The sequence below is a fragment of the Cryptomeria japonica genome, chromosome 7, assembly GCF_030272615.1.
Source record: "Cryptomeria japonica chromosome 7, Sugi_1.0, whole genome shotgun sequence".
NCBI classification, from domain to species: Eukaryota; Viridiplantae; Streptophyta; class Pinopsida; order Cupressales; family Cupressaceae; genus Cryptomeria; species Cryptomeria japonica.
Genome location: NC_081411.1, coordinates 113,035,148 through 113,179,326, shown reverse-complemented (window position 1 = coordinate 113,179,326; position 144,179 = coordinate 113,035,148). Strand labels below are relative to the sequence as shown.

The window sequence follows — 144,179 nt, the reverse complement described above, 5'->3', positions numbered from 1 at the left end:
AACTTGACAGATGATGTGTTTCACCAATGGGCCTACTCGGATTGGTAGCACAATAGCTCCTTTGGATGAATGCTCTACATCATCATAGGCTTTGATTGTTATCTTCTTGTGGGGATCCACTGATTCAATTGCATATCCCAATGTACAGATATTCAGGCCTGCTCCATTGTTGATCAAGACTCTCTTGATCCTATGTTGGTTGATAAACCCTTCAATGTGGAGTGAGGCATTAAGAGGTTGCTGGAAAGATGTGTTGTCACTTTCAGAGAAAGTGAGACAAGGTGATGACCTTAGATTTCCAACCATGGCTTGGAACTTATTTGTATTTAGGTTTGCAGGGACTGATGCCTCTTGGAGAGCTTGATCTAAGATTGTTTTATGAGATGGGGATAGGCGCAATAGCTCTAAGATAGATATCAGTGTGGGCATTTTATCCAATTGGTCCATAAGGTTATATTGCTTTGGGATAGATGTGGTGCCCTATGGAGCTACTTTTATGGTAATCTTATCGTGATGTGTAACAACATTATAGTTGGAACTGGGATTTTTGATGGTAATAGTTGCAATTTGCTCACTGGCATCATATAGGTGATTCAAAGTGTAATTATACGTGGCTTGCGTATAATTAGTGGTATCTGTGTTTCTCCCTGAAGTGGAAGGACCCCTTTGATCTTGTGATGGAAGTGGATTTTTAAACATGAGATGATCATTATTTGTTGTCTTTTGGTCATGTCCTTTGATTTTGATTTCACCTCGGTCAATAAGATCCGAAATAAGATCTTTCAATCTGTGACAATTGCTTGTCTTATGCCCTTTCCCTTGATGGAAATGGCAATGTTCAGTATCCCTCCACCATGAAGATTTGATCTGAGGTTCATAATTTGATGTTTTGGGTAAGGTCACTAGATTTTGAGAAACCAACTAATGTAACATTGTTTCAATTGGTTCCCCTAAGGGAGTGTATGTTTGTTTTGGTTTAAAATTTTGTTGACGTTGTCTGGGTTCCTCTTGAGGGACATTGTGTCCTTGATTTGGAGGAGCAACTGTGTTATTCTTGGGTGGGGGGTTCTATCCTACAAATTGGACCACAGGTTGCACACTTTTGATAGTTCTTGTATCCACAACCCTGTCGTTGATGACATTTTTGTTTTTATTCCAGAAGTTAGGATTGTCACTATTGAAGCATGGGTGAGGGCCATCCTTTGGCTCATTATATATCTTGATAAGCCCTTTTTTTATGAGAGCTTGCTCACATTTTAAACCTTTGGTGATCATATCATTGAAAGAGTGTGTCCTTTACGTCCAGGTGAAATTCCATTTCTTCGTTTAAGTTGGAAATAAATATTTTCACTAGTTCTTGTTTAGGTAACTGAAGAGAACGTCTGCTAGACATTTGATGCCATTGTTGCAGAAAGACTGAAAATAGCTCACCTATTTTTTGTTTAGTATTACATAGATCAACCATTGTGATATCACGTTCAATATTGTGTGAGTAGTGTGCCAGGAACTTTTGGATGAGTTCTTCAAATGTCCTAATGCCACCTAGTAATTGAGAAAACCATGATGTGGTTGTTCCTCCCAAGCTTTGGGGAAAAAGTTGCATTAGGTAGGTATCCTCGTATGCCACTCTAGGCAAGTTGAATGGAATTCTCGAACATGATCACGAGGGTCTCCTTTTCCTCTATACTTTTCAAACTTGGGTGTTTCAAACCCTCGAGGAAAAGGCAGCATATGTAGATTCCTATCAAAGGGATAGGGACAAATGTCACTAAGTGAAAACTGGTTAGTCTTCACACCACTATGAAGCTGTTGGGCAAGATTTGGAGGAGGAGGTGGGGGATTACCTTGATGAAGGTTGTACCTGATGTGGTCTCGACCTCTATCATCCTCATTGCAACTTTGGCATTCTGATGCTTGCCTTAGTTATGAAACATCAAAGTTAGGGGGTAGTTTGGCTCCTTCTTGAGCAAGTCTTAAAAAGTGAGCATCGGCATTGCTCTTGAGTATTTCATCAAATAGTCTATTAAAGAGAGGGTTGTGTTTTGCCCTTTCTATTACTGTCGGAGTGGGAGTACTTGGATTTTCATCATTTGTGTTTCCTCCAAGGGTTTCTTAGAATTCAATGATGTTTTCCTCCCCTTCTTCCTCAATTTCTTGTTGTCTAGACTGTGACCTAGTATGAGCCATTTTGTTTACAAGTTTTTGTTGAAGTTGGGTGAAAATGATGATGAGTTGTTGATGAAATGAGAGATTTCTATTTCGTGGGGTGTTTTGCATATGGATCTCTAGCGCTTAAAGGTAGATGTTACCAAAGTTCTTTCTTGAATTGCTTGTTGTGTTTTATTGACAAAGTTTGATGTGATAAGGTTTAGAGAAATCTGAGATGTGTTATAGACTCAACTACCTAGTAATCAGAGGATGCACTCATAGACTAGTTTTAACCTGCGTAGAAAATGCCTCTTAGGATGAGTTTATCCTAGATGTAGAGACACTCTAAAAGTGATGTGTCTATGTTTGATTCAACCAAAATCAAAATAGAACTTAGGACAAACACCTCTTGATGTTTTGAGAGTTAGAATGGATTGATGATGTGTGAATGGATGAGATGCTAACTTCAATAAAAACTTTGTATTACATATGGAACAAATTCTACCTCTTCTCTTTCGGGAGTTGGTGGTTCTTCTTGAGCCACGTTATATGTGATGCAAATGTCTGGAAAGAAGTCATGACTGATTTTACCTCCTTGGTTCTTGTGATAACTCAAAGCTCTATATTGAGTAAAAGGTTTGCGGTTTAATGACTCTTGATCAAACTCGTTTGATTTCCCTTGAAGATATAGAGGCATGTGACGTAAGATAGATCTATGAGAGATAAAGATTTGTCTATTTAGATAGAAGAATTTCCTCCTTTTAATAAGAGCCTTTGAGCTCAATGGTCTTTTCTTCAAGTTGATATGTTGATGAAGATTCTTCTTTCTCAAGATGTGAGGAATGGTCATATAGTTTGATACATTTTCTATTTGCACTTATTTTTGATCTCTTGTTTTGAAAATGTTTGTGTTGGATGAATACTTTGTTTTGGAATTTGATTTTTGATGTTTCTTTGACAAGAAAATAAAGAAAGCACACAAACACAAGAATGTTGCCTCAAAAGGAACAAGTATGAGTCTAGATCAACCCAATCTTTTGAACTTTTTATGAGCCTTTCCTTCAAATGTATTTTAGGTGTTTTTCCAAAGCCTGAAATCGGCTCAATTTGCACTGGTCTTGACTAAAAAATGAAAACACTTCAAACACTCTTTATCCCTAAGGTCCAATGGCCAGTTGCGATAATTTCAGCCCACATCTTGATATTTCTTCAACTTGTTGCCGCAACATGTCTATTTCATTTGGAGGAGGAGGAGGTGGGGGATTACTTTGATGAAGGTTGTACTTGATGTTATCTCGACCTCTTTCATCCTCATTGCGACTTTGGCATTCTGATGCCTTCCTTAGTTGTGCAACATCAATGTTAGAGGGTAGTTTGGCTCCTTCTTGAGCAAGTCTTAAAAAGTGAGCATTGGTATTGCTCTTGAGTATTTCATCAAACAGTCTATTAAAGAGAGGGTTGTGTTTTGCCCTTTCTATTGCTGCCGGAGTGGGAGTACTTGGATTTTCATCATTTGTGTGTCCTCCAAGGGCTTCTTGGAATTCAATGATGTTTTCCTCCTCTTCTTCCTTAATTTCTTGTTGTCTAGACCGTGACCTAGTATGAGCCATTTTGTTTACAAGATTTTGTTGAAGTTGGGTGAAAATGATGATGAGTTGTTGATGAAATGAGAGATTTATGTTTGGTGGGGTGTTTTGCATATGGATCTCTAGCACTTAAAGGTAGATTTTATCAAAGTTCTTTCTTGAATTGGTTGTTGTGTTTGATTGACAAAGTTTGATGTGATAAGGTTTAGAGAAATCTGAGATGTGTTATAGACTCAACTACCTAGTAATGAGAGGATGCACTTATAGATTGGTTTTAACTTGCATATAAAATGCTTCTAGGATGAGTTTATCCTAGATGTAGAGACACTCTAAAAGTGATGTGTTTATGTTTGATTCAACCAATATCGAAATAGAAATTAGAACAAAAACCTCTTGATGTTTTGAGAGTTGGAATGGATTGATGATGTGTGACTGGATGAGATGTTAACTTCAATAAAAACTATATGTTACATATGGAATAAATTCTACCTCTTCTCTTTTGGGAGTTGGTGGTTCTTCCTGAGCCATGTTATATGTGATGCAAATGTCTAGAAAGAAGTCAGGATTGATTTTGCCTCCTTTGTTCTTGTGATAACTCAAAGCTCTATATTGAGTAAAAGCTTTGCGGTTTAATGACTCTTGATCAAACTCATTTGATTTTCCTTGAAGATATAGATGCATGTGACGTAAGAAAGCTCTATGAGAGACAAAGATTTGTCTATTTAGATAGAAGAATTTCTTCCTTTTGATAAGAGCCTTTCAGCTCAATGGTCTTTTCTTCAAGTTGATATGTTGATGAAGATTCTTCTTTCTCAAGATGTGAGGAATGGTCATATAGTTTGATACTTTTGCTATTTTCACTTGTTTTTGATCTCTTGTTTTGAAAATGTTTGTGTTGGATGAATACTTTGTTTTGGAATTTGATTTTTGATGTTTCTTTGACAAGAAAACAAAGCAAGCACACAAACACAAGAATGTTTCTTCAAAAGGCACAAGTAAGTATGGGTCTAGATCAACCCAATCTTTTGAACTTTTTATGATCCTTTCCTTCAAATGTATTTTAGGTGTTTTTCCAAAGCCTAAAGTCGGCTCAATTTGCACTGGTCTTGACTCAAAAATGAAAATACTTCAAACACTCTTTATCCCTAAGGTCAAATGGCCAGTTGCAATAATTCAGCCCACATCTTGATATTTCTTCAACTTTGGTACTGCATACCTTATGAATCCCGCCGTGGTAGGTAACGATGTGATATACTAAGTCTTGCACGAGCATAACAAATAGATGATCCCTATGACAAGGGAGTCATCACTTTCATCAAGCCACAAGGGACTTTTCAAAAAGCTATGTTTCTACTCAAGGAAATATGTATGGTGAGTATCTTGGGAGCAAAACCATGTATGCTCTTGCACTGAATTTATCACAAATATCCTCAATCAATAGAATGGGTGGGCTACTACTTAAAAGTGTTTAGTAATTTTTTATGTTTTTGGACATAAGTTCATTCTGCAGTGACTCACTTAAGAGCCTTGTAACTTGTGGTGGGGCCCATTTGTCCTTTCGACAAGGTACACTGTAGGAACAACTATACCCAAGGCTACAGCTTTCGCTCACACCTGATTTCTATAGCGGCTCGAAGGATTTACCATGTGAGGTCATTCCCAAGAGTGATGTGTCTCTTGGCAGACCTCTCTTAAAAATAGAAACTTGAGTGTTACTAACACTTTTCTCTTGCACCTAGGACCACGAAAGCCAAGGGAGAGGATAGTGTGTGTTAGAAGTAGGACCACTTGACAAACTCTTTTGCACAAGTGTGCCAAACACAAACTACACTTGTTCTTTTTAACTTGTCATTGCAATGATGTTCTATCTATTTGGAGATGTTGCTCCAACAACCATGATGTTCTTTTTAACTTCAAAGGCAATATGTTTGAGTAAACTAGGAATTTGAAATCCTGGTCAACTGAAATTGAAACACGTATGGATGAAGTAAATCATTTTGCAAAATGAGACAAGTTGATTGTTCTTTTTACGTGGACAAAAATTGAAGTGTTGATTGTGAATTTCCTTAAGTTTGATGCAAGAAATGAGATTTGTCTTGTCTTGTTTTAAGCACCAAATATAAGTGAATCCTAACTTGCAATGAAAGCAAATTTGTTTGTGAGTTTTAGGGCACTAAAAATGAAGTGCTTTTGATTGATTTTTAAGCACCAAATGAATATTGTCAAGTTTGCCTATCTTGCATGAAAAACAAAAATTTGTTTTGTAAGTTTTAAAGCACCAAAAATGAAGTGTTTTTTATTTTTAAGTAACAAAAAGGGTTAGTTTAAAACCTGCACATGAAACAAAAAGTTAGTAAAATCCGAATATATGGTGGGCTTCCACAAGCCTAAAAAAATAATTTTATCGGTTACAAGGCCTTTTTTACAACGTTTTGTTACAATAGCGCTACTCTCTGCGAAAACAAAAGTGCTACTTAACACAAACACGTGAAATTATAGACAAAAGCGCTAAATCAGGATATTAATGCGGAAGGACATAAGCACTAAAATAGAAACAAAAGCGCTAATAAAAAGACAAAAGCACTATACTATAGACAGAAATGCTAAACTTTGTATAATAGAGCTATTGCAGAAACAAAAGCTCTAGAATACTAAATGACAAAAGCGCTAAAGCGTGAACAAAAGCGCCGAAGCGTGACCTATGTGTCAAGATAAATAGTCAAAAAATTAGTTTGTCAAAAAAAAAACTTGTTGTTGGATTCACGTCAGGTTCACCAAATGATGCTCTGCAAAATGAACAATTGTTAGACTAAAACTTGTGAAGAATAACACACAAAAACACAAGAAACAAAGGCAAACGTTAGTGTTAATCAACCAAAAATAAGTCTATGCAGGCATATCAAAAGAGACAATAAAAACATGATGAAATATTTAACTATGAAAGAAATTACAACAAGGCATCTCCAAATGCCTTCTACCATGCTCTTAGCTCCTTCTCCCTTGTTCCTCTCCTCTCCAAGTTCCAAATTAGTGTAGCTCTTAGCAGCTTTTTGCACTATGGATGTCTTATGGAGATTCAAGATTGAAAATGCTTTAATCTAATGCTATGCAAGTGTGAACAAAAGCTGAAATAAGAGATTATCTAATTAGCTAATTATTAATTTTAAACTAAAAGAGTGAATATGATGGATTTATGCTAAATGCTCTCTAGAAATGCATATAGATTAAATGCATACAAGTTTTTCAGGATCTGGATTATGAAGAAATGGGCTCTATTTATAGGTAAAATGGAGCAATGGATGGTTGAGATTGAGTAATCTCAACAAGGGTCAGGATTGAATGATATTCAATCCATGTGAGGACTTTCAACCCAATCCCAGGATGAAAAGTGTCAACATGAGAGGGGTTGAGAGGAGAGGGAAGAAGCATTAAATGCTTGACATGACCTGAGAGTTAACTTGGGAGTTAAGGTTAAGGTTGGATTCAGTGAATAAATTCATTATCCAAAGAATAATGCTTTTATCCAATGGATAAACTCTTGTGCAAAGGTTAAAGGGATAACCATGGTCAAAGCAATAAATGCTTGAGGAGACACATGGGTTACATGAGGGTTGAGTTAGGGGTTAAAGTCCTTAACCATGGGTGCAAGTGGAATTAACCATAAATGGTTGTGTAAGAGCCATTAGTGGTCATGTAGGAGCCATTAGTGGTTCGGAAGACTTTAGAGGTTAAATTGTTGAACACACAAAGCATTCAATATTTTTCAAAGACTTTGAAGTCTTTGAGAAGTGACTCTAAGTTGCTTAGGAATGTGACAATAATTAGGGGATGGATTAGGCTAATTAGGAAGGGGTTAGAAGAGTCTAGAAGGGGATTAGGATTGCATGTGGGTTTGGTGGGTGAGGGAAAATAGGATTTTTATTAAAATAAAATTCATTTATTTCAACTTGTGGTTGCAACTTGCATTTGTAGGAAAATGCAAGGGGGGGTTTAAATGATTTAGATAAGTGTTTTTAATTATTTATTTAAAAGAAGAAAGGGGATTAAATTAAATAAATAAGATTTATTTATTTAATTGATTGTGATTTTGGTTTAATGAATTAATTAAAATAAATTGAATAATTTATTTCATTAATAAGAGAATATTTGAAGATGAATTAATTAAATGTTAATTTAATTAACTGATAGATAGTGGGTTTGTAATTAAATAAATAGAAAGTATTCATTTAATTAAACTAGACAGATTTATGTGACTACAAAAGTTATTAAACTATTTTATATATATTAAAATTATTTAAAAAATTATGATTTTCAAAAAGTATTAAAAATAGAATGATTTCAAAAAATACATAAATATAATTATAAGAATACATATAATAAATATGTTATTTTTTTAATATAAATATTTGTATTTAATTTAATTTAAACTAAATCAAGTCCTTATAATTGGTTTTATTATCTATATTTTTAGATAAAAAATAATTATTAAAATTTATATGTCTATTTAGAAAAAAAAAATTATTTACAATATTATAAATAATAAGAAGCAAAAGAAATAAAAATTAATAGACATTTTAGTTTTCAAAATAGAAAGAAATCCAAAAAAAACCCTAAAAAATCTATTGTTCCTAAAAATTTACTCCTATGTCTCCAGACATGTAGTGTCGTTGTTAAAACCCCTGTTGGGCCATTGTGCTCGCAGGCCTTGTGTCTTCGCTGGGTCATTGTGCTCGCTAGTTTGAACAAGTGAAGTGTGGGGATGAGGTCCCCTGGTTGTGGCCTCACCGGTTCATAGCTCCGGGTAAAAAGCATATCATATGGAGCCGGAGGGTGTGTCATGCCAACGTTGCCGGTCATGTTAAAAATTTTACCAGGCATTATAAAAATAAAATAAAATTTGCTCCTATAAGATCAAATTTTTTAAACCAATCATAATGTAGATAAATAATTTTTATAATATCTTAATTTTAATATTATAAATCTCAACTTTACAAAATCAAAGTTTGTTTTAAAAGCAAAATAATAATCACTTTTGATTGGTGCAAACTAATTGATTAAAGCACTTCAGTGAATGCAATAGTATTGCCTATGGCAAGCACTAATAATAAACAATAAAGGATAAATAATAAACAATAAATCACAAATAATTCATTAAATATTATCCAATAATAAATCAAAATTACATTTAAAGTCATAATAACCTTTAATTAATCATTAACTAAATTTACAACACATAAACTATAATTAATATTAATAATTGCATAAAATACATTACACTCAAATAAAATAGTGTCAATATCTAAACAAGACTCACTACTAACAATTGGGTAATCAAATATTATCCACATGACAAATTTGATGAGATACAATAAAAATTAGATATTTGTCCATAAAATAGGACAATGGCTAGGGTTCGGTATAATTTGGCCCTTGCACTATCTCCCTTTTACCATAATTAGAAATTATAAAGACACACTCAAACCTGTGGCACCAAGTTGAGTCAATGTCTAGTACCTACAAACCTAGACCAAAAACATGTTGTATACAAATATAGAAATATAGAAATATATACATATAAATCTCTAATCCCCAACTAGTGATAGGAAATAATGACGTTGTATGGAGCTCACAAATGAGTAATATGAAATCATTCCTGTCACCCTAAACCCCAATCCAACAATGCATAGAATCACACATCATCAATAATCAAATGATATCATCAAAATATAAATTTAAAACACCTAATGCATCATAATGAATCCTCAAGATAGAATCCATGTCATAAGTATCTCAATTCTAACATCAATTTCCAACTAAATCAAATATAGCAATAATCATGTCTTGAAATACATAAACAACATAACATAGTCTAACAACAAGAATGACATGAATGTAATCATTCACGTAGATCAGTCAAATTAACCACACAAAATAAATCAATCATAGTCCAATAAATGAAGGAAACATGTGTCTAAAGCAAAACATGGAGGGACACTACATCGCCCCCCCCCTTGTAAACTAGGTTTACTCCTGGAAGCCTACAATACAAGAACAAGACAAGTACAATACAAGACCCATGAATCACATTAGTACATAAAAATAAATAACACTTCGATGCATCGATAATTTTAGACCACAAAATTCAACCAACTCCACCTCATCTCAAGACATCACAACACACTTTTATTTTGACACTCTGATTTCTCCTTAAACCAAGGTACTAACTCAAGGGGCTTCCTCACAATATTGACTTCTAACCTTATCTAAGAAGATAAAACCACTAAATAGAAATCTTCCAACTCACACTAGCCTCTAACATGGAAACTAGAAAAATGGCATACATATATAAATATACAATAGATATACATATTATCATAAAACACAAGAATAACTATATCTAAGGGTACTTCCCATCCCTACACAATGACATCCATACATTAAGTTAAGGATTTTGCATCCAAAATGACACATAGAGTACCCATAAGGTAACACACAATCTCAAGATCACACATAGAGAAATAGTCATACTAGGCAAATAGATTCACACCAAATCATCCACAAACAATAAGGTCTAAAAAGAAAAAGAAAATAAAATTCGCATCATTCAACTGCTCAACACAAACTTATTCAAATTACAATAAGCACAATGCAATGATCCTACTTATTTAGTTCTAATCCAAGTATAATGCAATATCAAATACATATTTCATTAAAATCTAACATGAGAATTCATGCCTAAGCATTATAACCTAAAACATGTAGTTATTATCCCTGAAGACAACATTTATAATTTATTATGATCGTTCTTAATACAATATTATAAGTTTTACTTTTGTCCAGTCACACATTTCTAACCATTCTATATACTCAAAGAATTTCAATTGCAAACAATTGTATAATAATATTTACATCTTTTTGTTGAATTAAAATTTTATTATTACACAATCACATGTGCTACATTCTCTGTGATGTCCTCCCTTGTACATACTATCAGAGGTTGATAATGAACATGATAGAAAACAATACTTAATACACAAATAGGACCATCAAGTCAAACATTTAGAATAGTCACCATGAGATTTGTAAAAGAGAAAACCCAAGTGGGGGGAATTTCACCAATTCAACATTAAATCAAGAAATGCATGCAATTTCAACAATAAATTAAGTGCAACATGTGTCTCAAAATTGTGATAGGAAATCGAGTGATGGTTAATGGTGATAATAAATTATTAATAAGTCATTGAATGAGACATTCTAATTCCAAATTCAATAATGAATAGGCAACTTATAACTTTTCAATAAATCATATTGTTGTTCCATTCACATTAGATTCTAAAAAATTATTGATCATTAAAACTTTTCACTATTAGGTGTAATAGTTGAATGTGGTTGTTATAATATTAGAAAGGTAAAAAATATATTCTCAATAAATTTTGTATTTAATTTTATGCCTAATTTGAAGCAATGCATTAATTAATTTATATAGTTGCAAACATCACATTTTATGCATACTTGGAGCTACATAGTCTTTCTTGCACTTGTCCTATGCTTATGACTTTTATTTATCCTCACATGCACACTACAATTCTAGTTCAACTGACTTATTTGTCTCTTTTCAATCATTAAGCCAATTGTTATTTGCAATTTAATTCTTTTAGCTATAGGGTCAACCAGTTGTTTGACCTAGTTCATACCTATGGATATGAGGTCATCCTTGCAACAATAATCTTGATACATACAAATAAAAAAACTAAAATGAAAAAATTAGCCAATTGACATCATCTTTCCACCTTGGTGCTAGGCCAAGTCATTTTAAATCTATATTGGGAAAGAGAAAAAATATTGCAAAAATGACTTAAAATTTGTTGAGATTTTACTGAGAATGGTTTAAACCAAATATGTGAATAAATATAAGAAGATCATTAAATCAACAAATAACAGAAGCCTAAATGTGATAACATATCTCTATTAGAGCCTGCAACTCCCGAATTTCAAATTCCACTAACCTACCTAAGGTAGGTTGTGGTGTCTCCCTCACTAATGACTCTCTTACAAAAGGTTCCCCGGTTTGCAAATTCGTCATGGATATTTCTGATATGCCCTTCCTGCAAAACACCCAAACTCACACCTTCATCATGAATGCTCTAGTTAACTCCCCTTTTAAGGGTTCATTTCTAAACCAGCTTAAGAAGCCCCCTCAAGACTCTTTGCCTCCTCTAATCAAATGACCTCATTGTTCTTTTGTAGCTGTGAAGGTGATCCTTATCAAGCAGGTTTTCAATTGCATCAGGTTTTCAAATGCCTTTCGACTTCAATTCATTCCTCAGTTTAAATTTTCTGCCCATTGATTTCAATTGATTTGACTCACTCACTTTATGATAGCCTACCTTTTCTTAAATCTTGGAAAATTCAAGGTGAGATTGATGATTGTTTCTTTTTTAATCTCTCTGGAACCACCTTAACTCTTTCAATCATTCCTCAGTTCACATTTTCTATGCATGAATTTCAATTGATGTGACTTTCTTTATCATAGCTTTTGCTGATTTGTTTAGTTTTGTTTTTGCTTAATTTGGTCAAAATTAATTTGAGTTTGACAATTTCCACATAACCCATTTAGGATCTTAATCAAATCAACACATAGAAGCCATATGCAAAGAATCGACAATATACCCATGAAAATGAGACATAAGATGTATCCTAGGAAAACCCTCAAGAGGGAGAAACCCACCCTCCAAAAGCATCATCCACCATGTATTATCAGCAATGCGTCCATTACAATACAACTATGGAAAGCTTCTGAAACCCAACCATAATAAGTCATCAACAAACACCCATGTGACCAAGCACGAATCCACACATCCCATGCCATACTTCCTTCACAAATGCTAACCTAGCTAACTAACCAACCCAAACAACTACCCTTGTGGTGCATTTATAAACACAAGCTCCCACAAAACCACCAAGTGGTACTACATCAAAACCATATGCCTAAAACCATGTGACTATAAAATATAATTTTTTTTCTACCTACTCTTGACCCACATTTAATATTGGGGAATATTGGGTACTTCATCACAATTACATTCCCCAATATTAAATAAATACTATAACAATACTAATGTGTCAATACAACTCATCAAGTGGTTACAAGAATATTCTAAGGGAATCTCTACATGTTGCACATCCATCTAGGTGCTCCTAGGTGGAGCAATACAATATGATATTATAATATAATTTCATGTCCACCTCACATAATAATAAAATAATAATACAATAATGAAACTTTATCATACAGGGTGTACAACACCATTTTCCCAACATTCTTCCACTTATTGTATACATTGCATAAGGGGCAAGAAGTAATCTATCACACGAACAAGAGACTGATCTCTCTAGGCACGTATACCATCATAGATCCAAGTGTTCCATGTGCTCCATCAGGATATCTGCAATAAGAAATAAAGTGACCACCATCTCATACATGCATACATGAATGCTCCCACCCTCCATCATGCCACTGCCACTAGACAAGAAAAGGCCATCCAAAGAGAAAGCCACACAATCTATCGCAACAAATGATAAGTCCTATACCAACTGATATGTGAACACAAACACTAATCCAAAGGTATCCAATGCAAAGGTAGCTATTTAAATAGCTAAAATAATACCCAGAACAAGTGCTAACACATCAACTATACATGCCTCCAAGGCATACAAACCAGGTGAATAACATCACATCAACATATGCAACCTATAACATGCAACCATAAGCCCCAAGTGCAATACTTGCCACATATGTACACCAAGGAACTCCCACTGCACAGGTAATACAAATATCATAAATGAATCCACTAATAGCATATCATAGAAGTGTAACCATGTAGTATCAAGAACATCCACATCAATATGAACATCATGTAAACCGATAACTTGCAAGTACCACTCTCATACCATGTCTCCAACATTCTCCCATGTTCTCCATACCAACAAAAGAAAAATATAAAGAAACCTCTATGTCATCTCCCACATGACAACATATGAACCCAAAACCAATGAACACATAGCTCCAAACAACCTCCAACCAATGTAATGTGAATACGAACATCGAGGAAGATAACCAAAACAAAGAGAGAAAAATTGCAAATCAAATCCTATAGTGTGTCCTTCTACACACACCTCTAAATTCTAACAATGTCAAGTATGATCTCCTCCATAAAATCCCACATGAAAAGCATAACTACATCCAAACACCCTTCAATCCCTTGGACCAAACCAACATATATAACATGTAATCAACATGGATGTAAGCCTCTCATAACGAGAGAGATCAAGCTAAATATCCATTCCCAATCCCAAGGGAATATGCACAATAAACCATCTCCCAACTAATATCAATGACTTCCACCATCATAATAACTCAAAAGCACAAGGAGATAACCAATGCCATACATCTCTCAAACTGAATCATCCAAAACTAACCATCTATCCATAGCTCAAGATCCATATCTATGAAAGTTACACACAAACATAATGCACCTGAAAGGAACAATGGGAAATACCTCTCAAGTACTAAACCACCGAGTAGACCAAGAGTGGGGAATGAGAATGCTCATCAAGATATCCAAGTCATCATGACTCATACTAAGAACAATCTCCTCTCAAGTCCATACCAGGTGAATGCTCCTTGGACTTTCAGCTAAAACAACCTACCTAAGCACATGCCTCTAATCACAAGAGACTACTAGTATCACCAACATCTCCATGTATCCATGAGCACTGATAACCAATAAATCCATGCCGAACTCCAAATGCAACCCAACAATATCATGAAGTAACAATAAAAAGATCATGTACCCAATACAAGATAATAATCCAAGATCAATGTCAAAAGCTCCAATGGCCAAATAAGGAACATAAACATGACAACATGATCTAATCCATCTCAAAGAGATAACATGCTCCATATGAACATATCAAGTAACCATGTCATGCCAAAACTCTAAGCATACAATCAAGAGTGTACCATGACATAATATAATCCATCCCAAAAACAAGCATAAACATGTCAAATGAAAGCATAAAACCACATCTATACCAAGAACTCCATGAGTCCTCAAGATGCAAATATCCTCAAATAACATGAAGATAACTATCTCCTAATAGTGTACCCACAAATGTAAGAGAACCCTTCTACAACAATAGTATCTAAGGAATCCTCCAATATCTACACACAAAAAAGATCATCCATCAACCAACATGGTGAATACACATCACTACTTCAAGCTCCCACTGACCCGTGATACCAAGCTCTCCATAACATTGTGATAAACCATATTTTAAATGAAGAACATCCAGATCTGCACACATCAACTAAAATGTCAATAACAAAAAATAAACCATGAGCTCCATATCAAGAAGATACAACCACCACAAACAAACCACCAATCAAGAATAAATCCTACACCGCCAACTCGTCACTGACAAAAGCTCCCACTGAAAGTGTAATCAAATAAATAACCAAACTATCATGACATCATGATAAAATACATGCTACAAGTCCCATACCAACTATCGAAGTACTATAACATCATCCATCCTATCATCTCAAAAAAACCATACCAATGCACAAATGACCATGAGCAAGGTCAACTAAGGAGTATGCACCACAATGAATCAAACCTGGTGGATATAGACAGTCTACATCCGAGCCATCCCATTAAAACTGAATAGGTGAGCTCAAACCTACCAATTACATAACTCATACATGTAAACTCATAATCACATTAGTAAACTATAAAATGAGATATCAAAGAGAATAATCCATTTAGACAACCATGACTCAAACACCAAATCACCATCCAATCTGATTTGCTAAACATGTCCACAAACTAGTACCATAGTCAAAGGAACTAAATAATAATCAAGGAGATAAGAACAACCTCCTGATATCAAACTAAATCGCCAGAATCATGACTATGTCATGCCAATGAAAAATATGTACCTGCATACCCATGACACCATAATCATTACTTGTTGATCAGGATTAAATTGGGAAAATATTGAAATCTAATTTTTCCAAAATTTTATATGTTTTAGTAAATTGCAATTTTGAGGGTCTTCGGTGCATTTCTGGACAAATATGGTGCCCAAAAACATGATGGAAGATCATCAATGTTTCCAAAATTTGGTTCTAGATTATTTGAATACCTTTCCAACGCATCAAACGGTTTGTAATTCGGAGCTGGGATGAGAAAGTTATGCCTTCTCAAAGTGGACTGAAATTTTATATTTAGTTTTTTTGATAATTTTGATAGTTTTAATAGTTTAATTGTAATAAACATTATGTTGACTCTTCATTTCAATTCCAAGGGATTTGTGTGACCCTTGGGATACATTCGACTTGTATAAACTCCAATTTTGAATAGAATGGAGACAGTTTTTGGTTTGCAATCTTCTTATTGTCAATTTTTGTGTTGAAATCTACAATACCGTAGGTATCACACTAGGTATTGTAATCTGGTTTTCATAAATCAGATCAGTGGTATCAGAGCAGGAACGCTCCTTTATGCCAATTTACACAAGGTCTTCCTACCAAAGATTAGGATTGGATACACAATATTTGTCAAAATACCCACCTTTGAGACACACACAATCGAAGATGTTAGACAATGATGTTAAGAAGTTGGTCGAGGAAGCTTTAAATAAGCAACGAGAGGAGATGATGAGTCAATTTTCATACCTCCTATAGAAGCAAAAACCCTCTGAATCTGAAACACCATTTCGTGGAAATACCCCTTTCAAAGTGCAGGTCAAATTCGACATCCCAAATTTTGAAGGAAAGGTCGATGCTGAAGCTTTTGATAACTGGTTATCAAAGTTGGATAGGTACTTTTCTGTAAATAATTTCTCAGATGCTGAAAAGATAACATTTGCTCTCCTCAAAGCTGAAACGAAACCAATGTAGCAAATAAAGAACAAGAATCAGTTGCTGAAGATGGTTTTATACTATCTCTTGATAAGAAGCCCACATGGGGAGAATTTGTGGAATATATAAAAGAAGCCTACCTCCCAGAGGATGTATATGAACAAAAATACATAGAATGGCAGCTTCTTCGCCAAAGGAGGGATCAGTCTGTGCAAGATTACACCAATACATTCCATTCACTTTCAGCAAAACTTGGTATTAATGATTCAGAGAAGCATAGAATTTTGAAATATCGGAGTGGACTTCATAGGTATATTCAAACAGAGATGGATTTTTTAAATATTGAGACATTGGCAACTGCCTATAAATATGCTACAAAAATTGAAGAAAAATCCAAGCAAAAAGGGAAGAGGGACTACTTTGCAAACAACGAGCCAAGGGCTGAAGGTGGCAATAAATTTGCAGGGAAATAGGTGACAAAGGAACCTCATTCAAATTCACCCAAGAACACATGGTGGTCTACTAAAAAGACAGACACAGGCATGTGGTGTGAGATGCATAAGTCCCCAACCCATAATACAAAGGATTGTCGAAGTATTAAAAATTTGATGACAAAAATACGAGGGGAGGAAGCTGAACCTGAATCGTCACCAATAGATAATTCTAAGAAAGAGGAGAATGATTCCATCATAGAAGCAAACCCATATGCCGTAGTTGGAACTGCTAAAGTATTTCCCCGTGAAGATGAAGAGAGACTTTTTCATTCACAGATGTGGGTTGATGGAAAGCCTCTACATTTTATTGTTGACAGTGGGAGTCAAAAGAATTTGATCTCTAGGGAGACAGTCAAAAGATTAAATTTGAAAGTGACAAGACACCCACAACCATACTCTATGGGATGGGTGAATGAGGGACAAGATATTCAAATCAATCAACAATGTCGTTTGCCATATTCAATCAAGCCTTTCAAGGATGAAGTGATATGTGATGTACCACCATTGGATGTATGCGATGTCTTGCTGGGGCAGCCATACATGTATCAGAGGCATGGGGTGTATGAGTCCAGGCCACGTAGTGTTACAATCAAGCTTGGTGAGAAGAGGTACCGAATACCAGAGGTATGTCCAACACAAACTACATCTTTAATTAGTGCTAAACAATGTAAATGCTTGATTGCTCAAACTGGAGCTTTTATTGTACTCATGATTCGCCCTAAACAAACAAAGTCAGTTGTTCTTAATACACATGCTAAGGTAATAGAGAATCAACAAAATCAAATAGATAAAATTTTGAAAGAATATCACAGTGTGTTTACACCACCAGTGGGAGTACCAACACACTGTCAAGTCAAGCACTCTATTGATTTAATTCCAGGCACACCACTACCACATGAGCCAATATATAGGAGGTCAGTTTTGGAAAATAATGAGATTAAGAGACAAATTCAGGAGTTGATTCAGAAAGGACACATTCGTCCAAGTGCTTCACCTTGTGGAAGTCCAATTGTCCTTGCTAAAAAGAAAGATGGGACATGGAGGCTTTGTATTGATTATAGAGCATTAAACAAAATCTCTGTTAAAAATAGATATCCAATCCCTCGAATTGATGATTTGTTGGACCAACTTAGGGGGGCTAAATTCTTTACAAAAGTTGACTTGAAGTCTGGATACCACCAAGTACCAATTGATCCAGTAGATGTGTGGAAGACTGCATTTAAATCTAAGGAAGGTTTGTTTGAATGGTTGGTCATGCCGTTTGGCCTAACAAATGCCCCAGCCACATTTATGAGATTGATGAATGATGTGCTTAGACCATTCATTGATTCTTTTGTAGTTGTTTATTTGGATGACATACTCATCTTTAGCAGAACTTGGTCTGAGCATTTGCAGCATGTTGAACAAGTTCTTTCAACTCTGCAAAAACACAAACTTTATGCCAACATTAAGAAGTGTTCTTTTGGTATGCAGAGTATTCAATACTTAGGGTATATCATTGACGTTGAGGGTGTTCATGTTGATCCAGCAAAGATTCAAATAATTCAAGATTGGCCATCCCCTAAAAATTTCACAGAGCTTCGCAGCTTCTTGGGCTTAGCCAACTTCTATCGTAGATTTGTGTTTGGTTTCTCACACATATCATGGCCTCTTAATCAATCACTTAGGGGTGGAGCACAAGCAAACTTTCAGTGGACAGAGGCACAACAACAAGCATTTGAGGAGTTAAAGAAAAGACTATGTTCAGCACCAGTATTGGTCCTTCCAGATCTACACCAAGCATTTGAGATAGAAACAGATGCATCAGATTATGCTCTTGGTGCGGTACTCACACAAAATGGGCATCCTGTTGCCTATCACAGTGAAAATTTTTCTGATATAGTACGTAAGTATCCCACCTATGATAAGGAGTTGTATGCCATTGTTCAGGCTTGCAAACAATGGAAACACTATATACTGGGAAAAGAAACTGTTATACATACCGACCATAAACCACTCCAATTCTTGCAAACACAAGGAAAGCTACAGAATGATAGACATCAACGGTAGTCAATCTATTTACAACAATTTCACCTCAACATTCATCATAAAAAAGGAAGCAGTAACAAGGTGGCAGATTGTTTGAGTAGGCCTCCAATTGCAGGTTTGACAATAGTGTTGGATTCATGCGGTCATCAATCATCCACTTGGGAACAACTATATAGTACTGACCCTGATTTTGCTAACATCTATAGTAATTTGGTAGAAGGAAAATCTGTCTCTGATTTTCACTTGCAGGATGGGTTTCTTTGCCATAATGGTCACATATGTGTACCCACCGAAGAACGGAAGAAAATGATATGGGAAGCTCACTACAGTCGTGTTGCAGGACATTTTGGTATTGGTAAGACTACTGCTATCCTTCAAAAGTATTTCTATTGGCAAAAAATGAAGCAAGATGTCATTTCACATATACAAGCTTGTGCAGCCTGTGCGATTGCAAAACCAGCAAACCGTAAGTTGGGTCTATACTTACCATTACCTATTCCTGATAAGCCATGGCAGTCTATTTCAATGGATTTTATGTCTGGGCTTCCAACTACTAGGCGGGGGCATGATTGTGTATATGTTGTGGTAGATAGGTTTTCTAAAATGGCTATCATGGTGGCATGTAAAAAGATGATTTCTGCAGAAGATACTGCCAAGCTATTTTTTGAACATGTGTGGGTTCATTTTGGTTTGCCAAAAACCATTATTTCTGATAGGGATAGCAGGTTCATCAACAAATTTTGGTCAGCACTATGGGCTAAAATGGACACGAAACTAACAAAGTCCACAACATTCCATCCCCAAACAGATGGGTAGACAGAAGTGGTGAATCGAATGATTATTCATATTTTACAGATGTATCATTCAAAACATCCTCGCACGTGGGATGAAAGCTTACCCTATGTGCAACACAGCTACAACCGTGCACTCCATAGTACTACAGGGCACAGTCCATTTGAGGTTTCTCTTGTGTACCAGCCATTGGCACCTATGGATGTAGCAATACCATCTCTACAGTCTAGTAGTCCATTGAATGGTGACAAGGAGGTAGATAAAGCAGAAAAATTCATTGATAACATTAGACACCTACAACAACAAGTTTAAGAGATATTGGAGCAGAGTAATCAGAAGTATAAGGAAAGACATGATAAACATAGAACTCCCCATCAGTTTCAGGTTGGTGACAAGGTATGGTTACATTTTCAGAAAGAACACCTGCATGGACCAAATAGGAAGCTTCGACCTCTTCGTTATGGACCATACACTATTGTGAAACAAGTTGGTGAGAATGCTTTTGAACTTAATTTGCCATCCTTTTTGGGACTGCATCCAGTTTTCAATGTGGAGTTGTTGAGACCCTATTTTCCTCCTTTATTGGATATCTCCCAAGCTACTGAATACATTCAAGCTATAGAGTTAAACCCCTCTACTACTGCTCCAGTCCAGTGTGACCATGTTACTGAAGCCATTTTAAAGACTTTGAGAAATCAGAAAATTCCTTTGTATCGGGTGGTTCGAGTTGGTCAGCATTCTCATCAAGGCAAGTGGCTTACTAAGGAACAAATTGAAGAACAATTTCCTCATCTGTTGCAGCAGATTAGTGCAATGGGGCCCATTGCCTCTTAAGGGGGGACGAATGATTAGGATTAAATTGGGAAAATATTGAAATCTAATTTTTCCAAAATTTTATATGTTTTAGTAAATTGCAATTTTGAGGGTCTTTGGTGCATTTCTGGACAAATATGGTGCCCGGAAACATGATGGAGAATCATCAATGTTTCCAAAACTTGGTTCTAGATTATTTGAATACCTTTCCAACGCATCAAACGGTTTGTAATTCGGAGCTAGGATGAGAAAGTTATGCCTTCTCAAAGTGGACTGAAATTTTATATTTAGTTTTTTGATAATTTTGATAGTTTTAATAGTTTAATTGTAATAAACATTATGATGACTCTTCATTTCAATTCCAAGGGATTTCTGTGACCCTTGGGATACATTCGACTTGTATAAACTCCAATTTTGAATAGAATGGAGACAGTTTTTGGTTTGCAATCTTCTTATTGTCAATTTTTGTGTTGAAATCTACAATACCGCAGGTATCACACTAGGTATTGTAATCTGGTTTTCATAAATCAGATCACTTGTATCCAATTGTCACCCATATTAAAATCCAAGTCTCAAACAGAGTCCAATCATGTCCTCAAAATAATAACAACATGTAAACCTCCCCATACTTATTAAACTGATACAATAACAACACCAAATTGAATTACACTGAACACCCTCTCCAACGCCTATTCAAAATCAAAAAACTGATTTCATATGCAAAAGATATGACCAAAACTGCATCAAGGAGAATATTGGGATTCCAGGCTCCCAAAACATGTCAAAACAAAAAAAATCACTAAAGGGTGAACCCACAATAGTGGGTTACTCTTTTTTGCCAACTTTGACACTGTAGTATTCATTTTTAGAAAAAAAATTAGATTCAAACACCTATTAATTCTAAACCATAAGGAATTTGTAGATGATGTGAACTAGTGGTTTGTGTCATTTTATATCTAGATTCTAAAAATATTTTTTTGATAATTTTTGGAATCAGTTTACTTCCATTTTTCTATCTCCCTTGAAAAATAGTTTTTCTCAAAAACAACATTTTTCTGTATAGCATAACTTTTTTTCTATAATAGATATGAGAGTGGTTCTTTCGAATTTGGTTTTGTAATATCGAATTTATTTATTTTGTTGGAAAAAGGACTTCAATACCTAGTGCATAAATATTTTTCAAAATTTTCTGGGTGTTGTTTACTATTTTTCCATAAGCATTGAACAAAGAAGTTCATGTTTAATGAAAGCCTTACATTCATAAGAAATAAAATAAAAATATATTAATGAAATTAAATATATTAAAAATTAAACAATTTGGAAAGCTTATAATAAGGGCTAAATACTTAAAAAAATAAAACTTCTAAATGAATTCATTTGACCCCCCAAAAGCTAATGTAAAATTGAGTTTTATTAGCATTTGATAGATGCAAATGAGACTCCATTACAAGTATGATTTAGAAGTAGAGAGGTTCTATCCAAGAAATTTTTATGTAAAAGTCTTTGATCTAACTCACTTCAATTAACTACTTCAAATGGGACCTATTAAAGGTCAAATCCTTATATTTTTTTAAAAATGTATGATTTCAGAAAAAAAATAGGATGTATGGAAAAGTGGGAACCAACATTGTGAGTTCACCCTAAACAAAATCTATACCAAATGGTAGTGCTCAGAATCACCTCTCCAACAAGTATAAGAAGTTGAAAAATGGACTCCCCAGGTGAAAGTTATGCATCGTTGAATAAAATCAGCCAATTTCCTTATATGTCAATAATTTTTGGATTTAAAATTTTCCTTTCCAAAAGCATTATTCATTTTTTTTTTCAAAAAAAATCATTTTTTAAAATTTCAACCATTTCATTCCCCTTCAGACCCAAAATATTATAAATTTTCATTTAATTCTCCAAAACCAAAAAATTAATTAGAACCGTCTGTAATAAATATGTGGTAGATCATTTAATATATTATAATGTCAGTTTAATTTTTTTCTTTTATGCCCATAGGATGGTACTTTAGTGGGACCCTTACTGGGGTGTCGACACCGGCCGACTAGGCAGCCCATGACAAGGCGTACTGTTGTCACAGTTGGTGTAGGAGCACCTAAGCTACAAGAGGTCAACATGTTCTATTATGAATAATTTCATTGATATTTAAGCTTTAAAGGTCATTTGAATGTATTTCAATGTATTTTGATTCAATATGTAAGGCTACATGAGCCACTTGTATCAAGTTGTTCAAAATGTCTATTAAAGTCCTAATAGGGTCACTCAGGTCAACATTAGTCTATATGGTAAAATGGTGCCAAATAACCCATGGGAGGGTAAATATGATGTAATATATCTTTTTTACTCGCTTGTGAAGTTTAAAGAATGTGTATGCAAAGGTTTGAGGTCATTTGGGTTAAAATGCAGAAGTTGTCATTACAATAAAAAGTTACAAAACCAATGTAAAGGGGGCTATGTGTTCAGTTGTAACTGTCAAAACAAAGAAAAAAAGGTTTATAAAACATGAAATGGTTGCGTTTTAGGGTGTGGACAAGTTGGAAGAAGATTGGGAATAGTTTGATTAGACACACCTTTAACTGTCACCATAGACTGCAGAAATGGTGGACAATCAAGTGTTTTATTTCTTTTTGGATTAAATACTTGATGTAGTGAGGAAAAAATATTGGAATGGAGAATTATCTCCATCAATATGCATTTTTATTGTATTTAAATGGTAGTTAAATGAAATGTTTTGTTGTTTTCTATTCAATATTCTTGACAGCCTCTAGAATAGTCATGTTTTGTTGTTTATGGGTATTTTTCTATATGAGAATGGATTGAATGATCATTGTAACCCATTTAGAAATTATGTGGGGTGGGTTAACTTTTTTTTTAATCAAGTTTTAGAAATTCCACGATGTATGGGAAGAGATCCATGTGATTTTTAGAAAACTGTCATAAACCCTCTTTCCTAGAGTTAGTTGCAAGGGTTTACTTATAACTTTGCTTGTACCAAATGGAAAAATTTGATTCCTAGTTCATTTTAATGTATATTCACATATCGTCCATATTCATATGATCTTGTATTGAATGGTTAAGTATTCTTTTAGATATTTGATAGCCTAGTAGCATAAAGCAGTAATTTTTTGAGTTTTTATGACAATAAAATTGGTCTCGATGCAGAGACCCTAACTTTTAAAGAAAAATGTTCGATTTTTGTAAATTTTGGATATGTTTTAGAAAGCCTAGTTCTCTACATGTCCACCAAAGAGATTTCAAAAATATTTTCTGGCCTGAAAGTTATGAATAACAAAATCAGAACTATCAAAACAGGGACACTCGAGTTTGTCACTTTTGTTACCAGTCCAAATAATTTGCAAGTTGAGGATAAGGTGTTTGTGGATGTGAAATGGGATGTAATAGGCCATTGTTGATAATAACTAATGCTTGAATTAGATTGAATTTCTCATATCTTAAAATGTGGATTGGTTGGTTGTTGGGATAATATTTTAAGGGTATTGATCATGCCTCTAACTGATTGAAGAATTGTGTTGATACATTGGGCTTCATGGGTGGTTTTGATTCCTAGAATGGGTTAGGGTAGATGCTCTGCATCAAATTGGTATTAGAGATAGAAGATTCTGAGAGTGTGAGTAGTGGTAACTCACACCAGGACCTAGCTAAGAAGGATTTGTTATTTGTTTTTTGTTGATGATTTTTTGTTTACAGGTGCTCATTCATCTAGCTGCAAGAACGCAGAAAAGGAAGTTCTATCCAAGGCCATGGGATGGTCCATTGATTGCCAAGAGACTAAGGAGAGAGGCCAAGAGGAGGAATCCCAGGTGAGGCAAAGATGAGTTGTTTGTTGGTGAGATGAAGCAGCCAAGTAGAGGTGGACTTATGGTTGGTAAAAGCACTTGGGGTAGCAACCATTACAAACTCCATTGGTAGGATTCACAAAGAGATTGTTTGAGAAAGGAGACAACAGAAGCATAAAGAAGATAAAAGTAAAAAAATTTGGTCTAATTTTTTCTTGCAAGATTATCTCATCCACATTTTCAAGAGGCTTGGAAACTTTTCAAGGTGGGGAGTATGGTGCAGGAGCACCTAGGCTACAGGACATTAAAGGGTTCTATTATGAACAATGTCATTGATATTTGAGCTTTAAACGCCATTTTAATATATTTTAATGTATTTTGAATCAATATGTAAGGCTACATGAGCCACTTGTATCAGGTTGTTCAAAAGGTCTATCAAATTCCTAATAGGGTCACTTGGGTCAACATTGGTCTATATGGTCAAATTGTGCCAAATACCCCAAGGGAGGGTAAATATGATGTATATGTTTTTTTTTAGTCCCTTGTGAAGTTTCAAGAATGTGTATGCAAAGGTTTGAGGTCATTTGGGTTAAAATGCAAAAGTTGTCATTACAGCAAAAAGTAGAAAAACCAATGTAAAGGGAGGTCTGTGTTCGGTTGTAACTATGAAAAAAAGTAAAAAAGGTTTATAAACCATGAAATGGTTGATTTTTATGGTGTGGACATGTTGGAGGAAGATTGGGAATGGTTTGATCAGACACATCTTTGGCTGTCACCATAAACTCTCTAGAAATGGTGGCCAGTCAAGTGTTTTCTTTTATTTGGGATTAAATACTTAATGTAGTGAGGATAGAAGGTTGGAATGAAGAATTATATATTCATTTATATTGTATTTAAGTGGTAGTTAAAAGAATTTTTTTGTTGTTTTGTGTTCAATGTTCTTAACAGCCTCTGAAACAGTCACGTTTTCTTGTTTATAGGTATTTTTCTATATCATAACGGATTGAATGATCATTGTAACATGTTTAGATGTGATGTGGGGTTAGTTAAATTTGTTTTGAATCAGTTTTGAGGAAATTACATTATGTATGGCAAGAGGCCCATGTGATTTTTAGAAAACTGTCATAAACCCTCTTTCCTAGAGTTAGTTGCAAGGGTTTGTCTATACCTTTGCTTGTACCTAGGGGAAAAATCTGATTCTTGGTTCATATTAAAGTAGATTAACATATCTTCTATATTCATATGATATTTTATTGAATGGTTAAGTATTTTTTGAGATATTTGATGCCCTAGTAGCATAAAGTAGTAATTTTCTTAGTTTTTATGACAGTAAAATTGGTCACGGTGTAGATTTCTAAATTTTGGATATGTTTTAGAAAGATTATTTCTCTATATCTCTACTAGAGTGGTTTCAAAAATATTGTTTGGTCTGAAAGTTATGAATAACAAAATTAGAACTATCAAAATAGAGACAGTCAAGTTTGTCACTTTTGTTACCAGTCCAAATCATTTGCAAATTGGGGATAAGGTTTTTGTGGATGTGAAATGGGATTTAATGGGCCATTTTTTATCAAGAATAATTCTTGAATGCAAACTGAATTTCTCATACCTAGAAATGTGGATTGGTTGGTTGTTGGGATAATATGTTAAGGATGTTGATAATGCTTCTAACTGATTGAAGAATTGTGTTGATACATTGGGCTTCATGGATGGTTTGGAGTTCTAGAATGGGTTATGGTAGATGCTTTGCATAAAATTAATATCAAATATAGAAGAGACTGGTAATTTGAGGAGTGGCAACTTATACCAAAACCTAGCCAAGAAGGATTTGTTATTTGTCTTTTGCTCATGAGTTTTTGTTTAGAGGTGCTCATCCATCTAGCTGCAAGAAGGCAGACAAGGAAGTTTTGTCCAGGGCCATGGGATGGTCCATTGATTTTCAAGAAACTATGGAGAGGAAAAGATGAGGACTCCCAAGTGAGGAAAAGGTGCATTGTTTGTTCATGAGATGAAGCAACCAAGGAGAGGTTGACTTATGATTTGTAAAAGCACTTGGGGTAGCAGCCATTACAAACTCCATTGCTAGGAGTCACAAAGAGATTTTTTGAGAAAGGAGATAGAAAAAGCATAAAGAAGATAAAACTAAAACCTTTTGGTCTAGTTTTTTGTTACAATATTATCTCATCCACGTTTCCAAGAGGCTTGGACACTTTTCAAGGCGGGGAGTATGGTGTAGGAGCACCTAGGCTACAAGAGGTCAAAGGGTTCTATTATGAACAATGTCATTGATATTTGAGATTTAAAGGTCATTTGAATGTATTTCAATGTATTTTGAATCAATATGTAAGGTTACATGAGCCACTTGTATCAGGTTGTTCAAAACGTTTATTAAAGTCCTCATAGGGTCACTTGGGTCAACATTGGTCTATATGATCAAATTATGCCAAATAACTCATGGAAGGGTAAATATGATTTAATATGTTTATTTAGTCCACTATGAAGTTTAAAGAGTGTGTATGCAAAGGTTTGAGGTCATTTGGGTTAAAATGCAAAAGTTGTCAAGTAGACATAAAAGTTGTCATTACAACAAAAAGTTGCAAAACCAATGTAAAGGGGGATATGTGTTGGGTTGTAACTATCAAATAAAAGAAAAAGAGGTTTATAAACCATAAAATATTTGAGTTTTAGGGTGTGGACAAGTTGGAGGAAGATTGGGAATGGTTTCATCAGACGCACCTCTAACTGTCACCATAGACTCTACAGAAATGGTGGACACTCAAGTGTTTTCTTTCATTTGGGATTAAATACTTGATGTAGTGAGGAAAAAAGGTTGGAATGGAGAATTATCTCCATCAATATGCATTTATATTATATTTAAATGGTATTTAAATGAAATGTTTTGTTGCTTTGTATTCAATGTTCTTGAAGCCTCTACAACCGTCACATCTAGTTGTTTATGGGTACTTTTCTATATGAGAACAGATTGAATGATCATTGTAACCTATTTAGAAATGATGTGGGGTGAGTTAACTTTGTTTTGAATTAATTTTGAGCAAATTTCAACATGTAGGGGAAGAGATCCAGGTGATTTTTAGAAAACTGTCATAAACCCTCTTTCCCAGAGTTAGTTGCAAGGGTTTGTTTATAACTTTGCTTGTACCTAATGGAAAAATCTCATTCCTAGTTCATTTTAAATTATATTTTCATATCTTATACATACATATGATCTTGTATGTAATGGTTAAGTATTCTTTGATATATTTGATGCCCAAGCAACATAAAGCAGTAATTTTTTGAGATTTTATACCAGTAAAATTGGTCGCGGTACAAAGAGCCTAACTTTTAACGCAACTGTTGGAGTTTTCTAAATTTTTGATATGTTTTAGAAAGCCTAGTTCTCTACATCTCCACTAGTGAGATTTAAATAATATTATTTTTCCTGAAAGTTATGAATAACAGAATAAGAACTATCAAAAGAGGGACAATCAAGTTTGTCACTTTTGTTACTAGTCCAAATCATTTGCAAGTTGGGGATAAGGTGTTTGTGGATGTGAAATGGGATGTCATAAGCTATTTTTGATCAGGACTAATTATTGAATGTAGACTAAATTTCTCATACCTTCAAATGTGGATTGGTTGGTTGTTGGGATAATATGTTAAGAGTGTTGATAATTCCTCTAACTGATTAAAGGATTGTGCTGATACATCATAGCTTCATGTATGGTTGGGACTCCTAGAATGGATTATGGTAGATGATCTGCATCAAATTTTTATTAGAGCTAGAAGAGCCTAAGAATGTGAGGAGTGGCAACTCATAGCATGACCTAGCCAAGAATTATTTATTATTTGGTTTTTGTTGATGAGTTTTTGTTTACAGGTGCTTGTCCATCTAGCTACAAGAATGCAGACAAGGAAGTTATGTTTAGGGCCATGGGAAGGTCTATTGATTTGCAAGAGACTAGGAAGAGAGGTAAAGAGGAGTACTCCTAGGTGAGGCAAAGGTGAGTTGTTTGTTGGTGAGATGAAGCAGCCAAGGAGAGGTGGACTTATGGTTCGTAAAAGGACTTGGGGTAGCAACAATTACAAACTCCATTTGTAGGAGTCACAAAGAGATTGTTTGAGAAAGGAGATATCAGAAGCATAAAGAAGATAAAAGTAAAACTTTTTATTCTATTTTTTTCTTTCAGGATTATGTCATCCACATTTCCAAGAGGCTAGGAAACGTTTCAAGGCAGGGAGCACCTAGGCTACAGAAGGTCAAAGGGTTCTATTATGAAAAATGTCATTGATATTTGAGCTTTAAAGGTAATTTGAATATATTTCAATATATTTTGAATCATTATGTAAGGCTACATGAGCCACTTGTATTAGGTTGTTCAAAATGTCTATTAAAGTCCTAACAGGGTCACTCAGGTCAACATTGGTCTATATGGTCAAATTGTGCCAAATAACCCATGGGAGAGTAAATATGATGTAATATGTTTTTTTTAGTCCTTTGTGAAATTTCAAGAATGTGTATGCAAAGGTTTCATGTAATTTGGGTTGAAATGCAAAAGTTGTCAAGTAGGCATAGAAGTTGTCATTACAACAAAAAGTTGCACAACCAATGTAAAGGGGGGTATGTGTTCAGTTGTAACTGTCAAAACAAAGAAAAAGTGGTTTATACACCATGGAATGGTCGAGTTTTAGGGTGTGGACAATTTGGAGGAAGATTGGGAATGGTTTGATCAGACACACCTCTGACTATCACCATAGACTCTATAGAAATGGTGGATAGTCAAGTTTTTTCTTTGATTTGTGATGCGATTAAATACTAGATGTAGTGAGGACAAAAGGTTGGAATGGAGAATTATCTCCATCAATATGCATTTGTATTTTATTTAAATGGTATTTAAAGAAATGTTTTGTTGCTTTGTGTTCAATGTTCTTGACAGCCTCTGGAACCATCATGTCTTGTTGTTTATGGGTCTTTTTCTATATGAGAATAGATTGAATGATCATTTTAACCTATTTAGAAATGATGTGGGGTGAGTTAACTTTGTTTTTAATAAATTTTTAAAAAATTCTATGATGTATGGGAAGAGATCCACGTGATTTTTAGAAAACTATCATAAATCCTCTTTCCTAGAGTTAGTTGCAAGGGTTTGCTTATAGCTTTGCTTTTACATGATGGAACAATGTGATTATTAGTTCATTATAAATTATATTAACATATCTTCCATATTCATATGATCTTCTATTGAATGGTTAAGTATTCTTTGAGATATTTGATGCCCTAGCAGCATAAAGTAGTAATTTTCTGAGTTTTATGACAATAAAATGGTTCTCGGTGCAGAAATCCCAACTCTTAACTCAACCATTGAAATTTTTTAAAATTTGGATATGATTTAGAAAGCCTAGTTATCTACATCATGGCTGGAGAGATTTCAAAAATATTGCCTTTCCTAAAAGTTATGAATAACAGAATCAGAACTATAAAAATGGCAACAGTCAAGTTTGTCACTTTTGTTACCAGTCCAAATCATTTGCAAGTTGGGGATAAGCTGTTTGTGGATGTCAAATGGGATGTAGTAGGCCATTGTTGATTACAACTAATTCTTGAATGTAGACTGAATTTCTGATACCTTGAAATTTGGATTGGTTGGTTGTTGGGATAATATGTTAAGGATGTTGATAATGCCTCTAACTAATTAAAGAATTGTGTTGATACATTGGGCTTTATGGATGGTTTGGAGTCCTCGAATGGGTTATGGTAGATAAACTACATCAAATTGGTATCATAGCTAGAAGAGCCTGAGAGTGTGAGGAGTGTCAACTCACACCAGAACCTAGCCAAGAAGGATTTCTTATTTGGTTTTTGCTGATGAGATTTTGTTTGTAGGTTCTCGTCCATCTAGCTAGAAGAAGGTAGACAAGGAAGTTTTGTCTAGAGCAATGGGATGGTTCATTGATATCCAAGAGACTAGGGAGAGAGGCAAAGAGAGAAATCCTAGATGAAGCAGCCAAGGAGATGTTGACTTATGGTTGGTAAAAGCTCTTGGGGTAGCAACCATTACAAACTCTATTGGAAGGAGTCACAGCAAGATTGTTTGAGAAACAAGACAGCAGAAGCATAAAGAAGATAAACCTAAAAAATTTTGGTCTATTTTTCTCTTGCAGGATTATCTCATCCATGTTTCCAAGAGGCTGGGAAACTTTTCAAGGAGGGGAGTATGGTGTAGGAGCACCTAGGATACAAGAGGTCAAATGGTTCTATTATGAACACTATCATTCATATTTGAGCTTTAAAGGTCATTTGAATATATTTCAATGTATTTTGAATCATTATGTAAGGCTACATGATCCACTTGTATCAGGTTGTTCAAAATGTCTATTAAAGTCCTAACAGGGTCACTCAGATCAACATTGGTCTATATGGTCAAAATGTGCCAAATAACCAATGGGAGGGTAAATATGATGTAATATGTTTTTTTAAATCCTTTTTGAAGTTTCAATAAATTGTATGGAAAGGTTTGAGGTAATTTCAGTTAAAATGCAAAAGTTGTCAAGTAGGCATAGAAGTTGTCATTACAACAAAAAGTTACAAAACCAATCTAAAGGGGGTTATGTGTTCAGTTGTAACTATCAAAACAAAGGAAAAGAGGTTTATAAAACATGAAATGGTCGAGTTATAAGGTGTGGAAAATTTGGAGGAAGATTGGGAATGGATAGATTAGACACACCTGTGACTATCACCATAGACTCTGCAGAAATGGTGGACAATCAAGTGTTTTCTTTGATTTGGGATTAAATACTTGATGTAGTGATGAAAAAAGGTTGGAATGGATAATTATCTCCATTAATATACATGTATTTTATTTAAATGGTAGTTAAATGAAATGTTTTGTTTCTTTGTGTTCAATGTCCTTGATAGCCTCTGGAACCGTCATGTCTTGTTGTTTATGGGTATTTTTCTATATGAGAATGGATTGAATGATAATTTTAACCTGTTTATAAATGATGTGGGTTGAGTTAACATTTTTTTGCATCAAGTTTGAAAAAATTCCATGATGTATGGGAAGATATCCACGTGATATTTAGAAAACTTTCATAAATCCTCTTTCCTAGAGTTAGTCGCAAGGGTTTGATTATAACTTTTCTTGTACCTAGTGGAAAAATGTGATTCTTGGTTAATTTTAAAGTATATTCACATATCTTCCATATTCATATGATCTTGTACTGAATGGTTAAGTATTCTTTGAGATATTTGATGCCCTAGTAGTATAAAGGAGTAATTTTCTGAGTTTTTATGATAATAAAATGGTTCTCAGTGTAGAGATCCTAACTCTTAACTCAACTGTTGGAATTTTATAAATTTTGGATATGATTTAGAAAACCTGGTTATCTACCTCTATAGTGGAGAGATTTCAAAAATATTGTCTAGCCTGAAAGTTATGAATAACAAAATCAGAACTATGAACACAGGGATAGTGAAGTTTGTCACTTTTGTTACCAGTCCAAATCATTTGCAAGTTGGGCATAAGGTGTTTGTGGATGTAAAATCGGATGTAATAGGCCATTGTTGATTAGGAATAATTATTGAATGTAGACTAATTTTTTGATACCTTGAAATCTGGATTAGTTGGTTGTTGGGATAATATGTTAAGGATGTTGATAATGCCTCTAACTGATTGAATAACTGTGCTGATACATTGGGATTTATGGATGGTTTGGAGTCCTCGAATGCATTATATAGTACATGATCTACATAAAATTGGTATCAGAGCTAGAAGACCCTAAGAGTGTGAGGAGTATCAACTCACACCAGAACCCAGCCAAGAAGGATTTCTTATTTGGTTTTTGCTGATGAGATTTTGTTTACAAGTGCTCATCCATCTAGCTAAAAGAAAGCAAATAAGGAAGTTATGTCTAGGGCCATGGGATGGTCTGTTGATTGCTAAGAGACTAAGGAGAGAGGCAAAGAGAGAACTCCTAGGTGAGAGAAAGGTGAGTTGTTTGTTGGTGAGATGAAGTTGTTGGCATTATACACTCAGATGAGAATGGTGGATGTTGTCATTGATGACAATAATGGCTCCATAGGTTCAACCGAAAATAGACTTCACCTACTGGCACCGATAGATACAACAAGGCTTATTCACACCGACATCCAGTTAACATTGATAGAAGATTATGCCAGCATTCCAGACCGACTTGATAATAGTATTGTTTATGCGAAATGTATTGTAATATAAATTATAATTGTATGGACGACATGTTGTATTGTAAATACTCATATATTTATGAGTTCTTTTAGGTCATTTGAAATGTATGTAAGTGAGAATATGAGATAGGATAGAGATATGATAGCGAATAGTTGTATATGCATTTTGATGTGTTTATTTTGGAGCGAATAAGTAGAGCAGATTGAAGACTATTCTATAAAAGCAAAATCATTTGACAACATATTGGTTAGGGTTTCTGGCAGAGGAAAAACTAGTATCAGATAGAGCATAACAACGAACTCATCTAGCATTTTGATGCAAGTTGTAAGATTTCATTTTGTGTTTACATCAGTGTGGTATTGTAGTCAGTGTGACTCTAGTTTTGTAGTTGAGCAGTGAGCTCTAGGCAATTGGTCTTCCTGCATGTGCAGGTGCCTTTTCGTACTAAGTAATATTTATTCATATCACTAGTGAGTAAATATTATGGGTCACAAATCCCACCCAGGTTTTTCCCTTACCGAGTTTCCTCACCAAAATATTTGTGTTATGGTGTGCATTGATGATGATTCCTTTGTTTCTCTTTACTGCATTATTTTTTGTTTACCAATATATTAATCTTAGTTACAAAATTGCAAATAAGTTTAAATCTTTAATGTACTGGTCAAACACTAATTCACCCCCCCCTCTCAGTGTCTTTGGGATTAATCAATTATCTAACAATTGGTATCAAAGCACGTCACTCTATTTGCAGAAGCTTAATAGCTTGAGGAAGATTTTGAAACCGATACCAATGGAAAGTTTGAGACAACAATTGGAAGGGGCTCTTGAAGATTTTGATGCAGAAAAATTAAAGAATATCAATCTGGAAGAACTTCTTAGATCTTCTCAAGAATTCATCAAAGCACTTCAAGAAAACCTGGTCATAGCACAGAATAAGAGAAAGGAATTATGTGAACAAATGCAAAAACAAGATGATGAAGAAAAAGAAACTCTCAGAGATATTGCAGAGAAATTGAGCCAAGAGAATACTAACATGAAGAATGAGATGCAAGACTTAACCATGAGACTATGTAAGGATATTGAAGATAGAAAGAAGAATCAGGAAGATTTGGTTAGATGACTTAATGAAAGATCAGATGAATCTATAAGGCTTAGTCATGGAAATAATATTCTTAAAACAAAGTTGATTCACATGCAACATGACAAAGAGGAACTTATGAGACAAGTTAGCACTCTAGAAAATGAGTTGGTCACTGCAAATAAATACAAAGAGAAATTCAAAAAGAGCTCAAACAAGCTTGATGATATGCTGAAAAATCATAGACCTAATGGAGAAACAGTTGGACTTGAATTTGAACATGGAGAAAGTTCTGGAACTGCAAATAATCAAGATCACAACAAACCGGTAAGGAAACCCAATGCTTATAAATTCAATGGCAAATGTTTTAATTGCAACAAATTTGGTCATAGAGAAAATCAATGTAGATATAGGAATAATTAGAATATACAAACTCATCTACTGGTCAATGTTTAAAATGCAATAAATATGGTCATAACTTAGAGAATTGCAAAATGAATGTAAAGTGCTATGCTTGTGGTAGATTTGGACATCTATCTAATCAATGCAGAACTCAAACCAGGCAAGGGTATGGAAAAGATATTCAAAGAAACAATGTAACTTGTTATGCATGCAACAAGATTGGGCATATTGCAAGATTTTGTAGAAGCAAGAATGTATCGGCAAACAAGAGAGGATATAGTGACAAAGGGAAGGAAAAGGTGAATGAAATCAAGCAGGAATTCTTTAAACAATGGGTCAAGAAGACAGATCAAAGAAATGATGAATCTGGCTCTGCACCGATAAAACAAAGCAATCCTGCAATGATAGGAGATTCTTCATCTAACTAAGGAATAATCCTTAGGGGTAAGGCAACTAATTAAAGATCATGCATTTTACTCTCAGATGATGGTAAGAAGTCATAATCCTTCTTAACCGACACATATGTTGAGTTACAATGGATATTCACTAAACCGGTGAAGTAATTAATGCATTTGTTAGTTAACTTTTTGGCTATAAAGCATTGTAGTTTCTCATTTCTACTCACCAAGCATTCAAGTATTCGAAGAGAACAAAAGTAGAGCACCGACATTCAAGAAGCAAAGAAGCAAATATTTTCTAGGGCATCTAAGGTTTTCACTGGCATTTGACAAAAAAAGGTATTTATCTTGCATCATTGGCTTCATCTTCCATTCCTGAATTCATAGAAAACCCTACTATTGTGGAGAATATCAAACATCCTAGACCAGTTTTTAAGATAATTCCTAAGATAGCCAAGATGGATGACTCTATTGGAGCATTTTCAAAAATTTTGAATGGAGTCGCATTCGTAGAAGATCCTATAGCATACATTCACTGTAATATTGAAAATTTATGGTCTGAGGATATAAAGAACATGTTTATGCAAGTCATCACAAACAACCAAGGTGTAATCAAATCTGAACATAAGATTGTTAAAGATTTAGGGTTCGTAGACATCCTTCATATGCCTGACTTTGAAGATGAAATTATCTGATATGTTCTAAGTAGATTTCACGGTGAATTCTTATGGCTTGAATCCATCTTCAAAATCACCAGGGAAGCTATTAAAGTTGTTACAGGTTTACCCTCTACCAGCACAAGGCCTAAGAAGAAGAAGAAAATTCCAAACAAAGATGTTATGAATCTAACTGATGCTACATCTGATAACAAATCACTCATGGTAATTGACATAACTAATGACAATGTTAAATATGCTAGCATGGTTATTGGTTACAAGGTTGCACATACAAATAGGCTGAATTTTGTTTCCAGTCTATGCATTCATAGTGCTTATGAATGGTAAAGACTAATGCAAGAATTGATCTTTGTGAGTGGTTAAAAGATGAATTGATAGATAACTTGGACAAAATCAAGGGTGATAAAAATGGAACATTCAAATTTGGGAATTTACTTGTATGTTTGATGCTTTACTTCTCAAAGGAGATTCCTGGTATAGGTCATAGAAACTTTTCCTATGATATTTATGTTGGAAAACAGACTAAGGAGGCAATTTCCAGCATGAGTTCAAAAGGAAACAAGCAAGTAAAGGAATACTTCAAAAAATTTCAAGAAAGAATGAAGCAAAGGGAAAGAATCACTCAGAGTATTGTTCATAAGTATGAAAAATTGATATACTTTGTTATAAAGAGAGATGAAATATGGATGGAGGATGCGTCACCTAGAACTGTTTGGGTAAGAGAAATGAGATATGAAGTGAATACCAACATTCTAGAATCTTATGGCAAGATACTTCTAGATGCCCACCAGAACCCTCTGAGAAGATCTTTGGCACTACTAAAACCATAGAGAAAGATGTTGTTATTTAGAAGCAAAGAAAGAAAAGGGATAAAATATTGAAAGATGCTTCAAAATTTGTTGAAGATGTCACCAAGGGATTATTGAAACTTGATCAGTTGAGCGGTGTTGTTGCAAGCATGAAAGAAAGAAAGACTCACCAGCAACCGGTAACACATGTTTCCCTTGTTGCTACCTCATCTGAGTCTGATAGTGACAATACTACTCAATTTAAAAGGGTAGATAGGAAGAGAAAATCCTCATCGGTACCTACTCCATCACCTAAGAAGACAAGGACACTTAGGAAGAAAGAACAGGTTGTGAGAGAGCCTAGCAGACCGAAGAAGAAGATTGCACAGAAGAAACCAGAACCAAAGGTATCTGATACACTTTCCCTGGAAGAGCTTGTTAACGAAATAACTCAGGGTGGTAATCTCATTAATGTCAGTAAGTTTTATCATTCTTTTAATGATTCAGATAAGAAAACTATTGAAGAAAGCATAATCTTGTATTTAGATATACATGAGAAAGTTCTTATTAAAGTCATTGATGTTCTCCCCAATGATTTATATCTAGGACTTGAGGAAAAAAGAATAGTTGTCATGGAATTGGATAAGAAATTGAAGGTTGAAGCACACTTGGCTATTCATCTAGCTAAGTCTAGACAAGAAATGGATGGATTGATAGCTAGAGCTAACATAACTGATTTTGTAAGTGCTCACCGGCAAGTAAGCCTCATGGTCGGCAAAACAACATAAATCACAGATGAGACAATAGACAAATGGGATATTTTCTTTGTGGAGAAAGAGAAAAGAGAAGAAAAAGAAAGACAATTTTTTGATCAATCTTTTACTAAGGTATATCAAAAAGGAGATAAAGGAAAGAATAAGGTTGGCAGTGTTCTTGACTTAACAATAAAGGATAACTTACCTCGATCGGCTCAGGACACCCCATGGATAGCAGTAGAGGCATAGGCAAAAGTGCAAAATCAGCTCATAGTAAAGACATTAGAGGAAGAAAAAGCAACTGATGTAGTTGATCTCGAGTCAAACATTATATTCACAATGAAGGTTGACACTCAAGACATCAACATTATAATGGATAATACCTCTATTTCATAAATAGATAAAGAAATTTTTGAAGAGAAGAAATCAAAATCCATCTTTGACTCACCGACCAAGGCAGTTGACACTCAGCAGAATATTGAGATATTGGAAGATAAAATACTAGAACAGACAACATCTAAACCGACAAAGGACAAGAATGAGAATAAGGAAGAGGAACTAATTAAGAATGAATAGAAAACAGATGAAGGATCAAAGAAATCAGGAGAAGAAAAGAAAGATAATGCAGAACCTAGCACTTCTCCCAGTACTTCAACTTTGGATTTCAGACCAACAACTATCACAGAAGTACTTTTGGATTCTATAAAGAAATTAACAGAGTGTAATCCCTTAACATTTAAGGCTATTGATAATTCTCTACCAAATTTGCAGATGGTTGCACCAGAGTGCAAGGTAGAACATATTACTGGCTCGATAGGTAAATTGGACACATTGTCAAAATTCATTTTTGCTAACATTCAAACATTAGACAAAATAAATGAGAAGACTATTTAAGAAAAGGTTGATAAAGAAAAGGAAGTATTCTTTGGAAAAAAAATAAAGGAATGTACACAACACATTGATACACTGCTACCAGCATTGACTTCTATCATTTTGGAGTATAATGAATTATACCAGGAAGCTTGCAAACCTCATCAATTAATAGATGATATTGATGATCAGATCAGAAAAAATCAAAAGGAAATGGACAATCTAATCACTCACCAGAATGCACTATCAATGGCTACAATTCAAGGAGATAGATCACTGGAACAACAAATGAACTATCTTACTAGGATGATCAGGCAAATAGAAACAATGATCACCGACAATACGAAGTTCATGCAGGGTCTGAACTTAGTTCTTGCGGATATTTTTAAAGTTGTACACAACCGACTTCAGGGTTCTAAGTAAATTTTTGAATTTTTGAAACTTTTGACATCCTTTTTCATTTATGTCAAAGGGGGAGTGGTATTTAGTGAGAAAAATGTAGAAAAATGTACAGTGAATAGATCATTTTCTCAAGGGGAGCACTCACAGTTTTGGATTCAAAGTTTTCAATTTTTCTCATGAGTGTTGCCATCAATGCCAAAGGGGGAGATTGTTGGCATTATATGCTCAGATGAGAATTGTGGATGTTGTCATTGATGGCAACAATGGTTCCACAGGTTCAACTGGCAATAGACTTCACCTATCGGCACCAACAGATACAACAAGGTTTATTCACACCGACATCTAGTTCACACCGGCAGAAGATTATCCTGGCATTCCAGGCCGCCTTGACAATAGTACTGTTTATGTGAAATGTATTGTAATATAAATTATAATTGTATGGCTGACATGTTGTATTATAAAGACTCATATATTTATGAGTTCTTGTAGGTCATTCGAAATGTATGTAAGCGAGAATATGAGATAGGATAGACATATGATAGCGAATAGTTGTATATGAATTTTGATGTATTTATTTTAGAGCGAATAAGAAGTAGAGAAGAGCGAAGAGTATTCTGTATAGCCAGAATCATTTGATAGGATATCGGCTAGGATTTTTTGGCAGAGGCAAAACTGGTATCAGATAAAGAATAACAGCAAACTCATCAAGCATTTTGATGCAAGTTGTAAGAGTTTATTTTGTGTTTACATCAGTTTGATATTGTAGTTAGTGTGACTCCATTTTTGTTGTTGAGAAGTGAGCTCTAGGTAGTTTACCTTCCTGCATGTGTAGGCCCCTTTTTGTACTAAGTAATATTTATTCATATGGCCAGTGAGTAAATATTGTGGGTCACAAATCCCACCGAGGTTTTTCCCTTACCAAGTTTCCTCACCAAAATATTTGTGTTATGGTGTGCATTGATGTTGATTCCTTTGTTTCACTTTACTGCATTAAAATTTGTTTATCGGTATATTAATCTCAGTTACAAAATTGCAAATAAGTTTAAATCTTTCATCTACCAGTTAGACACTGATTCACCCCCCCTCTTAGTGTCTTTGGGATTAATCAATTATCTAACAAAAGTAGCCAAGGAGAGGTTGACTTATGGTTGGTAAAAGCACTTAGGGTAGCAACCATTACAAACTCCATTGGAAGGAATCACAACGAGATTGTTTGAGTAACGAGATAGAAAAAGCATAAAGAAGATAAACATAAAATTTTTTGGTCTAATTTTTTCTTGCAGGATTATCTCATCCACATTTCCAAGAGGCCTAGAAACTTTTCAAGGCAGGGAGTATGGTGCAGGAGCACCTAGGCAACAGGAGGTCAAAGGGTTTTATTATGAATAATGTCATTGATATTTGAGCTTTAAAGGTTATTTGAATGTATGGAAATGTATTTTGAATCAATATGTAAGGCTACATGAGCCACTTGTCTCAGGTTGTTCAAAATGTCTATTAAAGTCCTAACAAGGTCACTCGAGTCAACATCGGTCTATATGGTCAAATTGTACCAAATAATGCATGGGATGGTAAATATGATGTAATATGTTTTTCTTAGTCCCTTGTTAAGTTTGAATAATGTGTATGCAAAGGTTTGAATTCATTTGGCTTAATATGCTAAAGTTGTCAAGTAAGCATAGAAGTTGTCATTACAGCAAAAAGTTGTAAAACCAATGTAAAGGGGGTTATGTATTTGGTTGTAACTATCAAAAAAAAGAAGAAAAGGTTTATAAACCATGAAATGGCCGAGTTTTAGGGTGTGGACAGGTTGGAGGAATATTGGGAATGGTTTGATCAGACACACCTTTGACTGTCACCATAGACTCTGCAAAAATGGTGGACACTCAAGTGTTTTCTTTCATTTGGGATTAAATACTTAATGTAGTGAGGACAAAAGGTTGAAATGGAGAATGATCTCCATAAATATGCATTTATATTGTATTTAAATGGTAGTTAAATTAATTTTTTTATTGTTTTGTTTTCAATGTTCATGACTACCTCTAAAACAGTCACGTTTTGTTGTTTATGGGTATTTTTCTATATGAGAACGGATTGAATGATCATTGTAACCTATTTAGAAATGATGTGGGGTGATTTAACTTTTTTTGAATAAATTTTGAGAATATTTCATGATGTATGGGAAGAGATCCACGTGATTTTTAGAAAACTATTGTAAACCCTCTTTCCTAGAGTTAGTTGCAAGGGCTTGCTTATAACTTTTCTTTTACCTGATGGAAAAATTTGATTCCTGGTTCATTTTAAAGTAGATTCACATATCTTCCATATTCATATGATCTTGTATTGAATGGTTAAGTATTATTTGAGATATTTGATGTCCTAGCAACATAAAGCAGTAATTTTCCAAGTTTTTATGATAGTAAACTTGATTGCAGACTGCATTTCTCATACCTTGAAATATGGATTGGTTAGTTGTTGGGATAATATGTTAAGGATGTTGTTAATGCCTCTAACTAATTGAATAATTGTGTTGATACATTGGGCTTCATGGATGGTTGGAGTCCTAGAATGGATTATGGTAGATGCTCTGCATCAACAGTACTAGCGACACTAGTTTTGTGACAACAATACTCTATTGTCAGCTGTGGCAGGGGGGGCCATGGGGAGTACAGGTACATACCCTCCCAACGAGTCATATATATATATATATATATATATATATATTTAAATTATTTTGAAAGTTTGGATTTAGCCGACGAGATAAATATTTAATTGTTTTTTATTTTCAGCAGACTGTCTGTACAAATTTGACGGTCGTCGAGGCTTCTAAACCAAAAAAAAAGGTAATATTTTCAACTTTCACTGAAATAGGTCGAATTATATATCATTTTTTGTCTCCTAGCTAACCTGAATCCATCCATGAGGTCTATTTTATCCCGCAGGGTCAAATATGAAAATTGACCCCCAAAACCCTCATTCAAAACATTTTTCAATGATGCCCTAGATTGACCAAAATTCTTCCTACCCCAAATCTTCGAACAACTCATCATAACAACAAACTCAAATAATATAGATCTATAGTAATAACCTACAAAACCATATACTTTTCCTTGTCTTTTCATTCTTTCATGCATTAATGGATTCCAACTAGGGTTATAAACACCATTAAACCAAATAGCTATGATACCACTTGTAAGGAAACTTCCAGCCAACTTTATGATAATTTCAATATAACCTATTTAGGATCTTAATGAAATTAACACATAGAAGAAATATCCAAAGAATAGACAACATATGCATGACAATGTGACATAAGATATATCTTGGGAAAAACCTCACGAGGGAAAAACTTAGCCTCCAAAAGCATCATCTACCATGTATTATCAACAATGCATCCTTTACAATACGACTATGGAAAGCTTCTACAACCCATCCATAACAAGCCATCAACAAGCACTCCATGTGACCAAGCATGAATCCACACATCCCATGCCATGCTTCCTTCACAAATGCTAACCTAGCTAACTGACCAACTCAAACAACTACCCTTGTGGTGCTTTAATAAACACAAGCCCCCACAGAACCACCAAGTGGTATTACATCAAAACCATGTGCCCAAAACCATGTGACAATAAAATATAATTTTTTTCCTACCTACCCTTGACCCAAATTTAATATTGGGTACTTCATCACAATTACAGTCCCCAATATTAAATAAATACAATATAACAATACCAATGTGTCAATATAACTCATCAAGTAGTTACAAGAATATTCAAGGGAATCTCTACATGTTGTATGTCCATCTAGGTGCTCCTAGGTGCAACAATACAATATGATATTACAATATAATTCCATGTCCACCTCACACAATAATAAAATAATACAACAATGAAACATTGTTATGCAAGGTGTACAACACTATTTTCTCAACACTTTTTACTATTAGGTGCAATAGTTGAATGTGATTGTTATAATATTATAATGGTTAAAAACATTTTCTCAAAGTATGTTCTATTTACTTTTATGCCTATTTTAGAGTGAATCTTTAGTGCATTTATATAGTTGCAAATGGCACATTTTATGCATTCTTGGGCCTACATAGTTAGTCTTGCTTGCACCTAATCCTATGCTTATCACTTGTATTTATCCTCACATTCACAATACAATCCTTGTTCAATTGAGTTATTCGTCTAATTTTAATCCCATATCCAATCCTTATCTATAATTCAATTCTTTTAAATATAGGCTCAATGTAGTTGTTTGTCTTAGGTCATACCCATACTTATTAGGTCATCCATGCAACCATAATCTTGATACATGCAAATGGAAAAACTAAAAGGAAAACTTAGCCAATTGACATCATCTTAGATATTGGTTCTCAACCAACTTAAACATATATTTTTGTATTATATTGGAAAAGAGGAAAAAAATTGCACAAATAACAAAAAATTCGTAGAGATTTTGGTGAGCATGTTTTATACCAAATATGTGACTAAAATAAAAAAATCATAATATCAATAAACAATAGATAATACAGCACAATATTCAATTTATGTGGAGTTATCCTTGTGGGAAAAGTCTCTACGCACATATGGAGCACCAAGTGGGTATTAATATTCATAATAAAGGTAGAATGTACAACACACTTCTATCTTCAACTTGGTACCTATGTACGTCCATCTTCTCATACAAACTACTATCTCGAGGGTTTAATTTATAGGTAAATGTAATAATAAGGAAACACAAATGATTTCCAATACAATGGATTCTAACCATGATAAAATTAGTCTACATAGAAAATGATAGATTATGAGAAGTTTCCAAGAGTTACAAGCATCTTTCTAGAAGCTTAAAATATTTTACATGAACTTGGCCATCCAAATTAATTAAAAACTAAAGAACCAAATTCACAAGAAAAATTAATATTCCTTCAAGACCATAAAAGGATACATTTTTTTTTTGGGAAAAATGCATAATATTAATTAGAAGTAAAAGAATATACAATGGCTATTAGCAACCTCAAAGAATCCTACCAAACCACAAGGCCTAAAAGAGACAACCCAATTTGAATACAAGGAAGCAATACATGAAAGAAACAACTACAAGCTAAAGAATTGAGGAACAATAAGATACAATAAGATCAAAGGATTATAATTCTCCAAGAGTACAAACCACATGATCATCCATAATGATATTAAATATTATAAGAAGAGATCCATTATGGTCTTTAGCTATAGCTGTCATCTAAGATTGCACTCTAGATAATGGTAACTAGACTTCAGAGTTGTTGCTCAGCTTTTCCTTCAAGACTTTAACAAGAGTCACCCATTGCAAAATAATATTAGAGAATAAACCATGCATAATCCGTTCATTTGGAGGAAAACCACTACAAAAGACAACTTTGCATCAGAGCAGCTAAATGTAAAGACAAATACATTGCCAAAAAGATTCAAAAATAATATTGTGAGAAAAGTGCAGCCCCAAAAGAGCTGATTTCCATTTTAATTTGTTGCTAAAAATGGATGGAATAAGAGTCACAACTGCTTGCCAAATTTTTTGTGTGTGCTTACAAATCCAAAAGTCATGTTTGATAGTTTTCAACTTAAGACAACAGGGATATTTGGTTGAGTGATTGGGGAGGAAAGTGAGACATTCTCCCATGACAATCTTATAATGTAAAATCTCCCATTCTAAAAATTGAGCTTTGGCCTCAACTTTGGATTTTCATACATGCTTGCTCAAGCTACACCACATAGATTCTAACCAATTCAATCTCCATTTCAAATTAAGTCTTGATTTAAGTTGAAGAGGAGGGAGGATTTTGAGGTAAATTAGTTTGAGAGGGAAATTATCTATATTGAAGCGTAGGCACCACCTCCAATATTTAAAGAAATTGCATGAGATGGGAGTACAAATCTTTAGTTGAAGATCCAAACAAACACATTCTTAAACATTATGAATAACATTTAAAAGAGTTTGGGACAATTTAAAATCATTATTGAGTTGAATGTCATTTTATAATTTGGAACTAGTTGATTATCATGCGAAATGACTTGATAGTCCTGCTCATGTATCATATTTAAGTGCATCTGCTTAGTTATAAGTCCCCCAAATCAAATTTGATGTGTTTTTTATGACCTTAGTTGATGAGTTCCAAGAAGATTTTGTTGTTGGCACATTATTGATATTCCTAGATGTCCTACTTTGAGTACTAATATCTTTCTATATGTTTGTATTCATGAGATACCCCTTAGTAGTCTCATTCTCTTAATAAAAATGAGTGCACATGTTTAGTCCTAGGACATGGTGACTTGATTTGATATTTTTCCAAATCCTAAAGTTTTAAGGATTTAGTGAATTTTGATGACTACGTTGTGCCAAATTTCCTTCATGACCTATCTTTGACCATTAGTATTTTGTAACTTGTCGATTGTCATGGAGTCCCATTCGGTTCTCATATTTTTATGATTTTCATTAACATATTTGCTCAGTTGTACAACTCTAGGACCTAGTTTGATATTGTTTCAAAGTTGGAAGTAGTGAGGGTTTGGATGGATTTATAAAGTACATTTTGTCAAATTAGCCTCGAAGGCCACCTTTGACCTTCAATATCTTGCACCCCAAGATGACTCATAATGAACTAGTTAAAAATAGCCATTCTCATATCATATGTTAGTGTGCTTGTTCAACCTCGGGATCTCACAATCAAGTTTAATGAGTTCTCCAAAGTAATTCCAAATGTAAAAGGCTTAGTTTGGTCATTGGAAAAAGATTCAAAATTACAAAATCTGGAGATGACCCATCTTATTTTTTGTCCTCGAGTGCATGCAAACTCAGTCTCAAGATCAGTAAGATGGTGTTCTCAGCGTCCAATTCTTTAAAAGTAAAAAAAAGATTAGCCAAGCGCACAAGGGGACTTGGCTTCCATTATGACATTATAATGTCGTTATAAAATTGGTTTAATAAGGTTAATTATTTAAATTCTTTATGATTTAAATAATAATGTGTTTGTACACAAAGATTATGTAGGCTCTTCGTTTAATTTCTAAAAATTTGATGAAACAAGAAAATTATTTAAATCATCTTAAAAAAATGATTTAAATATCATGGCACTTGTTACTATATGAGGGTAAATAAAATTTATTTAAATCATTTTAATAAAGATTTAAATATATTTTAAATGTTAAGAAGATTTTTTGTCTCCCCTCTACCCTGGAAGGCAAAGGAGGTCGAGCCAGGAACTCATGCAGGACCGTGGGGTGAAATATTTTTGACAAACATTGAAAGAAGGATGAAAATTATATAAATCATTTTCTACAAATGATTAAATGATTATTCCTAGGAGAAATGGTGGGGCAATTCTCCTAACCCTACAATCTAGTGAAATTAAGGCAGAGGAAATGAAATGCAATGTGGGTTCGGGGGTGATATAGGGGTTGCAAATAAAATAATTATTCCCAAGTTTTGCCTTCTTCGTTGTTAGGGAAAGTTGAAGAGAAGTTGTGGGAGTACAGGGGAAAGCATGTTTTAGGATCGATTTGTGGTTTGATTTAGTCACGGCATTCAAAGCCTAAGTCTTTTAGTGTGTATTGTGTGGGTCTCTATTTATTGTAGAGTTTATCGGGGAGTTCGTTCTTTTTGGTGTCAAATCATATATTGCTGTAGGTTACCTGATTTGAGAAGAAAGTGTATGAACGCACTCATACTGAGCATGGCATAGTGGATAAGGGATGGCCGAAAGAAACAATAGAGATGTATGTTTTGGAGAAAATGTTGCAAGTTTGATTCAGTAAAAGAAATGGGGGCACAAAGTTCTGCTTATTTTGTATACGTCAAATCCAACTGTAATGGAGAAAGATGGTTGCTATTATTGTTTGTTGCATTTCAATGTTGAATCACTAGCACCAAAATATTGTTATACAACACAAAAAAACATAGTCTTGTGCAATGTTGGCTTGTTCAGATTGAAATTGGGGGAGGTTTGCAGCACAATATTTTGTATGGTTGAGAGAATCAAGATGTGGTGTGCTTGGATTTGTAACTTTCAGTCTCCTTTATTATTGACATGGTTTATTGTTGGGATTTCTACTCAGGTATGGTATTTAGATTTTTACATTGAAATAAATAGACGATGTGCCTGATGATATTGTTGGAAGTGGATTCATTTTGAGAGGGGGTGAATCAGAGTGAATGGAATTTTGATTCAATTTGAACAAATAAAAAAATTAGAACACAACAATTTTGTTTGTCAATGAGCAACAATGAGATACCAACCCTGAGAATCAGAGACCTTATCAAAGCATATGAAATTGATTATTCAATATACAGTGCAGAATAAGAATAAATGAATATGATAAGTATAGACACCTAAAATTGTCCTGTCTAATTAAATAAATATTTTTATTTATTTAATTATTTTATTCTAAGTCTTCTATTAATTAAATAAATCTTTATTTATTTAATTAATTCGTTTATCCTCTTCTAGCCTTATTTCTCATTTAAATAAATATTTTTATTTATTTAATTGATCCCACTTCCTCTATTAATTAAATAAATCTTTATTTATTTAATTAATTTATTAACCTTTTCTACCTGTGACACATGACATTCATCTCTTAATTCCTACACTACCTACCATTTTATTATTTTCTTATTTCTTTTACGTGCCCTTCAATCCTAGCCGACCATTTATCTTTTACACCTCTCAATATTATCCTTCCATTTCTTATAGTGTCTTATATATAAGAAGATACTTCCTTCATTATCAATCCGCCCCCAAGCATTCTAACATTCGAACTTTCATATGCGATCAAGCTATCAATCACATTTTCATTCTTTTTTGAGCTCTTGTGCACACATAATATCTCAGAGAAAATATATCATGCAAGATCAATGGAGATAGGAAGAATGAAGATTCAAACCCTATTAGAAATGTGATGGTATCATCTTTGTGATTTTGTTGATTTGCATTGTCTTATGTAATATTCATATGTTATGGTGGATTTTTGTTGTTGTTAGGCTAGGGTTTTGTGGTTGAATCTATTTAGTCTTTCAATATTTTTGTTTCCATTTTTATCATAAACATTTTGGCATGCCCGGTGGGACTCTTGTCCCTTTTGTATTTAACATCTTTGTTGCAGATTTTTGTTTTTCAAGTTGCAGATCTGACATTTTCAGACAACATTTTGACATTTTTGCGTTCGCATCTTCTAGAACTGTGTTTTTGTTTTTCTTCCGCATCTGTGATTTCTAGAATCGCATCTGTGTCGCCGACAATATTTTATATTTGTCTAAATTGCAGAGCCACATCTATGTTCCCAAATCATGTTTGTGATCATTTTAACTACGTTTGTGTTGCAGAGTCACGTCCGTGGGGTTTAAAGGTGAGTTTGTGTTGTAGAACCGCATCTGTGTGGAATTTAATCTCATATGTGTTTGGTTCTTCTAATTTTTTGTTTTGTTTCAGTTTTTAGGGTTTCATTTTGTCATTTGATTTCAAATTTGGTTTATTCAAGCTAATATCTTGTGATCTAGCTAACAAATTGGTGTAGCTTGTCCTTGAAGTGAATCACATTATTGAAGGCCCCTTTTTCACAAAGTCTTTTGGATCTAAAATTTACCTAACTTGTGTGCTTGTAGGAGGGGTATTATTGCAAAACTACTAACAAATCTTTGTTGCATAATTTTGACAAGGGTTTTCTTTTGGTCTTCATTCTGTGTCTTGTTTTCATAGATTAGCAAACACTTCAATTGGTGCACTAAAATTGAACCAGTGACATTTGTGTCTTGAGCAATAGGCTCTTTATGTTTAATCTTTATAGGGTCTGCTTCCCTGTGTGGTCATTAGGACTACTAGTGAGGAGGGATCGACCCAAGTGGTAGTGAGGAAAACCCGCCTCTTCCAAACCACTATAAATAACTATATCCATGGTGAAATCTATGGGTAACATGTACTAATTAGTTCATACTGACACTATGTCTCCCCATAAACCTGTTTGATCAAATTTATTTCATTAGTAGTAGGGCATAACCCCTACTGGCTAGGAGCCTTCTGTATTTATAGAGCTGAAAGTGCCACATGTATGGCCACACAAGCAGATACTCTTAATAGCACCCTTTAGTTTTAGAAATCTAAAATCCTTCTAATTGTTGGGGCAGGAGGTGGGACCTCTAAAGCGGCCCACACACATACGGTTCTTAGTAGAGATACAAAGTTCGCCATGGGGAGTTTTCATGGGGACTAGTGCTTGGCTGCCTTGGAGAAGTGAGTGCCAAGGGTGGAGTCAGTGGGTTCAAGCATCTAAGCATCTTCTTTGAATAGTGTATCCTCGGGGGAAACCCTATGTGGGATCAACAACTATTATCCTAGCCAACCATAAGAATTGTGCTTGTCTTATTTTAAACATTCAAACATTCAAGATCAAACATCAAAACATTCTGTCTTTTGTGTCTTCAAGTGTATGGAAAATATTTTTACATCAAACAACACATTTTATTTTGAGTCATTTTGAGTCCAAACATCGACAAACATAGAGTCCTCATCAACATTATGTCCTCTTGTCACGAAAAATGGTCAAAAATTTAGATTTGGTCACAACAACAATTTCACAAATTGAAAAAAATTGCACTCAGATTCTAGAAATAAATCTGTGTCTGACATAAACATGTCTGTGTCATGTGACTATGTTTGTGCAGGACAAAAATGCGTATGTGTTATCATAAGCAAATTGCATTCACAAAATCTCATATACACGTCTGTGCAGTGCTTAAGCACGTCTATGTTGGGTAACCACATCTATGAAGTATACAGGGATTTCTTTGTTCGATATTGGAAAAAACTTACAGTCCAACAAACAAGAGCAATCAATTTCAGAATTCTTGAGATTCCTAGGTTATTTCTCTAGGTTTTCATCTAGCATTCAGCCTATTTTTGGGTCTCACAAAGTTCATCATTGCTTTACACCTTGCATTACATTCACATTTATCTAAATTTGAGTCAAAAGATCACTTTCTTGATATCATCTTGCTTTGTCAACACAATACATACAACAATAATTTTCTAAGTGGTCCCTCATCAAGGTCTATCACCTTTGGGTCTCATTTGGTCTTACTTAGAGTCAAGGTCAACTTACCTCATCAACAAATATATCATCTCTTTGCAAGTTACACCTACTCTACTGCATACATACTTTGTCTTACACTTTGGACATTGCAAGTACACCTCAGATTCATTTACATTCCATCCAACTCTTGGTCTTCCATACTCTTTCCATTTTCATCTGGTCTCACACATCTTGGTCAAGACCTAGTTCATGGTTGAAACCCATTCCCAAAAATCTAGGAGAGAAGCTAAAGAGGCTCAAGAGTCTGCAAACATGGGTGGCTATGAGCATGACAATGATATCTTTTTTAATTCTGATCATACCACATTACCTGACATGGATATCTATAGAAACACTCAAAATGTTGAGAACTTGGATAATACCAACAACAATGATACACACAATGACAATGTGGACAACATTTCAGTACATTCAGCAGAAGTGGAAGAATATATTATGGATCCCCATTTTAATAGATTGGTTGAAGAGATCATGAGAAGAGATAGATAATACTTCTTAAAAGAGATGGCATAAAGTGGAGCTAAGATACCTCATGATTTTGACATGTCCCAAATAGTGGAGAATGGACCTACTCAAGAAAGTCAACTCAACATGGATCAAAAAAGGCCTAATAGTGGAGGTAATAGAAGACCACGTTTTGTTCCTGAGTCACCATCATCCTTATTTCAAAAACCTGAGATCCCTAATACACATGGTCAAGCTTATGATACTCACGAAAGAACATCTCATGAACAACTCCGTCTATGCAGACCTTTATGGAAATCTTATGTGGATAAATATACTCAATTGCATACCAATGATAAGGACCAACCTCCAAAACAATTGGATATCTAGAGGCATGCTCAAAATTTGGACACAAGAAAACCCTGTGTCAAATTTGGGGGTACTACACAAGAACAAACTCATACCTATAGAATATGATATGCATGAACAAAGATGATATTTCATTCCTCATTATGACTCTATACCAGGTGGTTCCTATATGTAGTATCATTATATACCTCCTCCATATGAACATGTTTATGATCAATACCATCCACATATGTAGTATCCTACTCCTCCACCCAGTGGCTTAGGCGTGGGATATGGTCCAAGAAGTCGGTCTCCACCCAAAAACAATTTGGAACAGTAGATAAAGGACTTATAAAAGAAAATGGAGGACATCGATACACCAGAACTAGCTTACACAATGAGAGATATATTTCCCTATCCATTTGATAAAATCATTCCAATGCCTCCATTTCCTACACACTTCGTAACACCAAAGTTTGATAAGTACAGAGGCAAAGGAGACCCTAAGGCACATATAAGACATTTTTTCATAGCTTGCATTGAGGTAGTAGTAGAAGAAACATACTTGATGAGATTGTTCCCACAAAGCTTAGGTGAACAAGCTATAAAATGGTTCTCCCAACTTCAACCTAGAATTAAGTCATGAGGTGATCTAGCAGAAGCTTTCATACAACATTTCTCATATAAAATAGAGACGGATATATCAGTTACCACTTTGTGCAATACCAAATAGAAAGATGGGGGGTCATTTTCATCATTCTTACAAAGATGGAGGAATTTAGCTAGTAGATGCTCTTGTGAAATTCCACAAAAAAAAATGGTAGAGATGTTTACACAGAATGTCAACAAAGAAATTGGTTATGACTTGAGGAAAGCTTGTTTGTCCACTTTCAAGGACATCATTGAGAAAGGCTTAGCAACAAAGAAGGTCTTAATTGAGAAAGGATTCATTAAGATATTCAAATAAAATAAAGAGGACTTTAAAGGAAAGGACAAGCCACGATTTTGGAACAAGAACAAGAACACAGTAAATGATGGCATTGTCGATGCTAACACAGTGAGACCAAAAATCATTCTTTCTAGATAAAGTTCTACAAACAATCAGGTAAATACTCAAACAACTTCAAAATCACAAAGGAAATACACCCCATTGGGAGAACCACTTGAGTCAGCCTTCAAGAAGCTAGTGGCAAAGAAGATAATAACAATTCTAGACAATCTTCCATATGAGCTAAAGATCAAACCAAATTGGTGGAATGATGATGAGTATTGTGAATATCACAAGAGCAAGGGGCATAAAATAGGAAATTGCCATCACTTGAAGAACATTATACAAGACCTTATTGATAGAGGTGACATTGAGATCGAGGGACATACATCCAATCAAGAACATGAGATGTTTAAGGAACCATTCCCTAAACATGACAAGGGAAATTCCAAAGCCACAAATGAGAAAGCCAACTATACCAAAGCATCCTATAACTATGATTCAACTGTTAATCACATGTCAATGGAAAACTATGTTTCTATTATTATCATAAAGGACAAAATGCCTAAAAGTTCTACCCAAAGACCCAAAGTTGTCCTAAAAGGAATTGGACCTTCTTCTGAATCTACCTTTGAATGTATTGCCACAACTTGTTGAGGTAAAGTCATCTGGCAAGGTTCTCCAGCTGAAACCACTAGTTCCTCATTAGCCAAACCTAAGTATGACCTAATAGAATAGTTAGGGATGACACCCATGCTTATCTCCATCCTTGAGCTTTTACACATATCCTCCGCACATAAAGCCATCCTTGATAAAACTTTGAGAGAAACCTGTCTCCACTGATCTGAACATGGACCAGTTTCAAGCCATGGTGGGATATCTTTCCGTTTCACATTCCCTTACATTCATCGAAGCTGATGATGCCTTCATAAGCCAACTGCATAATGCACCTTTACACATTGAATCCTTCCTCCACAAACATCGAATAAAATGAGTCCTGATAGATGGAGGAGCTGGTCTCAATATATGTACTTTGAACACAATAATACAATGGGGGTATTCAGATAAAGATATGAATGCTACAAACAAAATTACCATCAAGGCATATGATGATGAAGAACATTCATCCAAGGGCACAATCACCTTACCTCTTAAGAGTAGGGCCGGTTACAAAGGATGTGGTTTTTCAATTCCTAGACCTCGATCTCACATACAACATATTGCTAGGATGTCCATGGATTCATGAGATGAGAGAAATCCCATCTACATACCATCAATGCAGTAAGTTTCCTCATAATGGAGTTGAAGTAACAGTTAATCATGATCCTAATCCATTTATATACTACAATAATTTGAGGCCAAAAGCTGAGACAATAATTTCAATTAATAGAGAGGCTATCCCATCTTCTGCATATATTGACCCTGAATTATTAAAACCTTCAACATCAAAGCAAGGTGAGCTTAAAGGCAAATATCAGGATAAAGGCATGGATGAATACACTCTAAATCAAACCATGTTCTTGTGGAAAGTTATGAGTTCACCAAAAGAATATGGATGACCACATCCTTCTAAATAGGTATCTATCATTATGATAAAATGGGATCCTACCATATTTCAAAAGTGAGGTGAAATAGAAGAAGAAGACTTAGACAAAATGCTATACAAATACCCTAAGATGATACATAATATCACATCATGATACCATGTGAAAAATATGGCAAAGGATTCAAGATCCTACAAAAGTTTGGGTACGATGACAAAAGTCCTCTTGTCTTAAGAAAAGAAGGTATCACTCAACCTTTGCAACTAGAATTGACATTTAAAAATCAACCCTCGAAAGGGCTTGGTTTCATATATTCCAGGGTAAACACTTGCAAATCAGAAGAAGCATTGCAAATCAAGGTTTCCAAAGATCAAAAAGAGAGCCGCTATTCCACCGACTCTAATGAATGGGAATAGGGTTTTGATAAATCCTCCAGTGATTATGATCTCACCAAGACATTCAGAGAACTAGGTGAACCCACAAAAGAAGAGGAATTTTATAGAAAATTCAGAGTTGGTCAAGAAACAACCCCTGAGGATCCCACACAGTCTTTGTTTTTAGGTTCTAGATTGAAATCACGAAGAATGAGGACACCCATTCCTGAATGTGCTTTTAGTAATGACAATTTGGGCTCATTCGTAATCGAGACAAATGAGGAGAGTGCCAGTGATGACCTAGACAACTACCTTGATATACTTGAATATAACTGTATCTTCACCCTTACTCCCGCTAACTTTGAAAATATTGAAGGCCTTCACCTTGTTCACCACCAACTCATTGATTGGAATCATGAAGGACCTATACAAATTGACACATTCCAAAATGATGAGGCCTTCATTGACTATTAAGGCATATGAGATGATCTTCCACTTGGGGACGATAAGGTGGGATACACTATAGAACTCAACAGTGTGGCATATTTTGGTGAGGGTGTTGGGCCTTCCAGTCGCAAAAATGTAAAAATAAAAACAAATCATGGGTTTTATGGTGAAAACCACATTGTGGCACTGTCTGACCCCAAAAAAGTAAAAAGAAAGGATGTATCTGAGGGTGAAAACCTCTCTGAGGCACCTGAAGATGGAAGGCTTGACATTCTCCCAGCATCATACCAAGAAAAATCATCCATGTTAGTGGAGGAGACTATCAAAACAAACATTGGTATAGAAGAGATTCCACATAACATATTCCTGGCACAATCTCTGACAGAGAGAGAAAGACCGAAGTTCATAAGTTTCTTCACAGAGCGATAAATCAATTTTGCATGGTCACATGCTAATATGCCTGGACTGGATCCAGATTTAGTAATGCATCATTTGACAGTTAAACAACGAGCAAAGCCAGTGAAACAGAAATTAAGAAAGATGCATCCACAAGTGGCATTATTAGTAAAGGTGGAGCTTGAAAAATTATTGGATGTCTGATTCATTCAACCAATTGATTATACTCAATGGATCTCCAACTTAGTTCCAGTCAGTAAGCCAGATCATAACATCAAAATATGTACACATTTCAGAGACATCAACAAAGCTTGTCCTAAGGATGACTTTCCATCGCCAAACATAGACCTGATAGTGGATCTCACAGTAGATCATGCAATCTTATCTTTGATGGATGGATTTTCTAGCTATAACCAAATAAAAATTGCACTTGAGGACCAGCACAAAACAATGTTTACTTGTCCCTAGGGAACTTTCTGCTGGAATGTCGTGCCCTTTGGGCTCAAGAATGCAAGCGCTACATACCAAAGAGCTATGACTACTATTTTTCATTATCTTATGCACGTTACTATAGAAGATTATGTTGATGACCTCTTGGGAAAATCACTAGGCAGCGACACACATTTGGACATTCTTTCAGTAATCTTTGATCGGTTGGAAAAATACAAAGTGAGACTAAATCCCAAGAAATGTGTCTTTGGAGTAACCTCTGGGAAGCTCCTTGGATACATTGTTTCAAAAAGAGGAATTGAAGCCGATCCTAAAAAAGTCAAAGTAATATTAGAAATGTCACCTCCAAGAAATAACAGTCAACTTCAATCTTTACAAGAAAGACTCCATTCCATATTAAGATTCATAGCACAACTTGCGGATAAATGTCATCCTTTTTAGCACTTTCTACAAAAAAACATCAATTCAGATACTCAAAGATTATCTTTTGAATCCATAAGTCTTGATGTCGCTGGTTCGAGAACAACCCCTGTTACTCTACATATCAGCTACACCAACAATGCTAGGGGCACTCTTTGCACAAGAAGATGTTGAAGGCAAAGAAAAGGAAATATATTACATTAGTCGTACTCTGGTTGGTTATTAGCTTAACTACATACCAATTGAGCATGTGTGTCTTGTTGTGGTTTTTGCTTCACAGAAATTATGACATTACATGCTAACTCATGAAGCTAAGTTGGTCGCAAGGATCAATCCATTGAAGTATCTTCTCAATAAGGCGATGCTTACTGGCAAACTAGTCAAATGGGTGATTGATGGGAATGGGTATGGGATAGACTAGCCTAGTCTATGCTCTTTGATCCTCTCCTTGGATCACCAGGTGTTCCAGCCATACCCTAGGGTCTCTAGGACTTCCCTTTCTTGTGGAATCCCTTGACCTTGCCCAATCCACCCACCAATAACATGTGATTCTTCTCCTAAGGCCTCACCTACTCACAAGCATCAAAAACCCTTACATAGGCTAATAAGGGTCTAACTCTTCCTACACCTTCTCAGGTCCGAGCAAGGATAGGACAGGTCTTTGACATAGTTCTCCATCCATTCATGTGCCCCCAAGAGGTTTTGACCTTCCTACTTGTTACCGATTTCACTATTTTGCTTCTTTCCTACAAAATAGGGCTACAAGGAATGTGCCCAATTAGGCCTCCATTCTAGACTTTTAGGGCTCCCTCTTGCAAATGATGCCCAAACTTGTGAAACTTCCCAAAGGGACTACCATTCATTTGGAAAAGGCTCAAATATTTTCTTGGTTTTGGGCCTCCAAGTGTCTGTACACTACCCTAGGTGAATTTAGGGGTTTTTGAGGGTTTTTATGAGGGTTTATAGGCCTGCAAGGTTCACAGTGATGGTTTGCTATCTTCACCACCTTGTCTAAATTGGTGGAAGCTCCTCCTTCTCACCAATGATGCTCCATACACCCCTCTACAACTCCTCCAAAGGGTGCCTCCTTCCTTGTCCTTCCTTTCTCTCATGGACCTCTGCAACCTTAACCCTTCCTAGCCGGGCATAGTCCAGTCTCGCCTAGGAGTGGGTCATTGAAAGGCTTTCCTACATCTTCAAGGGCCCTGCTTGCTCTGAGATACTATATAGGGTCTGCACTCCTATTCCCCATAGTTTCATAGTGTTTACACAATGGAGATAGGAGTTGTCAACCCATTTACACAAAACAGTCCAAAACTGGACAGTAAAGAAGAAATTTTCAAAGTATTTACTGATGAATAATAAGAGGGGGGGTGAATTAGTATTCATCAATCTTTGCACTTAAACACTTTGCAAGACTGACGGTAAATTGGTAAAACAATTTAGTAGACAAACCGGTTAAGAAAAATGCAAACCAAATAGCTAATAATGCATTCACCCATAGAAGCACAAACACCATAACACAAGACATTTTGGTGTGGAAACCCAAATGGGAAAAACCACGGTGAGATGGAACTCACAAGTAACTATCTGTAGAATAGAAACTAGACCGGTTAAGGTCTTACAATATTGTTCACCAGAACATATCCTGTTAGCAATCTTAATCTCTGTTAGGAGATAAGTCCGATTAAAGACTACCTTGCTAGAGGATTTTTAGATCCACAGATGTGAACCACCTTGTTAGAGGATTTACAAAGGCTACTCTGAGCCTACCTGGTTAAGGGCTTCAGACTTGTCAAAGAGGTGAGTAATCAACAAGTATATGATCTATCAGATAGCACAGATTGCTTGGTTAGATCCTTTGATAGCTCGATCCTAATGCATTACAGCATTACTTTAGTCTTCTACACATTAATACTCTCTGTAACTCTTCAACCACCTTGAACCCTAGCAACAATGACCTCAACAACAACAACAACCTAAAACCCTAGACATGATGTCCTTTTAAAAGAATCTGATTTCATGTCAGTCCAATAGGATTACAATACAATTTCTTAGGTTCAATGCATCTAGACATATCTGGTAACACGACACAAAATGCATCGTTAACATGTTGGCACCATCAAACAATTGGTGGATGGTAATTCATCACAAAATGTCAGTTGGTAACTCATCAAAGAGTATTACCGGTTCATACAATATGTCGGTTGTCAGTTTGACAAAAATGAAGACTGGTAAAAATGTGTTATGCCACTTTAGTCCCTCATACCGCTTGGTATCCATGAACCACTTGGGGTCAATCATGCCACTTCAGACCAGGAAACACATTCTGCAAAACATGAATAGTCTAAAGACTATAACTCAACATACCGGTTGGAACAAATACCGGTTGTGCTCTAACTCATACATATAAAGGAGATCTCAATGCAAGTGTGTGTCCATCAATGACAATCACAACATGAACATAAAAAATGCTAACAATCTCCCCCTTTGGCATTGATGGCAACACTTAGGAAAATAAAATTTTGACATTTAAGTGTTTTACAACAAAATCATGCCATTAGCAAAATTGCTCCCCCTAAGCATATACACTATCCCTTTAACAATACAATGAATAGCAATTTTGCATACAGAGCATAAACATTGAGATATCAGAGCGTATGTCAAAGCATATAGAAAATTTTTAAAACCAGATACTTCTCCCTTAGACTTCTCCAAAATAGAGTAATTCTCCCCCTTTGCCAACAATGACAAAGTACCGTTGAACAACCCTGTTTCCATTTGATATTAAAATAATAAAAGTTCATGACAATAAGGAGTAGTACTTGTCAAAAATAGATTTATAGTCTTGCAAGAATGGTTTCATTGATAGAGACCAGGACTCAAGTAGGGAGGTGGCTACTTCTTTCTCTATTTGCATCTAGAAGACTTGTTCTTCCATGGCATCAACTGTGCTCATCTCCTATGTAACTGTCAAGGCATCCAGGTTTAGATAGCACTTCTGAAGAATTTGTAGACGTGGGAGTAAAACCAGTTGTAGCTCCTGCAAATCTCTAGACTGTGTATTGATCTCTTGCTCCATTTGGCTGGCTGGATGTGAAACCAGTGAACGGTTTTTCCATAAGTTGTAAAGGAGTCATAGGGCGGCTTGAATGTGCTCATGTAGGACTGTAAGTCTGTTTGAAGCTTTTGCTTCTAAGCTAGCACATCATCATAGAACAAATGGGGTTGGCAGATCTTCCTGAGTAGTAGATTTCCCTCATCTAGAGCGTCCCTTATATCCTTTTGGTCTTTCTTCAGTTCAGATCAGAGCTCATTCAACTTCTTCGCCAGAGCTGTATTAAGAGCCTTTTGATGCTCTTTCTTGACATTTTCCTCTACTACCTCTTCTAGGCTCTGCACCTGATCATCCACAACTGTGCATAGGAGCTTAAGTTTGGCCAATGATGATTTAGTGCTCGAAAGGTTAGTACCAGGTATCAAACCAGTAAGATTGTCCACAGTTGCTTGAATTACATCCTGCTCCTTCTTCCTTTGAAATTTTTCAAGGCTCTCTTGAGCTACCTTGATGCTCTACATTAGATCTATTTCACTTGCAGACTGGAGATCGATAGAACTGGTGAGATCAGCTGGTTTAGCTTGACTCCCGGTTGCCTTTGGAGTCTCCACTTAGGTGCTCTTCTCTGCTTCTCCTGCCTTATCCTCTTCACTTTCTTCTTCTCCGCTTCTCTCCTTTTCTCTGCTTCCTTGTCCTCCTCATCCTTTTTCTTTTCTACTTCCTTCTTCTTCTCCTATTCCTCATCTTCCTCTTTCTTCTTTTTCCTCTCTACTTCCTTCTTCTTCTCCTATTCCTTATCTTCCTCTTCCTTCTTTTTCTTTTCTTCTTCTTGCTTCTTTTTCTCTTCTTCATCCTTCTTCTTTTTCTCCTCTTCTTCTTTCTTCTTTTTCTCCTCTTCATCCTTTTCTTCTTTTCTTCTTCATCCTTTTTCTTCTTCTCTTCTTCTTCCTTTTTCTGCTTCTCTTCTTCATCCTTCTTCTTCTTCTCCTCTTCTTCCTTTTTCCGCTTCTCTTCTTCATCCTTCTTCTTCTTTTCCTCTTCTTCCTTTTTCCACTTCTCTTCTTCATCCTTCTTCTTCTTTTTGGCCTCTTCCTTTGCCACTTCCTATCTATCCTCGGTTTGCTTATCAACTTGTTTATCCTATTGCTCCTGTCCTATTGCCTCAGATGGTGTTTCCTGAGTAACATCTTCTACGTCCAGAGCATCAATATCAATGGTGTCGATTGGTTCAACAACTGAATTTCCTTCATCATCAAATGCTTCATTTGGGTTTTGTTATTTCTGGTTCTTTCTCAGCTTGCAGGCTGGCTATACGCACTTTGTGAGACTTCATAGTGGTTACCATATGCTGATGAGTGTCCTTTTCGACATCATCAATTCTTCCTTCTAACAGCCAGAGTCTTCTTCTTCTAGTGAAGAAGAGTCCTTTATTTTGGTCAATAACATCAAATAATTCAGAATTTGATAGGTCGGGAAAGTACTGAGCAAAAACTTTCTCCTTAATTTCTTGTTCCTTTTCTATGGCAATGCGCCATCTATTATCTAATGACTTATACAAATAATCCAGTGTCTGAGATTTAATCTCTAATGGCGACCGGTCATTTTTACACAAATAATTTATAATCTCCTATAGTACCTCTTCTTTCTCCTCATCACTAAAATCATCATAGTAATCTACTAAATAATGTAGTAATTTTCTCCTAATATTCTTTATAATTCTTTGACAATGTGTCAAATGTGTATAGGAGGAGATATCTATATTTACCGGTGCCGATGATGCTAGTTCATTCTTTGTCTTCTTTCTTTTCTATCTCGCCTTCTTGGGCTGCTCCTTAGACATGGTTTCCTCTGAGTCTGGTGATTTGCTTTTTGTCTTCCTTTTCCTCTCGAAGACTTTAGTCGATGCTGCTTCCAATTTCTTCTTGGCTGGTGACCGCATGGTCACTTTTGGAGTTGCAGTAGTAACCGGTACTGATGCTGCAGGCACTGTCTTTTCCTTCTTTACTGTAGGTTCTTTTTCTTTCTTTGCAGAGGGTTCCTCGACCGATGCTATCCTTTCTAGGTAGGTGCTAGTTCTCTTTGCCTTAGGATCAATCGATGAGGCAATAAGCATAGAGGCATACCCTTCTAGCATGTCATACATCACCTCATAGCCCATTGGCTCAACTTCTTCCACTCTAGGCTCTATAGCTTCCATTATGCATTGGGCCACCTTGATGGTGAAATAGATATCGTCCTCATATTTCTTGATGATGTCACCAGATATTCTCACTCTTTGGTTCATTTTCCATCTGAACTCATCAAAATACTTGTTCAGGACATCAGGGTAACCGGTTCCAATTGCTTCAATGCTTTCCTTGATTTTCTTGGTCATCGGTTGGTCAGCAAACCACTGGACATCTCCTAATCCTAGAAAATAACTTTGGAAATAGAAGAACAACCCAACCAGTAGTTGCCCAAACTTGAACCTTAGTGCATTATCCTATTTGATCAACTTCAAATTCAATAGGAGTTGTCTCTACATACCCGTGCATAGATCAAATGATGCATCCTCCTTTATCATCTGGTAAGTGACATTTACCACTGTAGTAGATACAGAGTTAATTCTGCTAGCTGAGAATGTCTGGTATCCAATCACCATACATGCATACTTTACCAGATCATCCTTGATTGAATTGATTATCATGCCTCGTGAGTCGCTCACTAAACCAGTGAGCTTGGACATCTCAGTTTTGCTAACTGTCCTTAGGGCTAGCACATCCCCTATATTGTATAAATCGGTGACGACATGAATTGCCTGAGGCGTAATATCATGCATTCTCTCTAGGTACATCTTGTCACCATGGACTCTGCTCAAAATGATTCTTATATGATCCTTTGTGAAATCCTCTAGGAAATAAATAGTATTGTGGAGTTTCTTCTTCTCTAGAATACTATACTCTAGTTTGATCATCTTATCTTGTCCACAAAACAAACCTAACTGGGTATGGATAGCTAGAGACCCTAGGTCTTCGAGTTTACAATCAATATAATCAGAAATTCCCTCTTCTACTATCACACCAGCTGGTACTTGTGATAGAGCATTATACTTAGACTTTCATTGAATAAAACTTGGAGGCTCAACAAATGCACTAGAACTGGTATGAGATGTAGAAGCCATGATAGAAATTTCAAGAACTCAAGAAATACCTTTTGAAACACGTGAATTTAGGGCTTGCCGATTCTCCTTCACTTCACACTTCGACGATTGCTGAAATCACTGTTTTGTGTTCTCCACTTGACCATTTGCAGTTTGAATTTGAATCTCCTTTGCGGTTTCTCAATTTTTGAAAATCTCAGCTCAAATCACCTTTTCATCGCTCTGTTCTTCGAAAAAAATTTCTTTGCTTGAAAACTGATAGTAAGAAATGATTTGAAAAATCTTTTTAATCATATTTCTCACCTACCACAATTAATACTCCTCAATTAGGGCGTAATGCCTAATTTGCCTTTTACCATTTCTAGTCTTCTACCAGATGATAGGTATCACATACCGGTTAAGGTCTTTTACTGGTGTAAATTGGGGGTTCAAAAGCATTTTGCCATTTTCTCCCCCTAAGCCTTTTTTAAGCTTAGTTTGTCAGTTCTGTAATTTCCACACTAGGTGTAGAAACCGGTTCCTCTTGTAACACCACTGGTTTCTTCTTCTAGACTTTGTTCATATCAGCTTGAATTGTTTGAACATCAATTTCTCCTTCTAGAGTGACCGGTATATCATCTGATATACTCTTTCTTGATCTACAGAATCTAGCAATGTGACCCGGTTTGTTGCAGTGATAGCAAACCATTCTAGGTGCTCTCCAGGGTCCATTGTTCATGTTTCCATTCTTCCTTCTACATGTTGCAGCAGTGTGACCATGACCATGACAAATCCAACAATTTGCTCTCCATCCGGTTGCCACTTGATAGCCACCGCTCCTTGGCTGATGATTGAAGGCATTAAACCAGTTGTGGTTCCTATTCACAAAAGGTTCAGGACTAGCTCCTTGGGTCCTTTGAGGATATCTTCCAGTGTTATTCATAACAGACCTACATTCAAATGCTCTATGCCCAAATTTGTTGCATGCATAGCAGTTACCCTTGAATCTATAGGATCTAGGCTTATCATTTAGAAAATAAGGAAAATTGTTGTAAGCCTTACTCCTACACACATTGGCAGTATGTCCTTCTTTAAGATAGTTAAAGCAAATAGGTTTAAACTTTTGCTTACCTTTATCCTTTGATGTCGGTTGTTTCTTTGATCCTCCATCATTTGTACTAGAGGTCTCACCTTCCTCATGACCGGAATAGCCAAGTCCATCAGTATTCTTGACAGGTTTGGCAGATTCAAGATTTTGTTCTAGCTTGACAGTGCTCTTATTGAACTTAGCAAGTATTTACTTTGACTCAAAGAGTTCTTTGGAAATAGCAGCATTTGTTTCCATCAGGTTTTCATTCTCAAAGATGGCACTATTCAGTTCACCTTTCATGTCTTCTTTTTCCACTTTGCTCACATGGAGTTGAGCAGTTAGTGCATTGATCTCTTGTTTCAACTTGGAGATCTCATGATCTTTGTCCTTCACTAGATCTTCAACTTTTCTCTGATTCTCAAGCTCTTGACACGTCCAGATAGTTTGTCCTTCCAACTCCTTTCTTAGGTTGGAGTTTGATTCATTCAACTTATTTACTTCTACAATTAGGGCTTCCATGTCTGCTTCATCTCAAGAACTATTTTCAAATAGCTCCATCAGCTTTTTAGCATGTTCTCTCCTTTTTGCCTGAGAGACCTTATATTTAGCCATAAGTTCATCATAGGCTTGCTCAGACTAAGTGAGCCAATCAGTAAGTTCCCTCAATGTGTATTCCCCCATATCTCTTTCCAAGTGGTTAAACTTATAGAAAGCTAGGCTATAATACCAATCGATGAATACTAAGAGGAAGGGTGAATTAGCATGCCAAAAATCTTTGCACTTAAACACTTTGCAAGACTGACAATAAACTAGTAAAACAATTTAGGAGACAAACCGGTTAAGAAACATGCAAACCAAATAGCTAATAATGCATTTACCCATAGAAGCACAAACACCATAACACAAGAGATTTTGATGTGGAAACCCAAATGGGAAAAACCACGATGAGATGGAAGTCACAAGTAACTATCTGTAGAATAGAAACCAGACCGGTTAAGGTCAGACCAGTTAAGGTCTTACAATGTTCTTCACCAGATCAGATCCTATTAGGAATCTCAATCTCTGTTAGGAGATAAGTCCGATTAAAGACTACCTTACTAGAGGATGTTTAGATCCATAGATGTGAACCACCTTGTTAGAGGATTTACAAAGGCTACTTTGAGCCTACCTAGTTAAGGGCTTCAGAATTGTCAAAGAGGTGAGTAATCAACAAGTATATGATCTATTAGATAGCACAGATTGCTTGGTTATATCCTTTGATAGCTCGATCCTAATGCATTACAACATTACTTCAGTCTTCTACACATTCATACTCTCTCTAACTCTTCAACCACCTTGAACCCTAGCAACAACAACCTCAACAACAACAACAACCTAAAACCCTAGACATGATTTCCTTTTAAAAGAATTTGATTTCATGTCGGTCCAATAGGATTACAATACATTTTCCTAGGTTCAATGCATCTAGACATATCTGGTAACATGACACAAAAAGCACCATTAACGTGTCGGCACCGTCAAACAATCAGTGGATGGTAATTCATCACAAAATGTCAGTTGGTAACTCATCACAGAGTATTATCAGTTCATACAATATGCCGGTTACCGGTTTGACAAAAATGAAGACTGGTAAAAATGTGTTATGCCGCTTTAGTCCCTCGTACCACTTGGTATCCACAAACCACTTGGGGTCAATCATGCCGCTTCAGACCGGGAAACACATTCTGCAAAATATCAATAGTCTAAAGACTATAACTCAACATACCGGTTGGAACAAATACTGGTTGTGCTCTAACTCATACATATAAAGGAGATCTCAATGCAAGTGTGTGTCCATCAATGACAATCACAACCTGAACATCAAAAATGCTAACATTTACAAACACACCAAAACTTGGAAAACAAACTTAATCTAAGTGCTCAAAATGAATGTATCAACACTAAACAAGACTCCAAATACAATTTAAGTTCCAGAACAATCCATTAACAATCCTTCATTGCTCCATTTGTGCTGACTGACAACAAAAACATAGTCACAGTCAAGGTTCTTTTCCTTTGGCTGTACAATCTAACATCCAACCCCTCACTTTAGGCTTTGCAACCATATATAATGTCTTTGCCTCGGTTTGTGTGCTAAGGTTAGGGTTCGCCATGCCAAGCCAAGGATATGACCTATTAGGTGGAAAAGTTGCATGACAACTTTGAAAAGTTGTCATGCATCTTTTTGCAACTTTTAAGCAACTTTTGCAATGTTGCTTTTCTTGACTTTTAGGCCTACATTGGGCTATCCTATGGACACAACCATGCTAAAAGGACCCCAAACTCATCAATGGGAACACATACCCTCTATTCCAAAAGAAAACTCAACCTAGACTTGTGAACCTAGGACCTAAACAAGACCAATGAGCTCTTGGCTCTTATTACATTTACATGGCTTCATAAGGAAGAAAAATCTCAACAAAATCAATACCAAGTTTCTTGAACATGCCCTCTTCAACCCAAGTAGCTTCAGACATAGGTTGACCTGCCCACTTCACCAAGTGTTCCATGTAGACTTGGTTTCTAGTAGACTTTTTCACCGTTGACTCCAAGATCTCCTCTACCATGGGCTGCTTCACTTGAGGCAAGGCATTCACATCCAAGTCCTGCAGCACCTTGGGTTGATTCTCATTCTACCCTATTGTTTTACCTTTGTACAATATGAGATCAGCAACATTGAAGACTAGTGATATAGGTAAACCTGAAGGAAGATCCACCTTGTAGGCATTCTCGCCATATTTAGATAGAATTTTACAAGGTCCTACCCTCTTCATTTGTAACTTAGTAGGCTTGCTGCTTTGCATTCTAGCTTTACTTAAATGGACCATCACATAGTCACCCACTTTGAACTAAACCTCTCTCCTTCTCTCATCCACTTTGGTTTTCAATTTTTGAGTAGACTCTAGGATGGCTTTCTTGACCTATTCTTGTACTTCCTTGATGGTTTGAATGAAATCCTCTGCTTGCCCACTCTTCATCTCCATTACACCAAGTTCCCTTAGTTCACACACTCCTCTAGGGTGTCTACCATAGACAACCTCAAAAGGACTCCTTCCAGTGGTCCTATTTACACTATCATTGTAGGCATACTCAGCTTGTGGAATAACTAGATCCCATGTCTGCCCATACTCCTTGGTTAGACACCTTAGCAAGTTGCCTAACACCCTGTTAATGACTTCAGTTTGACCATTAGTTTGTGGATGGTAAGCTGAGCTAAATGATAGATTAGTTCCTAGTCTTCTCCATAAGGTTTGCCAAAAATGGCCCATGAACTTGTTGTCCCTATCTGAAACACTACTTAATGGGAGTCCATGAATCCTTACAATCTCCTTAAAGAAGAGATGTGCAATATAACTAGCATCATGAGTAGTTCAACATGGAATGAAGTGGCTCATCTTAGAAAACCTGTCTACTACCACATAGATGCTATCCATACCTATCTTTGTCTTGGGGAGTCCTACCACAAAGTCCATGCTCACACGCTCCCAAGGCCTATTTGGGACTTGTAATGGCTGATAGAGACCTGCATTGCTTGATCCTCCTTTTGCCCTTTGGCACACACCACATTGCTCCACATACCTTTTCACATCCCTTGGCAACCTAGGCCAATAGTAGTACCTCTGTACTAGATCCAAGGTTTTATTGATTCCAAAGTGTCCACTTAGGCTTCCCTTGTGTTTTTCTTGTATGAGATTTTCTCTCATGGATCCTCTAGGCACACATAACTGATTTCCTTTGAACAAGAGACCATTTTGTAGAGTATAATCTGCATACTCACCATGAAAATGATTCTCAAACTCCTTGCAGACCTTGTAGGCTGATGAGAAGTCTTCATCTTCTTCATAGAGATCCTTGAAACCTTCTATCCCTATGCTCTGCAATTGTAATTCTTGGACAGTCAATAACTTCCGGCTTAAAGCATCTGCCACCTTGTTGAGCTACCCCTTTTTATGCTTGATGGTGAAGGTAAAGGATTTGAGGTACTCCATGCACTTCAAATGTCTATTGCTAAGCTTCTCTTGTGTGTTAATGTAACTCAAACCCTGGTTATCAGTGAACACCACAAATTATTTTGGGAGTAGGTAATGCCTCCACTTCTTGAGAGACTAAACTAGTGCATATTGTTGGCATATGGACACTCCAGTGAGACATTGTGTGTGATTGAAGGTTTTGTCATTGATGGCAACCTTGCAATCCTATGGCACTGACAAGACATTATATCGACAAAGCATTACACAGGCAACTTTGAAATCCTATGGCACCGACAAGACATTATATTGGCAAAGCATTACACAGGCAACCTTGCAATCCTATAGCACCGGCAAGACATTATACCGGCAAAGCATTACTCAAAAAAAACAGTGCTCTAGCATCAACAAAATCAATCTACACTGGCACCGACATAGAAGATGTACACCGGCACAGAGGCTGACAGGATTTTTGATATGTAATATTTTGTTTATCATTGTAATCTAACTTTGCAAATTGTAAAATGACTCTTGTATATAAAAGAGATCATTGTAAGCATTTGTACGATATGAAAAAAAAGTAATAAAAAAATTATAAGGTAGACCTAATGTGCGAATTGTAGGTCAAGGGTATATGTAAAGAACAGAGCAAGAACCGGTACTGCATCTCGCATTGAAGATGCTATTGTAAAGCAGTACGGAATATTGGATTTGTGTAAATCCTCATTGTAAGTCAGTGTGACTTCTTATTGAGCAGTGAGCTCTAGGCAGTTGGCCTTCCTGCATGTGCAGGCCCCTATTGTAAGTAATATTCTCTTATTGGCCAGTAAGTGACTATTGTGGGTCACAAATCCCACCGAGGTTTTTCCCACACTGGGTTTCCTCATTAAACATCTTGTGTTATGGTGGTCCTTTCATGTGGATGCTTTTGATTCTATTATTTGCATTAATTATTGTATACCGGTATATTGTTACTTTATATTCTACATATTCAGTTTTAAGAGAATTTCATTACCGGTCAGATACTGATTCACCCCCCCCCCTCTCAGTATCTATGGGAACCCTAACATTGGTATCAGAGCCTGGTCCTCTATTTTTAGAAGCCTAACAACTTGAGGAAGATCTTGACATCGGTAAAGATGGAAAATCTGATGAAGCAACTTGAAGGAGCTCTTACTGACTATGATGCAGAGAAGTTGAAATATATCAAATTAGAAGATGATTTAAAAGCAGCTTAGGACATTATTCAGGCACTTCAAGAAAATCTTACTATTACAAGAAACAAGAGAAGAGAACTTTGTGAAAAATTGCAAAATGAAAATGATGAAAAGGAATCACTAAATGATATGATAAGCAAATTGAAACAAGAGATCATGACAACAAAAAATGAAATGCAAGATATGACTATGAGATTCTGCAAAAAGATTGAGGATAGAAAGAAGAATGAAGAAGAATTGACCAGAAGACTAAGTGATGCAGTAAATGAGAACACAAGACTTAGCTATGAAAATGATATGTTGAAGACAGATTTGATGCATACTCAAAATGACTCAATTGAACTAATGAGACAAAAAGAGATCTTGGAAAGGGAATCGGAAACTGCAAATCAACACAAAGAAAAATTTAAGAAAAGCTCAGAAGAACTTGGTACCTTATTGAAGAATCAAAAACCCAAAGGTGACATTTGAAGTTGGAGAAAGCTCCGGTACTGCAAATACCCAAGATCAAAGCAAACCAGTAAGACCCTCTAATACTTACAAATTCAATGGAAAATGCTTTAACTGTAATAAATATGGTCATAGGGAAAATGAATGTAGATCTAGGAATTATCAGAACATCAATCCTCCCACCGGTCAATGCACCAAATGCAACAAAATTGGTCATAATTCTTAAAATTGCAGAATGAATGTAAGATGTTATGTTTGTGGAAGATTTGGTCATTTATCAAATAAATGTAGAACACAAACCGGCATAGGTTATGGGAAAGCTATTCAGAAACATAATGTAACTTGTTATGCATGTAACAAGATTGGTCATATTGCTAAATTCTGTAGAAGTAAAGGTACACCGGTAGATAACAAAAGTACTAGCTTGAAAGGTAAAGAAAAGGTTGAAGAGGTTAAGCAAGAATTTTCAAAGCAATGGATTAGAAAAGGTGATCTAAATATTGGGGTTACTCCTCCACCAGTAGAACCAACAAATGCTTCACCGGTAGGATAGAGCAATGCTCCACTGGCAGGATGTTCTTCATCAAATTGAAGAAAATTATCTTGAGGGTTTGGCAATTTAATGACACATGTGCTATTATTCCCTCGGTTAGAGAAAAGAAGTTGAAAATCCTTCATTACTGGCAAATAAAGTTGAGTTAATACATTGCTGGCAAACAATTAATGTGGTAGGTAGCAGAAAAGACTTTATAAAATAAGGTTTTTGGCTCCATTTCATTTCATCGTGAATTCAAACTTTCAAAGAGTGCGAAGATTTCTGAGCTAAGGCATTCCGAGCAAAGAGGCAAAGCACTTCAGCAATCAATCCATCCAAAGGTAGAAAAAGGTATTTATCATCATGGCATCCTCCTTTGCACCTGAATTCATAGCAAACCCTACAGTAGTCGAGGTTATAAAATGAACTAGGCCTGTGTTTCAGCTAGTTCTCGAGGTAGCTAAGAAAGATGACAACATAGGTGCTTTTTCCTAAATTCCAAAGGGTGTTGTTTAGGCAGGAGACCCTAGAATGTATATTCATTGCAACATAGAGGAATTAGGTGATGAATAAATCAAAAACATGTATAAATCTGTTATATGTGACAATGCCAGAAATGTGAAACCTGAACATAAAATTGTTGAAACCCTAGGATTCACTGAAATCCTCTGCATTCCTGAATTTCCCAAGGAAGTGGTTAGGATAGTTCTTAGCAGGATACATGGCTCATTCTTTTGGCTTGAATCAATGCATAAAATTATAAAGGTAGGCGTGAAAGTAGTAACAGGGTTACCTTCCACCGGTACCAGACCCGACAAAACCAAGAAGCTCTCCAATGACCTAGTAATGAAATTAACTGGTGCAACATCCGACAAAAGATCATTGAGGGTTAATGATGTGACCGATACAAATGTGAGATTCATTAGCATGATTCTAGGTTACAAAGCAACTCATAGGCTTAACTCTATTTCCAGTTTATGCATAAAGAGTGCTTATGACATGGTTAAGGACAATGTGAAAATTGATATCTGTGAATGGTTAAAAGATGAGTTAATTGACAATTTGGCAAAAATCAAGAAGGATAAGAAAGGAACCTTTAGATTTGGAAATTTACTTGTATGCTTAATGCTACATATAACCGAATAGGCTCCCAGTATAGGCAACAAGGATTTTGGATTTGACATACCAGTAGGAAAACAATTGTCTAACTTATTCAACAACATGGGTGAAAACAAAGAAAAGAATATCAATGAGTATTTTCAAGCACTAAAGGTCAAAATGAATTAGAGGACCAGACTATCACAGGAAATTGTCAACAAATACAAGGATGATATATGCTTCACAATAAAAAAGGATGAGATCTGGATGGAAGCAGTCATCCCAAGAACAATCTGGGTTATAGAGATGGGGTATGAAACAGATGACCACATAGTGGAAACTTATGCCAAAGCACTTCTGGAAGCCCCCAATGAACCAAAGGAAGAAGTATTTGGTAGTGCTGAGACCATCAAAAGTCAAATTCAATCTAAAAAGAGAGTAAAGAAAGTTGAGGCATCTATGAGGAAAGGAACCAGGCAAGCAAAAGCCATAAAAGATGATGTATTAAAGAAAACCGGCATAACAGAAGAAGAGTTGGCAGCCCAACAGCCTGAAACTCATCTATCACCAGTAGATACCTCCTCAGAAGGAGATATGCCAGCAACTTTCAAAAGAGTTGTTAGGAAAAGAGACCCCTCACCAATATCCACTCCTTCACCTAGAAGGACAAGACAGAAGCAACAAGATGTAAGGTCTCTAGTCAAGAAAGCTACACCTAAGAAAAAGATGACTCCTAAAAAGAAGAAGAAGACAAACACTGACTTGGCCCCTTTTGACTAAATGAGATCATAGAGGAAGGTAAATGGAAAAACATAGGGAAAATCTATGACACCCTATCAGATGATGAGAAAGGATAAGTTGAGGAAAGTGTTATATTACACATGGACATGTATAAAAAGTTTTTGATGCAAGTCCTAAATGAAATTCTTGATGAATTATATAAAAGACTTGAGGCCAAAAGGCAAGGAATAGTTGAGTTGGATAAGAAAATTAAAATAGAAAAATTACTTGCAGTATACCTGGTCAACTCACCTAATGAAATTGATGATTTGATAGCTCAGGCCAACCGGATAGTTTTTTCAACTGGACACTGGCAAATATCACTAATGGTAGGTAGAGTTACTAAAGTTTCAAATGAAACAGAAGATGGTTGGGATAAATTCTTGGTTGAAAAAGAAAAACAAGAAGAATATAGGAATCCCAAGCCCATTCTGGTATATCAAAAGGACAAAGGGAAAGGTAAAGTTGGTGGACCACCAAGTATGAAGATTAGAGACAACTTACCCCCACCTCCTTTAAATACTCCACCGGTAAAAAAAAAAACTACAGAAGATCAACCGGTAGCTGAGAGCATGGACACAGAGGATAATAATCCTAATCCTGAAGTCCTATATACTGTGAATGTTGATACTCAAAAAATCAACATAATGGTAGATAAGGATACCACAGATAAATCTGATAACAAAGAGCAACCGGCAATAGGAAACAAAGAGCAACCGGCAGCAGATTCAGAGAAAAAGATGGAATCTGGAACACAAACAGAGCAACCAACAGAGCTAAAGGCTCTAGAACAGATGCCACTGGTAAGAAATGATGCAGGAAAAACTGTGCTTAAAGAGATGGAGACACAAATAGACCTACCAGAGGTCAATACCAGCATGGTCACTTCCACCGGCACTTAGTTTATTGGGTCACCATCAAATGTAACAGAGGTATTGCTTGAATCTATCAAGAAAATAACTGATTATAGCTCACAAGCCTATAAAGCGATAGATGATTCAATTCCAGTTTTGAAATCAATAGCTCCAAATTGTAATATAGCCAACAAAGATTCTTTAGGCCAGTTGGATACAATTTGTAAATATATTTCTGGAAATTTTGAGCAAACAAAGGTAGAAACTTTAAAGGAAAATGTAGAAAAAGAGAAACAGAAATTCTTTGAGAAAGGAATAAAGAAGTGTAACAGGGAATTTGACACACTTCTACTGGAACTGTGCAATTTATTGAAAGAGTACAAAACTCTGTACAAAGACACCTGTAAGATAAACTTTTTGACCATGGATGTAGACAAAAAGATGAGCAAGGTACAGGAAGAGATCAATAAACTTGCTAATAATTTTGTTAACTCACCTGATACATTATCAGTTTTTGAGGAAAAGATAACAAATTTTGAGGAAGAATTGCTCAAAATAGAAAGAGAAAAAGAGAAAATAATAAACAAGGCAAAAATTTTGAGATCTAAACTAAGTCCAAGATTGGAGTATTTAGCATCTCTGTGTAAGGAAATCTCAGAGGCACTAACATAGGGTAGCAAAACATCGGTAGAGCACTTGCAGTATCTCAGCAGTATAGTATACAGAACTAAGATAGAAATAAAGGAGAGCAAGAAGTTTATGGATGGTATAAACTTAATTTTGGGAGATATTCTTTAGATAATAACTACCCAACTACAAGTTTGAGGTTATGAATTGGTACAACTACAAAATCTACTAACCTTTGTCCTTGATGCCAAAGGGGGAGTAGTAGATGAGAAAATTCAAAACACAGGGATCACATGCTCAGGGGGAGCTCTTACATTTTTGGTAACATTTTTTGGTATACACATTTTTGGATATCTTTTTGAAATTTCTCATGAGTGTTGCCATCAATGCCAAAGGGGGAGATTGTTGGCATATGGACACTCCAATGAGACATTGTGTGTGATTGAAGGTTTTGTCATTGATGGCAACCTTGCAATCCTATGGCACCGGCAAGACATTATACCGGCAAAGCATTACACAGGCAACCTTGCAATCCTATGGCACCGGCAAGACATTATACCAGCAAAGCATTACACAGGCAACCTTGCAATCCTATGGCACTGGCAAGACATTATACCGAAAAAGCATTACTCAAACAAAACAGTGCTCCGACATCAACAAAATCAATCTACACCGGCACTGGCACAGAAGATGTACACTGGCACATAAGGAAATATGTATACCAACACAAAGGCCGACATGATTTTTTATATGTAATATTTTGTTTATCATTGTAAGCTGACTTGGCAAATTGTAAAATGACTCTTGTATATAAAAGAGATCATTGTAGGCATTTGTACAATATGAAAAAAAAGTAATAAAAAAATTATAAGGCAGACCTAATGTGCGAATTGTAGGTCAAGGGTATATGTAAAGAACAGAGCAAGAACCGGTACTGAATTTGGCATTGAAGATGCTATTGTAAAGCAGTATAGAATATCAGATTTGTGTAAATCCTCATTGTAAGTCAGTGTGACTTCTTATTGAGTAGTGATCTCTAGGCAGTTGGCCTTCCTACATGTGCAGGCCCCTATTGTAAGTAATATTCTCTTATTGGCCAATAAGTGAATATTGTGGGTCACAAATCCCACTAAGGTTTTTCCCACATCGGGTTTCCTCGTTAAACATCTTGTGTTATGGTGTTCCTTTCATGTGGATGCTTTTGATTTTGTTATTTACATTAATTCTTGCATATCGATATACTGTTACTTTATATTCTACATATTCAGTTTTAAGAAAATTTCATTACCGGTTAGATACTGACTCACCCCCCCCTCTCAATATCTGTGGGAACCCTAACACATACAACTCTAGATCATATGCCAAATACCTCTTCTTTTCCTCATTAAACTTCTCACTGAAAAATGCCACAGGCCTTCCCTCTTGACTCAATACACCCCCTACTACAATTCCACTTGCATCACACTCCAATGTGAATAGCTTGTCAAAAGTAGGTAGGAGTAGGATGGGTTTTGTGGCTACTTCTTGCTTCAATAATTGGAATGCTTCATCGGCTTGTTCAGTCCATTTGAAGTTAGTTTTTAGGCCTCCTTTTATAGTGTCAAGTACTGGTGCACATATGCCACTGAAGTTCCTCACAAACTTTCTATAGAATTGGACTAAACCATGGAAACTCCTAACTTCAATCCTTGTTCTAGGGGTAGGCCAATTCAAGATCGCCTCCACTTTGCTTGGATCCATCTTCAAGGTTCCCATAGACACCACAAACCCCAAGTAGACTAGCTCTTTCTTCAAGAAGTCACACTTCTCTAAGTTGATTGCCAACTTCTCTTCATGCAACCTCTTTAGGACTAACCTCAAATGTTCAAGGTGTTCCTCTTTGGTCTTGCTATAGATGAGTATGTCATCTAAGTACACCACCACAAATCTATCTGTGAAGTCCTTCAACACCTCATTCATCAACCTCATGAAGGTGCTTGGGGCATTGGTAAGTCCAAATGGCATCACAAGCCATTCATACAACCCTTCTGTGGTCTTAAAAGTGGTCTTCCACTCATCACCCTCCTTAATCCTAATTTAATGATAACCACTTTTAAGGTCCAATTTAGTTAAATACATGGCACCCCCTAAATAGTCCATCAAATCCTCTATTCTAGGAATTGGGAATCTATACCTTATGGTGATCCTATTTATTACCTTTGAATCAGTGCAAAGTCTCCACTTGCCTCCCTTCTTTCATGCTAGCACTATCAGGACTGCACATGGGCTAATGCTCTTCTTGATCAGTCCTTGATCCAACAACTCCTGCACTTGCCTTGCCACCTCCTTATTTTGGTCAGGTGTGAGCTTATATGTTACTTTATTGGGCAGGGATGCACCGGGGACAAAGTCTATTTGATGGCTTATAGACCTTCTTGGTGGAAGTGTTGCAAGTGCTCCATCACTCACTATGTCCTTGTATTCTTGCAACATTTGCTTTACCTCCTTAGGTACTTCTTTCTGCAACTTACCTTCCCCCTCCTTTGGCTTCACAAAGATGGAACATCCCACTATCTCATCTTCATGTAGAAGGTGTAAGAACTCTTTACCAGTGTTAAGTAAGACACTAGGTGTTCTTGAGGTTCCCTCTTCATTCTCTGTCAGAGACTAAATCTTAAAGGTTCTACTGTCCTTCTTGAAGGAAATGGAGTTCTCTTCTCCATCATAGATCATCTTCCTATCAAATTGCTAGGGTCTACCTAGCAGTAGATGACAAGCATCCATGGGTAACACATCACAAAGGATCTTGCCCTTGTACCCTCCAATAGAGAACTCTACCCAAGTCTATTCATTGACAAGCACACTCTGCTCTTGATTCAACCATGTCACCTGTAAGGACTAGTGTGGGGTATCTTTGTAAGTTTCAACTTCTTGGCTGCTTCATTTGATATGATGTTATCAGTTGACCCTAAATCAACTATCACCTTGCAAACTTTACCAAGGATTTTGCATCTCACCCTAAACAATGCTTTCCTATGCTTAGGTTCATCCTTAACCGGCTGTCTTATCAAGACCCTATTGAACATCAGATTTTCTCCAATTTTTGATTCAATCTAGTCCACCTCGGGTGTTTTGTTGCTTGATGTGTCTTCGTGGGTATAAGCAACCCTCTTTCCACTATTTGATGAGGTAGGCTTGTCAGGGCATCTATAGGCCGGGTGTCACAATTGTCCACAATTGTAGCATTTCATGGTTGCAAAGTAGGAATTACCCCCTCTGGTACCTCTGCCCCTATTTGGACCTCCTTGTGCACCTCTTCCTCTAGAATGGCCTCCTCTGAGATTGGTTTCACTGTTATGCTCAGTCAACATGGACTCTCCTTGATTCCTTTGCTCATTTGCCTTGCTTTGGGAACCACCTCGATGACTCATTTGATTTCTACCTTTGCCTCTACCCTTATTGCTAGAGTCTCCCTCCCTTTTGTTCCTCTCTTCCACCTTATCAGCAAGTTGATGACATTTTTGGATAGTGGTAGGAGTCCACAGGCTTATCTCCTCCTGGATGTTCCACTTTAGGCCACTTAGATACCTAGCCACCTTGATAGATTCCTCTTCTTGGACTTTGGATCTAGGACAAAGCTTCTGAAACTCCTCTGTGTAAGAGGTCACATCAAGATCTTTCTACTTCAATCCCTATCTCTTCTTATGAAGTTGGACTTCATAGTCCCCTGGCAAGTAGTTCTCCTTGATTTTACACACCATGGCCTTCCAGTTTGCAATAGGTAGCTTCCCCATGCTAATTCTCTCCTCTTGCAAGTACTTCCACCATGTCAAGGCTACTCCCCTTAGTCTTGATTTGGCAACCTTAACCTTTTGGGCTTTTGTCACACCTTCACACTCAAAATGGTTCTCCATACCCTCAATCCATTCCATGATAGTGTCAATATCCATCCTTCCACTGAAAAGTGGCAATCCTTCAAAAGATTTTGTATTCAAAGGCTTTATGGCCTTTACAAAAGGTTCTTCATTGATCAAGGGATCTGGCTCAGGTATGATGTCATCTATATCAATAGCTTTCTTGCCTTTATCCTTGGTGTCCTCACCCTAGAGTCCATGTGCCCTCTAATCAACCACTTCTTGTAGCTTGTCCCTTACCTCACTCATAGCATCTTCAAGGAGTCTATTTTTTTCCTTTTTTTCTTCTACCTCCCTAGCCAGCTTTACATTAGTGACCATTATGTTCTCCCCTACTAATTCACTAGAACATAGAGACATGCATGGTCCACCAAATCTTTAACTTGCTATGATACCAATCTGATGGGAATGGGTATGGGATAGACTAGCCTAGTCTACGCTCTTTGATCCTCTCCTTGGATCACCAGGTGTTCCAACCACACCCTAGGTTCTCTAAGACTTCCCTTGCTTGTGGAATCCCTTGACCTTGCCCAATCCACCCACCAATAACATGTGATTCTTCTCCTAAGGCCTCACCTACTCACAAGCTTCAAAAACCCTTACATAGGCTAATAAGGGTCTAACTCTTCCTACACCTTCTCAATTCCTAGCAAGGATAGGATAGGTATTTGACATATTTCTCCATTCATGCATGTTCCCCCAAGAGGTTTTGACCTTCCTACTTGTAATCGATTTCACTATTTTTCTTCTTTCCTACAAAATAGGGCTACAAGGAATGTGCCCAATTAGGCCTCCATTCCGGACTTTTAGGGCTCCCTCTTGCAAATGATGCCCAAACTTGTGAAACTTCCCAAAGAGACTAGCATTCATTTGGAAAAGGCTCAAATATTTTCCTAGTTGTGGGCCTCCAAGTGTCCGTACTCTACCCTAGGTGAATTTAGGGGTTTTTTAGGGTTTTTATGAGGGTTTTTAGGCCTGTTGGGTCACAATGATGGTTTGTTGTCTTCACCACCTTGTCTAGATTGGTGGAAGCTCTTCCTTCTCACCAATGATTCTCCATAAACCCCTCTACAACTCCTCCAAAGGGTTCCTCCTTCCTTTTCCTTCCTTGCTCTCACGGACCTTTGCAACCTTAACCCTTCCTAGCCAGGCATAGTCCAGTCTCGCCTAGGAGTGGATCTTTGAAAGACTTTCCTACATCTTCAAGGGCCCTGCTTGCTCTGAGATACTATACAGGGTCTGCACTCCTATTCCCCATGGTTTCATGGTGTTTCCATAATGGGGATAGGAGTTGTCAACCCATTTACACAAAACAGTCCAAAACTAGATAGTAAAGAATAAATTTGCAAAGTATTTACAAACACACCAAAACTTGGAAAAAAAACTTAATAAAAGTGCTCAAAATGAATGTATCAACACTAAACAAGACTCCAAATACAATTTAAGTTCCAGAACAATCCATTAGCAATCCTTCATTGCTCCATTTGTTCCAACTAGCAACAAAAACATAGTCACGGTCAAGGTTCTTTTCCTTTGGTTGTACAATCTAACATCCAATCCCTCACTTTAGGGTTTGAAACCATATATAATGTCTTTGCCTTTTTTTGTGTGCCAAGGTTAGGTTTCTCCATGGCAAGCCAAGGATATGACCTATTAGGTGGAAAAGTTGCATGACAACTTTGAAAAGTTGTCATGCATCTTTTTGCAACTTTTGAGCAACTTTTGCAATGTTGCTTTTCTTGACTTTTAGGCCTACATTGGGCTATCCTATGGACACAACCATGATAAAAGGACCCCAAAATCATCAATGGGTACACATACCCTCTATTCCAAAAGAAAACTCAACCTAGACTTCTGAACCTAGGACCTACACTAGGACCTAAACAAGACCAATGAGCTCTTGGATCTTATTACATTTACATGGCTTTATAAGGAAGCAAAATCTCAACAAAATCAAATAGTGGGAGCCCTTAGAAGGGTTCTCCTGCACCAGTGATGATTGTGAGTGAATTAGACATTGAATATGTAGATAGAAAAGAAATAAAGGGACAAGCTATTGCAGATCAGTTAGCTGATGCATCCATGATAGATGATGCTCCTGTAATTTTAGAATTTCCAGATGAATCCATCCTGGTGGTATCATACATGAAGCCTTGTCAATTGTACTTTGATGGCTCATACACGTAGCATGGTGCAAGAGCTGGCATCCTCCTTATCACACCTCAAGGGGATTCCATTCCCAAATCATATCGATTGTCATTTCCTTGCACTAATAATATAGCAGAATATGAGACATTAATAACTAGATTATAGATTGCAGTTCAGTGGAAGATCCAGGAACTTCATGTTTTTGGGGACTCACAACTTGTAATTCATCAAGCAACTGAGGACTATAAAATAATGGATGACAAGAGAATGGTGTTGGCATTGTTTGATGATTATGTTGTGATTGTCATTGATGGACACACACTTGCTTTGAGATCACTTTTTGTATGTATGAGCTAAGCTCAACCGGTATTTGTTCCAACTGGTATGATGTATTATAGTCTTTAGACTATCAGTGTTTTGTAGAAAATGCTTACCGGTCTCAAGCGGTATGGAGACCCAAAGCGGTATGAAGACCCCAAGCGGTTCGAGGATCTCAAGTGGTACGAAGGATCCAAGTGGTAGAACACATATTTCCTAGTCTTCATTTTATCAAACCGGTAACCGGTATCTTGCGTAAACTAGTATTTTGTATGAACTGGTAATACTCTATGATGATTTACCAACTAGAATTTTGTGATATGTTTTTCATCCACCGATTGTTTGGCAGTGCTGACACTTTGGCGGTGATTTTGTGTCATGTTACCAAATATGTCTAGATGCACTAAACCTAGGAAATTGTACTATAATCCTATTGGACCGACATGAAATCAGATTCCTTTATAAGGACATCATGTTTAGGGTTTTAGTGGTTGGAAAGTTTAAGGTTGCTAGGGTTTTGAAAGTGGTTGATAAGTTTTTGTAAGTGCGATCAGAGCAGAGAAGTTTAAGGTCTGCGAGAGAAGGCAAAGTGTGAATGTGTTGAAGATTGAAGTAATGTTGGAATGCATTAAGAATGAGCTATCAAGGGTCACATCTGTGGATCTAAAATCCTCTAGCAAGGTAGTCTTTAATCAGACTTATCTCCTAACAGAGATTGAGATTCCTAACAGGATCTGTTCTGGTAAAGAACATTGTAAGACCTTAGTCGGTCTGACCTTAACCGGTCTGGTTCCTATTCTGTAGATAGTTACTTGTGAGTTTCATCTCACCGTGGTTTTTCCCATTTGTGTTTCCACATCAAATATCTTGTGTTATGGTGGTATTGCTCCTATGGGTGAATGTCTTATTTGCTATTTGGTTCGCATGTGTGTTAGCGGGTTTGTTTGCTAAATTGTTTTACTAGTTTGCTACTAGACTATTTAAGTGTTTAAGTACAGTAATTTTTGGCATACTAATTCACCCCCCCCTCTTAGTATTCATTAGTTGGTATCAGAGCCTACTTTCCTATAAGTCTAACCACTTGGAAAGAGATATGGCGGAATACACTATGAGGGATCTTACTCATCAGCTCACTCAGTTTGAGCAAGCCTATGATGAACTTATGGTCAAGTATAAGGCCTCTTAGGCAAAAAGAAGAGAGCATGCTGAAAAACTGATGGAGCTAACCGAAAATAGTTCTTCTGATGAAGCGGACATGGAAGCCCTAATTCAAGAAGTTGAAAAATTGAATGAGTCTAATGCCAACTTGAGAAGGGAGTTGGAAGGACTAACTATAAGAATGAGTCAAGAGCTTGAGAATAGAAGAAAAGCTAAGGATCTTGTAAAGGACAGAGATCATGAGATCTCCAAACTGAAGCAAGAAATCAGTGCCCTAACCACTCAACTCCATGTGAGTAAAGTGGAAAATGAAGACATGCAAGGTGAACTGAATATAGCTATTTCTGAGAATGCAACCTTGATGGAATCCAATGTTGCTATTTCTAAGGAACTCAATGAGTCAAAGGAAATACTTGCTAAGTTTAGCAAAAGTACTGTTAAGCTAGAGCAAAAGCTCGAATCGGCCAAACCGGTCAAGAATACTGATGGACTTGGTTTTTGTGGATGTGAGGAAGGTGAGACCTCTAGTACAAATACTGAAGCATCTAAGAAACAACTGGCACCAAAGGATAAAGGTAAGAAAAAGTTCAAACCTGTTTGCTTTAATTGTCTCAAGGAAGGTCACACTGCTAATGTATGTAGAAGTAAGGCTTACAATAACTTTCTTTATTTTCTAAACGATAAGCCTAGACCCAATAGATTCAATGGTAACTGTTATGCATGCAACAAGTTTGGACATAGAGCATTTGAATGCAGGTCTGTTATGAACAATACCGGAAGGTATCCTCAAAGGAGTCAAGGAGATTTTCCTGAACTATCTGTGAACCAGAACCCCAACCGGTATAATACCTATGGCCAACAGTCTGGTGGCTATCAAGCGGCAACCGGATGGAGAGAAAACTGTTGGATTTGTCATGGTCATGGTCACATTGCTACAACATGCAGAAGGAAGATTGGAAACATGAGCAATGGACCATGGAGAGCATCTGGTATGGTTTGCTATCATTACAATAAATCAGGTCACATTGCTAGATTCTATAGAACAAAAAAGACCATATCGGATGACATATCGATCACTCCAGAAAAAAACATTGATGTTGAAACAATACAAGCTGATATGAAGAAAACCTGGAAGAAGAAGCCAAAAGATGTGATTCAAGAAGAATCAGTTTTTGCACCTAGCGTGGAAGTTGCTGAATTGGCAAACTAAGTATCAGAAAAGCTTAGGGGGAGCAAATGATGAAATGTTATGAACCCCTAGTTTACACTGGTAAAAGACCTTAACCAGTATGATATACCTGTCAATTGGTAGAAGACCGAAAACGGTAAAAGGCAAATTAGGGTTTATGCCCTAATTATGGAGCATTTATTATGGTAGGTGGAGAATCCATTTAAAAGGAATTTTTAAATCATTTCTCACTTATCATTTTCCGAGCTAAGAAGTCTTCAATTGTAGAGCGAAGAAAAGAGATTTTCATTGTGATTCAAAGAGTTTATCAAAATCTAGAAGAAGAATCGAAAGCAATCATCTGTTGAAGAAGTGTAGACCACAAAGTGGCAATTCAGCAACCAATGGAGTGTGTGGCGAAGTTCAAATTGCGAAGCCCTAAATTTTGATTGATGAAGGTATTTTTCAAAAATTCTCTATTTATCATGGCTTCCACATCACATGCTAGTTCTAGTGCACCCGTTGATTCTGTAGACTTCATTCAACGAAAGGCTAAATACAATGCCCTATCTCAAATACCGACTAGTGTTAAAGTGGAAGAAGGCATTTCCTATTATATTGACTATAAAATCAAAGACCTAGGGTCTCTTGTGATCCACTCCTAGTTGAGTTTATTTTGCGAGAAGGACAAAAGGATTAAACCAGAATTCAGCATTCTGGAAAAGAAGAAACTTCATAATGCGGTCTACTTCCTTGAAGAATTCACCGATGATCACATTCGCATAATCCTGAGTAGAGTGCGCGGTGATAAAATATACTTAGAGTAGATGCATGATATCACACTAGAAGTGATTCATGCCATCACCAGTTTCTGCAATGTTGGGGAAGTGCTAGCTCTAAGGAAGATTAGTAAGATAGAAATGACCAAGCTCATAGGTTCTATGAGCGATTCACGAGGAATGATTGTCAAATCCATCAAAGACGATCTAGTCAAGTATGTGTGCATGGTGATAGGATACCGAACATTCCATGCCATCAGAATCAACTCTATTTCTCCTACAGTGGTAAATGCCGCTTACAGGATGATCAAGGAAGATGCATCATTTGATTTGTGCACCTGTATGCACAAGCAACTTATGGTGAACTTGAATTCAATCAAATAGGACAATGCCTTGAGATTAAAGTTTGGACAATTATTTGTTGGGTTGTTCTTCTACTTCCAAGGGTACTTTCCAAGAGTAGGTGATATTTAGTGGTCCACTGACCAACCAGTTTCTAAATAAATCAAACAAAGCCTACAAGCGGTTGCATCCAGTTACCCTGAAGTTCTGAATAGGTACTTTGACGAGTTCAGAAGTAAGATGAGCCTAAAGATGAGGATATCTAATGACATAGTCAAAAAATATGAGGAGGACATCTACTTCACCATCAAAGTGGACGAATACATAATGGAGGTGGTTGAGCCTAGACAGGAAGAAGTGGAACCGATGGGATATGAGGTTGTGTATGATATGCTAGAAGGGTATGCCTCTACCCTTATTGCCTCACTGCTTGATCCTAAGGCGAAGAGGACCGGCACGTATCTGGAAAGGATTACACTAGTTTAAGAACCCTCAGTAAAGAAGGGGAAGGTAGTGCCTTCAGCATCGACACCGGTTACTGGAGTCAATCCCAAAGTGACCAAGCAATCACCAGCAAAGAAGAAACTGAAAGTTGCACCCGCTAAAGTCTTTGAGAGGAAGCAGAAGACAAAAGGCAACACCCCAGACTCTGAAGAGACTGTGTCTGAAGAACAACCTAAAAAGACAAGGTAAACAAAGAAAAAGACAAAAAATGAACCGACAACATCGGCACTGGTAAATATCGATTTTCTTCTTACCAACCTTTGACACATTGTCAAAGAACAATTAAGAATATTAGGAGAAAATTGCTGAATGATTTAATAGATTATTTTGATGATTTCAATAATGAAGAAAATGAAGAAGTGGAATAGGAAATCATTAAGTATTTATGTGTTAATGATCGATCGCCATCAGACATCATATCTGTGACACCGAATTCTTTGTATAACTCTCTAGACATCAAATGGTGCATTGCCATTGAAAAAGAATAGGAAATTTGAGAGGAGATATTTGCACAATATTTTCCTGATGTATCCAACTCAGAACTCTATGAAATCATGGAGAAATATAAAGGCCTCTTTTTCATGAGAAGAAGGAGACTCATGTTGCTTGAAGGTAAAGCCTCTGAAGTAGAGAAGGATACTCACTCTCATGCCAAAACCGCTCTGAGATATCAGCAAGTATCTGAGGCAAACTTGAAAGCTGAAAAGGAATCGGAAATCAAAAAACCAAATGAGGTCTTCGACGATGAAGGAAACCCAGTTACTGAACCAGTAGACACTATTGATGTTGACACTCTGGATGTAGAGGATATCACTCAAGGTACATCAACAAAAGCGGCAGGACAAGAAAAATAGGTTGGAGAAGATTAGAAGAGACAAGAGGAAGAGAAGAGGAAGAAGGAAGCGAAACAGGAAGAGGAGAAGAGAAAAGAAGAGGAGAATAAGAAATAGGAAGAAGGGAAGAAGAAGAAGGAAGCAGAGAAGAAAGAAGAAGAGAAACAACAGGAAGAGGAAAAGAGAAAGGAAGAGGAAAAGAAAAAGGAAGAGGAGAAGAAGAAGCAAGAAGAGGAGAAAAAGAAAAAGGATGAAGATGAAGCGAAGTGGAAAGAAGAGGAGAAAAGAAAGGTAGAGGAGGATAAGAAAAGAGCTAAAGAAAAAGAGGAAGCAGCCAAGAACACTTAGGTGGAGACTCCAAAGGCCACTGGTAATCAAGCCAAACCGACTGACATTACCAGTCCCATTGACCTCTAGTTAGCTAATGAATCGAAGCTGCTGCAGAGCATTAAGGTTGCTCAAGAACGCCTGGAAATGATAAGGAGGAAGAAGGAGCAAGACATGATCCAAGATGTGGTGGACACTCTTACCGGTTTGATACCCGGTACGAACCTCCCTAGTACATATTCCTCACTTGCACATTTGAAGCTCCTATGCACAGTTGTAGATGACCAAGTGCAAATCCTAGAAGAGGTTGTAGAAGCAAATTCCAAGAAAGAGCATCAAAAGGATCTAAACACAACCTTGGTGAAGAAGTTGAATGGGCTTCAGTTAGAACTGTAGAAAGCACAACAGGACATCAAAGATGCAATGGATGAGGGCAATCTAATTCTCAACAAGATCTATCAACCTCATCTATTATGTGATGATGTGCTCACTTAGAAGAATAAACTACAAAAAGAGTTGTAGACATTCATTGGCACCTTCAAGATGCCATATGATTCCTTCGGCACATATGGACAAACCCTTCACCGGTTTCAAATCTAGTCTACAAGGATAGAGGTAGAGATAAGCAATAGGACACATAGTTTGTAGGAACTCCAACTAGTCCTACTACCAAGACTGCAAATTCTCCAAAAATGCTATCTAAATCTAGATGCCCTAACGGTCACTCAAGAGATGAGTACCTTGGATGCCATGGAAGAGCAGGTTTATCAGATGCAAATGGAGAAAGAGGTGGCTACCTTCTTACTTGAGTCATGGTCCTTATTCGTGAAGCAATTTTTGTAGGACTTTAAATAAGTTTTTGACAAGTTTTACTCTTTATTGTCATAAAATCTTATTATTTTAATATTTAATTGGACAGGGGTTAGTCTGCAATATTTTTTTGTCATTGTTGGCAAAGGGCGAGAAGGATATAAATTTTGATGTTTTGATCTATACTTTCATGTTTATTTCTGTAAGGAAGTTGTATACATTGTATTTTTCTGCAAAAGGATAGTGTATATGCTTAGGGGGAGTAATTTTGATTATGGCATATTTTTTGTTGTAAAACACTTAGATGTCAAAATTTTCTTAAGTGTTGCCATCAATGCCAAAGGGGGAGATTGTTGGCATTGTTTGATGATTATGTTGTGATTGTCATTGATGGACACACACTTGCTTTGAGATCACTTTTTGTATGTATGAGCTAAGCTCAACCGACATTTATTTCAAGTGGTATGATGTATTATAGTCTTTAGACTATTGGTGTTTTGCAGAAAATGCTTACCGGTCTCAAGCGCTATGGAGACCCAAAGTGGTATGAAGACCCCAAGCAGTTCGAGGATCTCAAGTGGTATGAAGGATCCAAGCGATAGAACACATATTTCCCAGTCTTCATTTTATCAAACCGACAACCGATATCTTGCATAAACCGGTATTTTGTATGAACCGGTAATACTTTGTGATGAGTTACCAACTAGCATTTTGTGATATGTTTTTCATCCACTGATTGTTTGGTGGTGCTAACACTTTGGCGGTGATTTTGTGCCATGTTACCAAATGTGTCTAGATGCACTAAACCTAGGAAATTGTATTGTAATCCTATTGGACTGACATGAAATCAGATTCCTTTATAAGGACATCATGTCTAGGGTTTTAGTGGTTGGAAAGTTTAAGGTTGCTAGGGTTTTGAAAGTGGTTGATAAGTTTTTGTAAGTGCGATCAGAGAAGAGAAGTTTTAGGTCTGCGAGAGAAGGCAGAGTGTGAATGTGTTGAAGACTGAAGTAATGCTGGAATGCATTAAGAATGAGCTATGAAGGATCTAACCAAGCAATTTGTGCTATTTACTAGATCACTCACTTGTTGATTACTGACATCTTTGTCAAGTCTAAAGCCCTTAACTGAGTAGGCCCATAAAGCCTTTTGTAAATCCTCTAACAAGGTGGTTCACATCTGTGGATCTAAAATCCTCTAGCAAGGTAGTCTTTAATCAGACTTATCTCCTAACAGGATCTGTTCTGGTAAAGAACATTGTAAGACCTTAGCCGGTCTGACCTTAACTGGTCTGGTTCCTATTCTGCAGATAGTTACTTGTGAGTTTCATCTCACCATGGTTTTTCCCATTTGGGTTTCCACATCAAATATCTTGTGTTATGGTGGTATTGCTCCTATGGGTGAATGTCTTATTTTCTATTTGGTTTGCATGTGTGTTAGCCGGTTTGTTTGCTAAACTATTTTACCGATTTGCTGCTAGATTTTTTAAGTGTTTAAGTACAGTAACTTTTGGCATAGTAATTCACCTCCCCTCTTAGTATTCATCAAATGGTAGATGAATTCAAGCAATATTTCACAAAGATAACCTTTGGGCAGATACCAAGAGAATAGAATCGAGCCACAAATTCCATGGCTACTATTGCCTCACTGATTGATCTACCACAGAATGAAACCCCCTATGAGTTCTTGGTGGATCACCTTTTGGTTCCCTCATATGAGATCACTCATACTGATATGATATGTGTCATTGGTCCTAACTCCTAGTTATATGGTTCCATCTTCACATACCTTCGTAACAACACCCTTCCTCCTGACTTATTAGACAACCAACGTCATACTTTCATTCGCTAATCTTCCCGATATGTCATTTTAGCTGATATCTTATACCATCGAGGTCTAGATGGCACTCTTCTTAGATGTTTAGAAGGCGAAGAAGCTTGGATTGCATTACGTGAAGTTCATGAAGGTGTATGTGGTCCACATTCTAGTGGTCCTACCTTAGCCAAGAAAATCATCAGGACTGGATATTACTGGCCCAATATGGAAAAGGATTCATATCACCTTGTCAAAAAATGTAAGCAGTGTCAAATTCATGGAGACCTTATTCATGCGCCAACACAAGAACTTCAACCGATTGTGAATCCTTTGCCCTTTTGTCAGAGGGGACTCAATCTCATAGGTAAGACTCACCCTCCTTCCAATGGCCACAAATTCATTATCACTACCATAGAGCATTTAACAAAATGGATTGAAGTCATGCCTCTTACACAAGTCACTGGAAAATATATTTCCACATTCATTATTAACTATATCATTTGTCAGTACGATATTCCTCGTTCCATCATCATTGATAACGGACGTCACTTCAAAAACCAAGATGTTCATGAACTTTGTGATCGCTTCCATATTACCCATCATTTCTCCACTACATACTACCCTCAAGGTAATGGTCAAGTTGAGGCGTCTAATAAAACCATTCTTAAAATCCTCAAAAAGACAATTGATGACACTGGCCAAAATTGGCACATCCAACTTAATCCCGCAGTTTGGTCTTATCACACAAGTTTTTGCACACCTATAGGAGCCACACCTTATTCACTTGTCTATGGCATCAAAGCTATCCTACCTATTGAGGTTGATTTACCATCTTTCGACTCTCTTTGCACAACATTATCAATGATGAATACTATAGGGTCTCTCGCTTACAAGAACTAGAACTATTTGATTAATGAAGACAAACTGCTTTTAATCACCTAAAGGCTTATCAACATCAAATGAGTCACAGTTACAATCATAAGGTAAAGCCTCATATATTTGAGGTGGGTGACTTAGTTCTAAGAGAAAATCCTAAAAATCAGCAAGATAGAGAGAATAAGGGCAAGTTTGAACCGAATTGGCTTGGTCCTTACATCATCACAACAGTCTATGGATCTGATGCATATTAGCTTTCAACCCCAGATGGTGAACCTTTCGAAGATCCTATAAACAACATGCACCTTCACAGGCTTTAGACATAGCTCTTCAGAATATCCTAATTCAAAATAAAATAAAAATAAAAATAATTCAAAAATACAAAAAAATCATTACATGGTGAAAACTTGGCAAATAGGCACCTTGTGACACAAAAAAAAATTTGAAAAAATCAAAAAAAGTAAAGAGAAATAAATTCGTCCAACAATGAAAACCACTTTGGTGGTGCCCTGGGCAAGTAGCATGGTGAAAACTAGGCTACTTGCACCATGTGTAGAGACATTGCTCCTCCCTCCTTCAAGATTCCATCTCATCCCTTCACTTTGCACACACTCACAACCTATCCATCCATAATAAAATTACCCATTCCCATCATGGCTTGTTATTGATCCACCTAAGATTGGTTAGCCATTCATAATAATCCTTCCTTTTCACCCGTTTCCATCCATAATGAATTAGCTCCTATCTATGGCTAAGGCAAATCCTACGTCCATGTGGAACTAAGGGCATCACATGTTCTGAGGAGTACAGTTTCTTCAAGTTTTCTTCAGTCTATCCACACACAATCCACAATAAAGAAACACTTGCATCATAGATCTGCAATAAAGTATCAGTTTCATGGACTCAGTCAGTTTTAGATGAGATGTGAATAGCAGCAATAGGCTTCAACAAATCAAATCTTTCAATAGACTGAGAAAACATTATGGTTCAATGCTATTTATCCTTTTGTGAACGAAAACATTGTGACCACAATCAAATACACTTATACAAGTGACAAGAGACACTAAAATTGAGGGCTACAGTGGATGTTGGTGTCGATTCTTGGTTTTCTTTTGATTTTATCTTTTGGTGACATGTCTTTTAGCTTTTTCGGGATGTGTCTAACTAGAGATTTTATCTCTAAGATGTCTTTGACTAGAAAGGCGAGGATGGGGTATCGTCACCTATTGTTTTGTTGTCTTTGGATTGTCTCTTAGTAATGCTATGACTTGTCCACGGATATGAGGACACTGAGAGTCTAGTGTGAACTGGGGCATTCCTTGTCGATGACTGTCTGATCTCCATGCAAATGGGTACAATGATTTTCTGGGTCAAACATATACCTCGATTGTCATAACCTATTTGCCATAATAAAGCTTAATGATGATAACACACAAGAAGATCTTTCACTTCCATATCTTCTATCTTCCATCCCTCTTTCTTGATTGACCTCCATTGTCCTTCTTGAGTCCGTGTAGCCCGCTATCACATGACTGAGTATAATGACATGCCAAAAATATTTGTATTTCATGTAGTTTGCACCTGCATTACCACATATTAACATTTCATACATACATATAGATATCAAAATTGTACCATATCCTGCACACAACACATGTTAGCACATTGTACATTATCATCATGTAAATACTTCTTTGCATTATCATATTCATCTGCACTTCATACATTCACATTGGCATATCCACAACATATAAAACATAAAAGAACAAAAAAACATTGCATTTCATCATGCACATATTTGCATCCATATCATAAGCATCATATAGAAACATGCATTACATAGAAGCAACATCACATAGGTACACATGCATATAGTTGCCGCAAGGATGAATCATCTCATATATATATCTCAAAAAACCATAAGTGTCATGATACAATGATGTCAAAATACATATGGCTACAAAATCACTCGAAGGTGTCTACATCATCATACGAAAATTGTACAACACTGATACATAGGAAGCCCTCTAAGGCTATGATGAACTCCCTCCCTTGGAGCCAGCTGACCTCGATGGATTCTGAGCCTTGGAAGTCCCCACCCTAGGATCATCTCTCCTGCCCCCTCTATCTGGTGGTGCTGGAAGACCCATGACCCCACCACTAGATGCCTATCTCTTGTCTCTCCCTCCAGTGGTTGTCATAGTTTGTGATGGTCTCCAGAAGCTCCTAGCCTGCAGATCTGGTGGCACTACTCCATAATATAGGTCTCTCTAGTAGGCTATCTCCTCTCATGCCCATAGAACATAGACGTATCTAGCCTCTATGTCCTCTGCTACCTACCTACCTACCCTTAATGCTGTCTCAGCCTCCGTGTAGCACTGAATAGCCTAATCTTTCTTCCGCTTAATGTCCCTCAGCTGTCTCTTGAGCCTAGCCCCATCTCACTCCAGATCTTGGATCTCATCTGCCTATCCCTGGTAGATCTCCCTCAAGGATAGTAGCTCATCCTCCTCCTCTCCTGCCACCTCCCCCTGTCCCTGTGGCTATCTCTATCCCTGTCCCTACCCCTATCCCTATCCTTGTCCCTGTCCCTGTACCTATCTCAGAACCTGTGCTACTGGCACCTATAAAGGCAATCCACCTCTACCCCTAACTACATGCACCTATCTCTCCTCTCTGCCCTCTCTCCTCTAAGCTACCCTCCTCTTAGCTACTGCTCCTCGCCTCTCTCACCGACCTCTACCTCCACCATCCCCACTATGATCTCCACCCTCTCCACCATCAACTCCCATGGAAACAGATGCTCTACCCAATATGCATTGTACTTTGCATCCATCCTTACATCCTCCATATCTGCCCATATATCCAGAGGCATGAGAACCATCTCCAGAATCCGTGTCACTACTTGATCATAAGATAGTAACTGACCTAAATGTGCCTAATCCCTCACTATCTGCACATACATCCCTGAGCCATGTGGCATCCATTGTATCCTACCAAACTGTCTACATACTCTATCAATCAACTGCCGCTCGATTAGATACCTACTGTCAAACACATATGGCAGCTCCACTGCATCATCCTCCCCCTCCTCACAATCTTGGTAAGGCCTCCATACCACACTATCTACCTCATCAATCACTTGGTACCAATACTCTAGCCTCCCAATCCATAGTTGTGACGTAATCATGTCATACAGATGCACATAATTGCACCCATGTCCCCTGCCTCTAAAGTGTATTGGTCATGTCACCAGAAGATGCTCATATGCCTATACCTATAGTAATGTCACTTCGCACCCCAATCTTGTTGATCCATGATATACAAACTAATGCAGCTCATAATACAAGTGTGCCAATGCCAATAGAAACAAACCCATGCAAACCTCGTGTGCTCAGTCACCAATGTCTAGAGTCCTCCCCCATCCCATAGCCAACCCTTGTGTCGCCCTATCTAGATAGAGGAACCTACTGATAACTCCTGCCAGCACCATTGGTAGTGCCAATCTTGTAGTTGTCATAGTGTCCTAGGCCACATGTCCTGCCCTCATCTCCAGTCATGGATCCTGGAACACTCATCTCAGTGCAGCCATGTCTCCCTCTTGATCATAAGGAATCAACTCCGCAATGATCGGTATCCTCAATATCTTGTATACATCCTCCAAGGTGACTGTCATCTTACCCATTGACAAATGAAATGTGCATGTCTCTGAGTACCATCTCTGAGCTAATGCAGTCAGCAATCCCATGTTCACCCAAAACTCAGGCATATACGTAATGTATCACAAGCCCATGGCCTCAACTGTTGCTCTATCCCCAAATGTCATCTCTACTTGTAACCCTTGAGTTGAAGGGAGTCTCTCCCATGACTCTAGCATCAGTAGGTCCTCCTAAAGTCATGCAAATAAACTGTGTCAATCCTAGTAGTACTCCTTGTTCATCACAAAGTGCTAATTTTTTATCCTAGTGCTTATATCTATCATATGGAACTCTATCCTAGTCGTACTTTCTATTCAACACAAAGTGCTACTTTTATTTATCCTAGTGCTTATATCTATCATATGGAACTCTATTCTAGTAGTACTCCCTATTCATCACAAAGTGCTTCTTTTTTAACCTTGTTCTTTATTCTATCATATGGCACTCTATCCTAGTGGTACTCCCTATTCATCACAAAGTTCCTTGATCTATCCTATCCTAGGGCCTCTGCTTGAGTGTATCCTCCTGAGTAGTTTCATGATTGGCAAAGTATGTTCTATCACATAATTGTAAATGTTTTGTGGTACTCCCTATTCATCACAAAGTGCCTTTCTCTATCCTATCCTATGGCCTCTGCTTGAGTGTATCCTTTTGAGTAGTTTCCTGATTGGCAACGTATGTTCTATCATAGAATTGTCAATCCTAGCCATATATGTTATCCTAGTCTTCCCTAGAGGACCTCCTTGAGTGAATCCTCTCAACATCTTATCCAATCGATAGCGTATATTTATCACAAAACTGTCGATTCGATCTTAAAGACATAAATGCGCATTCATGACACAAATGCACTTAGCTACTTCACAGATGTTTCTGCATTTCACAGACATGCTTGAAACACACAAACATGCCTCTGTTCTGCACAAACTTGCCTACCCTACATAGATGTGTCTGCACTTCGCAAATGCACTCGCATCTAACATAGAAACTTTTACAATCACAGACGTGTTTAGCACCAACACAGATGCACCTAACCTACCCAGATGCAGCTAGCACTAACATAGATAGGCCTTCCCGTCTTTTGGCCCACTTGACATTTTTTTTGACATACCTAATGCACATTTATTGCCCTACCTAGCATGCATTTATGACAACAATTAATGCAACAAGGTACAAGGAGGTTTAGTGGTACTCACTGGCTCTTCTACATCTGTTGGCCTCAAATATCAGCGAACGCAATCAAATCTGTGCACCAATGCCATCACTATTGATTGCTCTCTGCTCTCTGCACTCTGATCTCTTAGATGTGTGGATGACAATGAGGATGTTTTCCCTCATAGTCTATCTTATAGACTACCCTAGCCCTAGTCTCCCGCGTGAGTCTTCTTTATCACGTGAGTCTATAACTCTATCATATCTTGTTAGTTCTTTCTCACCTTTCTTTCTTATCGAGAGATTGTCTGCGATCTTTTCCAACATTTTTTATCCAATCTCTCAAGGGGGCATATCATTCCCATCTTGGGGCAACTTTGTATCATTTTATCTTATCTTCTTTGGAATGATGCGACAAGTTGCATTACCTTAAACAGGGGCAAAATGTAGACACCAAAAATTTTCCTATCTAATTAATTAAATAAATTTTTATTTATTTAATTAATTCATTTATCCTCTTCTAGCTTTATTTCTCATTTAAATAAATACTTTAATTTATTTAATTGATCCCACTTCCTCTATTAATTAAATAAAACTTTATTTATTTAATTAATTCATTAACCTTTTCTACCTATGACACATGTCATTCATCTCTTAATTCCTACACTACCTACCCTTTAATCCTAGCCAACCATTTATCTTTTACACATCTCAATCTTATCCCTCCATTTCTTATAGTGTTTTCTATATAAGGATATACTTCCTTCATTATCAATCACCCCCAAGCATTCTAGCATTCGAACTTCCATATGCGATCAACCTATCAGCCACATTTTTGTTCTTTGTTGAGCTCTTGTGCACACATAAAATCTGAGAGCAAATATATCAAGCAAGATCAATGGAGATAGGAAGAATGGATATCCAAACACTATTAGACATGTGATGGTATCGTCTTTGTGATTTTGTTGATTTGCATTGTCTTAGGTAATCTTCATATGTTATGGTGGATCTTTGTTGTTGTGAGGCTAGGGTTTTGTAGTTGAGTCTATTTTGTCTTTCAATATTGTTGTTTCCATTTTTACCATAAACAATAAGTTTTGTGAACAACAAAATATATTAATAACTCAGGTATCAAAGCATTAAACTAATGAAATAGATAGAGACAATAATAAGCATATAACACCATAGATTTCATGAGTGGAAAACCCTCTTGGGGTAGAAAAACCACTCAGAAAAGAATTCCCTTTTATTAACTCAAAGAGCACCAACTCTATACATTGAATTTAGAAGTATCAAACTTCAAGGAGCACCAACCCCCATATCTCATATAATATCAATAATATCTCAAGTTGCAAACACTGAAAAATTTATAATTGTATCATGCTTATGCATCTACAAACTTGCCAGTGTTTGAACGAGGTTTCTAAAACAACGATATACAATAATTTTAGTTAAAAGGTACGGTTATCATAGTACAAAATATTTCTTAGAATCATTGTTTGATAAAAAATTAATTGAGTACAACATGATGTAGTAGTTATGTACTCAGATTTAGCAGTAGACAAGGTGACACAATCTTTCTTTTTGTCAACTAGATAGCTAGCTCCTAGAAAGAAAGCTACACCACTAGTTCTTTTTTTGTCATCTAGAAAGCTAGTTCAGTGAGCATCAATGAAACCAACAAGAGAAAAGATATTTTTCTAAGGATACCATAATCCAAAATCTAAAGTACCTTGAATGTACTTGAAGATTCTTGTCACAACATTCAAATGAGATTGTTTAGGTGCAGATTGGGAACATGAAACCAAACATACTACATACATCAAGTCAGGCCTAGATGCAATCAAATATAGTAAACTACCTATCATGGATCTATACTCTAATTGATTTACCTTAGGAGAATCATCAGTCGTAGTCAATTTGTAGCTAGTTTCCATTAGAGTACTAACTAGTTTGCAATTTGTCATGTTAAACTTCTTAAGCATTTATTTTGCATATTTAGATTGTGACAAAAATATGCCTCCTTCAAGATGCATTACTTGAAGACCAAGAAAAAAGGTTAATTCACCCAACATGGACGATTCAAATTTAGATTCCATGAGTTTTAAAAACCTTTTGGACAAGGAACCATTGTTGCAGCCAAAAATAATATCAACCACATATACTTCAACAACTAAAATATCATTACCTTCAACCTTGACATACAAGATACTATCAACTCCACCTCTAGTGAATCCATTTGTTGTAAGGTGGGCATCCAACCTAGAGTACCAAGCTCTTGGAGCTTGTTTAAGGCCATAAAGAGCATTTTTCAACCTGTATACATAATCAAGTTTATCTGCAGAGACAAACCCTTCTAGTTGTTCCATATACACCTCCTCATCAAGATAACCATTTAGGAATGTTGTTTTAACATCCATTTGGTAGATTTTAAAGTTTTTATAGCAAGAATATGCAAGAAATATTCATATTGACTCTAGCCTAGCAACAGGTGCAAATGTTTCACCAAAATATACACCTTCTTGTTGTGCATAGCCTTTACAAACAAAGTGTGCCTTATTACTAACAACCTTACCAGATTCATCAAGTTTATTTCTAAAAAATCATTTTCCCCCTATAACATTTTTATCATCTGGTCTAGGCTCCAGTTCCCAGGTTTTATGCTTTTCTATTTAATTGATTTCATCTCTTATTGCATTTAACCAACAATCATCAATCAATGCATTAGAGACAGATTTAGGTTCAAAATCAGTTACCAAACAATAATGTTCAACCATCTGAGATTGTTCATCAGTTTTTGCTCTTCTCCTAGTCATGATTCCTGCATCTATGCCACCAATAATCTAACTTTGAGGATGTCTTTTCATAATGATTTTGGAGGGTGTATGTAGAGGAATTTTTGCTTTAGGACTAGATGTAGTTTTAGGACTAGATGCACTCTCTTCATTTGTTATTTCTACTTCAGCAAGCTTAGAAGCAATTGCTCATCAAATCTTACATTAACTGTTTCAACAATTTTATTCAACCTATTATTGAAACATTTATAAGTTTTTTTATGAGTGTTGTATCCAAGAAAGATACCCTCTTCAATTTTAGTGTTGTATTCTTTGACCTTTGCATCCCCTTGATAAATAGTTTCAAGTTTGCTTCATATCTCATGAGCAGATGCACAATGCATGACCTTTACAAAAACATCCTTGGTGAGACCACACAAGATAGCATGCTTAGCTCTGGCATTTAATTCATCGGGATTAGTGGGAATAGTAGTAGGAACAACATATTTTGTGGTCACAATGTCCCACACATTAAGATCAACCGAAACTAGGTAAGTTTCCATCCTAATCTTCTAGAATACATAATGTGTGCCATCAAAGAGAGGAGCTCTAGAAAGTGAAGCACCTTCTTGTGATTGAGCCATATGGACTTCCAAAGAGCAGAATCAATCCCTAGGTTAGACCTATATGAAGGGACCCTAGGCTCTGATACCACTTTCTAGAAGTGGATTCACTTTGAGAGGGGGTGGTGAATCAGAGTGAATGCAATTTTGACCCAATTTGAGCAAATAAAAAAAATAGAACACAACAACTTTATTTGACAACTTGCAATAAATGAGCAACAATGAGATACCAACTCTTAGAGAATCGCACTTGACCTTATTAAAGCATATGAAATTGATTATTCAATATATATCTTGAATAATCCTTGTAATGCGTGTAATCATAACCGAGTTTTGCAAAAGTAAACAAACTTGAACATCACAAGTAATGCAGAATAAGAATAAATGAACATGATAAGTTTTGTGAACAACAAAACATATTAATAACTCAAGTATTGGAGCATTAAACTAATGAAATAGATAGAGACAAGGATGAGCATATAACACCATAGATTTCATGAGTGGAAAACCCTCTTGGGGTAGAAAAACCACTTGGCAAAGAATTATCTTTTATTAACTCAAAGAGCACCAACTTTGTATACTAAATTTAGAAGTATCAAACTTCAGGAAGCACCAACCCCGATATCTCATATAATATCAATAATATCACAAGTTGCAAACATTGAAAAATTTATAACTACATCATGCTTATGCATCTACAAACTTGTCAGTGTTTGAACGAGGTTTCTAAAACAACAATATATAATAGTTTTAGTTACAAGATACTGTTTTTATAGTACAAAATATTTCTCAGAATTGTTGTGTGATACAAACAAAAAGTACAATGTAATGCCCCACTAGGAAACCTCGAAGGGATAAGGCTAAAACTCAAGAATAGATTGCAAATATTTTTTTTAATTTTTTTTAAGAGTTTCAAACACAACATAATGATACGATGAGTTATCATAAGTTTAGATAACATAGAGGAAGACATAACTAACACCTAAAGGGTTTCCAAACATGATTACTTGATTCAACACTTAACTCAACCCATGCTATTTAACCTAATTAAGCTGATTTACTCAATTACTAGTTATTACTTTAAACAAGGATATAATCCATTCAATAAATTAAAATTATAGATAATAGGACGAGTTCATCCATTATGGTGGAAAAAGTAGCTAACATGATGAAGTTCACCCATTAAAGTTAAAATATACATAACATGATGAAGTTCATCCATTAGAGTTAAAATTTAGATAACATGATGAGTTCATCCATTTAAGGTTAAAAATATATATAACATGATGAAGTTCATCCATTAAAGTTAAAATATAGATAACATAATGAAGTTCATCCATTAGAGTTAAAATTTAGATAACATGATGAGTTCATACATTAAGGTTAAAAATATAGATAACATGATGAAGTTCATCTATTAAAGTTAAAATATAGATAACATAATGAAGTTCATCCATTAGACTTAAAATTTAGATAACATGATGAGTTCATCCATTAAGGTTAATAATATAGATAGCATGGTGAGTTCATCCATTACAATTTAACCATACATCTTGCCCAAACTTTTATTAAAATGTAAGTCATGCATCTAATACATTACATACTTTAATTTTATAATAAACTAACGAATGCTTTCCAAGCATACTTTAATTGCATTATCAACAAATGAATACATTCCATTATTCAAATTTATATTCTTCGTGATCCAAATTACTACATTAATAAGATGACTACATATCTGCATTTAAGATTAACTTCATCTAATCAATATTATTATTCTAACATAATGCCACCCATACATGCTAAATTAGAGAGGAAACATAAGAACATAAACACCACATAACACCAAAATGATATCGGAGTTCACCCCTAGTGGGCTACATCTCCGGGTCTAATCAACTCAAGACCCCTCTGATAAAATAATAGGGTGAAGAATACATAAGGTTCACATCATTTATATCCTGCCATCAAGGCATACATAAACCAATAGTACATATGACCACATCGGTCAATAAATTCAAGAATGATTCTTGAATAGGAAAAAGGATCCAACTGAACATAGTAAGAAACAAATACAAAGATCAACTGGAGCATCCGCAAAACTAAGCCTTTGCAACCCATCATAAGCAACCCATGGTCTAACAAGAATATGAGGTTCTCACAAGGGCATAAATAGTAGGACGACTCTACAATGGTGCTCCTATCAAAGGCAACACAACAACACACTAGCAAACATAATCAAATGAACTCCTAAAAAACCCAGGTATACACCAGGACAAGCATACGAAGTTCAATACGGTAGGATTACCCACTTGGCCAAACATGGCTTCATACAAGGTGCACTAATTGATGGTACTCTAACTAGAGACATGACCAGCTATGGTTAACCACATACGAACATTTTAGCACTCACATAATACAAAATTGTCACATGAAAATAGTCAAAACTCAAGATCAAAGACATAAGCAGGTACCCAAATCAATCATACGACAGTGTCCAACAAAACAAAATCATAGACTTGCCATTTTTTAAGCAACTGCAAATACAAAAAATTAAACGTGCATAGGCATAAATTGGAAAAGACAATCTTCTTTTCTATTGTTTACACAAAATAATTGATCCAGTTTTCTAATTTGTCTAATTTGATTTCTATCTATCTACCTTGTCTAAAAATATGACATTTATGGTTTACTAACTCACTATAGTTCATTTGCATCATACAATAACATAAATACATCATTATGAGTTTCCAAACCAAATTCACAAGAATATAATTAAATAAACATTAATCAACTAAAAATACGATATGCATTTTCAAAATAAAACATCATTTCCATCTTTGATAGAAATCAATAATCTAATTTCATCTTTTACAACATAGATATACACTTTCCAAAAATGGAAACATACATTTTAAAGGAAATCAAAATTGATGTTCATTTTCTAAATAAATTGACATTTCCTTGCATACATATAGAAAAATACAAATTATATATATATATATAAATATACAAATTAAATATATATATATATATATATATATATATATATATATATATATATATATATATATATATATATATCCGGAATTAATAAAATATATACTAATTGTCCAAGGGCTTGAGCTTAGTTGGTTAAAGCATTGAGTTCTCAATATGGAGACCCAAGTTCAACTCCCATGAGGGACACCTTTGTGTAGAATTCTAAGTTGTGACTCTTGGTCTTCCATTGGTTGTTTAAAGTGGATTTCTAAGTCGTGAGCCTTGGTCTTCCGATTGTTGTTTCTAGTTTGGTGCTCGAAAGGAGATAGTATTTGTAATAAGTTTGCTTGAAATGAGTTGATATTTGTAATAAGTTTGTGACGTGGATGCTCGAATGAGCAAAAAATGAACTTTGTGATTCTATGATACTTAATACAAAAAAATATATACTAATTAATATTTAATAAAATATTACAAATTAACTATTAATTAATATATACATTAATCCAAAATTAATAAAATATATACTAAATAATAATTAATAATTTTTAAAAAACTATTTTGAAACTTTTAATAAAATATATTGAAAAAAACTTTTATTTTAATAACCCACATCGTAAAAGGCGATAGCATTTCTTTTTTTTTATATAAAAAAATAGGGCAACTATTACTACTTATCTAGTTGCCATTAGTTTTTATATTCAAAGTCATACTATATACTCTAGTCGGTTAGCACTACCAAATCATGCAGTCAGTATACACAGAGAAGTCGGTATGCACAATCTAGCCGGTTACAGAAGAAAGTAGTCACAGAATGTAGTATATACTGAGTTATCAACCGAGTATCTTTTTATGACTACTAAGCAGTAAAGATGACACACCGAGTTGATATACACCAAGTGAAACATGTTACCAGATACATTGAACTTGGACATGCATATGAAAACGTGCTACAAGATCGAGGCACATCTAATCGTTATTACATTGGAAATTGCACGAGAAGATTGTGTATGATTTTGAGATCAATCTAACCAATGAAATATTTTGTTTAGTTATTCATTCGAGGAATCATGTTTGTAAGATCGAAGGAATGAATTAGATCACCGTCTTAAGAGATCTATTTATACAGCATGAGTTAGGGTGTATATGTGTGTAAAAGAAGACTGTTACAGAGACACAGAGGTCACCGAGAAGGTTTCCAGAGAACAGTCGAAGAATAGAGTAAATAGAAGGGTTTACCGAGTTACTATATGGGTTACCGAGGTATGCTATAAGCAAGGTAATCTATTCTGAGCACATAGAATCTACTATAACATTTCAGATGTAAAGTTGTAGATATTTGTAATGATTTTATTGTAATATTGTGAAGTTGAAAGAGAAACCTTTAACAAGGTAAAAGACTCTAATCAAGTCTATAAATTGTAAAGCCTCTAACCAGGTGCAACATTCAGAATAAATGTTGTAAAATCCTTTAGCAAGGTAGATCTAACAGATCTTGTTACCCCTAATAGGGTAAGCTATCAGAAATAGCTAAAATGTAGCTCTAACCGAGCACTATTTATTATTGCACTAGTGAAGTTTTGGGTGCCATCCCAACCATAGTTTTTCTCTCTAACCAAGAGTTTCTGCGTAACCAAAATATATGTGTTATGGAGTGAATCATGTATGATTGTTATCTATTTGCTTTAACTTTATTTTATGTTACCGCACTATTCTATTTATGCATAACAGTAAAGTTATTATTCAAGAAAAATTTTGGAGTTCTGATCCACCCCTCCCCTCTCAGTACATTAGCTTTCCATATTGGGCCTAACAATTGGTATTAGAGCTTGAATCATGAAAAAGGGTTTAAGTACCTAAAGAGAAAGATCTTATCAATGGAAGGCTATAAACAATCTTGGAGGATTGTATATCTGCAAGAAGAGCTGGATCATGCTAATCAAGTGATTGTAGACATGCAAAGGCAAATGCAAAAATCTCTGAAAGTAAGAAGAATATTATCTGATGACTTGCAGGATTCTCAAGAGTTAGTGGAACAAATTGAGACATCATCTGAGAATAGTATATCTGAAGAGACTGAAGAAATGATTAGAGTATTGAAAGAAAAGAACAAAGCATTGTCTGATCAACTAAAAGCAATGAAAAGAGAACAAGAACATTTCAGTACACAGATGACTGAAAATCTAGATGCATTGAGGACAGCTGAGGATAAAGCAAGAGATATACAAAGAGAGAAACAACAACTTGAAGTCTTAGTATCTAATAAGAATGTTGAAATCATAAAGTTGACTGGGATTCAACAAAATATGACAGATCAACTAGGTTATGCACATCATGAAGCAATTCTGAAGAATGATGAGAATCAAGCATTGAAACTTGAAGTATCAAGGTTGACCGATGAACTTGAAATAGAGAAGAAATCCAAAGAAACACTGAAGAATAGTTATGAAGCATCAAAGATGTTGGATGAGCAACTAAATACAAGAAGACCCAACAAAGATGCAGGACTCGGTTACAAAGGAAAAGACTCTACTGAGAAAGGAATTCATACTAACAAGAGAGGATAAACATCAAAGCAAGCTAGAAATAGGAACAACAGCAAAAGGAAGAAGCCTATTTGCTACTACTATGGAAATCAAGGTCATACTACCAACATGTGCCAAATCAGAAAAGGTAAGCAACCGAATATCACTAAGTCCAATAATTATTGTTACAATTGCAATAAATATGGTCACACATCTAATCAATGTAGGACAAAGTTTGTTAACAACTATTAGAAAGCAAAATTCAAAGGGTTTTGTATAAATTGCAATAGATATTGACATAGTACTAAGAAGTGTTGGCTTAAGCAAAAAAACCACATGTGGTCTGCACACCGAGCAAACACTAGAGGTTACCGAACTCACACAAATCCTTACCGACAATATGCAGCAGTACCATGGGATTACAACACAAGGATATGGTGTGAATGTTATGGAAGATATGGACATATTAGTGCCAACTATTTTATAAGGTTTGGAATGAACAACCAAAGATCATGAAGAAATCCTGGTATGGCATGTTTTCATTATCACAAAGTTGGACATTTAGCTGGGGATTGCAAAGATCAACCTAGAGGAGACACTGAAGAAATAAAATAAAAATTAAAGATGATTTGGAAAAACAAAGAAATTGTGTCAAATGAAGAAAGCACCTTACCTACCGAGTTAGGTGCACCTATTCCAAATTAATCAGAAAAGGTATGAAGGGACTGCATTCTCTGAAGGTTAAAATCATAATAGTTCCTATTCTATTATGTATAAAATTCAAAATCTGCATAGTTAAGATGCATTAGTAAGTTTGAAATTCTATCAAAAGTACTTTACAGGAAGCCTATCAAGTCGGTGAATACAGGAAGCCTGTCAAGTCGGTAAATGAAGGAAATTTGGTTACTCGGTTAAAACGAAAAAAAGGAGAGGTAATTGGTTAAAGGTAAACCGAGTGCATTTAATGTTTTGACCTAACCCACATGGAGCTCGATAAGGTATTTTGTGTACTTAAAAGTATTTTCGCGGTCATTTACATTCACCAAGTTTTTGAAGAAGCAGAGCAGAGAGAATCAAGGCAATCAAACTTCATTCAAAGTGAATCCAAGGTATTTACATCAAATCTCATTGCATTGTCAAGCTAGTTTACCGATCTTATTAAAATGCTATTATCTACCAAGTGTGAAGCATCTATCGTTTGTAAACCATCAAACCCTAAGGATAGTTTGCTAAGTTTTTACCTGAAATCTACAATGGCACCCAAGATCCAAGATCCCATAGTTGTCAAGAATGTGGAGAAACCCTCACTGAAATACACTTTGACTCCTAAAGTCGCCTCTGAACCGGATGACAAAACCGCCTTTTTAGTCATCCCGGATCGAGTCTTGTTAGTTGAAGATGTTAGATTCTTCACCAAATTCCATGTTGAAGAACTCGGTCATGTTGAGATTAGAGATACCTATGATGAATTATGTACTGATGGTGTATTAAATAGCAAGTATGAACACATCAGAATCAAGGGATTGACTAAAGCCCTAACCTACCCTCGTGTGTTCAAGCCCCAGTGGGTTAAGTTTGTTTTGAGCAGAGTTCATGATGATTTCATGTGGCTAGAAGAGCAACCATTCAAAATCACCAAGGAAATCATTCATGTGATCACCGGTTATCCTATCTATGATCATGCACGAGCTTAGAAGATGATATCACAGAAGGAGTTAATCAGTTTAACTGGGGTAGAATCTGATTACAGAGGATTGAAACTGAACAATGTCACTGATGCAGAACATAAGTTTTCCATTAGAGTAATCAGTTACTATTTCTTCCAATCAGCAAGGGAAAACAGTGTACCATGTGCCGCAGTTGACTTAGCCTATAAAATTGTGAAAAAGGGAATGAAAGTTGACTTATGTGAAGTGCTATTGAAGAACTTGTTTGAGAATTTGAACACAATAAGGAAGCTAAAGAAAACCAACTCGGCAAATACACTGAAGTTTGGTTCACTTCTTGTATGCATGTTTTTCTACTTTGAGAAATTCTTTCCATCAGTTGGTAAAGTAGTTTGGGAGCTACACTGACCAATCACCCATCAAATTAATGACTTTATCAAGAAATTGGGAGATAATTTCAATGATATAATGGATGACTACTTTAGCAAATTTCAAGAGAAGATGCACAACAGGTACCAGATTCCACCCCAGCTGGTAGAGAAATATAAGGATGATATATGCTTTGAGGTAGACACTAATTACTGTTATGTGAATGTTGTGGAACTGAGGACTCAATCTTTGCCACCAATGGGTTACGAGATTGACTTTGATATCACACAACAGAAAATTGATGCATATCTCAAATTACCAAGGCATGCTACCGAGCTAAGATATGGACTTATGAAGAAGTTAAGGAAAAAGTAAAAAAGAGCATTGTAGTACCCAAAGCTACAAGAAAGGCTACAAAGATGTTAAAGGTTTTATCTGAGAAATTTAGAAAAGAATCCTCCTCTACACCTGTCAAAGGCACTCTTGCCATCACCGAAGAGGAATCAAAAGCTCAAGAGGCAGCAATAACATTGAGCACCGAATTGCCTAAGGGTAAAGTGTTGAAAAGAAAAAAACTGGACACTTCAAAGGCCCTACCGACTCCACAAACAAAGAGACCTAACACTAGAGCATCAGTTGCATCACCGAGTAAGAGAGAAAAGAGTGTTACGGCTCCCAAGGTAACCAAGACCTACAATAAATCTACTCGAAGACTCATTCTAGCAAAAGAGTCTAGTGATATAGAATCCGATGATGCAAAGAAATTTCAGATTGTAAAAAGCAAGAAGGTAAATATTCATAGTGTTGAAAACTTTTGTGCCAATCTAAAAGAATGTGGTGGATTTGCAAGATTTAGATATGTCAAGTATGAGACTAGGAATAATGATGAGAAGAGACAAATAGAAGAAGCTGTTATTTGCACACTTCTAAAGTTTTGGCTAGCTTCATTAGAACTAGTAAAGTCACTTCCAAATGAACTTTACTTGCATATTGATAATAGGTGGAAATATGCAATGGACTAAGAGAAAAAAATTAGAGAAAGAAATCTAGTCCATCTATTTCCTGATATGTCTTTAGCAGAAATAAAGGAACACTTGACAACCTACAATTCAAAATTTCTTGTCAAGCAAAGAGCCTTAAAACTGATGAATGGGATATATATTGATGTAGACAATGAGACAAAAGAAAAATGGTAGGAAATCTTCAAAACTAAGGATGTCGGTGAACAATCTCAAGTTGAAATTGTTGATGTCACCGAACAAGATCCTGATGTCACCGAGCAAGGTCCTGTTGCTACCAAGCAAGACCCAGCTGACACTATTCAAATTGATGAAGATGTCATGGATGCAGAAGCACCGGAGTAGGAAAAGATCGAAGGCACCACATATGCAAAAATTGTATCTAGTGAATCCATTTTAGAACAAGTGTAGCCTTACCCACCGATCAATCAACCTGTCTCTACCGAAGCTCCTCAGGATATAGCACAAGGCATCGAAGGTCACCAGTCTGAAGCAACAGAAGGTACAACTCAAGAAAAGACCCCTCAATCACCCTCGAGCACTGAAAATGTAGCAGTTGAGACACCTAGTACCGAGACACCAAAAGACACCACAACAGCTACAGGAACCGATCAAAGTGTTGCCTCTACCGAGCAACCTACCGAGGGTCAACAAGCCTCTCAAGCTATTGTCTTGGTCCAACTGACCAAAGGTAAAGAGAAGAAGGTGAAAAAGCATAGTTTCAAAGTTGATTTATCTAAACCAATAGTGTTGCCCAATGTGGATATCTCAAAATTAAAGGGGCAAGCACTTATTGATTTCGATGAACTATGCAAAGCAAAGGCCGAACAAGAAAAATAGATGGCCTTTCAAAAGAAGAATAAAGTACTTCAGAAGGTGAAGACACTACTGACAGATATGCTACCATCAGCTACAGTGTCAACCGATGCAGCCATCCATATTCAACTGGATGAACTCCTTAATCAAATAGAAACATCTAGAGTTGATGCATCTGAGTACTTGAGCAAGCTAAAAGGCAAGGAGCTTACTGCAAAAATGATAGAAGAGGTACAAAAAGCTCTAGCTATTGGGAAAGTCAAGCTTGTCAAATTCATTACTGAGTTGTCCCCTCAACTCAAGCATATTCTTTATTTATTTCAGAAACTTTGCACATTTTCTATATTCATTAAAGATATCAAGAATAAAACTATTACAATTGAGAAAGAGATCACCGATCTCTCAAATAAGTTGACCACTGAGCCCAATTCAATTCAAAAATTTTATACAAAGCTTCAACAACTCATGGCTCAACAACTGGAACTAAGAAATGAAGAACATAAGATCAGGATGGATATAATGCCCCTCCAGACATTATTCCTTCCTCATCTTTCATCAGTTCAAGAACTGATTAACCGAGCTACATGCCTATCTACTACACAAGAGGGAAGCACTCTTGATGGCTTAATATCCCTATTGGCTGATATTCAAGCACAAACTTCTTTAATGGAAAGTGTAAAGGATGCACTCTCTATTGCTATAACTGATGCCCAGAAGAAGTATAAATCTATTTTTGATCAGTTACCACCCCCGGATGGAAATTAAGTTTTTGATGTTTGTCAAAAAGGGGGAGTGATACTATATAAGGGAAGCAATATAATATATTGAGGGAGTGATACAGTTTTGGTGATACAGTTTTGATACAATATTCAGAGTATTGTGTACAGGGGGAGTATACCAAGCAGAGTATGCAGAGTATCCAAGGATAGTAAGCAGAGCACACAAGAAAAGAACCGAGCATGCAAAATCAAAGTTATGTACAGTATAATGATAAGGGGAGTATATCTAATTATACTATTTCATTCACTATTGTATATATTGTCTAGTATAGTCATTTTGCAATGTATATAGATTTTCGAGTTATGACTTTGAAAGTAGTTTTTGTCAAACATCTCAACTAATGTCAAAAGGGGAGATTGTTACTACTTATCTAGTTGCCATTAGTTTTTATATTCAAAGTCATACTATATACTCTAGTCAGTTAGCACTACCAAATCATGCAGTCGATATACATAGAGAAGTTGGTATGCACAGTCTAGTTGGTTATAGAAGAAAGCAGTCATAGAATGCAATATATACCAAGTTGTCTACCGAGTATCTTTTTATGACTACCGAGCAGTAAAGATGACACACCAAGTTGATATACACTGAGTGAAACGTGTTACCAAATACATTGAACCTGGACATGCATATGAAAATGTGTTACAAGATCAAGGCACATCTAACCGTTATTACATTGGAAATTGTACCAGAAGATTGTGTATGATTTTGAGATCAATCTAACCAATGAAATATTTTGTTTAGTTATTCATTCGAGGAATCATGTTTGTAAGATCGAAGCAATGAATTAGATCACCGTCTTAAGAGATCTATTTATACAACATGAGTTAGGGTGTATATGTGTGTAAAAGAAGACTGTTATAGAGACACAGAGGTCACCGAGAAGGTTTTCAGAGAACAGTCGAAGAACAGAGTAAACAGAAGGGTTTACCAAGTTACTATATGGGTTACCGAGGTATGCTATAAGCAAGGTAATCTATTCTGAGCACATAGAATCTGCTATAACATTTCAGATGTAAAGTTGTAGATATTTTTAATGATTTTATTGTAATATTGTGAAGTTGAAAGAGAAACCTTTAATAGGGTAAAAGACTCTAATCAAGTCTATAAATTGTAAAGCCTCTAACCAGGTGCAACATTCAGAATAAATGTTGTAAAATCCTTTAGCAAGGTAGATCTAACAGATCTTGTTACTCCTAACAAGGTAAGCTATCAGAAATAGAATGTAGCTCTAACCTAGCACTCTTTATTATTGTAGTAGTGAAGTTGTGGGTGCCATCCCCACCACAGTTTTTCTCTCTAACCAAGAGTTTCTGCATAACCAAAATATATGTGTTATGGAGTGAATCATGTATGATTGTTATCAATTTGCTTTAACTTTATTTTATGTTACTGCACTATTCTGTTTATGCATAACAGTAAAGTTATTATTCAAGAAAAGTTTTGGAGTACTGATTCACCCCTCCCCTCTCAGTACATTAGCTTTCCATATTGGGCCTAACAGCAACCATGGGGCCCACCTCCCTCTACGGGAGTGGAGGTTTTGCCCTAGCCGTGGATACTGCGACCACCAGTGAGGACATAGACCTGCGGCCTCCACACTGTGGATGCGGGACTCTACAGCCACTATGGGGTCACAGGTCTCTATGGTCGCAATGGGGTTGCAGGTCCCCGCAGCCATAGTGGGGTCGCTGGATTTTGCGGCCACGCTATGGTCACAGAGCTCTGCGGCCACCAATCTGGTTGCAGACCTCACAGACTACGAGCCTGTGGAGGGTAGGGGGGCATGGGTGGAGCCTTGGTTCCTCGGCCCTGCAAACCCTAAATCTGCCATTAAATTCCATTTTTTTTTTTTAATACAAACTTAAAATAAAAGGAAAACGACAGTTTCCATTAAATTCACAGTCTCATACAGAGTCTAAAATATTTTCTAGAATGACCATGATTTTCTAAATATAAAAAAAATTGTTGATTAACCAAGTTACAATAGGCAATTTTTCTTCAACCAAACATCATATTTGGGCCAAAAGAATCTTTTTTTTTTTACACAATGATTCAAACAATCTGTCAAACTCCAAACTAATTTTCTCAATAAGAAATAATTCTAAGAGCATTCAATGGAGTTTAAAACCAAAATATACATGGAGAACAACCAAACCCAATCTTTGAATAAATGAAGAAATCAAGACATAAGCAAGAATCCTACCTCATTTAGCATTCCTGGCAAGATCTGATGAAGAACCCAACTTGCAGCTCAAGAAATCCTTCCTTCCCAAAATGCCCAAATCTCCTCCAAAAATCCTTCTCCAAAAATGTTTTAAAAAATGCTCTCCAAAAATAATCCCCCAAAAATATTTTCAAACCTAGGTTAAATGGAGGAATGTTTGACCTAATATTTATTTTGGTTTTAAAAATATTTTTAATTTAAAATAAAATCTCAAAAATCACTCTTTCAAACTATGTCAAATATATATTAAACTTGCTTTTCTAATTAAAATCGATTTTCTCACTTAATTGAAATTAACCTTTCTATTTCCAAAATGCCAAATACGTTAAATTATTTCTATTTTAAATAAATTAAATCTTTCCTTTCGAAAAACATAAACTGGATAAATTCATCATTTAAAATAACCATTAAATTGAAGTTGCTACAAACATGAATAGAGCAATTTTTAATTAATGATTAATTGCATAAAGGGGGGCTTATTTAATTTAGTCCCTTAAATACTAATGCGTAAAAGAACACATTAAATAAAATTAAATACTTAGGATTAAATACTCAATTTTACCACATGCAAAGCACGCAACCCAAGGAAGACAACCAAATACACGACCCGCAAACCCAAACAAAAGGGAAACCAATGGACGACTGACGACGCTCACTTGAGCACGACTAAGGTAAAATGAGGGTTATACGACCACCTAATCCAAACTCTAAGGACCAAAGAGGTACACTCAAACCTGCGAATCCAGGTGAAGACGAACCTCACACCTAGGCGGTATTGTACCTACAATCTCCTACAACCATGAGTCACACAAGCATTAACATGAATCAGGAGAACAAATAAACTTACATAAGAATCGATGTGAAAGAACATTAACATGTATGCACAATAATCATAATATCTGACTACAACATTACATAATGGTAAATCAACCATCCAAGAATGTCACATAAAAAAGGTCAAACTGGTATTACAAAGCTAACTAGGGTAGGGGCACTACATACAACATATACTTTGTATTACAACCAGAGTAACAAATCAAAGCTTTTTGCCAATGTATATCATTTAAAAAAACCTTTATTCCCTGTATTTAAAAACAGTAAATGCTATGTTCCTCATTCAAATTCAATCACCACTCTTGACAAACAAGAAAACTATTTTTTAAAAAAATTACCAGGCTAGTAAAACCAAAGGTCTTATAATTTTAACCCTCATAAAGGGTTACCAAACCCTTACTAGGGTTTGAAGAATAAGTGAAGCAAAAAAAACTAAATATCGACCAAGGAAGAGATCTTTCTGGTTAATCCCCGACCACATAGCTCCCTTTTTTTGAATATCAAGTAAAACAAAAATTAAAAAGAAATGGAATAGTTCTTTATGTTTGGGATCCCTCTTATTTTTTGTTTTGGAAGAGATAAATCTTTCAAAAATAAATAATCATTTTTTTTTCTAGAATATCCAGATAACTAAACAACTTTTAAAATGCTTTCATTTGTTTTCAGATTTGAAGGAATCAAGCTTCAAATGTATTTACCTTCCAAGAAAATCATGAACAACACAAATTGTACCTAATTACCCATGCCGAAAGAAGACATAACCCCACAAAATCTGCCTGTTTCCGGAATCTTTGCCTAAAGTGAACACCGACTAAATCTCCAAAGTATGTTGTTCACCATAACTGAAACCCACTCCAAGATTCTAGTTGAATCTCGATCTACAACTACCAGAAGAGTTATCATGGTGGTGGTATCACATTAGGTTTTGAATCATACACAAAAATGCTTTTACTTTCTTTTGTTTTGCCCTAACTCGTTATAAGTCGAGTCCCAAACAATAATTAAAAGTGATTTGAAATTCGCAAGGTCAATAGATCAAATAATTGCCATGTCATCATAAACTGCCCAATAAACATAAAAACTTGAACATTTTCATTCTGATGACCAATGCCAAGTGTTGTCAAAACAAGATCATTAATAACATAAGCTCAAAGCATATAATGATTTTCAAGTCATAAGATATCATATTTCAAATCACCGATTTGCCAAATGAACAGTCGACTAGTGCTTGATTAGCACTTAAAATATCAACCTTCAACATGCCAACAAGCTAGTGTAAACAATGCCATGCACTATAAAGTGCTAAATGAATATATGTCGATAGCATTTTTATTAGTGCTTAATAATAAAGAATTCGGTGCTTTATAATAAATACTTAATAATCAACATATAAGAAATAATGAATGACATAAGCACTAGGTGCTAAGTGAAATATAAGCCATGTCAACCTTGCACTATATAGTGTGCCTCATAACCATGCACCATAATGAAATTGCATGAATGATATACAACCCATCACAATAGAACCCTTTTTGTCCTCAAGGACAACTAAGGGGCAACAGATATGTGGAAGATGAAGGGACTGAGTTTAGTAGAGTTGAATGTAAGAAAAGGTCAAGGTATTGTAGTCACATAAATATGTCCACTTAATTAAATGAATATTTAGTATTTATTTGATTATTTAACCATCAATCAATAATTAATTAAATTAATATATTCAATTAATTCATCTTAACCCTCTTCTCCTATTAATTAAATAAATTATTCAATTTATTTGATTTAATTCACTTAACCAAATTCAGACAATTAATTAAATAAATAAATCATATTTATTTAATTAAATCTTCTCTCACATTTAAATAAATTAATATTTATTTAAATTCCCCCAAAATCTCATCTCTCACTATTTTAAATAAATTATTTATTTAAATCACCTTTATCCTCCACCCACTTGCATTTTCCTACAAATACAAGTTGCACAACTATTTTAAATAAATTATTTATTTAAATCACCTTTATCTTCCACCCACTTGCATTTTCCTACAAATGCAAGTTGCACAACTATTTTAAATAAATTATTTATTTAAAATCCTATTTATCCTCACCCACTTGAAACCTTTAATGGTTTCCCAAGTCTTCAAACTTAATGGCTTCCTTCTAAGAGTCTTCTTAAGCCTTTAATGGTTTCCCTTAAAGTCTTCAAACTTAATGGCTTCCCTTAAAGTCTTCTTAAAGACTTTAATGGTTTCCCTTAAAGTCTTCAAACCTAATGGCTTAGTTCTAGAGTCTTCTTAAGCCTTTAATGGTTTCCCTCAAAGTCTTCAAGCATTTAAATGCTTTATCTTCCTTTTTCTCATGTAAATAAATTAAGATTTATTTAAATCCAAAATTCACATTCACATTTGAATAAATTAATATTTATTTAAATATATATCCAAATGCAAATTACACCATTTAATTGAAATAAATGATTTTATTTTAATTGAAAATCCCAAAATTCCTCCCACTTGCATTCTCCTACAAAACCCACTTGCAATCCTAACCCCATTCTAGATTCTTCTAACCCCTTCCTAATTAGCCTAATCCATCCCCTAAATATCGTCACATTCCTAAGCAACTTGGAGTCACTTCTCAAAGCCCTCAAAGTCTTTGAAAGGCATTTAAGGCTTTAAGTCTTCAAATGCTTAACCTCTAAAGTCTTCCAAACCATTAAAGGCTCTTACATAACCATTTATGGTTAACTCACCTTTTACCTTTGGTTAGAGACTTTTCTCTAACTTAACCATCCTTTTGACTCATGGATCTCTTCAAAGCATTTATTTCTTTGACTAGGGTAACCATCATGTCCCCTCAAACATTTAATGCTCCTTATCTCTCCTCTCAAGCCTCCTCATGGTGACACTTGTCAACATGGGATTGGGTTGAAAGTCTCACATGGATTGAATATCTTTCAATCCTAACCCTTGTTAAGATTGCTCTATCTTAACCCTTCATTTCTCCATTTCTTCTATAAATAGAACCCTTCTCCTCAAGAAAAGAAGGAAGCACTAGAGTATTGTTGTTATACTGGTATTAGCATAGAGCTTTTTCATAGCATCGCTATCTACACTTGCATAGCATTTATTTATCATTTTCAACCATCTTGAATCTCCATATGGCATCCATGGCTAGTGCCAAAAGCTGAGAGCTACACTCATGTGGAACTTGGAGAGGAGAGGAACAAGGGAGGAGCAACTATGAGCATCTTGATTAGCTATTTTATTCTATGTTTATATGCTTTCTATTTCATGCTTAAGATCTCTCTTGATATGCCTGTTTAGGATAATCTTTTGTTGCTAACACTAACGTTTGTTTCTTGTGCTCTTGTGTGTGTTGCCATCAAACAGATTTTCTAATCCTTTTTGCAGAGCATTGGGTATGATCTAGCATAAAGAGTTATGATGTTACTTTCTAATTGAATGGAGCAAGCCAAACAATGAGAATTCAATACAAAGAAGTCAACATGGAGTGTGTGATGCTTGAGAATACTAACAAACTAAGTTTGTGAAGAGATTGAAGGGATGTCAAGAGGTTTCATAGTTCTCTATCTAATGTATGGTTCTGATTGTATAGGTTTGTTATTGTTTCCTACGTAAAAATGTTAATGAAATACCTATATCAGGCTCTAATGAGGAAGTTAGAACCTATACTAACACTAAAATGTTTGGAAAAAGTCTTTGACTATATGTAGTAGAAATGATTTGCTTAACATTTTGTTGATAGAGATTCCAAGACTTCCTCCACTGTATCATGAATCACCTATAACAATCCATGAATCATCTTTAGCAAGGCATTTTTCGAACATGTTGTTGTCCTTAAAACAAAAAATGAAGATCATACAAGAAATTGTAGCAATGAATGAATACACAGATGCAACAAATTGGTAGAAGTCCTACTCAATTTTCCTTGATAAGTACAAATGGCTTTGTTGACCATTTTACTCAGTCTAGTAAAGACACTATGATCGTAGACGAAAAGCCCAAAATCTAATGTAAGCTATGTTATATGGGTTCTTTAGTAGCATAGCAGACTATTCTCTATAAATGAAAGAAAGATTCATGATGAAGAAGCTTTGTGGCACAAAGAAGTGGCAAAAATCACCTATTGTCTCAAATTGATGTGTGCCTCAAAGAATAGGATAACAGTGAATTTAAGGTGTATTATATACAAAGCCTACTTGATTCTCTCCCAGTAGCGACATGCAAAAAAATTAAGTATATGCATTTTGAGGTTAATCTTCTATTGAAGATTCAATCGCTTATTTTAAATTTGAGTTCAAGATACTTTCTAGAAAAGACATTTATAAACTACAGTCAATAAGTGCTAGAATTATGATATTGCTAGAATCTACAAGCGGTTTTCAGAAGTATAGAATTTTGGGTGTATAAGTCATAAGTCATAAAAGAAGAAGTCAATGAGAAGCATGAGGAATGGATACCACTGATAAAAATGATGAATGCCAGTTATGATATTAGGTTTGTAAGGCTTAGAAAATGGGGACAGGGGTGCACTCTCTTTTACTAAGGGAGATTAAAATACAGCAGTTAATTAATTATCACCAAGTCAAGCTTATTTCACAAAAGATAATAGGTAAGAGGTTGCAACCAGGTGATCATTTAAAACAAAGGTAAAATATTTTCCAAGAAAATTTAGGCAAGGAGATATAATGATGCAATAATATTTTGACTAAAAGAGGGGTAAAAATTTATTGAAATCCAAAGAGAACAGTACAACAAAAGGGAAAACAAAAAATACAAAGAGCTCTAATGAGTTTTATCTTGAGCAACAAGTTGATCCAATTCATGAGATAATTCAAGGGGAAGATGCCTTTGAACCATAATATTCCAATCCTACATATACTCAGACGCCCACTTAGCCAAACAGTCGGCCACACCATTCCACTCCCGAGGGATATGGGAAAAAATGATAGAGTTAAGGGTCTAGCATAACTGAGTGATCTACTTAATAACCAGAGTCAAATGCCAGCCAACATCCGACAACTCTTTTTTATTTAATAAATTGACAACCACCTATGAGTCTGTCTCACAAACGATCCTACACCACCCCTACTTGCAACATTGCTCCACCGCAACCTAGATGGCCAAGGCCTCCATAAGATTATTGGTATGAGAACCTTTATAGATAGAGAAGAGAAACTGAACTTCTCTAGAGTTGTTGCACCCCACTCCCCCTATGCGTGTAGGGCCAGGATTTCCCCGAGAAGATCCATCAGTGTTAATATTAAGAATTCCAGGCGAAGGAGGTGTCTAGTGCCCTTCACGATTAACACGTTGCGAGCGATATCCAGCTTTCCTCCCAGGGTGGTAGGAGACCAGCAAAGGAACACCATCTTGCAAAGGAAAAGAAAGGTGGGTGCAAATACCATCTCCAAGGTCCAGACCTCCAGACAAATCACATTTTGCCATAACTATTTCAAGAAGAGAATGAACAATTTTCCCCTAAAGGTGCACAATCCCAAGCCTGGCACTCTTAAAGATCCTCCTATTTCTTTCAAGCCAAACATGCCATAAAATGAAGGAAGGGCCAGTAGCCCAAGCAACTTGGAGAAAAGAGGATCTACACGAGGAAGGTCCCAAGCAATTCTAGAGCTCAAACAAAGAGAAAACATGCCAGCAAGGGTAGCCCCATGCAGACCACCAGGAGTGCCAGATCTATCTAACAAAGGAACACTAAAAGAAGAGGTGAGAAATAAACTCCTCATCATTACTACATAAAACATAGATTGAAGGGCCATGGAATCCTCTCTTTCAAAGATTATCCCAAGTAAGACACCTATTGTGAGCCACCAACTAGAGGAAAAAATTACACTTAGGCCATGAGGAGGGATTCCAAACTTTCTTCCACCAAGGAACCTCCATATCTCCAAACAATTGTCTAGTAAGCATAAGGTACCCTGAGGAAACAGTATATTTACCAAAAGAAGCACCTCCCCAAGCCAAAACATTAGGTTCCTGCAGCGAGCCACACTCCCTAGAAGCCTGAATCTGAGAGAGCTCCATTTGATCCTCCATAGATCCCCCAGTGGCTAGTCAAATGGATTCTTCCATCGAAAACCAACAGAAAGGCTCAAATTATAGGCCTCCTTATAATGAGCCACCTTATTCCAACCCACAGAAAGGAAAGAGTCACAAAGAGCCTGCAAGTGCGGGTGAGAGGACAAAAGAGGAGGTTTACCATTCCAAGAATCACTCTAGAATAGAGCCTCTGAACCATTGTTACAAATCCAGAAAAGGATACTCTTGACCAAGCGAGAGTCTGTCTTAAGGGTATTCCACACCATAGAACCTCCACCCGCCAAAGGGAATCTAGAAACCTATTAAGGCCGAGCTCCTGGTAAATACTTATGTGAGAGGATACGAGCCCATACTTGAGACTGAATGAAACACCATCACCAATAGAGCTTAGTAGCAAGAGCCTGTCCACTCAAGATAGTAGAACGAAGGCCGAGGCCACCCTCCTTCTTCGGCCTACAAACTGTATCCCACTTGATTAGACTCCATTTGAAATTTTGCAAATTACCGCTCCAAAGAAACTGTCGAGAGAGGGCATCAAATTCCTTAAGAAAATACACCAGGGCAGCCTGTACCATGCTTCTATAGATAGGGAGAGCTTGAATCAATGATTGCAAGAGAGTCACCTAGCCAGTAGTAGAGAGCCACTGATGTGTCCAATGATTACCTTTTTGACGCATCTTATCGAGCAGGTTCTGCCAAAAGAGCCTGGGTTGTCTACCCAAAATAATAGGGACACCCAAGTAAGTCATAGGAAGAGACTCAATCTAGAATCTTTGAATATTAGCAATCCTCCACTAGATAGGCGCCAGAGTGTTGAAAAAATAAATAGAAGACTTGTGGTCATTGATTTTTTGTCCTGAGGCAGCCAAATAAGTATCCAAAGTGAGTCGAAAGGCTTCAGCTTCCTGGATACGAGCTCTCCCAATGAGTGTTGTATCATCCACAAACTGAAGATGGGAGAGAGTGGGCAATCCATTTCCCCAACTTAAGGCATGAATCAAATTATGGGAAACTTGATGTTTAATAAATCTGCCAAGTCCCTCCATCATAATGATGAACAAGTAGGGAGAAAGAGGATCGCCCTGGCAGAGACCCCTAGAGGCCCCAAATAACTCCAAAAGTTCTCCATTAAGAAGCATAGAAAAGGAGGGAGAAGTGACACAACTCCAAATCCATTCCACCCACTCCAAGCTGAATCCAAAAGTAAGAAGAACATTCTACAAAAAGCCCCATTTCACTCTATCATAAGCCTTAGCCATATCAAGCTTGATGAACATAGAACACTCGTTAGAAGATGACATAGAATGGATGGCTTCAGAGGCAATAACCACTCCATCGAGAATCTGTTTTCCAACAACAAAACCCCTTTGCTCTTCTGAGATAACTATGGGAAGCCAAACTTTGAGCCTTTCGGCAATTAATTTAGTAATAACTTTATAAACCACATTACATAGAGGAATCGGTCGAAAGGAATCCAATTGATTAGCCCTTTCCTTTTTTGGAATAAGAACAGGGAATGTAGCATTCAAATCTCAAAGCATCGGTTTGTTAGAGTGTGATTTTTGAACCACAGCTAATAAGTCCTGATTAATAATATCCCAGAACTCTTGAAAAAATTCCACTAGGAAGCCATCAAGTCCAGGAGCCTTGCCCTTACGCAAACTAAAAACCACTTCCTCCAATTCAGCCATAGAGATCAGCCTCATAAGGGAGTCATTCATTGCTCTGGTCACAGTAGAGGGCATACAAGACAAGATAATATTCTCCTCATTATCAGTGATAAGCGAATCTTCTGAAAAAAGAGTGGAATAGAACCGAATGGCCTCCTTGGAAATGGCTTGAAAGGAGGTCAACTGCAAGCCATCAGAAGTAACGAGAGATGAAATGTAACTCCGATTTCGACGGCCCTGAACAGATTTATGAAAAAATGCAGTATTCTTATCTCCTTCCTGGAGCCAATCAATTCGAGTTTTTTGCTTCCAATAAATTTCCTCTCTAAGATCCCACTCTTCTTAATCCCTGGAAGCCTGATATTCTTCTTTGCTAAGAGCTTCAAAAAAACCCAAGTCTCTAATCTGCCTTGTAATGAGCTTTTTGATGCAATAATATTATGTTTCATTAGAAGGTGACATTTCTTTCACAAGCGAACATAAGGCAAATAAGGTAAAAGGATCACTTACAAGGGATTTACACTCGAAGCGGGATTTTTTTTTTCATCCAAGGCTAAAGTGCAACGAATAGTATTTTTTACCAGATGAAGATTTGTTTCACAAGAAAAGGACAAAGTATCAGTTGCAAACGATGTGCGTCAGTAAAATTATCGCGCAAGTGTTTTAATATTTAGGGGGGAAGTATGCTGCAAGGTAAATATTCCATACAAAAATGAAATAATTTTACATAAAGAATTACACTGAAATTGTTTTATCCACACAAACATAGGGTAGCAATAATACATTTTTCACCCATAGTGAGAATGCATTCACCGAAAGCATGAAACAATGGAGAAAAGACAAATTATAGGTATACGTGAAGTAAAGTGAAGGGGATTTTTATTTACTAATTTTGACGGGTTCTCCCACACAAGTGAATGATTTTACCAGTAAAAAATGATTATTTTATTAAGTGACGGTAAAGTCGTGCAACATATTTTAACCGAGTATGAAAGATATATTAAGAAAGAGGCCAAAGCCTAAAGTTGAGAGAAAAATTGGTTGCCAACAAAATAAAAGAGAATGTAGATTTCAGGCAAAGGCAAATGGAAGAAGATGAAAGGATGAGGGAAATAACATAGAATATTCCATATTCTGATTCCAAATCAGATTAAAGAAAAGATGCAAGTGTCAACATAAAATCAAATTCAAAGTTTCCTTCCTTTTCTTTTTATTCTTTCTTTCGCTCATTGTGTGGTGTTCCAGTTTTAATTCCACAAGGAGGATGGCAATGATGCATTGTCTATGTTGGGGTTTTAGAAATTTAGATAGTAATATTAATGTCTTCAAAATATAAACTAGTATTTTCAAAATATGAATCGAAACATTTGCAGGGTTTTCATTATACATTTGTTGAGATAATATTTCAATTGATTACTTCTATTCAAGGAGCCGATTAAATATGTTCTCAGATAATTTCTATTGACATTGTGTTTGTATTTTGGATTATTAAGAATTCAAATGTGGGTCTCATTACTGTAATGCGATAATTATTTAGTGACCACTGAATTAGTGTTTATGTTGTTGATAGAAAGATTAATTACATTTTGACTCTGTAATGGGGTCTGGAAATATTTATTTTGTCAAGAATGGCTGGAAATGATCTTTAAATTTGATAAATATCTTTTGCTTTTATTAATTCCTTTGTTTTCTAGTTTAAATTATCTCAGTCCGTGTATCTTCATTGTGTTTACAGAATATGGAAGTTGAATGTAAAAGAGTTTTATTTTTCATTCTTCTATGGGTATGAGATGAAGATATCTAAGTTATTTGTTCTTAGTAATGTTCAATGCAGTGGGATTATATTTGAAATGGTAAAATATGACACACCATTACCATACACCTGAGAACCATCTACTTTTATAGCTCTATAATTTGTTGTTTAAAATGAGCTTATCATTCACTCAGGGCTACAATTAGGTAAATCAATTGAATCAATTCAACTATAAAATTAAAAGAATAAAGGTTAATTAATCAAATAATTATAAATTATTTAATTATGAAAATGATGGTAAATTGAGGAATAAGAGAAATAAATTTGATCAAATTTAGGTGTCTACACTTATACCACTATAATGAGCCCATGATAAAAATTTGTTCAAATCTAACTTTCATATGTGAATATTTTAACAAGATCTTTGCAAAAACCAAACACTCTTTGCAATTTACACAACATTGACAACCTAATCTTAACAAATAGAGCCAAGGAAAAAGGATAATTTTTAAGATTTTCTTATTTTAATGGAATCTAAAGTAGACCCAAATACAATACAAAAGTAGAAAAAATAACCGTTACAATAAAAATTAACAATATCAATTTACAACTACTATGCCTATTTCCACAACAAAAATTACAAATAGCAAAAACTAGGAACAAGTGAAAATTTCAACTATACAAGCTCAATCAAAACCTTTAAGTGAGATCATCATATAGAGGCCAAAGGAATTTCATCCTATCTTCAAAATCAAAGGGTTTTTGTCCTTAGATTTTACTTTTTGAACACAAGTGCTAAAAATAATTTTCGAGAAGAGTTTCTTAATGTAGAATGAAATTTAGATCCTACAATGAGTACACTCTTCAAATAACCAAACTATATGGTTGCTAATGAATCCTACCCAAATAACTAGCTCAATTCATATAATGGCCATAGGTATCTAATGATTCATCAACCACATTAATTCTTGCCAAAAGAAACAGTGATATGTACCAGGGTAGGTGCAGCCAAGACTAGTTGTGGCATGCAAGCACTTTAGCTCCCCCTTTCTTAATCAAAATTTAAATGTGCCCTTTACTATGCAAGTCAAATATTTGGGCCGTTTCTAACTTATCACACTTTTCTTTAAGTTCTTCTTCTATGTTTGAACATTGAACCTCTTGTACGAAATTTGTTGCCCTTTCAGTGGATTGGTAAATTTGTGAATCTTGCTACACTTTCAAACTTTTAATGAATTATTGAGTTTATAAAGCTTGTCACACTTTCATACATTTGAAAAATTCATGTGAACCTTATCATATTTTCAAACTTCCAACCATATTGCAAACCTTGTGGTACTTTTGCACTTCCAATGAACTAGTGAACACACAAACCTTGTCACACTTTATAAGAGTTTGCAAACTTGTGAAAATCAGAATCTACTGACACTTAAACATTTTTTCCTTCATTAATTTATGAAATTGATACACAACTACCTAACATGGAATTTTCAAAATTTGATGTCTTCAACAATTAAATATCAAATCAATTATTTCTTATTTTTCCGACCTTAACCAATTGAATATAGAAAATGAGCTAATAAAACTTTCGATTGAAAATTTTTATAAAGTGGACATTACAGTTAATACTTTCAATCTCACAGAAAGGCCTTGTCCTTTCTAAACTCAAGGTGGGTCTTAAAATGCAACCATCTCCTTATTTCCAAACTTGGAATAGGCTCTTCAAATTGTGTAGAAGCGGGTAGTTCATGAACTTAAGAGTTCATTGCTCAATCTCTTTGAGGCCATGTAAGTAGAGTTCATTGCTTGTCTCTTTGAATCTATGTAATTAATTTGAAATTTCTTCCATCACTACCATCCCTGCTCGTTCCAGACCAGAAAAGATACCAAATGTGGCTTTTCATCAGTTTATTAACGACCCAGCTTAGTCAAAGTCGAGTAAAGAGCAAACAACAGTGTAAAGGATGACTTGACTTGACTTAAATATGGGTTATTATATTGGTTTTACAAATGAAATACCAATATAATAACCCATTTCAGAGTGAATCTTGGCCCCCTAGAAAACAAAGTTTTACTGTCCTAAAAAAGAAGACCATTTCAGTAAACACTATAATTTATTAGTTTAATCTGATAGGTTTTAGCAGAAACAAAAAGCTCACTTAACTGTAAAGTAATAAGTTTCCCAGACCCAAGAAAAACGGTTTAGTGGGTCTCTTTACTACAACTTCGGTGCCTTCTTTCCTCAGAATTATCCATATGTAATTGAAAGGAGTGAAGATTGTGGGGATATACTCTGCATGCATAGACCAAATGTATGGAGATTCTTAAATGAGGGTGGGATTGTATCTCCAACACTAACTGTAGGTATGGTTCAGTGGGTAAGACTCATACAGATATTTGGCAAGATAAAGCGAACGTGTAGGATTAAAACTTGTATGAATGGGGACCGTGCGAAAGTGAAATTTTCATCAGATCCATGTTGCATTTTTTAGTAAAAAGTGGTAAACTTTTTTGGTTGGGTTTTTCGCAAGTAGCAACGAGTAAGGATAAAATCAGAGGACGACAATCCAAAAAGAAAGGAAATAGTGATTAAATTATGATTGATCATTTTATTTAAAATTTATTTAGTTTAATGTTTAAATATATGATAATAATTTTATAATTCAGTTATATTACAATTGGTTGTATTTTATTGGTCAAACTTAACATTTGATTATTGAATGGATTGATGTTTAAGAATAATCATGATTTATAATGCTGTCTATTTGTTCAAATGATTAATTAATTATATATTCAATGAGTCTAATGTAAAAACTTCCAAAATGTAACTATAAAATTACTTCAGCATTAACCAACAAATCATCTAAGGCTAACAAAATGTACAAGTCCAACATCTAATAACAAACATGTTAACTTTTGTGATATAGTATTACACTAGTGTGAATATAGAAATTATATCCAATAAGAGGTCCATAAAATTTATAACTACCAAGTAGCAGGTACAATAAGGAAGCACGTGATCAATAATTGCATCTCGAATAATATGAAAGTATCACAAGTACTTACCTTACACTCATAAATGAAGGTAATATTTTTATATATAACCAAGATATATATGGGTTTAACTACTATAATCACCATGAATGGTAATGAATACAATAGGCCACGAAGTCAACCAATAGATACAAGTGATCATATGCAATGTACACCATGAACAATATTCAAATAACTCCAAGATATCATGCTTCTACTACTATTTGGGGAAAGAATTGAACTCACAATCAAGACACCAGTTTCCTTCGCATCTACCAATCAAGATTTGAGTATCTCATATATTGGAGTGCATATAAGGGAGAAGAAAACTAGATTGATATGAGAATGGAGAGTGAATTATCTATAGTTTTGATGACCCCTCATAGTGTCCTTTCTTACAAGGAAGAACACAAATGCCAAAATCTTAGCCAGAAAAAGAAAGAGAAATATAAAGCCGAAAATTCTAAAATGATAGCTTGAATAATATATCCTTCTCTTTCAAATCCTTGAATTCATTGTTTAGCTAGATGGTTCTTATGTTATACTATATGTATTCAATCATAGCCTTGATTTGACTTAAAGCTATGTTAATATATAGAAAACCATTTCATACTATCTCTATAATGATGTTTGGTCTAAGTCTTCTTATTCTTGATTAATGCTACAAATTTTTCTTCGTGCAATGTCTTACCATTTTCATAAAATGGGGATGAAATTATCTATTATAGTAGAGAGATGACGTGACAACTCATCTCCTACATAGCATTCTCTAGGATGAATATATATGGTTTGTACTTTTGAGTTTCTTTGTCCTTGTTGAGGATGTTATTTACCTTCATATCCATTGTTCTATAGTAAATTTAGATAGTAGACAATCTATTATTGGGTAATGTGTACAACTTGTGAATTAAAAATTAATCTTGGGTGACCTGGGGGAGTGATTCTAAGACCACCTTGAATTTGGATTTAATCCTAAATTACATTTTTGTATGAATTCAATTAATCTTAATTTGGAGCTAAGATTTATTCCCATATAAAATATCCTCATCTCATAAGAAGACTTAAAATGTTGAATCAAAGGCATATATATCCCATTGACTATTTGACAGTCTATTCTTTACAACTAATTGCCTAACAACATAAGCATTTTTTCCCTATTTGTGTGTTGATACCTTCAGATCCAATGGTAGAAGGGGATACTAGAGTGTATGGTAGGAGGTGACCAATGATATCATAATTTTAATAGGCAAAAGCACCTAGATTAGGGTTCCATCTGGACCCGTCTTCAAAAATTTTGGCTGAATTTGAGAGAGATGGACCGATAGATCCTCTTGAGCCAAAATTTGGAACTTACTATTATCATTGACACTTTGAGACTAAGGTACCCTCCAATTGTGTCTAGCGTTTTCATCTCTAGATTGTTCTTATAGGTTTCTCTTTGTATCTTGTTTACAAACTTATCCTATTGTGTTACCTTTATGTTTTGTACTTCATTTTTATTGGTGAAATTTGTAAATTTATCATGATTTGACCTAGTTCATTCATACACACTTCAAAATATCACTTCCATTGAAACAAAGGAACATAAATCCCAGTGTTCAGTTCTTGTATTAGGCCTATAACTAAACTTTCTTGAGATTCCAATAATATTCCATGGAGATTTGAGATCTTACTTAACATTTCTGGGCTAGGATCTCATTCCAAACATATCATTTTTTGTGAACTTTACATGTGCTAAAATTTCATAATTTTTTGTTTGGATTTTTATGTATGAGTTATTTTCATTAAATTTTCAAATTTAGGTGCAATCATTTCTAAAATTATTGCTTATATACTTTCATTGTTTAATTAATTGCATAATTTTAATAGTCTACAAAGAAAGTTTGTTTCATTGAATATCTCATTGTATTCTTAGTTAGTTGCTTAATTGATTAGACATCATAGACAAAAAAAGGGGACATTTTCAAATATTTTGATGATGTTAAAAAATTGTTTTGTTGATCTTTTGATAGAAACTTGTTTGTGTATTTTGTTAGTAATTCAGAATGTTGTTCATTTGGTCAATTTTAGTTTGATTGTCACCATATTGATAGAAAACTACTTGCAATCATCATATGAAGTTTTTTGTTTCAAATGCCTATTATGAGACTATGCATGTAACAATGAATTACTAGAAGTTTTATAACCCTTATTCCTAGTCCACCTATACATTTCTCTAATGGTATTTTATTTGTTTTATTACAAAGGTGTATTTTTGAAGTACCTTTTATAAAATAATTATATGAGAAACTTTACAAATTTTGAAAACTATGCATGCACTAAATGTTTGAAATGAATAAAATGTAGTTGTGCATATAAATTTCTTTCATATATTTATCCATAAAATATATATATTGATACTATAGAGAATATATATTTTAGGAATGTTACATTTCATAATACGATTATTATCATAATATATATTGGTTCTCTAAATTGTAAAAATATACTATAATATTTATTAAAATTTAACTTGGGATTTTTATGATTGAATTGTGTTAACTAAGTTACTTAATTTACTCTTTTCATTTGTATAAATATTATAAATATATCTATCAATTTAAAAATATTCTCTATGAATATTAGTTAATTTGTGTTAGAGAGTATTTCATCTAATCATAAGTAGAAGATTGATATAAAATTTATTGTAATTTCTTTTTAAAATCCATTTATACTTTCCATAACATTAAAATAGAAAACACAATTAGAAAAATGATTATTTCCGAGTTAGGTAACTAACCTGACATCACATTCTTAGCGCTCAAAGAGTGAGCGTAGATGACGTTACCCTTATCCTGAAATTAATGTTGTGCACGACATACGAGGTAGTCAAATTGGTGTAGGGGAACTGAAAAAATATAATATCCCCAACATTTTTGATGGTGAAGTAGTACCTAATAAAGGTGAAGTAGTACCTAATAATTTGTCTTTTCCTCTTTAATTCAGCATCATACGAATGATTTTTTTAGAATGTATGACAGCTATTTATCTTAAGAGTCTATAACAGTACCTCAAAGAAAAAATAAAATAAATCAAAGTGTACATTCAAATTTATTTATTTTTAAATATATATGCATAATATAATATACATGAACAATTTGATAGTTAAAAGTAAAATCTGATAGGTTTTAGCAGAAACAAAAAGCTCACTTCACTGTAAAGTAATAAGTTTCCCAGACTTAGGAAAAATGGCTTAGTGGGTCTCTCTTGACTACTACTTCGGTGCCTTCTTTCCTCAGAATTCTCCATATGTAATTGAAAGGAGTGAAAATTGTCGGGATATACTCTGAATGCATATAGACCAAATGTGTGGAGATTCTTAAACGAGAGTACATTGTATTGTACTGTTCATTTGGTCTATTTGAATTTGATTGTCACCATATTGATAAAAAAACTATTTTCAATCATCATACGACATGGACACAAACATCGATTTAAATTTTTGTTTCCTGTTATGGGACTATGCATGTAACAATGAATTACTAGAAGTTTTATAACCCTTATCCCTAACCCGCCTATACATTTCTCTAATGGTATTTGCTTTGTTTTTTTTTAAATCATATTTTTGAAGTACCTTTTTATAAAATAATTATATGAAAAACTTTACAAATTTTGAAAACTATGCATGCATTAAATGAGGCAGTCAAATTGGTGTAGGTGAACTAGAAAAATATAATAGTTAACTAACATGGCGACCAACGTGGTGAAAGCGTACCCTTCCACTTCATTCACACGTTTATCCCCAAACATTTTTGATGGCGAAATAGTACCTAAAAATTTGTCGTTTCCTGTTTAATGCGAAGAAACTAATTCAGCATCGTGTTTTAAGGATGTTTGAGAGTGAGAAAAATTAAACGCTTGGCCATTTTATCTTACGAGTCAATAACGTTACCTCAGTAAAACCAAAATAAAGCGAAGTCTACGTTCAAATTTAATGGGAGAAGTGGATACAAGAGTGTATGGTAGGAGGTGACAAATGATATCAGAATTTTAATAGGCAAAAACACCTAGGTCAGGGTTCCATCTGGAGCCGTGTTCAATATTTTTGGCTGAATTTGAGAGAGATGGACCGATAGAACCTCCTGAGTCAAAATGTGGAACCTACTATTGACATTGACACCTTGACACTAAGGTACCCTCCAATTGTGACGATTTTAGCTCTAGATTATGCTTATAGGTTTCTCTTTGTATTGTTTTGTACTTCATTGTTATTAGTCAAATTTGTAAATTTCTCATGATTTGACCATATGCACTTCACAATATAAATTTTATTGAAACAGAGGAACATAAATCCTAGTGTTTGGCTCTCGTATTAGGCCTATACCTAATCTTTTGTGTGATTCCAATAATATTCCATGGAGATTTGAGATCTTAGTTTACATTTCTAGGCTAGGATCTCATTCCAAACATGTCGTTTTTGTGAACTTTACATCTCTTAAAATTTCCATAATTTTTGTTTGGATTTTTGTGTATGAGTTATTTTCATAAAATTTCCAAAATTAAGATGCAATCATTTCTAAAAATGATTGCTTGTCTACTTTCATTGTTTAATTAATTACATAAATTATAGCGTAGGAATCAAGTTTGTTTCATTGAATATCTCCTTCTATGCACAATTAGTTGATTAATTGATTAGACATCATAGACAAAAAAGGGGACATTTTCAAATATTTTGATGATGTCAAAAAATAGATATTTGAAAATGTCAAAAATAGTTTTGTTCATCTTTTGATAGAAATTTGTTTGTGGATTTTGTTACTAATTCCCAATCTTGTTCATTTGGTCAAACTGAATTTGATTGTCACCATATTGATAGAAAACTACTTCCAATCATCATATGAAGTGAACACAAATATTTATCAAAATTTTTGTTTCAAATGCCTATTATGAGGCTATGCATGTAACAATGAATTACTAGAAGTTTTATAACCCTTATCCCTAGCCCACCTATACATTTCTCTAATGGTATTTGCTTTGTTTTTTTACAAAGGCGTATTTTTGAAGTGTCATTTATAAAATAATTATATGAGAAACTTTACAAATTTTGAAAAATATGGATGCACTAAACACTATAAATGAATAAAATGTAGTTGCACTTATAAATTTCGTTCATATATTTTATTTTATTTATCCATAAAATCTATATATTGATAGTGTAGAGAATATATATATTTTAAGAATGTCATATTTCATAATATGATTGTTATCATAATATATATTGGCTCTCTAAATTGTAAAAGTATACTACAGTATTAATTAAAATTTAACTTGAGACTTTTATGATTGAATTATGTTGACTAAATTACTTAATTTACTATTTTCATCTGTATAAATATTATAAATATATCTACCAATTTAAAATTATTTTGTACGAGTATCAATCAATTTGTTTTAGAAAATATTTCATCTAATAATAAGTAGAAGATTAATATAAATTTTATTGTAATTTCTTTTTAAAATGGATGTGGTTTCCTATAGTTCAATCATATTAATGTTTCTCTTTCAATTATAATGTATCATGCTCTAAAGAAGTGATCTTTAGAGTTCGCAAGTCTTTTTTGTATCTTGTGTTGAGGTTGTGTGCTTCAATCTTGCAAGTCCACTTTAGGGATAGTGAGCTTCTTGGACTTGAGCCCAAAACATTGTAACCCATTTTTCAACTTGTGGGATAGTTCTCACCATTGTTTTTCCCTCATTAGGTTTTCCAATCTTGGTGTTCACGTGTAATTTCTATAGTGTTTTTCAATTCTTTACTTCTCACAGATGGTAAATGGAATGAATAATAATTGATTGGTTAACTTAATCAATGTGTATATCTATCTTTTAAATATGGCTTCAACGTTTCATTAATTGATCAACGCAATATGATCTTTATATTTATCTTAATTGTTTTAAATAGTAAATATTGTTATTTGTTTATATTTATGAATACTATTTTTAAAAAAAATTTGATATACTAATTGTAATTTCTTTTTAAAATCCATTTATACATTCAATAACATTAAAATAGAAAACACAATTAAGAAAATGATTATTTACAAGTTAGGTAACGAATATCAATCACATCACATTCTGGGCGCTCAAAGAGAAACAGTAGATGATAGTTCTCCTTTATTCTGAAATTACAGTTGCGCACCACATACGAGGCAGTCAAATTGGTGTCGGTGAACTGGAAAAATATAATGGTCAACCGGCGTTGCGAAAGCGTACGCTTCGATTTCGTTCACACGTTTTTCAGGAATTGGATATCCCCAGCATTTTTTATGGCGAAGTGGTGCCTTATAATTTGGTTTTTCCTCTCTAATGCGATGACTTAAGAATGATGTTTATTTCTTTGTATGGCCAAGTTTACTATTCATTTGACCGTGTAATTCAGATCAAATGAAGTTATCAAACTAATCTAAAAATGGTTTATAATTTCACCTCAGTTTCCTTGTACTTGTGAAAAGAACGGCGTGCGTTCATATTTACAGAAGAGGTTTCGCTACGGCTTCATCCGGGAAAGGAATAGATGGCGTCTATGGACTTGCGCAATGCAGAAACGACCTGTCAAAGGAGGACTGCAGTACGTGCTATACGGCGGCACAAAATCATATTGTTACGTACTGTCCTGTCGACACTGGGGCACCTATGGTTTTCAACGGATATTTCTTGCGTTACAAGAATCAATGGAGGCCGGCAACTCCAACGTGTGCCTCTCTGACGCCTCCTCAACCCCTAAACTTTTTAATGAAATCGTACTGAGTTTGGTAGCGCATGTCAAATCCAAGGCTCTGAAAACGAAGGTTTTGCCACTGATGAAATTAGTGCCAAGGGATTGCCGACGGCCATTTATCGACTGTCTATGTTCAGGCGGACGCTAAATACCAGTAGCTGTGACCTTTGTCTCTAGCACGCTACCCGGCTCATACGAGAGTGACTATCACTACACTTGCAAGATGGAAGGGCTTTCGAAGCCGGCTGTTATTTGCGCTACTGCACCATTGCCTTTTTACCCACCCAGTCTTCTTTCTGTAAGTCATTGCAAGTTTGTATTCAGTTGTTATTTAAAACTTTTGTGGGATTCTCAATTTTGCACTTAAAGTTCAATATCTTTATGAACTGGTTTTCTAGTTTATATGCTTTAACTTTTCTTATACAAACATAGGTAACATTTGAGTAGATAGGCTATTACCTTTACTAACTGATTTGAGTCCACTTTGTACCCCGCAAACCTAGGCAACCAAAAAATATTAACATTATTGTGCATATCAAGCTTACAATTTAGTGCTAACCTACTAATCCAACTCGATCTGACAGTCGTATTCATAAAATGGTTACCTAAAGACTTGTAAGCTCAATGCACATTCAAAATAAAATATTAATCTAAACTCAAAGTGACAATTAGTCCATAATATCAACTCCTAGAAATGAGACAATTAATCCAATAAGGCACTTATAGCTAAAAGTTTCAGTTGATGTTAGTCACGTTCATTGTCTAAAATCCTAGTGCATCAATTTTACTTTGATCTAGATTAGGTATATGGCATTTTCCAATGTTAAAGTAAATGAAGTAACTACAAGTGTTGTCATGGCTTAAAAATATCTTTGAACAATATTGATCACTAGATGTATTTCAATCAATGACATTGGAGATCTTATTCATCTATATCTTGCATAGTGGATTCCATTATTTAACAAGCTTTAGATTCTCTACTAAACTTCCTTCAAAATCTATGGTGTAGATAAATAAAATCAAAATTAAGAGCCACACTCAAATGGTTGTAATAAAGTTGCTCAATGAAGTAACTACAAGAGTTCAAGTGTTGCCATGGCGAAGTAGACCTAATAATTTGTTTTTTCCTCTTTAATGCAAAGACTAACCAAATCAACATCACACGAATGATTTTTTAAGGATGTATGGCAGTGACAAACTAAACGGTTGACTGTTTATCTTAAGAGTCAATAACGTTACCTTAGGAAAAACAAAATAAATCAAAGTCTACGTTGAAATTAATTTTTTTTTAAATATATTTATGCATAATATAATATACATAAACAATAGATTAACTTGATAGTTTTCTATTGATTTTATCAAATTTCCACAATCTATTATTTAATCACTTAATTATTTTCCTATTTGATTGTGTGTATATCTTTTTTTCCATTCACGCACTCTTATAATATGATGATAATTAAAAAATTTGATCCAAAAAGTTAAAGTAGAAAAAACTAAGTGATTAGTTCACACACCTTTATAATCTAATGATAATAAAAAATGTGATCCAAAAAATAAAAGTAAAATCAAATGTAGAAATGGCTAAGTGATTAGTTTACTATTCATTTGACCATGTAATGAAGATCAAACAAAAGTTAGCAAACTAATCTAAAAGTAGTCTATGAAGATTGAATAACTGATGTCTAGATCCTATGCTCAGAAGTTCGACTTGATTTTCCCGGAATAGGTAGTATCAATTCGCCATGGTCCTTCGAACTTCCCACTGTTGAAAGCTAACATGTTTGTCACTATTGACTCTGCTAGATTTCTTGGGTACAACTCTGTACATGTTTCTTGTACATTGAAGGAAAGGGAAATATTATGGGAATAAGGGTTTGGCTAGCTCAAATCCTAGTTTAGGAATTAACCTTGAATGGAAAGATGCAAATACTGGAATAAATACTCAATAGATATACCTCATATTTGCAATTGTTGATGATAATGCAATGCTCTTTTAATGTAATCACAAATTTTGTATGTAATGGCTTGACAAACAAATGGATATGAAAAACCCTAATCACACACACATTCTTGCATTAAGATTGATGTAACTCTTCTCCACAATGGTTGAATGATGGATATGGAGCCTTGAAGATCTTTGAAAATTCTCAATGATGAATGCTTCATGGATGCACAAATGTTAGGTATTGAGACTTCAATCATTTCTAGCTTTAAATGAATTGATAAGATGTCTTTATATAGGATTCCCTAGTTAAATAGCCAATTAGGCTGACCTCCAATGGTCATATATAGCCACAGGGATAAAAAACCATCAGGGAGATATAGCACTTGCCCCATTTTAAATTGGAACCCCTTTGAGAGGGACCATGGCATTTTAGGACACCATGGTCCCTCTGCAAATAGAGCCAAAATAAGATGCTAGGGGGGAGGGTATATAACTATGAGATCGACCAAGGGGTGTCCATGACATTAATGTTAGAGAATAGTGTCAAATCGGACCTAGAGAGGGCATGTGGATAGGACAACTAAAATGGGAGCCCAAACATGAGGTATAAATTGGATCAATGACATTTTTTATGATACACTTGTCCTAAGGTTGTGTGCCTTAGCTTGCAAGATCAGATCAATGAGCTCTTTTGCCTGTGGCCTAATTATTGTAATCATTTATATCTATAAATTATGATTTTGATTTTCACCCTATTTTTTCCCTTGTTGGGTTCTCTAGGTAAATCTAGTGTTCATGAGTTGATTGTGTTTTGTGATTCCATAATTTCAGTAAATTAATATGTTAGCAAAGGTTTTAAGCTTAATAGATCATAAATATAGTTGTGTTAGAGATCCAGACTAATTCATCCCCCCCCTAGTCTTGTTCTGTGTTCAAACGTGAGCATGCTCAAACCTGTGGGGCCAGGTGGAGTTGATCCCATGTATTTGTTGTCACTAAAACATTCACATGCCAAGTGTACCTTCTCAAGAACATATATAATAATCACATTAACTCAAATCATTGAAGGGTATTTTAACATCATATGCATTCTCATATAGTCAAATAATACCATATCATCCCTTTTAATTCTTATTACTAATTTAACTCAATAATAATTCCATTTAATTAATTGTATTAGCAACACTATGAATATTATTTCTCTACATCAATGAGCATATAAATACTCCCTGATTGGGATTAACATCATAGCATAGTTAATAACATGATATCTCCTCAAATCAAAATAACATTAAATATGACTCATTACTTTGAATCAACTAATCTATTAAACATCATTTATGTCATTCTAATCATTACTCAAATCAACATTTCATATTTATCATAATACCATATCATGTCACAAGTCTATCTCAATCATCAAAACACAATAGGTCTAGATCCTGCCAAAGTAACTGACCAATGAATTAAGTATCCAAATTGGTCATGCAACGGTTCTCACAACTAGGCATAAGAATAAGCATTCATCTCAATGCAACAACATAATCAAATCACCATGAAGCAATCCAACACATCATTGGTATCACTAGACATATATCAAAATTGAGCATAGATAACATTCAAAATCACATACACTACAACAATAAAGAGGCTCCCAAAACAAGATCAAGCAACAAAAAATGATCTAGAACCCAAAAACCAAAGATACAATCCACGACACAAAGACATGTCAGCATATGAGGTATGAAATGAAAAAAGAAGATGAGAGGGGGATTACTAAATTCCTCCATAAGTGTTATTAGAAATAATTTACTATTCATGGTACAAAATACTTGGACCAACACCAAACATTTATTGGTAATTTTGAAATTCATAGTAAATTCATAGTAAAGATATATTTTCTTTTCCTATTTAAATTTAGACTATGAGAAATGCCTTACCTTCTCTTGATACAACGTATTTAACTGAACATAATTCCCCACATAAGTGCATGCCAAACCTGTTGTAAACATCCCAATGTCCATCCTTTAACATTCCATCAACAAGATTTCAGTGTCCTAATTTGATATCTTTCTAGCATCAATGGGGATAATAAGAGGCATTTGAAATGATTTCTATGCCTCCACCCATAATAATAATATTGATCCCTAACTAGATGCTCTGAAAAGAAAGCATTTTTTCTTTCATTCCTTGTAATGCATGTAACAGAATTAGATATTCCTGCACCTAGTGCTTCCTGTCAAGCAGGGGCCTTACCAAGGTTGGCACTCAAAAATATTCCAAAAAATACTTCTTAGACCATTCCCAATTCAATGCTTGATCTCTTAAGAGAAGCCTCAATGGCTATTCATCCCAATTTGGTAGTAGCTAGGGATGAAAGAGAACCACATACACCCCGTTGTCCATTGATTAATTTAAGATAAAGTTTAGAAGGAAACATTACCCATATAGCAAATATTCTTGAGAGATTGGCCTTTAAAAATAAATTTTGACAAGGATTCAACTTGATGAATAGATGATTTTTATCATGGAAATGATGATGTTTCTACTTCAATATTGCAAAAATAAGAGCAAGATATTTCTTTTGCAATTTAGAGTATTGAGTTTCATATTCAAGTAATATTCCACTTATATAATATTGAATGCTTTTCATACTTACCATGGTCATTATGTTGAGCCGATAAGGTTTCTAAAGCATGAGATGATGTGGTCGCATAAAGTAGAAATTATTGATTTGGTATAGATGGCATCAATATGGGAGGGTTCGCCAAATAGGTTTTAATGAAACCAAAACTAGTTGAACACTTTGGCATCTCATTGAAGGAGTACATTTGTATTTAGATATGCAGTAAGGGTACAATCAACCAATTGAGAAACAAATCTAGAGATTACCTAATTTCTTTGTTGAAGAATATAAAGTTGAGATAAGTTTTTATGGCAAGACATGTTTATAGTTTCCTCTACCTTATGACTATTTGCTTCAACTTCATGATGATAAACAAGAAATCCTAAAAATGAAAGTTGATGTCAAAACCAAAGAGACATTTAAGACGATTTAGTGTCATCTTATAGATTTGAATTTGTTTAGAGATAAAAAAAATATTATTAATATGATCTCAGCAAGCAATAGATTTAGCCAAGATTTCATTAACATAATATTCTAAAATTTGATAAATGAAATTGTGAGAGATAAGGGTCATTACACCTTGGTAAGTTTCTCTGACATTGTTTAACCCAAGTGTTACGTGACTACATAATGTAGTGTACTAAATTATATATATTTACAATTTCACACTCTTTTTAGGGCTCCTAATTTAGTGTCCTCTTTCCTAGATCATTTTAGACCTATTTTGGCTTTATACTACCTTATTATCAAACTTGCAACTTAACTGTCATCATGTGCTAATTGCAAGACTATGTCCTATATTTTAGATCTCGACACACTAAAAACATTATTGTTGGTCCCTTTTTCAAAGTAATTGGGTACCCTCCAATTGTGTCTGGCATTTTCAGCTCTAGATTGTGCTTATAGGTTTCTCTTTGTATCTTGTTTCCAAACTTATCCTATTGTGTTAGCTTTATGTTTTGTACTTCATTTTTATTGGTGAGATTTATAAATTTCTCATGATTTGACCTAGTTCATTCATACACACTTCACAATATCAATTCCATTGAAACAAAGGAACATAAATCCTAGGGCTTGGGTCTCGTATTAGGCATATAACTAAACTTTCTTGTGATTCCAATAATATTCCATGGAGATTTGAGATCTTAGTTTGCATTTCTGGGCTAGGACCTCACTCCAAACATATCGTTTTTGTCAACTTTACATCTCTTAAAATTTCCATAATTTTTTGTTTGGATTTATGTGTATGAGTTATTTTCATAAAATTATCAAAATTAAGATGCAATCATTTCTAAAAATGAATGCTTCTATACTTTCATTTTTTAATTAATTGCATATTTTATAGTATAGGAATCAAGTTTGTTTCATTGAATATGTCATTGTATGCTCAATTAGTTGATTAATTGATTAGACATCATAGACCAAAAAAAGGGGACATTTTCAAATATTTTGATGATGTCAAAAAATAGTTTTGTTCATCTTTTGATATAAATTTGTTTGTGGATTTTTTTACTAATTCCCAATCTTGTTCATTTAGTCAAACTGAATTTGATTGTCACCATGTTGATAGAAAACTACTTGTAATCATCATATGAAGTGGACACAAATATTTATCTAAATTTTTGTCTCTAATGCCTATTATGAGACTATGCATGTAACAATGAATTACTAAAAGTGTTATAACCCTTATCCCTAGCCCACCTATACATTTCTCTAATGTTATTTTCTTTGTTTTTTTACAAAGGCGTAGTTTTGAAGTGTCGTTTATAAAATAATTATATGAGAAACTTTACAAATTTTGAAAACTATGGATGCACTAAACACTATAAATGAATAAAATGTAGTTGCACTTATAAATTTCATTCATATATTATAGTTATCCATAAAATCTATATATTGATAGTGTAGAGAATATATATATTTTAGGAAAGTCATATTTCATAATATGATTGTTATCATAATATATATTGGCTCTCTAAATCGTAAAAGTATACTATAGTATTAATTAAAATTTAACTTGAGACTTTTACGATTGAATTATGTTGACTAAATTACTTAATTTACTATTTTCATCTGTATAAATATTATAAATATATCTACCAATTTAAAATTATTTTGTACGAGTATCAATCAATTTGTTTTAGAGAATATTTCATCTAATCATAAGTAGAAGATTAATATGAATTTTACTGTAATTTCTTTTTAAAATGGATGTGGTTTCCTATAGTTCAATCATATTAATGTTTCTCTTTCAATTATAATGTGTCATGCCCTAAAGAAGTGATCTTTAGAGTTCGCAAGTCTTTTCTGTATCTTGTGTTGAGGTTGTGTGCTTCAATCTTGCAAGTCCACTTTAGGGCTTTAGGGATAGTGAGCTTCTTGGACTTGAGCCCAAAACATTGTAACCCATTTTTCAACTTGTGGGATAGTTCTCACCATTGTTTTTCCCTCATTAGGTTTTCCAATCTTGGTGTTCATGTGTAATTTCTATAGTGTTTTTCAATTCTTGGTGTTCACGTGTAATTTCTATAGTGTTTTTCAATTCTTTACTTCTCACATATGGTAAATGGAATGAATAATAATTGATTGGTTAACTTAATCAATGTGTATATCTATCTTTTAGATATGGCTTCAATGTTTCATTAATTGATCAACGCAATATGATCTTTATATTTATCTTAATTGTTTTAAATAGTAAATATTGTTATTTGTTTATATTTATGAATACTATTTTTTTAAAAAAATTGATATACTAATCATAATTTCTTTTTAAAATCCATTTATACATTCAATAAATTAAAATAGAAAACACAATTAAGAAAATGATTATTTACAAGTTACGTAACGAACATCAATCACATCACATTCTGGGCGCTCAAAGAGAAACAGTAGATGATAGTTCTCCTTTATTCTGAAATTACAGTTGTGCACCACATACGAGGCAGTCAAATCGGTGTCGGTGAACTGGAAAAATATAATGGTCAACCGGCGGCGAAAGCATACGCTTCGATTTCGTTCACACGTTTTCCAGGAATTGGATATCCCCAACATTTTTTATGGCGAAGTGGTGCCTTATAATTCATCGCTCTCGTTATCTCATTCCAAGTGCCGTATCTATTCCTCCTTCATTGAAACTGATCTGCTCACATCTCATCTCTTCCTTCCCTCCGGGTGCTCAAGCAGTGCAGAAAGTTTGAAACTGATCCGCTCCCGGAAGTGGTTATAATCTAACTATTTTTGCCGGAACAAATCCTACTATTCTTGGTGTTGCCGCTTCTAGAATTAGTTACTACGGGTCCCAAGAGACTGCCTATTCCTTTCCAAGGGTTTATGGGGCCCCCTTCCTCCAAATAGCGCATTCATTTTCGACCACATAAAAGTCAAATGGTTCCGGTGCTGATGCCGGTTGAATAGTTTGCTTCTTCCGGGGCGGGCCCAATTTGGTTTTTCCTTCCTAATGCGAAGACTTACGAATGATGTTTATTTCTTTATATGGCCAAGTTTATTATTCATTTGACCGTTTAAGGCAGATCAAATGAAGTTATCAAACTAATCTTAAAATAGTTTATAATTTCACCTCAGTTTCCTTGTACTTGTGAAAAGAACGGCGTGCGTTCATATTTATAGAACAGAGGATTCGTCTGCAACCTGTGTAAAATTTAATCTGCGCACCTTCGTCATGCCAAGAGCCAGCCCCTCATGGCTTGCCTTGTGTGCACTCTTTATTTCTGCCATGCCCAATTTTGTTCTACTTTTAGTAGCCGATCCCTATATTACACAGGCTGTTTATAGCTGTAGTTTGATTACATATGCAAATGCCACCTCTTTCAAGGAAAACCTAAACATCGTTTCCTCGTTGCTAGCCGAAAACATTTCTTCAACAGGGTTCGCTACGGCTTCAAATGGGAACGGCATAGATGGTGTCTATGGACTTGCCCAATGCAGAAACGACCTGTCAAAGAAGGACTGCAGTACGTGCTATGCGGCTGCACAAAATCATATTGTTACGTACTGTCCTGTCCACACTGGGGCACGTATGGCTTTCGACGGTTGTTTTTTGCGTTATGAGAATTTCAGTTTCTTTGATCAAGCACTGGATGCCGGCTACTCCAACGTGTGCATCTCTGACGCCTCCTCAAGCCCTAAACTTTTTAATGAAATCGTATTGAGGTTGCTAGCTGACCTCAGATCCAAGGCTCTCAAAAACGGGGGTTTTGCCACTGATGACATGAGTGCCGATGGATTACCGACGGCCGTTTATGGACTGGCTATGTGCAGGCGGACGCTTAATACCAGTAGCTGTGACCTTTGTCTGCAGCACGCTGCTCGGCTCATACGAGGGTGCCTATCACTACACTTGCAAGATGGAAGGGCTCTCGAAGCCGGCTGTTATTTGCGCTACTCCACCATTGCCTTTTTACCCACCAACTCTTCTTCCTGTAAGTCATTGCAAGTTTGTATTCAGTTGTTATTTAAAACTTTTGTGGGATTCTCAATTTTGCACTGAAAGTTTAATATCTGTATAAACTGGTTTTCTAGTTTATATGCTTTAACTTTTCTTATAGTAACATAAGTAACATTTGAGTAAAAAGATTATTACTTTTTCCGATTTGCAGTCCACTTTCTACCATGCAAGTGTAGGCAATACTTAAGCTATACAATTACATCTCCGCACAATTTAAGTCTACAAAGCTGTATGATTTGTTATTAATTCTGTCAAATGTTATGTAAGGTTTGGATATTATTGTTTCTACAGCAATTCCTTCGAAGATTGTGCTCATCTTGGTCGGAACATTGGGGGGGGCGGCTCTCCTTGCTGTATTATGGCTGTTGTTTAAGTCCAGGCATTCATTTCGAAATTTAGACACTGGAGTCGCTCCCGGCCGCAGCCGGCGTGATGAAGCAGGTAAAGGATTGCTATTTTCTCATAAACTGATGAAATTCAAGGAAATCTTTACAGCAGTATTCGTATTCTAAAATATAGAATCAACGTTGTTATTTAAGTGTATAAAGTGCAATTGGTTTTCGCAGTGGAATATTTTATTGCCGAGGAAGTCACTTCCTGGGATCATCCCTTTAGCTATGGTTCAATTCGAGCTGCAACTAACAATTTCGATCCAAATATAAAAATTGGTGGAGGAGGAAATGGCCAAGTTTATAAGGTATGGCGATTACCAATCTGTTTAATCTTAAGTAGACGTTTGACTCCTATTTTTTTATCAGATCTGGATGTTAATTGTGGTAGGCTAAATTCAACGATGGCCGGGAGGTTGCAGTGAAAAAGCTTAACCTCAGGAGCACGTTGGACGAGTTCTGTACAGAAGTGGACCTTGTCGGTGCACTTCGTCACCATAATCTTGCCTGTTTGTTTGCGGGTTTCAGAAGAGGAGAAGAGAAGCTACTGGTTTATGAGTTCTTCCCAAATTTGAGCCTTGACAAGCATCTCTTCGGTTTGTTTAAATCATCCCAGAAAAAACAGAGAAAAAACACTTCCTTTTATTTGGTTGAATTTGTAGGAGTCTCTTAAATTCTGTTTCATATTTACTTTGGCAGCAAATACGGCGAAACCAGTAAGCTGGAGAAAGCGATTTGAGATCATTTTGGGAACGGCGCATGGGCTTGCGTATTTAAACGAAGAATGCCGTCCTAGAATCTTGCACAGGGATATCAAAGCTGCCAACATACTTCTGGATAACGAATTTGAGCCGAAAATTGCAGATTTTGGACTGGCAGCTCACTTTCCAGACGACCAGACATGTCATACTACAAGAGCCTGTGGTACCAGGTAAGTTTTGTTATCATTCTTTACCTGCCGGCTTCACTCTGTTAAAATCGAATACATCAACGTAGCGATTGCCTACAAATTTGGATTGTAATTTGTGGCAGGGGGTATATAGCACCAGAATATGCTATTCACGGTCATTTGTCAGATAAGGTGGACGTGTACAGCTACGGCATGCTAGTTCTGGAAATTGTGAGCGGAAGAAAGCATATTGATTCTACACTTCCAGCAGACATGGAGTTCCTTTTAGGATGGGTAAGCTTCAAATAAAAGACTTATTGATCATCTTAATTCAGAATGTTGTAATATAGTGATTGTTACATGGAACTCGCTCTCAATTGCATGACTGTAAAGGACCTGATAAAGAAGATCTGGATTTATATGCAGGCATGGAATTTATACAAGAAAAGTGAGGCATTTAGCGTGGTGGACCGAAAAATAATTGAGGAAGAGGCGGAGGTGAATAAAGAAGAGATATTAAAGGTAATCCAGATTGCTTTTCTGTGCACGCAACGTGCTCCTGAAATGAGGCCACTAATGTCCAAAGTGGTGTCTCTGCTTACAAGTAATACAGAGATTTTACCTCAGCCCATTCGCCCAGCTTCTATTGACGACAACTCCACTTAAGACGGATTGGATTATACCTTACGTCCTTCAGTCATCATTCCTCTCATTCCTCAGTTCAAGTTTTCTGCGCATGACTTTCAGGCAACGTCTACCCAGCACCCATATTGTACTATTGACTATGTTTAATAACTAATTGGAAAATAAACACTCATTATATTTTAATTATTAATTAATTAAAAAACATGGTGAATGGTACAATCTGGAAATAATTAAAAAACATGGTCAATGTTAATGGAAATAATTAAAAAACATGGTCAATGGTACAGTCTGGGTGCTGTATAGACACAGGCCAACTTTCAACTGATGCGACTTGCTTTATGTTAGCTTGTGCTGGTTTGTTTCTTTTTGTTTTTGCTTAATTTGGTCAAATTAATTTGACTTTGGTGACTGCTTTTTTCCATTTTATTCAGCTTTTTAGTAATGGTTATGTATTTATGTATAGGTGGTTTATGTATATCTTTGACTAAGTCTGTTAGCAGGTAGTTTAGTAGGTAGTTCAGTAGGTAGTTCATATTCATGGTATATTGTTTAAGCAGTTCTATAAAGATTATACATATTTTTAATAGTATTTATGAATCAATCTAAGATAGATGTTATAAATTTATAATAATTATGATTATAATTGCAATTTGAATGACAAAAAATATTCACAGCAGTTTCATTTAGTTCAATATATAAAATTTATATATATGTTAATTTTTTTAATTTTTAATAAGATAATTTAAAATCATATTAGTTTTTTGTGAGATATATAAATGTATATATAAAAATTATTTATTCTATAAAAGTTTTGTTGATGTTCCTCTCGTCATATCTATTGTATATAGGATTTATGTATTGTAAACCTTTGTTGATCATTAAAACATTTTACTATTAGGTGCAATAGTTGAATGTGATTGTTATAATATTATAATGGTGAAAAATGTATTCTTAAAGTATTTTCTATTTACTTTTATGTCTAGTTTGGAGTGAAGCTTTAGAGCATTTATATAGTTGCAAATGACACATTTCATGCATTCTTGGGCCTACATACTTAGTCTTGCTTGCACCTAGTCCTATGCTTATCACTTGTATTTATCCTCACATGCACACTATGATCCTTGTTCAGTTGACTTATTTGTCTAATTTTAATCATTTATCCAATCCTTATCTATAATTCAATTCTTTTAGATATAGGCTCAACCTAGTTGTTTGCTCGACATATGGCTATGAGGTCATCCTTGCAACCATAATTTTGATACATGCAAATACAAATACTCAAATAAAAAACTTAGCCAATTGACATCATCTTACATTTTGGTGCTTAACCGACTTAAACATATATTTTTATATTATATTGGAAAAGAGGAAAAATATTACACAAATAACACAAAATTCGTAGAGATTTTGGTGAGCATGTTTTATACCAAATATGTGACAAAAAATGAAAAATATCATAATATCAATAAACAATAGATAGTATAGCACAATATTCAATTTATGTAGAGTTATCTTTGTGGGAAAAGTATCCACCAACATATGGAGCATCAAGTAGGTATTAATATTCATAATTAAGATAGAATGTACAACACACTTCTATCTTCAATTTGGTACCTATGTACTTCCATCTCCTCATACAAACTACTACCTTGAGGGTTTAATTTATAGGTAAATATAATAATAAGGAAACACAAATGATTTCCAATACAATGGATTCTAACCATGATAAAATTAGTCTACATAGAAAATGATAGATTATGAGAAGTTTCTAAGAGTTACAAGAATCTTTGTAGAAGCTTCAACTCTATTCCATGAACTTGGCCATCCAAATTAATTAAAAAATAAAGAACCAAGTTCAAAAGAATAAATAATGTTTCTCCAAGTCCATAAAAGGATACTATTTTTTTTTGGAAAAATGCGTAATTTTATTAGAAGTAAAAGAATATGCGATAGCTATCAACAACCTGGAAGAAGCCTACCAAGCTAAAAGGCCTTAAAGAGATAGACTAGGTTGAATACAAGGAAGCAATACATGAAGACAACAGCTGCAAGCTAAAGAATTGAGGAACAATCAGATACAATAAGATCAAAGGATTATTGTTCTTCAAGAGTACAAAGCACATGATCATCGATAATGATATTAAACATTGTAAGAAGAGATCCATTTTGGCCTTTAGCTATAGCTACTAGATGAGATTACACTCTAGATAACTGTGACTATACTTCAGAGTTGAACTTGAGCTTCTTTTTCAAGACTTTAATAAGAGTCGCCTATTGCAAAATAATATTAGAGAATAAACCATGCATAATCACTTCTGTTGGAGGAAAACCACTAGAAAAGATAGCTTTGCATCGGAGTAGCCAAATGTAAAGACAGATACATTGCCGAAAAGATTCAAAAATAGTATTGTGATAAAAGTGCAGCCCCAAAAGAGTTGATTTCCATTTTAATTTGTTGATGAAAATGGATAGAATAAGAGTCACAACCACTTGCCAAATTTACTGCGTATGCTTACAAGTCCAAAAGGCATCTTTTATAGTTTTTAGCTTAAGACAACGGGGACATTTGGTTGAGTGATTGGGAAGGAAAGTGAGACATTCTCTCAGAAGAATTTTATAATGTAAAATCCACCATTCTAAAAATTGATATTTGGCCTCAACTTTGGATTTCCATACATGCTTTCTCAAACTGCACCACGTAGATTTCGACCAATTCAATCTCCATTTCAAGTTAACTCTAGATTTAATTTGAAGAGGAGGGAGGATTTTGAGGTAAATTAGTTTGAGAGGGAAATTATCTATATTGAAGCTCGGGCACCACCTCCAATATTTAAAGAAATTGCGCAACATGGGAGTGCAAAGCTTTAGTTGAAGATACAAAGGAACACATTCTTGAGACTTATGAATATCATTTAAAAGAGTTTGGGACAATTTAAAATAATTCTTGAGTTGAATGTCATTTTTCCAAGTTAATGATTTAAAGTCCCATATATCCCTGAATTCCCTAATACCTTTTTTGAATAAAAGCTTGCTATGTAATAGGGAATGGGTAACAAGAGGCTGCTCCTGGAACTTTATTAGCTTATTCCACCAAATAGAAGAAGCTAATCAACTCATACCTTGACTAAGATCTTGTACCTTCTATTCAAGAAGAGGAGAAACTTGTTGCCAGACTTTCCATGTGCTTAAAAATTGTTTGGAGGCTTGGGGTTTGAAGTGTCAAGTTATTAATATTTATATATTTCCATCCAACCTCATTCCAACCATTTGTTAGCTTTTTTTGTAGCAATTCTATGTCATATAAGGTACTTCCAAGGAGCTTCTCCATGGAGAAATATAGTAATCCATTTGGCAATAAGGAAGAGGGTGATGCTATAATAATGGGTTACACTTTTTGGCCAAACTGGACACAAAATCCAACATTTTTCATCATATCTTTACTTTCTAAAACCTATATAGTAGCTAAACCATTAAGAATTTGAAGATGAAGTAAACTACTAATTTGTGATATTTTTCATATAGATTCTAAATATATATTTTTTAAAATAATTTTAAATTAATTGTCCATATTGTTATGTAACTTTTAATAACTCAATATTTACAGTAATCAACATTTTTCGAAAGTGACATTTATTTGGTAAGGCATAATATTTTTTATAGCAAGAAAGAAATTCTAATTTTTCAAATATAGAATTTTCACACCAATATCTAGTGAATGGATATTTTTTCGCAATTTTTTGTTACATATATTTTGTTAGTTAATTTTTGAAGACAAAGTAATTGTAATTTGGATAGAGGTGTATTCCCTAATGCATAACGTTTTTTATATGAATTTGAATTATCTTCTTCTTTTTGTGTTGAAATGGGGATATCAATACCTAGGGAAGAGATATTTTGTACAAATTTTTTTCTATATTTTTTCAATTTTTCCACACCTGTGAAATACAATCCTTAATGTTCGATGAAAAATGTGCAATCATAATAAATAAAATATAAACATATTAATGAAATTAAATATATTAAAAATTATACTATTTGGAAAGCTTAGAATAAGGATTAAATACTTTAAAAAATAAAACTTCTAATTGAATTCGGTTTACTCCCCAAAAGCTAATTTAAAAGTGGTTTTTATCAGTATTTTAATAAGTGTGAAGGAGACTCCATTCGAGGTATAATTTAGAAGTAGAGAGGTTCTATCCAATAAATTTTTATGTAAGAGCCTTTGATCTAACTCTCCTCAATTAATTACTTCAAGTGGAACATGTTAAATACTAAATCATTATATTTTCTAAAAAAAGTATGATTTCAACAAAAAATAGGATGTACGAAAAAGTGTAACCATTATTAAAGCTTAAATCATTATATTATATTAAATCTTAAATCATTATATTAAAGATAATTTAAAATCATATTAGTTATTGTGAAATATATAAATGTATATATAAAACTTATTTATTCTATAAAAGTTTTGTTGTTGTTCCTACCATCATATCTATTCTATATAGGATTTGGGTATTGTAAACACAATAGTGATAGTAGATTGAGTGACAAATAATTGTGATAGGAAATTATTAACAACTGATTGAATGGGACATTATAATTTTAAATTCAATAAAGAATAGGCAAGTTATAACTTGTCAATAAATCACAAAATTGTGCCATTTACATTAGATTGTAAACCTCTGTTGATCATTAAAACTTTTTACTATTAGGTGCAATAGTTGAATGTGATTGTTATAGTATTATAATAGTGAAAAATGTATTCTCAAAGTATTTTCTATTTACTTTTATGCCTAGTTGCAAGTGAAGCTTTAGTGCATTTATATAGTTGCAAATGACACATTTCATGCATTCTTGGGCCTACATACTTAGTCTTGCTTGCACCTAGTACTATGCATATCACTTGTATTTATCCTCACATGTACACTATGATCTTTGTTTAGTTGACTTATTTATGTAATTCTAATCACTTATCCAATTCTTATCCATAATTCAATTCTTTTAGATATAGGATGAACCTAGTTGTTTGCTTGACATATGGCTATGAGGTCATCCTTGCAACCATAATTTTGATACATGCAAATACAAATACTAAAATAAAAAAACTTAGCGAATTGACATCATCTCACATTTTGGTGCTTAGCCAACTTAAACATATATTTTTACATTATACTAGAAAAGAGGAAAAATATTGCACAAATAACACAAAATTCGTAGAGATTTTGGTGAGCATGTTTTATACCAAATATGTGACTAAAAATGAAAAACATTATAATATCAATGAACAATAGATAATATAGCACAATACTCGATTTATGTAGAGTTATCCTTGTGGGAAAAGTCTCCACCCACATATGGAGCACCAAGTAGGTATTAATATTCAGAATTAAGGTAGAATGTAAAACACACTTGTATCTTCAATTTGGTACCTATGTACTTCCATCTTCTCCTACAAACTACTACCTTGAGATTTAATTTATAGGTAAATGTAATAATAAGAAAACAATAAATGATTTCCAATACAATGGATTCTAACCATGATGAAACTAGTCTACATAGAAAATGATAGATTATGACAAGATTCTAAGAGTTACAAGCATCTTTTTAGAAGCTTCAAGTCTATTCGATGAACTTGGACATCCAAATTAATTAAAAAATTAAGAACCAAGTTCACAAGAAAAAATAATGTTTCTCAAAGTCCATAGCAGCTAAACCATTAAGAATTTGAAGATGAAGTAAACTACTAATTTGTGAGACTTTTCATATAGATTCTGAATATATATATTTTTTAAATAATTTTAAATTAATTGTTCATATTGTTATGTAACTTTTAATAACTCAATATTTATAGAAATCAACATTTTTCAGAAGTGACATTTATTTTGTAAAGAATAACATTTTTTTTATAGCAAGAAGGAAATTCTAATTTTTGAAATATAGAACTGTCACACCAATATGTAGTGAATGG

General features: G+C 35.2%; 1 protein-coding gene across 1 annotated transcript; it reads left to right on the top strand.

Annotated features, from left to right (window-relative positions):
- The first annotated feature begins 82,440 nt into the window (after nt 1-82,440).
- Nucleotides 82,441-138,232, top strand: LOC131856492 (cysteine-rich receptor-like protein kinase 2). Its single transcript, XM_059208286.1, has 10 exons — nt 82,441-82,660; nt 126,663-126,808; nt 126,963-127,099; nt 135,406-136,262; nt 136,556-136,729; nt 136,855-136,985; nt 137,069-137,273; nt 137,377-137,608; nt 137,710-137,860; nt 137,993-138,232. Exons 1-10 carry the CDS (start codon nt 82,441-82,443, stop codon nt 138,230-138,232), a joined length of 2,493 nt encoding a protein of 830 aa, XP_059064269.1.
- Nucleotides 138,233-144,179: the final 5,947 nt, after the last annotated feature.

Excerpts from the sequence above, each read along its gene's own strand:
- LOC131856492 (XM_059208286.1), top strand. The coding sequence starts at position 82,441 with ATGTTGCTTGAAGGTAAAGCCTCTGAAGTAGAGAAGGATACTCACTCT. Across the intron at positions 126,809-126,962 it reads GCATTTTTTATGGCGAAGTG|TTTCCTTGTACTTGTGAAAA; the intron begins GTGCCTTATAAT and ends ATTTCACCTCAG. Across the intron at positions 137,609-137,709 it reads ACAAGAGCCTGTGGTACCAG|GGGGTATATAGCACCAGAAT; the intron begins GTAAGTTTTGTT and ends AATTTGTGGCAG.